Below are 140,873 nucleotides of genomic sequence, written 5' to 3' on the forward strand. Positions count from 1 at the left end.
GAGATTTTCGTAAGGTCCGGATATGGCAGTTTTCTTCAATTTTGGCCAGGTAGGGATGAAAAATTTTTTTCTTCAATATTGTGTCAGGTAGGTGTGTTTGGTCATTTGTAGTGAGGGTAAAGTGCTGGAAGAGTGATTGTGTCATTATTTAGGAAGAAATAGAGCAAAAACTCTCTCCACCCCCCCTCTCTCCAAATCCTGTTCTCAGGTGTGCTTTCTGGCAATCTTTAAAGCTGAAATTGGGGGCTTTAATGAAGTGACCCGGGCGCGTTTCCACATTTTTTATGAATGTCAGGTGTGGTAAATTAATTTTCATCACTTTTTGGAAAAATTGGTGACGGGTCATTTTTGGGTGATTTTGAGAGATTTTCGTAAGGTCCGGATATGGCAGTTTTCTTCAATTTTGGCCAGGTAGGGATGAAAAATTTTTTTCTTCAATATTGTGTCAGGTAGGTGTGTTTGGTCATTTGTAGTGAGGGTAAAGTGCTGGAAGAGTGATTGTGTCATTATTTAGGAAGAAATAGAGCAAAAACTCTCTCCACCCCCCCTCTCTCCAAATCCTGTTCTCAGGTGTGCTTTCTGGCAATCTTTAAAGCTGAAATTGGGGGCTTTAATGAAGTGACCCGGGCGCGTTTCCACATTTTTTATGAATGTCAGGTGTGGTAAATTAATTTTCATCACTTTTTGGAAAAATTGGTGACGGGTCATTTTTGGGTGATTTTGAGAGATTTTCGTAAGGTCCGGATATGGCAGTTTTCTTCAATTTTGGCCAGGTAGGGATGAAAAATTTTTTTCTTCAATATTGTGTCAGGTAGGTGTGTTTGGTCATTTGTAGTGAGGGTAAAGTGCTGGAAGAGTGATTGTGTCATTATTTAGGAAGAAATAGAGCAAAAACTCTCTCCACCCCCCCTCTCTCCAAATCCTGTTCTCAGGTGTGCTTTCTGGCAATCTTTAAAGCTGAAATTGGGGGCTTTAATGAAGTGACCCGGGCGCGTTTCCACATTTTTTATGAATGTCAGGTGTGGTAAATTAATTTTCATCACTTTTTGGAAAAATTGGTGACGGGTCATTTTTGGGTGATTTTGAGAGATTTTCGTAAGGTCCGGATATGGCAGTTTTCTTCAATTTTGGCCAGGTAGGGATGAAAAATTTTTTTCTTCAATATTGTGTCAGGTAGGTGTGTTTGGTCATTTGTAGTGAGGGTAAAGTGCTGGAAGAGTGATTGTGTCATTATTTAGGAAGAAATAGAGCAAAAACTCTCTCCACCCCCCCTCTCTCCAAATCCTGTTCTCAGGTGTGCTTTCTGGCAATCTTTAAAGCTGAAATTGGGGGCTTTAATGAAGTGACCCGGGCGCGTTTCCACATTTTTTATGAATGTCAGGTGTGGTAAATTAATTTTCATCACTTTTTGGAAAAATTGGTGACGGGTCATTTTTGGGTGATTTTGAGAGATTTTCGTAAGGTCCGGATATGGCAGTTTTCTTCAATTTTGGCCAGGTAGGGATGAAAAATTTTTTTCTTCAATATTGTGTCAGGTAGGTGTGTTTGGTCATTTGTAGTGAGGGTAAAGTGCTGGAAGAGTGATTGTGTCATTATTTAGGAAGAAATAGAGCAAAAACTCTCTCCACCCCCCCTCTCTCCAAATCCTGTTCTCAGGTGTGCTTTCTGGCAATCTTTAAAGCTGAAATTGGGGGCTTTAATGAAGTGACCCGGGCGCGTTTCCACATTTTTTATGAATGTCAGGTGTGGTAAATTAATTTTCATCACTTTTTGGAAAAATTGGTGACGGGTCATTTTTGGGTGATTTTGAGAGATTTTCGTAAGGTCCGGATATGGCAGTTTTCTTCAATTTTGGCCAGGTAGGGATGAAAAATTTTTTTCTTCAATATTGTGTCAGGTAGGTGTGTTTGGTCATTTGTAGTGAGGGTAAAGTGCTGGAAGAGTGATTGTGTCATTATTTAGGAAGAAATAGAGCAAAAACTCTCTCCACCCCCCCTCTCTCCAAATCCTGTTCTCAGGTGTGCTTTCTGGCAATCTTTAAAGCTGAAATTGGAGGCTTTAATGAAGTGACCCGGGCGCGTTTCCACATTTTTTATGAATGTCAGGTGTGGTAAATTAATTTTCATCACTTTTTGGAAAAATTGGTGACGGGTCATTTTTGGGTGATTTTGAGAGATTTTCGTAAGGTCCGGATATGGCAGTTTTCTTCAATTTTGGCCAGGTAGGGATGAAAAATTTTTTTCTTCAATATTGTGTCAGGTAGGTGTGTTTGGTCATTTGTAGTGAGGGTAAAGTGCTGGAAGAGTGATTGTGTCATTATTTAGGAAGAAATAGAGCAAAAACTCTCTCCACCCCCCCTCTCTCCAAATCCTGTTCTCAGGTGTGCTTTCTGGCAATCTTTAAAGCTGAAATTGGGGGCTTTAATGAAGTGACCCGGGCGCGTTTCCACATTTTTTATGAATGTCAGGTGTGGTAAATTAATTTTCATCACTTTTTGGAAAAATTGGTGACGGGTCATTTTTGGGTGATTTTGAGAGATTTTCGTAAGGTCCGGATATGGCAGTTTTCTTCAATTTTGGCCAGGTAGGGATGAAAAATTTTTTTCTTCAATATTGTGTCAGGTAGGTGTGTTTGGTCATTTGTAGTGAGGGTAAAGTGCTGGAAGAGTGATTGTGTCATTATTTAGGAAGAAATAGAGCAAAAACTCTCTCCACCCCCCCTCTCTCCAAATCCTGTTCTCAGGTGTGCTTTCTGGCAATCTTTAAAGCTGAAATTGGGGGCTTTAATGAAGTGACCCGGGCGCGTTTCCACATTTTTTATGAATGTCAGGTGTGGTAAATTAATTTTCATCACTTTTTGGAAAAATTGGTGACGGGTCATTTTTGGGTGATTTTGAGAGATTTTCGTAAGGTCCGGATATGGCAGTTTTCTTCAATTTTGGCCAGGTAGGGATGAAAAATTTTTTTCTTCAATATTGTGTCAGGTAGGTGTGTTTGGTCATTTGTAGTGAGGGTAAAGTGCTGGAAGAGTGATTGTGTCATTATTTAGGAAGAAATAGAGCAAAAACTCTCTCCACCCCCCCTCTCTCCAAATCCTGTTCTCAGGTGTGCTTTCTGGCAATCTTTAAAGCTGAAATTGGGGGCTTTAATGAAGTGACCCGGGCGCGTTTCCACATTTTTTATGAATGTCAGGTGTGGTAAATTAATTTTCATCACTTTTTGGAAAAATTGGTGACGGGTCATTTTTGGGTGATTTTGAGAGATTTTCGTAAGGTCCGGATATGGCAGTTTTCTTCAATTTTGGCCAGGTAGGGATGAAAAATTTTTTTCTTCAATATTGTGTCAGGTAGGTGTGTTTGGTCATTTGTAGTGAGGGTAAAGTGCTGGAAGAGTGATTGTGTCATTATTTAGGAAGAAATAGAGCAAAAACTCTCTCCACCCCCCCCTCTCTCCAAATCCTGTTCTCAGGTGTGCTTTCTGGCAATCTTTAAAGCTGAAATTGGGGGCTTTAATGAAGTGACCCGGGCGCGTTTCCACATTTTTTATGAATGTCAGGTGTGGTAAATTAATTTTCATCACTTTTTGGAAAAATTGGTGACGGGTCATTTTTGGGTGATTTTGAGAGATTTTCGTAAGGTCCGGATATGGCAGTTTTCTTCAATTTTGGCCAGGTAGGGATGAAAAATTTTTTTCTTCAATATTGTGTCAGGTAGGTGTGTTTGGTCATTTGTAGTGAGGGTAAAGTGCTGGAAGAGTGATTGTGTCATTATTTAGGAAGAAATAGAGCAAAAACTCTCTCCACCCCCCCCTCTCTCCAAATCCTGTTCTCAGGTGTGCTTTCTGGCAATCTTTAAAGCTGAAATTGGGGGCTTTAATGAAGTGACCCGGGCGCGTTTCCACATTTTTTATGAATGTCAGGTGTGGTAAATTAATTTTCATCACTTTTTGGAAAAATTGGTGACGGGTCATTTTTGGGTGATTTTGAGAGATTTTCGTAAGGTCCGGATATGGCAGTTTTCTTCAATTTTGGCCAGGTAGGGATGAAAAATTTTTTTCTTCAATATTGTGTCAGGTAGGTGTGTTTGGTCATTTGTAGTGAGGGTAAAGTGCTGGAAGAGTGATTGTGTCATTATTTAGGAAGAAATAGAGCAAAAACTCTCTCCACCCCCCCTCTCTCCAAATCCTGTTCTCAGGTGTGCTTTCTGGCAATCTTTAAAGCTGAAATTGGGGGCTTTAATGAAGTGACCCGGGCGCGTTTCCACATTTTTTATGAATGTCAGGTGTGGTAAATTAATTTTCATCACTTTTTGGAAAAATTGGTGACGGGTCATTTTTGGGTGATTTTGAGAGATTTTCGTAAGGTCCGGATATGGCAGTTTTCTTCAATTTTGGCCAGGTAGGGATGAAAAATTTTTTTCTTCAATATTGTGTCAGGTAGGTGTGTTTGGTCATTTGTAGTGAGGGTAAAGTGCTGGAAGAGTGATTGTGTCATTATTTAGGAAGAAATAGAGCAAAAACTCTCTCCACCCCCCCTCTCTCCAAATCCTGTTCTCAGGTGTGCTTTCTGGCAATCTTTAAAGCTGAAATTGGGGGCTTTAATGAAGTGACCCGGGCGCGTTTCCACATTTTTTATGAATGTCAGGTGTGGTAAATTAATTTTCATCACTTTTTGGAAAAATTGGTGACGGGTCATTTTTGGGTGATTTTGAGAGATTTTCGTAAGGTCCGGATATGGCAGTTTTCTTCAATTTTGGCCAGGTAGGGATGAAAAATTTTTTTCTTCAATATTGTGTCAGGTAGGTGTGTTTGGTCATTTGTAGTGAGGGTAAAGTGCTGGAAGAGTGATTGTGTCATTATTTAGGAAGAAATAGAGCAAAAACTCTCTCCACCCCCCCTCTCTCCAAATCCTGTTCTCAGGTGTGCTTTCTGGCAATCTTTAAAGCTGAAATTGGGGGCTTTAATGAAGTGACCCGGGCGCGTTTCCACATTTTTTATGAATGTCAGGTGTGGTAAATTAATTTTCATCACTTTTTGGAAAAATTGGTGACGGGTCATTTTTGGGTGATTTTGAGAGATTTTCGTAAGGTCCGGATATGGCAGTTTTCTTCAATTTTGGCCAGGTAGGGATGAAAAATTTTTTTCTTCAATATTGTGTCAGGTAGGTGTGTTTGGTCATTTGTAGTGAGGGTAAAGTGCTGGAAGAGTGATTGTGTCATTATTTAGGAAGAAATAGAGCAAAAACTCTCTCCACCCCCCCTCTCTCCAAATCCTGTTCTCAGGTGTGCTTTCTGGCAATCTTTAAAGCTGAAATTGGGGGCTTTAATGAAGTGACCCGGGCGCGTTTCCACATTTTTTATGAATGTCAGGTGTGGTAAATTAATTTTCATCACTTTTTGGAAAAATTGGTGACGGGTCATTTTTGGGTGATTTTGAGAGATTTTCGTAAGGTCCGGATATGGCAGTTTTCTTCAATTTTGGCCAGGTAGGGATGAAAAATTTTTTTCTTCAATATTGTGTCAGGTAGGTGTGTTTGGTCATTTGTAGTGAGGGTAAAGTGCTGGAAGAGTGATTGTGTCATTATTTAGGAAGAAATAGAGCAAAAACTCTCTCCACCCCCCCTCTCTCCAAATCCTGTTCTCAGGTGTGCTTTCTGGCAATCTTTAAAGCTGAAATTGGGGGCTTTAATGAAGTGACCCGGGCGCGTTTCCACATTTTTTATGAATGTCAGGTGTGGTAAATTAATTTTCATCACTTTTTGGAAAAATTGGTGACGGGTCATTTTTGGGTGATTTTGAGAGATTTTCGTAAGGTCCGGATATGGCAGTTTTCTTCAATTTTGGCCAGGTAGGGATGAAAAATTTTTTTCTTCAATATTGTGTCAGGTAGGTGTGTTTGGTCATTTGTAGTGAGGGTAAAGTGCTGGAAGAGTGATTGTGTCATTATTTAGGAAGAAATAGAGCAAAAACTCTCTCCACCCCCCCTCTCTCCAAATCCTGTTCTCAGGTGTGCTTTCTGGCAATCTTTAAAGCTGAAATTGGGGGCTTTAATGAAGTGACCCGGGCGCGTTTCCACATTTTTTATGAATGTCAGGTGTGGTAAATTAATTTTCATCACTTTTTGGAAAAATTGGTGACGGGTCATTTTTGGGTGATTTTGAGAGATTTTCGTAAGGTCCGGATATGGCAGTTTTCTTCAATTTTGGCCAGGTAGGGATGAAAAATTTTTTTCTTCAATATTGTGTCAGGTAGGTGTGTTTGGTCATTTGTAGTGAGGGTAAAGTGCTGGAAGAGTGATTGTGTCATTATTTAGGAAGAAATAGAGCAAAAACTCTCTCCACCCCCCCTCTCTCCAAATCCTGTTCTCAGGTGTGCTTTCTGGCAATCTTTAAAGCTGAAATTGGGGGCTTTAATGAAGTGACCCGGGCGCGTTTCCACATTTTTTATGAATGTCAGGTGTGGTAAATTAATTTTCATCACTTTTTGGAAAAATTGGTGACGGGTCATTTTTGGGTGATTTTGAGAGATTTTCGTAAGGTCCGGATATGGCAGTTTTCTTCAATTTTGGCCAGGTAGGGATGAAAAATTTTTTTCTTCAATATTGTGTCAGGTAGGTGTGTTTGGTCATTTGTAGTGAGGGTAAAGTGCTGGAAGAGTGATTGTGTCATTATTTAGGAAGAAATAGAGCAAAAACTCTCTCCACCCCCCCCCTCTCTCCAAATCCTGTTCTCAGGTGTGCTTTCTGGCAATCTTTAAAGCTGAAATTGGGGGCTTTAATGAAGTGACCCGGGCGCGTTTCCACATTTTTTATGAATGTCAGGTGTGGTAAATTAATTTTCATCACTTTTTGGAAAAATTGGTGACGGGTCATTTTTGGGTGATTTTGAGAGATTTTTGTAAGGTCCGGATATGGCAGTTTTCTTCAATTTTGGCCAGGTAGGAATGAAAAATTTTTTTCTTCAATATTGTGTCAGGTAGGTGTGTTTGGTCATTTGTAGTGAGGGTAAAGTGCTGGAAGAGTGATTGTGTCATTATTTAGGAAGAAATAGAGCAAAAACTCTCTCCACCCCCCCTCTCTCCAAATCCTGTTCTCAGGTGTGCTTTCTGGCAATCTTTAAAGCTGAAATTGGGGGCTTTAATGAAGTGACCCGGGCGCGTTTCCACATTTTTTATGAATGTCAGGTGTGGTAAATTAATTTTCATCACTTTTTGGAAAAATTGGTGACGGGTCATTTTTGGGTGATTTTGAGAGATTTTCGTAAGGTCCGGATATGGCAGTTTTCTTCAATTTTGGCCAGGTAGGGATGAAAAATTTTTTTCTTCAATATTGTGTCAGGTAGGTGTGTTTGGTCATTTGTAGTGAGGGTAAAGTGCTGGAAGAGTGATTGTGTCATTATTTAGGAAGAAATAGAGCAAAAACTCTCTCCACCCCCCCTCTCTCCAAATCCTGTTCTCAGGTGTGCTTTCTGGCAATCTTTAAAGCTGAAATTGGGGGCTTTAATGAAGTGACCCGGGCGCGTTTCCACATTTTTTATGAATGTCAGGTGTGGTAAATTAATTTTCATCACTTTTTGGAAAAATTGGTGACGGGTCATTTTTGGGTGATTTTGAGAGATTTTCGTAAGGTCCGGATATGGCAGTTTTCTTCAATTTTGGCCAGGTAGGGATGAAAAATTTTTTTCTTCAATATTGTGTCAGGTAGGTGTGTTTGGTCATTTGTAGTGAGGGTAAAGTGCTGGAAGAGTGATTGTGTCATTATTTAGGAAGAAATAGAGCAAAAACTCTCTCCACCCCCCCTCTCTCCAAATCCTGTTCTCAGGTGTGCTTTCTGGCAATCTTTAAAGCTGAAATTGGGGGCTTTAATGAAGTGACCCGGGCGCGTTTCCACATTTTTTATGAATGTCAGGTGTGGTAAATTAATTTTCATCACTTTTTGGAAAAATTGGTGACGGGTCATTTTTGGGTGATTTTGAGAGATTTTCGTAAGGTCCGGATATGGCAGTTTTCTTCAATTTTGGCCAGGTAGGGATGAAAAATTTTTTTCTTCAATATTGTGTCAGGTAGGTGTGTTTGGTCATTTGTAGTGAGGGTAAAGTGCTGGAAGAGTGATTGTGTCATTATTTAGGAAGAAATAGAGCAAAAACTCTCTCCACCCCCCCCCTCTCTCCAAATCCTGTTCTCAGGTGTGCTTTCTGGCAATCTTTAAAGCTGAAATTGGGGGCTTTAATGAAGTGACCCGGGCGCGTTTCCACATTTTTTATGAATGTCAGGTGTGGTAAATTAATTTTCATCACTTTTTGGAAAAATTGGTGACGGGTCATTTTTGGGTGATTTTGAGAGATTTTGGTAAGGTCCGGATATGGCAGTTTTCTTCAATTTTGGCCAGGTAGGGATGAAAAATTTTTTTCTTCAATATTGTGTCAGGTAGGTGTGTTTGGTCATTTGTAGTGAGGGTAAAGTGCTGGAAGAGTGATTGTGTCATTATTTAGGAAGAAATAGAGCAAAAACTCTCTCCACCCCCCCTCTCTCCAAATCCTGTTCTCAGGTGTGCTTTCTGGCAATCTTTAAAGCTGAAATTGGGGGCTTTAATGAAGTGACCCGGGCGCGTTTCCACATTTTTTATGAATGTCAGGTGTGGTAAATTAATTTTCATCACTTTTTGGAAAAATTGGTGACGGGTCATTTTTGGGTGATTTTGAGAGATTTTCGTAAGGTCCGGATATGGCAGTTTTCTTCAATTTTGGCCAGGTAGGGATGAAAAATTTTTTTCTTCAATATTGTGTCAGGTAGGTGTGTTTGGTCATTTGTAGTGAGGGTAAAGTGCTGGAAGAGTGATTGTGTCATTATTTAGGAAGAAATAGAGCAAAAACTCTCTCCACCCCCCCTCTCTCCAAATCCTGTTCTCAGGTGTGCTTTCTGGCAATCTTTAAAGCTGAAATTGGAGGCTTTAATGAAGTGACCCGGGCGCGTTTCCACATTTTTTATGAATGTCAGGTGTGGTAAATTAATTTTCATCACTTTTTGGAAAAATTGGTGACGGGTCATTTTTGGGTGATTTTGAGAGATTTTCGTAAGGTCCGGATATGGCAGTTTTCTTCAATTTTGGCCAGGTAGGGATGAAAAATTTTTTTCTTCAATATTGTGTCAGGTAGGTGTGTTTGGTCATTTGTAGTGAGGGTAAAGTGCTGGAAGAGTGATTGTGTCATTATTTAGGAAGAAATAGAGCAAAAACTCTCTCCACCCCCCCTCTCTCCAAATCCTGTTCTCAGGTGTGCTTTCTGGCAATCTTTAAAGCTGAAATTGGGGGCTTTAATGAAGTGACCCGGGCGCGTTTCCACATTTTTTATGAATGTCAGGTGTGGTAAATTAATTTTCATCACTTTTTGGAAAAATTGGTGACGGGTCATTTTTGGGTGATTTTGAGAGATTTTCGTAAGGTCCGGATATGGCAGTTTTCTTCAATTTTGGCCAGGTAGGGATGAAAAATTTTTTTCTTCAATATTGTGTCAGGTAGGTGTGTTTGGTCATTTGTAGTGAGGGTAAAGTGCTGGAAGAGTGATTGTGTCATTATTTAGGAAGAAATAGAGCAAAAACTCTCTCCACCCCCCCTCTCTCCAAATCCTGTTCTCAGGTGTGCTTTCTGGCAATCTTTAAAGCTGAAATTGGGGGCTTTAATGAAGTGACCCGGGCGCGTTTCCACATTTTTTATGAATGTCAGGTGTGGTAAATTAATTTTCATCACTTTTTGGAAAAATTGGTGACGGGTCATTTTTGGGTGATTTTGAGAGATTTTCGTAAGGTCCGGATATGGCAGTTTTCTTCAATTTTGGCCAGGTAGGGATGAAAAATTTTTTTCTTCAATATTGTGTCAGGTAGGTGTGTTTGGTCATTTGTAGTGAGGGTAAAGTGCTGGAAGAGTGATTGTGTCATTATTTAGGAAGAAATAGAGCAAAAACTCTCTCCACCCCCCCTCTCTCCAAATCCTGTTCTCAGGTGTGCTTTCTGGCAATCTTTAAAGCTGAAATTGGGGGCTTTAATGAAGTGACCCGGGCGCGTTTCCACATTTTTTATGAATGTCAGGTGTGGTAAATTAATTTTCATCACTTTTTGGAAAAATTGGTGACGGGTCATTTTTGGGTGATTTTGAGAGATTTTCGTAAGGTCCGGATATGACAGTTTTCTTCAATTTTGGCCAGGTAGGGATGAAAAATTTTTTTCTTCAATATTGTGTCAGGTAGGTGTGTTTGGTCATTTGTAGTGAGGGTAAAGTGCTGGAAGAGTGATTGTGTCATTATTTAGGAAGAAATAGAGCAAAAACTCTCTCCACCCCCCCCTCTCTCCAAATCCTGTTCTCAGGTGTGCTTTCTGGCAATCTTTAAAGCTGAAATTGGGGGCTTTAATGAAGTGACCCGGGCGCGTTTCCACATTTTTTATGAATGTCAGGTGTGGTAAATTAATTTTCATCACTTTTTGGAAAAATTGGTGACGGGTCATTTTTGGGTGATTTTGAGAGATTTTCGTAAGGTCCGGATATGGCAGTTTTCTTCAATTTTGGCCAGGTAGGGATGAAAAATTTTTTTCTTCAATATTGTGTCAGGTAGGTGTGTTTGGTCATTTGTAGTGAGGGTAAAGTGCTGGAAGAGTGATTGTGTCATTATTTAGGAAGAAATAGAGCAAAAACTCTCTCCACCCCCCCCTCTCTCCAAATCCTGTTCTCAGGTGTGCTTTCTGGCAATCTTTAAAGCTGAAATTGGGGGCTTTAATGAAGTGACCCGGGCGCGTTTCCACATTTTTTATGAATGTCAGGTGTGGTAAATTAATTTTCATCACTTTTTGGAAAAATTGGTGACGGGTCATTTTTGGGTGATTTTGAGAGATTTTCGTAAGGTCCGGATATGGCAGTTTTCTTCAATTTTGGCCAGGTAGGGATGAAAAATTTTTTTTCTTCAATATTGTGTCAGGTAGGTGTGTTTGGTCATTTGTAGTGAGGGTAAAGTGCTGGAAGAGTGATTGTGTCATTATTTAGGAAGAAATAGAGCAAAAACTCTCTCCACCCCCCCTCTCTCCAAATCCTGTTCTCAGGTGTGCTTTCTGGCAATCTTTAAAGCTGAAATTGGGGGCTTTAATGAAGTGACCCGGGCGCGTTTCCACATTTTTTATGAATGTCAGGTGTGGTAAATTAATTTTCATCACTTTTTGGAAAAATTGGTGACGGGTCATTTTTGGGTGATTTTGAGAGATTTTCGTAAGGTCCGGATATGGCAGTTTTCTTCAATTTTGGCCAGGTAGGGATGAAAAATTTTTTTCTTCAATATTGTGTCAGGTAGGTGTGTTTGGTCATTTGTAGTGAGGGTAAAGTGCTGGAAGAGTGATTGTGTCATTATTTAGGAAGAAATAGAGCAAAAACTCTCTCCACCCCCCCTCTCTCCAAATCCTGTTCTCAGGTGTGCTTTCTGGCAATCTTTAAAGCTGAAATTGGGGGCTTTAATGAAGTGACCCGGGCGCGTTTCCACATTTTTTATGAATGTCAGGTGTGGTAAATTAATTTTCATCACTTTTTGGAAAAATTGGTGACGGGTCATTTTTGGGTGATTTTGAGAGATTTTCGTAAGGTCCGGATATGGCAGTTTTCTTCAATTTTGGCCAGGTAGGGATGAAAAATTTTTTTCTTCAATATTGTGTCAGGTAGGTGTGTTTGGTCATTTGTAGTGAGGGTAAAGTGCTGGAAGAGTGATTGTGTCATTATTTAGGAAGAAATAGAGCAAAAACTCTCTCCACCCCCCCTCTCTCCAAATCCTGTTCTCAGGTGTGCTTTCTGGCAATCTTTAAAGCTGAAATTGGGGGCTTTAATGAAGTGACCCGGGCGCGTTTCCACATTTTTTATGAATGTCAGGTGTGGTAAATTAATTTTCATCACTTTTTGGAAAAATTGGTGACGGGTCATTTTTGGGTGATTTTGAGAGATTTTCGTAAGGTCCGGATATGGCAGTTTTCTTCAATTTTGGCCAGGTAGGGATGAAAAATTTTTTTCTTCAATATTGTGTCAGGTAGGTGTGTTTGGTCATTTGTAGTGAGGGTAAAGTGCTGGAAGAGTGATTGTGTCATTATTTAGGAAGAAATAGAGCAAAAACTCTCTCCACCCCCCCTCTCTCCAAATCCTGTTCTCAGGTGTGCTTTCTGGCAATCTTTAAAGCTGAAATTGGGGGCTTTAATGAAGTGACCCGGGCGCGTTTCCACATTTTTTATGAATGTCAGGTGTGGTAAATTAATTTTCATCACTTTTTGGAAAAATTGGTGACGGGTCATTTTTGGGTGATTTTGAGAGATTTTCGTAAGGTCCGGATATGGCAGTTTTCTTCAATTTTGGCCAGGTAGGGATGAAAAATTTTTTTCTTCAATATTGTGTCAGGTAGGTGTGTTTGGTCATTTGTAGTGAGGGTAAAGTGCTGGAAGAGTGATTGTGTCATTATTTAGGAAGAAATAGAGCAAAAACTCTCTCCACCCCCCCTCTCTCCAAATCCTGTTCTCAGGTGTGCTTTCTGGCAATCTTTAAAGCTGAAATTGGGGGCTTTAATGAAGTGACCCGGGCGCGTTTCCACATTTTTTATGAATGTCAGGTGTGGTAAATTAATTTTCATCACTTTTTGGAAAAATTGGTGACGGGTCATTTTTGGGTGATTTTGAGAGATTTTCGTAAGGTCCGGATATGGCAGTTTTCTTCAATTTTGGCCAGGTAGGGATGAAAAAATTTTTTCTTCAATATTGTGTCAGGTAGGTGTGTTTGGTCATTTGTAGTGAGGGTAAAGTGCTGGAAGAGTGATTGTGTCATTATTTAGGAAGAAATAGAGCAAAAACTCTCTCCACCCCCCCCTCTCTCCAAATCCTGTTCTCAGGTGTGCTTTCTGGCAATCTTTAAAGCTGAAATTGGGGGCTTTAATGAAGTGACCCGGGCGCGTTTCCACATTTTTTATGAATGTCAGGTGTGGTAAATTAATTTTCATCACTTTTTGGAAAAATTGGTGACGGGTCATTTTTGGGTGATTTTGAGAGATTTTCGTAAGGTCCGGATATGGCAGTTTTCTTCAATTTTGGCCAGGTAGGGATGAAAAATTTTTTTCTTCAATATTGTGTCAGGTAGGTGTGTTTGGTCATTTGTAGTGAGGGTAAAGTGCTGGAAGAGTGATTGTGTCATTATTTAGGAAGAAATAGAGCAAAAACTCTCTCCACCCCCCCTCTCTCCAAATCCTGTTCTCAGGTGTGCTTTCTGGCAATCTTTAAAGCTGAAATTGGGGGCTTTAATGAAGTGACCCGGGCGCGTTTCCACATTTTTTATGAATGTCAGGTGTGGTAAATTAATTTTCATCACTTTTTGGAAAAATTGGTGACGGGTCATTTTTGGGTGATTTTGAGAGATTTTCGTAAGGTCCGGATATGGCAGTTTTCTTCAATTTTGGCCAGGTAGGGATGAAAAATTTTTTTCTTCAATATTGTGTCAGGTAGGTGTGTTTGGTCATTTGTAGTGAGGGTAAAGTGCTGGAAGAGTGATTGTGTCATTATTTAGGAAGAAATAGAGCAAAAACTCTCTCCACCCCCCCTCTCTCCAAATCCTGTTCTCAGGTGTGCTTTCTGGCAATCTTTAAAGCTGAAATTGGGGGCTTTAATGAAGTGACCCGGGCGCGTTTCCACATTTTTTATGAATGTCAGGTGTGGTAAATTAATTTTCATCACTTTTTGGAAAAATTGGTGACGGGTCATTTTTGGGTGATTTTGAGAGATTTTCGTAAGGTCCGGATATGGCAGTTTTCTTCAATTTTGGCCAGGTAGGGATGAAAAATTTTTTTCTTCAATATTGTGTCAGGTAGGTGTGTTTGGTCATTTGTAGTGAGGGTAAAGTGCTGGAAGAGTGATTGTGTCATTATTTAGGAAGAAATAGAGCAAAAACTCTCTCCACCCCCCCTCTCTCCAAATCCTGTTCTCAGGTGTGCTTTCTGGCAATCTTTAAAGCTGAAATTGGGGGCTTTAATGAAGTGACCCGGGCGCGTTTCCACATTTTTTATGAATGTCAGGTGTGGTAAATTAATTTTCATCACTTTTTGGAAAAATTGGTGACGGGTCATTTTTGGGTGATTTTGAGAGATTTTCGTAAGGTCCGGATATGGCAGTTTTCTTCAATTTTGGCCAGGTAGGGATGAAAAATTTTTTTCTTCAATATTGTGTCAGGTAGGTGTGTTTGGTCATTTGTAGTGAGGGTAAAGTGCTGGAAGAGTGATTGTGTCATTATTTAGGAAGAAATAGAGCAAAAACTCTCTCCACCCCCCCTCTCTCCAAATCCTGTTCTCAGGTGTGCTTTCTGGCAATCTTTAAAGCTGAAATTGGGGGCTTTAATGAAGTGACCCGGGCGCGTTTCCACATTTTTTATGAATGTCAGGTGTGGTAAATTAATTTTCATCACTTTTTGGAAAAATTGGTGACGGGTCATTTTTGGGTGATTTTGAGAGATTTTCGTAAGGTCCGGATATGGCAGTTTTCTTCAATTTTGGCCAGGTAGGGATGAAAAATTTTTTTCTTCAATATTGTGTCAGGTAGGTGTGTTTGGTCATTTGTAGTGAGGGTAAAGTGCTGGAAGAGTGATTGTGTCATTATTTAGGAAGAAATAGAGCAAAAACTCTCTCCACCCCCCCCTCTCTCCAAATCCTGTTCTCAGGTGTGCTTTCTGGCAATCTTTAAAGCTGAAATTGGGGGCTTTAATGAAGTGACCCGGGCGCGTTTCCACATTTTTTATGAATGTCAGGTGTGGTAAATTAATTTTCATCACTTTTTGGAAAAATTGGTGACGGGTCATTTTTGGGTGATTTTGAGAGATTTTCGTAAGGTCCGGATATGGCAGTTTTCTTCAATTTTGGCCAGGTAGGGATGAAAAATTTTTTTCTTCAATATTGTGTCAGGTAGGTGTGTTTGGTCATTTGTAGTGAGGGTAAAGTGCTGGAAGAGTGATTGTGTCATTATTTAGGAAGAAATAGAGCAAAAACTCTCTCCACCCCCCCCTCTCTCCAAATCCTGTTCTCAGGTGTGCTTTCTGGCAATCTTTAAAGCTGAAATTGGGGGCTTTAATGAAGTGACCCGGGCGCGTTTCCACATTTTTTATGAATGTCAGGTGTGGTAAATTAATTTTCATCACTTTTTGGAAAAATTGGTGACGGGTCATTTTTGGGTGATTTTGAGAGATTTTCGTAAGGTCCGGATATGGCAGTTTTCTTCAATTTTGGCCAGGTAGGGATGAAAAATTTTTTTTCTTCAATATTGTGTCAGGTAGGTGTGTTTGGTCATTTGTAGTGAGGGTAAAGTGCTGGAAGAGTGATTGTGTCATTATTTAGGAAGAAATAGAGCAAAAACTCTCTCCACCCCCCCTCTCTCCAAATCCTGTTCTCAGGTGTGCTTTCTGGCAATCTTTAAAGCTGAAATTGGGGGCTTTAATGAAGTGACCCGGGCGCGTTTCCACATTTTTTATGAATGTCAGGTGTGGTAAATTAATTTTCATCACTTTTTGGAAAAATTGGTGACGGGTCATTTTTGGGTGATTTTGAGAGATTTTCGTAAGGTCCGGATATGGCAGTTTTCTTCAATTTTGGCCAGGTAGGGATGAAAAATTTTTTTCTTCAATATTGTGTCAGGTAGGTGTGTTTGGTCATTTGTAGTGAGGGTAAAGTGCTGGAAGAGTGATTGTGTCATTATTTAGGAAGAAATAGAGCAAAAACTCTCTCCACCCCCCCTCTCTCCAAATCCTGTTCTCAGGTGTGCTTTCTGGCAATCTTTAAAGCTGAAATTGGGGGCTTTAATGAAGTGACCCGGGCGCGTTTCCACATTTTTTATGAATGTCAGGTGTGGTAAATTAATTTTCATCACTTTTTGGAAAAATTGGTGACGGGTCATTTTTGGGTGATTTTGAGAGATTTTCGTAAGGTCCGGATATGGCAGTTTTCTTCAATTTTGGCCAGGTAGGGATGAAAAATTTTTTTCTTCAATATTGTGTCAGGTGTGTGTGTTTGGTCATTTGTAGTGAGGGTAAAGTGCTGGAAGAGTGATTGTGTCATTATTTAGGAAGAAATAGAGCAAAAACTCTCTCCACCCCCCCTCTCTCCAAATCCTGTTCTCAGGTGTGCTTTCTGGCAATCTTTAAAGCTGAAATTGGGGGCTTTAATGAAGTGACCCGGGCGCGTTTCCACATTTTTTATGAATGTCAGGTGTGGTAAATTAATTTTCATCACTTTTTGGAAAAATTGGTGACGGGTCATTTTTGGGTGATTTTGAGAGATTTTCGTAAGGTCCGGATATGGCAGTTTTCTTCAATTTTGGCCAGGTAGGGATGAAAAATTTTTTTCTTCAATATTGTGTCAGGTGTGTGTGTTTGGTCATTTGTAGTGAGGGTAAAGTGCTGGAAGAGTGATTGTGTCATTATTTAGGAAGAAATAGAGCAAAAACTCTCTCCACCCCCCCTCTCTCCAAATCCTGTTCTCAGGTGTGCTTTCTGGCAATCTTTAAAGCTGAAATTGGGGGCTTTAATAAAGTGACCCGGGCGCGTTTCCACATTTTTTATGAATGTCAGGTGTGGTAAATTAATTTTCATCACTTTTTGGAAAAATTGGTGACGGGTCATTTTTGGGTGATTTTGAGAGATTTTCGTAAGGTCCGGATATGGCAGTTTTCTTCAATTTTGGCCAGGTAGGGATGAAAAATTTTTTTCTTCAATATTGTGTCAGGTGTGTGTGTTTGGTCATTTGTAGTGAGGGTAAAGTGCTGGAAGAGTGATTGTGTCATTATTTAGGAAGAAATAGAGCAAAAACTCTCTCCACCCCCCCTCTCTCCAAATCCTGTTCTCAGGTGTGCTTTCTGGCAATCTTTAAAGCTGAAATTGGGGGCTTTAATGAAGTGACCCGGGCGCGTTTCCACATTTTTTATGAATGTCAGGTGTGGTAAATTAATTTTCATCACTTTTTGGAAAAATTGGTGACGGGTCATTTTTGGGTGATTTTGAGAGATTTTCGTAAGGTCCGGATATGGCAGTTTTCTTCAATTTTGGCCAGGTAGGGATGAAAAATTTTTTTCTTCAATATTGTGTCAGGTGTGTGTGTTTGGTCATTTGTAGTGAGGGTAAAGTGCTGGAAGAGTGATTGTGTCATTATTTAGGAAGAAATAGAGCAAAAACTCTCTCCACCCCCCCTCTCTCCAAATCCTGTTCTCAGGTGTGCTTTCTGGCAATCTTTAAAGCTGAAATTGGGGGCTTTAATGAAGTGACCCGGGCGCGTTTCCACATTTTTTATGAATGTCAGGTGTGGTAAATTAATTTTCATCACTTTTTGGAAAAATTGGTGACGGGTCATTTTTGGGTGATTTTGAGAGATTTTCGTAAGGTCCGGATATGGCAGTTTTCTTCAATTTTGGCCAGGTAGGGATGAAAAATTTTTTTCTTCAATATTGTGTCAGGTGTGTGTGTTTGGTCATTTGTAGTGAGGGTAAAGTGCTGGAAGAGTGATTGTGTCATTATTTAGGAAGAAATAGAGCAAAAACTCTCTCCACCCCCCCTCTCTCCAAATCCTGTTCTCAGGTGTGCTTTCTGGCAATCTTTAAAGCTGAAATTGGGGGCTTTAATGAAGTGACCCGGGCGCGTTTCCACATTTTTTATGAATGTCAGGTGTGGTAAATTAATTTTCATCACTTTTTGGAAAAATTGGTGACGGGTCATTTTTGGGTGATTTTGAGAGATTTTCGTAAGGTCCGGATATGGCAGTTTTCTTCAATTTTGGCCAGGTAGGGATGAAAAATTTTTTTCTTCAATATTGTGTCAGGTGTGTGTGTTTGGTCATTTGTAGTGAGGGTAAAGTGCTGGAAGAGTGATTGTGTCATTATTTAGGAAGAAATAGAGCAAAAACTCTCTCCACCCCCCCTCTCTCCAAATCCTGTTCTCAGGTGTGCTTTCTGGCAATCTTTAAAGCTGAAATTGGGGGCTTTAATGAAGTGACCCGGGCGCGTTTCCACATTTTTTATGAATGTCAGGTGTGGTAAATTAATTTTCATCACTTTTTGGAAAAATTGGTGACGGGTCATTTTTGGGTGATTTTGAGAGATTTTCGTAAGGTCCGGATATGGCAGTTTTCTTCAATTTTGGCCAGGTAGGGATGAAAAATTTTTTTCTTCAATATTGTGTCAGGTGTGTGTGTTTGGTCATTTGTAGTGAGGGTAAAGTGCTGGAAGAGTGATTGTGTCATTATTTAGGAAGAAATAGAGCAAAAACTCTCTCCACCCCCCCTCTCTCCAAATCCTGTTCTCAGGTGTGCTTTCTGGCAATCTTTAAAGCTGAAATTGGGGGCTTTAATGAAGTGACCCGGGCGCGTTTCCACATTTTTTATGAATGTCAGGTGTGGTAAATTAATTTTCATCACTTTTTGGAAAAATTGGTGACGGGTCATTTTTGGGTGATTTTGAGAGATTTTCGTAAGGTCCGGATATGGCAGTTTTCTTCAATTTTGGCCAGGTAGGGATGAAAAATTTTTTTCTTCAATATTGTGTCAGGTGTGTGTGTTTGGTCATTTGTAGTGAGGGTAAAGTGCTGGAAGAGTGATTGTGTCATTATTTAGGAAGAAATAGAGCAAAAACTCTCTCCACCCCCCCTCTCTCCAAATCCTGTTCTCAGGTGTGCTTTCTGGCAATCTTTAAAGCTGAAATTGGGGGCTTTAATGAAGTGACCCGGGCGCGTTTCCACATTTTTTATGAATGTCAGGTGTGGTAAATTAATTTTCATCACTTTTTGGAAAAATTGGTGACGGGTCATTTTTGGGTGATTTTGAGAGATTTTCGTAAGGTCCGGATATGGCAGTTTTCTTCAATTTTGGCCAGGTAGGGATGAAAAATTTTTTTCTTCAATATTGTGTCAGGTGTGTGTGTTTGGTCATTTGTAGTGAGGGTAAAGTGCTGGAAGAGTGATTGTGTCATTATTTAGGAAGAAATAGAGCAAAAACTCTCTCCACCCCCCCTCTCTCCAAATCCTGTTCTCAGGTGTGCTTTCTGGCAATCTTTAAAGCTGAAATTGGGGGCTTTAATGAAGTGACCCGGGCGCGTTTCCACATTTTTTATGAATGTCAGGTGTGGTAAATTAATTTTCATCACTTTTTGGAAAAATTGGTGACGGGTCATTTTTGGGTGATTTTGAGAGATTTTCGTAAGGTCCGGATATGGCAGTTTTCTTCAATTTTGGCCAGGTAGGGATGAAAAATTTTTTTCTTCAATATTGTGTCAGGTGTGTGTGTTTGGTCATTTGTAGTGAGGGTAAAGTGCTGGAAGAGTGATTGTGTCATTATTTACCCCTCTCTCCAAATCCTGTTCTTCAGGTGTGCTTTCTGGCAATCTTTAAAGCTGAAATTGGGGGCTTTAATGAAGTGACCCGGGCGCGTTTCCACATTTTTTATGAATGTCAGGTGTGGTAAATTAATTTTCATCACTTTTTGGAAAAATTGGTGACGGGTCATTTTTGGGTGATTTTGAGAGATTTTCGTAAGGTCCGGATATGGCAGTTTTCTTCAATTTTGGCCAGGTAGGGATGAAAAATTTTTTTCTTCAATATTGTGTCAGGTAGGTGTGTTTTGGTCATTTGTAGTGAGGGTAAAGTGCTGGAAGAGGGATTGTGTCATATTTAGGAAGAAATAGAGCAAAAACTCTCTCCACCCCCCCTCTCTCCAAATCCTGTTCTCAGGTGTGCTTTCTGGCAATCTTTAAAGCTGAAATTGGGGGCTTTAATGAAGTGACCCGGGCGCGTTTCCACATTTTTTATGAATGTCAGGTGTGGTAAATTAATTTTCATCACTTTTTGGAAAAATTGGTGACGGGTCATTTTTGGGTGATTTTGAGAGATTTTCGTAAGGTCCGGATATGGCAGTTTTCTTCAATTTTGGCCAGGTAGGGATGAAAAATTTTTTTCTTCAATATTGTGTCAGGTAGGTGTGTTTGGTCATTTGTAGTGAGGGTAAAGTGCTGGAAGAGGGATTGTGTCATTATTTAGGAAGAAATAGAGCAAAAACTCTCTCCACCCCCCCTCTCTCCAAATCCTGTTCTCAGGTGTGCTTTCTGGCAATCTTTAAAGCTGAAATTGGGGCTTTAATGAAGTGACCCGGGCGCGTTTCCACATTTTTTATGAATGTCAGGTGTGGTAAATTAATTTTCATCACTTTTTGGAAAAATTGGTGACGGGTCATTTTTGGGTGATTTTGAGAGATTTTCGTAAGGTCCGGATATGGCAGTTTTCTTCAATTTTGGCCAGGTAGGGATGAAAAATTTTTTTCTTCAATATTGTGTCAGGTAGGTGTGTTTGGTCATTTGTAGTGAGGGTAAAGTGCTGGAAGAGGGATTGTGTCATTATTTAGGAAGAAATAGAGCAAAAACTCTCTCCACCCCCCCTCTCTCCAAATCCTGTTCTCAGGTGTGCTTTCTGGCAATCTTTAAAGCTGAAATTGGGGGCTTTAATGAAGTGACCCGGGCGCGTTTCCACATTTTTTATGAATGTCAGGTGTGGTAAATTAATTTTCATCACTTTTTGGAAAAATTGGTGACGGGTCATTTTTGGGTGATTTTGAGAGATTTTCGTAAGGTCCGGATATGGCAGTTTTCTTCAATTTTGGCCAGGTAGGGATGAAAAATTTTTTTCTTCAATATTGTGTCAGGTAGGTGTGTTTGGTCATTTGTAGTGAGGGTAAAGTGCTGGAAGAGGGATTGTGTCATTATTTAGGAAGAAATAGAGCAAAAACTCTCTCCACCCCCCCTCTCTCCAAATCCTGTTCTCAGGTGTGCTTTCTGGCAATCTTTAAAGCTGAAATTGGGGGCTTTAATGAAGTGACCCGGGCGCGTTTCCACATTTTTTATGAATGTCAGGTGTGGTAAATTAATTTTCATCACTTTTTGGAAAAATTGGTGACGGGTCATTTTTGGGTGATTTTGAGAGATTTTCGTAAGGTCCGGATATGGCAGTTTTCTTCAATTTTGGCCAGGTAGGGATGAAAAATTTTTTTCTTCAATATTGTGTCAGGTAGGTGTGTTTGGTCATTTGTAGTGAGGGTAAAGTGCTGGAAGAGGGATTGTGTCATTATTTAGGAAGAAATAGAGCAAAAACTCTCTCCACCCCCCCTCTCTCCAAATCCTGTTCTCAGGTGTGCTTTCTGGCAATCTTTAAAGCTGAAATTGGGGGCTTTAATGAAGTGACCCGGGCGCGTTTCCACATTTTTTATGAATGTCAGGTGTGGTAAATTAATTTTCATCACTTTTTGGAAAAATTGGTGACGGGTCATTTTTGGGTGATTTTGAGAGATTTTCGTAAGGTCCGGATATGGCAGTTTTCTTCAATTTTGGCCAGGTAGGGATGAAAAATTTTTTTCTTCAATATTGTGTCAGGTAGGTGTGTTTGGTCATTTGTAGTGAGGGTAAAGTGCTGGAAGAGGGATTGTGTCATTATTTAGGAAGAAATAGAGCAAAAACTCTCTCCACCCCCCCTCTCTCCAAATCCTGTTCTCAGGTGTGCTTTCTGGCAATCTTTAAAGCTGAAATTGGGGGCTTTAATGAAGTGACCCGGGCGCGTTTCCACATTTTTTATGAATGTCAGGTGTGGTAAATTAATTTTCATCACTTTTTGGAAAAATTGGTGACGGGTCATTTTTGGGTGATTTTGAGAGATTTTCGTAAGGTCCGGATATGGCAGTTTTCTTCAATTTTGGCCAGGTAGGGATGAAAAATTTTTTTCTTCAATATTGTGTCAGGTAGGTGTGTTTGGTCATTTGTAGTGAGGGTAAAGTGCTGGAAGAGGGATTGTGTCATTATTTAGGAAGAAATAGAGCAAAAACTCTCTCCACCCCCCCTCTCTCCAAATCCTGTTCTCAGGTGTGCTTTCTGGCAATCTTTAAAGCTGAAATTGGGGGCTTTAATGAAGTGACCCGGGCGCGTTTCCACATTTTTTATGAATGTCAGGTGTGGTAAATTAATTTTCATCACTTTTTGGAAAAATTGGTGACGGGTCATTTTTGGGTGATTTTGAGAGATTTTCGTAAGGTCCGGATATGGCAGTTTTCTTCAATTTTGGCCAGGTAGGGATGAAAAATTTTTTTCTTCAATATTGTGTCAGGTAGGTGTGTTTGGTCATTTGTAGTGAGGGTAAAGTGCTGGAAGAGGGATTGTGTCATTATTTAGGAAGAAATAGAGCAAAAACTCTCTCCACCCCCCCTCTCTCCAAATCCTGTTCTCAGGTGTGCTTTCTGGCAATCTTTAAAGCTGAAATTGGGGGCTTTAATGAAGTGACCCGGGCGCGTTTCCACATTTTTTATGAATGTCAGGTGTGGTAAATTAATTTTCATCACTTTTTGGAAAAATTGGTGACGGGTCATTTTTGGGTGATTTTGAGAGATTTTCGTAAGGTCCGGATATGGCAGTTTTCTTCAATTTTGGCCAGGTAGGGATGAAAAATTTTTTTCTTCAATATTGTGTCAGGTAGGTGTGTTTGGTCATTTGTAGTGAGGGTAAAGTGCTGGAAGAGGGATTGTGTCATTATTTAGGAAGAAATAGAGCAAAAACTCTCTCCACCCCCCCTCTCTCCAAATCCTGTTCTCAGGTGTGCTTTCTGGCAATCTTTAAAGCTGAAATTGGGGGCTTTAATGAAGTGACCCGGGCGCGTTTCCACATTTTTTATGAATGTCAGGTGTGGTAAATTAATTTTCATCACTTTTTGGAAAAATTGGTGACGGGTCATTTTTGGGTGATTTTGAGAGATTTTCGTAAGGTCCGGATATGGCAGTTTTCTTCAATTTTGGCCAGGTAGGGATGAAAAATTTTTTTCTTCAATATTGTGTCAGGTAGGTGTGTTTGGTCATTTGTAGTGAGGGTAAAGTGCTGGAAGAGGGATTGTGTCATTATTTAGGAAGAAATAGAGCAAAAACTCTCTCCACCCCCCCTCTCTCCAAATCCTGTTCTCAGGTGTGCTTTCTGGCAATCTTTAAAGCTGAAATTGGGGGCTTTAATGAAGTGACCCGGGCGCGTTTCCACATTTTTTATGAATGTCAGGTGTGGTAAATTAATTTTCATCACTTTTTGGAAAAATTGGTGACGGGTCATTTTTGGGTGATTTTGAGAGATTTTCGTAAGGTCCGGATATGGCAGTTTTCTTCAATTTTGGCCAGGTAGGGATGAAAAATTTTTTTCTTCAATATTGTGTCAGGTAGGTGTGTTTGGTCATTTGTAGTGAGGGTAAAGTGCTGGAAGAGGGATTGTGTCATTATTTAGGAAGAAATAGAGCAAAAACTCTCTCCACCCCCCCTCTCTCCAAATCCTGTTCTCAGGTGTGCTTTCTGGCAATCTTTAAAGCTGAAATTGGGGGCTTTAATGAAGTGACCCGGGCGCGTTTCCACATTTTTTATGAATGTCAGGTGTGGTAAATTAATTTTCATCACTTTTTGGAAAAATTGGTGACGGGTCATTTTTGGGTGATTTTGAGAGATTTTCGTAAGGTCCGGATATGGCAGTTTTCTTCAATTTTGGCCAGGTAGGGATGAAAAATTTTTTTCTTCAATATTGTGTCAGGTAGGTGTGTTTGGTCATTTGTAGTGAGGGTAAAGTGCTGGAAGAGGGATTGTGTCATTATTTAGGAAGAAATAGAGCAAAAACTCTCTCCACCCCCCCTCTCTCCAAATCCTGTTCTCAGGTGTGCTTTCTGGCAATCTTTAAAGCTGAAATTGGGGGCTTTAATGAAGTGACCCGGGCGCGTTTCCACATTTTTTATGAATGTCAGGTGTGGTAAATTAATTTTCATCACTTTTTGGAAAAATTGGTGACGGGTCATTTTTGGGTGATTTTGAGAGATTTTCGTAAGGTCCGGATATGGCAGTTTTCTTCAATTTTGGCCAGGTAGGGATGAAAAATTTTTTTCTTCAATATTGTGTCAGGTAGGTGTGTTTGGTCATTTGTAGTGAGGGTAAAGTGCTGGAAGAGGGATTGTGTCATTATTTAGGAAGAAATAGAGCAAAAACTCTCTCCACCCCCCCTCTCTCCAAATCCTGTTCTCAGGTGTGCTTTCTGGCAATCTTTAAAGCTGAAATTGGGGGCTTTAATGAAGTGACCCGGGCGCGTTTCCACATTTTTTATGAATGTCAGGTGTGGTAAATTAATTTTCATCACTTTTTGGAAAAATTGGTGACGGGTCATTTTTGGGTGATTTTGAGAGATTTTCGTAAGGTCCGGATATGGCAGTTTTCTTCAATTTTGGCCAGGTAGGGATGAAAAATTTTTTTCTTCAATATTGTGTCAGGTAGGTGTGTTTGGTCATTTGTAGTGAGGGTAAAGTGCTGGAAGAGGGATTGTGTCATTATTTAGGAAGAAATAGAGCAAAAACTCTCTCCACCCCCCCTCTCTCCAAATCCTGTTCTCAGGTGTGCTTTCTGGCAATCTTTAAAGCTGAAATTGGGGGCTTTAATGAAGTGACCCGGGCGCGTTTCCACATTTTTTATGAATGTCAGGTGTGGTAAATTAATTTTCATCACTTTTTGGAAAAATTGGTGACGGGTCATTTTTGGGTGATTTTGAGAGATTTTCGTAAGGTCCGGATATGGCAGTTTTCTTCAATTTTGGCCAGGTAGGGATGAAAAATTTTTTTCTTCAATATTGTGTCAGGTAGGTGTGTTTGGTCATTTGTAGTGAGGGTAAAGTGCTGGAAGAGGGATTGTGTCATTATTTAGGAAGAAATAGAGCAAAAACTCTCTCCACCCCCCCTCTCTCCAAATCCTGTTCTCAGGTGTGCTTTCTGGCAATCTTTAAAGCTGAAATTGGGGGCTTTAATGAAGTGACCCGGGCGCGTTTCCACATTTTTTATGAATGTCAGGTGTGGTAAATTAATTTTCATCACTTTTTGGAAAAATTGGTGACGGGTCATTTTTGGGTGATTTTGAGAGATTTTCGTAAGGTCCGGATATGGCAGTTTTCTTCAATTTTGGCCAGGTAGGGATGAAAAATTTTTTTCTTCAATATTGTGTCAGGTAGGTGTGTTTGGTCATTTGTAGTGAGGGTAAAGTGCTGGAAGAGGGATTGTGTCATTATTTAGGAAGAAATAGAGCAAAAACTCTCTCCACCCCCCCTCTCTCCAAATCCTGTTCTCAGGTGTGCTTTCTGGCAATCTTTAAAGCTGAAATTGGGGGCTTTAATGAAGTGACCCGGGCGCGTTTCCACATTTTTTATGAATGTCAGGTGTGGTAAATTAATTTTCATCACTTTTTGGAAAAATTGGTGACGGGTCATTTTTGGGTGATTTTGAGAGATTTTCGTAAGGTCCGGATATGGCAGTTTTCTTCAATTTTGGCCAGGTAGGGATGAAAAATTTTTTTCTTCAATATTGTGTCAGGTAGGTGTGTTTGGTCATTTGTAGTGAGGGTAAAGTGCTGGAAGAGGGATTGTGTCATTATTTAGGAAGAAATAGAGCAAAAACTCTCTCCACCCCCCCTCTCTCCAAATCCTGTTCTCAGGTGTGCTTTCTGGCAATCTTTAAAGCTGAAATTGGGGGCTTTAATGAAGTGACCCGGGCGCGTTTCCACATTTTTTATGAATGTCAGGTGTGGTAAATTAATTTTCATCACTTTTTGGAAAAATTGGTGACGGGTCATTTTTGGGTGATTTTGAGAGATTTTCGTAAGGTCCGGATATGGCAGTTTTCTTCAATTTTGGCCAGGTAGGGATGAAAAATTTTTTTCTTCAATATTGTGTCAGGTAGGTGTGTTTGGTCATTTGTAGTGAGGGTAAAGTGCTGGAAGAGGGATTGTGTCATTATTTAGGAAGAAATAGAGCAAAAACTCTCTCCACCCCCCCTCTCTCCAAATCCTGTTCTCAGGTGTGCTTTCTGGCAATCTTTAAAGCTGAAATTGGGGGCTTTAATGAAGTGACCCGGGCGCGTTTCCACATTTTTTATGAATGTCAGGTGTGGTAAATTAATTTTCATCACTTTTTGGAAAAATTGGTGACGGGTCATTTTTGGGTGATTTTGAGAGATTTTCGTAAGGTCCGGATATGGCAGTTTTCTTCAATTTTGGCCAGGTAGGGATGAAAAATTTTTTTCTTCAATATTGTGTCAGGTAGGTGTGTTTGGTCATTTGTAGTGAGGGTAAAGTGCTGGAAGAGGGATTGTGTCATTATTTAGGAAGAAATAGAGCAAAAACTCTCTCCACCCCCCCTCTCTCCAAATCCTGTTCTCAGGTGTGCTTTCTGGCAATCTTTAAAGCTGAAATTGGGGGCTTTAATGAAGTGACCCGGGCGCGTTTCCACATTTTTTATGAATGTCAGGTGTGGTAAATTAATTTTCATCACTTTTTGGAAAAATTGGTGACGGGTCATTTTTGGGTGATTTTGAGAGATTTTCGTAAGGTCCGGATATGGCAGTTTTCTTCAATTTTGGCCAGGTAGGGATGAAAAATTTTTTTCTTCAATATTGTGTCAGGTAGGTGTGTTTGGTCATTTGTAGTGAGGGTAAAGTGCTGGAAGAGGGATTGTGTCATTATTTAGGAAGAAATAGAGCAAAAACTCTCTCCACCCCCCCTCTCTCCAAATCCTGTTCTCAGGTGTGCTTTCTGGCAATCTTTAAAGCTGAAATTGGGGGCTTTAATGAAGTGACCCGGGCGCGTTTCCACATTTTTTATGAATGTCAGGTGTGGTAAATTAATTTTCATCACTTTTTGGAAAAATTGGTGACGGGTCATTTTTGGGTGATTTTGAGAGATTTTCGTAAGGTCCGGATATGGCAGTTTTCTTCAATTTTGGCCAGGTAGGGATGAAAAATTTTTTTCTTCAATATTGTGTCAGGTAGGTGTGTTTGGTCATTTGTAGTGAGGGTAAAGTGCTGGAAGAGGGATTGTGTCATTATTTAGGAAGAAATAGAGCAAAAACTCTCTCCACCCCCCCTCTCTCCAAATCCTGTTCTCAGGTGTGCTTTCTGGCAATCTTTAAAGCTGAAATTGGGGGCTTTAATGAAGTGACCCGGGCGCGTTTCCACATTTTTTATGAATGTCAGGTGTGGTAAATTAATTTTCATCACTTTTTGGAAAAATTGGTGACGGGTCATTTTTGGGTGATTTTGAGAGATTTTCGTAAGGTCCGGATATGGCAGTTTTCTTCAATTTTGGCCAGGTAGGGATGAAAAATTTTTTTCTTCAATATTGTGTCAGGTAGGTGTGTTTGGTCATTTGTAGTGAGGGTAAAGTGCTGGAAGAGGGATTGTGTCATTATTTAGGAAGAAATAGAGCAAAAACTCTCTCCACCCCCCCTCTCTCCAAATCCTGTTCTCAGGTGTGCTTTCTGGCAATCTTTAAAGCTGAAATTGGGGGCTTTAATGAAGTGACCCGGGCGCGTTTCCACATTTTTTATGAATGTCAGGTGTGGTAAATTAATTTTCATCACTTTTTGGAAAAATTGGTGACGGGTCATTTTTGGGTGATTTTGAGAGATTTTCGTAAGGTCCGGATATGGCAGTTTTCTTCAATTTTGGCCAGGTAGGGATGAAAAATTTTTTTCTTCAATATTGTGTCAGGTAGGTGTGTTTGGTCATTTGTAGTGAGGGTAAAGTGCTGGAAGAGGGATTGTGTCATTATTTAGGAAGAAATAGAGCAAAAACTCTCTCCACCCCCCCTCTCTCCAAATCCTGTTCTCAGGTGTGCTTTCTGGCAATCTTTAAAGCTGAAATTGGGGGCTTTAATGAAGTGACCCGGGCGCGTTTCCACATTTTTTATGAATGTCAGGTGTGGTAAATTAATTTTCATCACTTTTTGGAAAAATTGGTGACGGGTCATTTTTGGGTGATTTTGAGAGATTTTCGTAAGGTCCGGATATGGCAGTTTTCTTCAATTTTGGCCAGGTAGGGATGAAAAATTTTTTTCTTCAATATTGTGTCAGGTAGGTGTGTTTGGTCATTTGTAGTGAGGGTAAAGTGCTGGAAGAGGGATTGTGTCATTATTTAGGAAGAAATAGAGCAAAAACTCTCTCCACCCCCCCTCTCTCCAAATCCTGTTCTCAGGTGTGCTTTCTGGCAATCTTTAAAGCTGAAATTGGGGGCTTTAATGAAGTGACCCGGGCGCGTTTCCACATTTTTTATGAATGTCAGGTGTGGTAAATTAATTTTCATCACTTTTTGGAAAAATTGGTGACGGGTCATTTTTGGGTGATTTTGAGAGATTTTCGTAAGGTCCGGATATGGCAGTTTTCTTCAATTTTGGCCAGGTAGGGATGAAAAATTTTTTTCTTCAATATTGTGTCAGGTAGGTGTGTTTGGTCATTTGTAGTGAGGGTAAAGTGCTGGAAGAGGGATTGTGTCATTATTTAGGAAGAAATAGAGCAAAAACTCTCTCCACCCCCCCTCTCTCCAAATCCTGTTCTCAGGTGTGCTTTCTGGCAATCTTTAAAGCTGAAATTGGGGGCTTTAATGAAGTGACCCGGGCGCGTTTCCACATTTTTTATGAATGTCAGGTGTGGTAAATTAATTTTCATCACTTTTTGGAAAAATTGGTGACGGGTCATTTTTGGGTGATTTTGAGAGATTTTCGTAAGGTCCGGATATGGCAGTTTTCTTCAATTTTGGCCAGGTAGGGATGAAAAATTTTTTTCTTCAATATTGTGTCAGGTAGGTGTGTTTGGTCATTTGTAGTGAGGGTAAAGTGCTGGAAGAGGGATTGTGTCATTATTTAGGAAGAAATAGAGCAAAAACTCTCTCCACCCCCCCTCTCTCCAAATCCTGTTCTCAGGTGTGCTTTCTGGCAATCTTTAAAGCTGAAATTGGGGGCTTTAATGAAGTGACCCGGGCGCGTTTCCACATTTTTTATGAATGTCAGGTGTGGTAAATTAATTTTCATCACTTTTTGGAAAAATTGGTGACGGGTCATTTTTGGGTGATTTTGAGAGATTTTCGTAAGGTCCGGATATGGCAGTTTTCTTCAATTTTGGCCAGGTAGGGATGAAAAATTTTTTTCTTCAATATTGTGTCAGGTAGGTGTGTTTGGTCATTTGTAGTGAGGGTAAAGTGCTGGAAGAGGGATTGTGTCATTATTTAGGAAGAAATAGAGCAAAAACTCTCTCCACCCCCCCTCTCTCCAAATCCTGTTCTCAGGTGTGCTTTCTGGCAATCTTTAAAGCTGAAATTGGGGGCTTTAATGAAGTGACCCGGGCGCGTTTCCACATTTTTTATGAATGTCAGGTGTGGTAAATTAATTTTCATCACTTTTTGGAAAAATTGGTGACGGGTCATTTTTGGGTGATTTTGAGAGATTTTCGTAAGGTCCGGATATGGCAGTTTTCTTCAATTTTGGCCAGGTAGGGATGAAAAATTTTTTTCTTCAATATTGTGTCAGGTAGGTGTGTTTGGTCATTTGTAGTGAGGGTAAAGTGCTGGAAGAGGGATTGTGTCATTATTTAGGAAGAAATAGAGCAAAAACTCTCTCCACCCCCCCTCTCTCCAAATCCTGTTCTCAGGTGTGCTTTCTGGCAATCTTTAAAGCTGAAATTGGGGGCTTTAATGAAGTGACCCGGGCGCGTTTCCACATTTTTTATGAATGTCAGGTGTGGTAAATTAATTTTCATCACTTTTTGGAAAAATTGGTGACGGGTCATTTTTGGGTGATTTTGAGAGATTTTCGTAAGGTCCGGATATGGCAGTTTTCTTCAATTTTGGCCAGGTAGGGATGAAAAATTTTTTTCTTCAATATTGTGTCAGGTAGGTGTGTTTGGTCATTTGTAGTGAGGGTAAAGTGCTGGAAGAGGGATTGTGTCATTATTTAGGAAGAAATAGAGCAAAAACTCTCTCCACCCCCCCTCTCTCCAAATCCTGTTCTCAGGTGTGCTTTCTGGCAATCTTTAAAGCTGAAATTGGGGGCTTTAATGAAGTGACCCGGGCGCGTTTCCACATTTTTTATGAATGTCAGGTGTGGTAAATTAATTTTCATCACTTTTTGGAAAAATTGGTGACGGGTCATTTTTGGGTGATTTTGAGAGATTTTCGTAAGGTCCGGATATGGCAGTTTTCTTCAATTTTGGCCAGGTAGGGATGAAAAATTTTTTTCTTCAATATTGTGTCAGGTAGGTGTGTTTGGTCATTTGTAGTGAGGGTAAAGTGCTGGAAGAGGGATTGTGTCATTATTTAGGAAGAAATAGAGCAAAAACTCTCTCCACCCCCCCTCTCTCCAAATCCTGTTCTCAGGTGTGCTTTCTGGCAATCTTTAAAGCTGAAATTGGGGGCTTTAATGAAGTGACCCGGGCGCGTTTCCACATTTTTTATGAATGTCAGGTGTGGTAAATTAATTTTCATCACTTTTTGGAAAAATTGGTGACGGGTCATTTTTGGGTGATTTTGAGAGATTTTCGTAAGGTCCGGATATGGCAGTTTTCTTCAATTTTGGCCAGGTAGGGATGAAAAATTTTTTTCTTCAATATTGTGTCAGGTAGGTGTGTTTGGTCATTTGTAGTGAGGGTAAAGTGCTGGAAGAGGGATTGTGTCATTATTTAGGAAGAAATAGAGCAAAAACTCTCTCCACCCCCCCTCTCTCCAAATCCTGTTCTCAGGTGTGCTTTCTGGCAATCTTTAAAGCTGAAATTGGGGGCTTTAATGAAGTGACCCGGGCGCGTTTCCACATTTTTTATGAATGTCAGGTGTGGTAAATTAATTTTCATCACTTTTTGGAAAAATTGGTGACGGGTCATTTTTGGGTGATTTTGAGAGATTTTCGTAAGGTCCGGATATGGCAGTTTTCTTCAATTTTGGCCAGGTAGGGATGAAAAATTTTTTTCTTCAATATTGTGTCAGGTAGGTGTGTTTGGTCATTTGTAGTGAGGGTAAAGTGCTGGAAGAGGGATTGTGTCATTATTTAGGAAGAAATAGAGCAAAAACTCTCTCCACCCCCCCTCTCTCCAAATCCTGTTCTCAGGTGTGCTTTCTGGCAATCTTTAAAGCTGAAATTGGGGGCTTTAATGAAGTGACCCGGGCGCGTTTCCACATTTTTTATGAATGTCAGGTGTGGTAAATTAATTTTCATCACTTTTTGGAAAAATTGGTGACGGGTCATTTTTGGGTGATTTTGAGAGATTTTCGTAAGGTCCGGATATGGCAGTTTTCTTCAATTTTGGCCAGGTAGGGATGAAAAATTTTTTTCTTCAATATTGTGTCAGGTAGGTGTGTTTGGTCATTTGTAGTGAGGGTAAAGTGCTGGAAGAGGGATTGTGTCATTATTTAGGAAGAAATAGAGCAAAAACTCTCTCCACCCCCCCTCTCTCCAAATCCTGTTCTCAGGTGTGCTTTCTGGCAATCTTTAAAGCTGAAATTGGGGGCTTTAATGAAGTGACCCGGGCGCGTTTCCACATTTTTTATGAATGTCAGGTGTGGTAAATTAATTTTCATCACTTTTTGGAAAAATTGGTGACGGGTCATTTTTGGGTGATTTTGAGAGATTTTCGTAAGGTCCGGATATGGCAGTTTTCTTCAATTTTGGCCAGGTAGGGATGAAAAATTTTTTTCTTCAATATTGTGTCAGGTAGGTGTGTTTGGTCATTTGTAGTGAGGGTAAAGTGCTGGAAGAGGGATTGTGTCATTATTTAGGAAGAAATAGAGCAAAAACTCTCTACACCCCCCCTCTCTCCAAATCCTGTTCTCAGGTGTGCTTTCTGGCAATCTTTAAAGCTGAAATTGGGGGCTTTAATGAAGTGACCCGGGCGCGTTTCCACATTTTTTATGAATGTCAGGTGTGGTAAATTAATTTTCATCACTTTTTGGAAAAATTGGTGACGGGTCATTTTTGGGTGATTTTGAGAGATTTTCGTAAGGTCCGGATATGGCAGTTTTCTTCAATTTTGGCCAGGTAGGGATGAAAAATTTTTTTCTTCAATATTGTGTCAGGTAGGTGTGTTTGGTCATTTGTAGTGAGGGTAAAGTGCTGGAAGAGGGATTGTGTCATTATTTAGGAAGAAATAGAGCAAAAACTCTCTCCACCCCCCCTCTCTCCAAATCCTGTTCTCAGGTGTGCTTTCTGGCAATCTTTAAAGCTGAAATTGGGGGCTTTAATGAAGTGACCCGGGCGCGTTTCCACATTTTTTATGAATGTCAGGTGTGGTAAATTAATTTTCATCACTTTTTGGAAAAATTGGTGACGGGTCATTTTTGGGTGATTTTGAGAGATTTTCGTAAGGTCCGGATATGGCAGTTTTCTTCAATTTTGGCCAGGTAGGGATGAAAAATTTTTTTCTTCAATATTGTGTCAGGTAGGTGTGTTTGGTCATTTGTAGTGAGGGTAAAGTGCTGGAAGAGGGATTGTGTCATTATTTAGGAAGAAATAGAGCAAAAACTCTCTCCACCCCCCCTCTCTCCAAATCCTGTTCTCAGGTGTGCTTTCTGGCAATCTTTAAAGCTGAAATTGGGGGCTTTAATGAAGTGACCCGGGCGCGTTTCCACATTTTTTATGAATGTCAGGTGTGGTAAATTAATTTTCATCACTTTTTGGAAAAATTGGTGACGGGTCATTTTTGGGTGATTTTGAGAGATTTTCGTAAGGTCCGGATATGGCAGTTTTCTTCAATTTTGGCCAGGTAGGGATGAAAAATTTTTTTCTTCAATATTGTGTCAGGTAGGTGTGTTTGGTCATTTGTAGTGAGGGTAAAGTGCTGGAAGAGGGATTGTGTCATTATTTAGGAAGAAATAGAGCAAAAACTCTCTCCACCCCCCCTCTCTCCAAATCCTGTTCTCAGGTGTGCTTTCTGGCAATCTTTAAAGCTGAAATTGGGGGCTTTAATGAAGTGACCCGGGCGCGTTTCCACATTTTTTATGAATGTCAGGTGTGGTAAATTAATTTTCATCACTTTTTGGAAAAATTGGTGACGGGTCATTTTTGGGTGATTTTGAGAGATTTTCGTAAGGTCCGGATATGGCAGTTTTCTTCAATTTTGGCCAGGTAGGGATGAAAAATTTTTTTCTTCAATATTGTGTCAGGTAGGTGTGTTTGGTCATTTGTAGTGAGGGTAAAGTGCTGGAAGAGGGATTGTGTCATTATTTAGGAAGAAATAGAGCAAAAACTCTCTCCACCCCCCCTCTCTCCAAATCCTGTTCTCAGGTGTGCTTTCTGGCAATCTTTAAAGCTGAAATTGGGGGCTTTAATGAAGTGACCCGGGCGCGTTTCCACATTTTTTATGAATGTCAGGTGTGGTAAATTAATTTTCATCACTTTTTGGAAAAATTGGTGACGGGTCATTTTTGGGTGATTTTGAGAGATTTTCGTAAGGTCCGGATATGGCAGTTTTCTTCAATTTTGGCCAGGTAGGGATGAAAAATTTTTTTCTTCAATATTGTGTCAGGTAGGTGTGTTTGGTCATTTGTAGTGAGGGTAAAGTGCTGGAAGAGGGATTGTGTCATTATTTAGGAAGAAATAGAGCAAAAACTCTCTCCACCCCCCCTCTCTCCAAATCCTGTTCTCAGGTGTGCTTTCTGGCAATCTTTAAAGCTGAAATTGGGGGCTTTAATGAAGTGACCCGGGCGCGTTTCCACATTTTTTATGAATGTCAGGTGTGGTAAATTAATTTTCATCACTTTTTGGAAAAATTGGTGACGGGTCATTTTTGGGTGATTTTGAGAGATTTTCGTAAGGTCCGGATATGGCAGTTTTCTTCAATTTTGGCCAGGTAGGGATGAAAAATTTTTTTCTTCAATATTGTGTCAGGTAGGTGTGTTTGGTCATTTGTAGTGAGGGTAAAGTGCTGGAAGAGGGATTGTGTCATTATTTAGGAAGAAATAGAGCAAAAACTCTCTCCACCCCCCCTCTCTCCAAATCCTGTTCTCAGGTGTGCTTTCTGGCAATCTTTAAAGCTGAAATTGGGGGCTTTAATGAAGTGACCCGGGCGCGTTTCCACATTTTTTATGAATGTCAGGTGTGGTAAATTAATTTTCATCACTTTTTGGAAAAATTGGTGACGGGTCATTTTTGGGTGATTTTGAGAGATTTTCGTAAGGTCCGGATATGGCAGTTTTCTTCAATTTTGGCCAGGTAGGGATGAAAAATTTTTTTCTTCAATATTGTGTCAGGTAGGTGTGTTTGGTCATTTGTAGTGAGGGTAAAGTGCTGGAAGAGGGATTGTGTCATTATTTAGGAAGAAATAGAGCAAAAACTCTCTCCACCCCCCCTCTCTCCAAATCCTGTTCTCAGGTGTGCTTTCTGGCAATCTTTAAAGCTGAAATTGGGGGCTTTAATGAAGTGACCCGGGCGCGTTTCCACATTTTTTATGAATGTCAGGTGTGGTAAATTAATTTTCATCACTTTTTGGAAAAATTGGTGACGGGTCATTTTTGGGTGATTTTGAGAGATTTTCGTAAGGTCCGGATATGGCAGTTTTCTTCAATTTTGGCCAGGTAGGGATGAAAAATTTTTTTCTTCAATATTGTGTCAGGTAGGTGTGTTTGGTCATTTGTAGTGAGGGTAAAGTGCTGGAAGAGGGATTGTGTCATTATTTAGGAAGAAATAGAGCAAAAACTCTCTCCACCCCCCCTCTCTCCAAATCCTGTTCTCAGGTGTGCTTTCTGGCAATCTTTAAAGCTGAAATTGGGGGCTTTAATGAAGTGACCCGGGCGCGTTTCCACATTTTTTATGAATGTCAGGTGTGGTAAATTAATTTTCATCACTTTTTGGAAAAATTGGTGACGGGTCATTTTTGGGTGATTTTGAGAGATTTTCGTAAGGTCCGGATATGGCAGTTTTCTTCAATTTTGGCCAGGTAGGGATGAAAAATTTTTTTCTTCAATATTGTGTCAGGTAGGTGTGTTTGGTCATTTGTAGTGAGGGTAAAGTGCTGGAAGAGGGATTGTGTCATTATTTAGGAAGAAATAGAGCAAAAACTCTCTCCACCCCCCCTCTCTCCAAATCCTGTTCTCAGGTGTGCTTTCTGGCAATCTTTAAAGCTGAAATTGGGGGCTTTAATGAAGTGACCCGGGCGCGTTTCCACATTTTTTATGAATGTCAGGTGTGGTAAATTAATTTTCATCACTTTTTGGAAAAATTGGTGACGGGTCATTTTTGGGTGATTTTGAGAGATTTTCGTAAGGTCCGGATATGGCAGTTTTCTTCAATTTTGGCCAGGTAGGGATGAAAAATTTTTTTCTTCAATATTGTGTCAGGTAGGTGTGTTTGGTCATTTGTAGTGAGGGTAAAGTGCTGGAAGAGGGATTGTGTCATTATTTAGGAAGAAATAGAGCAAAAACTCTCTCCACCCCCCCTCTCTCCAAATCCTGTTCTCAGGTGTGCTTTCTGGCAATCTTTAAAGCTGAAATTGGGGGCTTTAATGAAGTGACCCGGGCGCGTTTCCACATTTTTTATGAATGTCAGGTGTGGTAAATTAATTTTCATCACTTTTTGGAAAAATTGGTGACGGGTCATTTTTGGGTGATTTTGAGAGATTTTCGTAAGGTCCGGATATGGCAGTTTTCTTCAATTTTGGCCAGGTAGGGATGAAAAATTTTTTTCTTCAATATTGTGTCAGGTAGGTGTGTTTGGTCATTTGTAGTGAGGGTAAAGTGCTGGAAGAGGGATTGTGTCATTATTTAGGAAGAAATAGAGCAAAAACTCTCTCCACCCCCCCTCTCTCCAAATCCTGTTCTCAGGTGTGCTTTCTGGCAATCTTTAAAGCTGAAATTGGGGGCTTTAATGAAGTGACCCGGGCGCGTTTCCACATTTTTTATGAATGTCAGGTGTGGTAAATTAATTTTCATCACTTTTTGGAAAAATTGGTGACGGGTCATTTTTGGGTGATTTTGAGAGATTTTCGTAAGGTCCGGATATGGCAGTTTTCTTCAATTTTGGCCAGGTAGGGATGAAAAATTTTTTTCTTCAATATTGTGTCAGGTAGGTGTGTTTGGTCATTTGTAGTGAGGGTAAAGTGCTGGAAGAGGGATTGTGTCATTATTTAGGAAGAAATAGAGCAAAAACTCTCTCCACCCCCCCTCTCTCCAAATCCTGTTCTCAGGTGTGCTTTCTGGCAATCTTTAAAGCTGAAATTGGGGGCTTTAATGAAGTGACCCGGGCGCGTTTCCACATTTTTTATGAATGTCAGGTGTGGTAAATTAATTTTCATCACTTTTTGGAAAAATTGGTGACGGGTCATTTTTGGGTGATTTTGAGAGATTTTCGTAAGGTCCGGATATGGCAGTTTTCTTCAATTTTGGCCAGGTAGGGATGAAAAATTTTTTTCTTCAATATTGTGTCAGGTAGGTGTGTTTGGTCATTTGTAGTGAGGGTAAAGTGCTGGAAGAGGGATTGTGTCATTATTTAGGAAGAAATAGAGCAAAAACTCTCTCCACCCCCCCTCTCTCCAAATCCTGTTCTCAGGTGTGCTTTCTGGCAATCTTTAAAGCTGAAATTGGGGGCTTTAATGAAGTGACCCGGGCGCGTTTCCACATTTTTTATGAATGTCAGGTGTGGTAAATTAATTTTCATCACTTTTTGGAAAAATTGGTGACGGGTCATTTTTGGGTGATTTTGAGAGATTTTCGTAAGGTCCGGATATGGCAGTTTTCTTCAATTTTGGCCAGGTAGGGATGAAAAATTTTTTTCTTCAATATTGTGTCAGGTAGGTGTGTTTGGTCATTTGTAGTGAGGGTAAAGTGCTGGAAGAGGGATTGTGTCATTATTTAGGAAGAAATAGAGCAAAAACTCTCTCCACCCCCCCTCTCTCCAAATCCTGTTCTCAGGTGTGCTTTCTGGCAATCTTTAAAGCTGAAATTGGGGGCTTTAATGAAGTGACCCGGGCGCGTTTCCACATTTTTTATGAATGTCAGGTGTGGTAAATTAATTTTCATCACTTTTTGGAAAAATTGGTGACGGGTCATTTTTGGGTGATTTTGAGAGATTTTCGTAAGGTCCGGATATGGCAGTTTTCTTCAATTTTGGCCAGGTAGGGATGAAAAATTTTTTTCTTCAATATTGTGTCAGGTAGGTGTGTTTGGTCATTTGTAGTGAGGGTAAAGTGCTGGAAGAGGGATTGTGTCATTATTTAGGAAGAAATAGAGCAAAAACTCTCTCCACCCCCCCTCTCTCCAAATCCTGTTCTCAGGTGTGCTTTCTGGCAATCTTTAAAGCTGAAATTGGGGGCTTTAATGAAGTGACCCGGGCGCGTTTCCACATTTTTTATGAATGTCAGGTGTGGTAAATTAATTTTCATCACTTTTTGGAAAAATTGGTGACGGGTCATTTTTGGGTGATTTTGAGAGATTTTCGTAAGGTCCGGATATGGCAGTTTTCTTCAATTTTGGCCAGGTAGGGATGAAAAATTTTTTTCTTCAATATTGTGTCAGGTAGGTGTGTTTGGTCATTTGTAGTGAGGGTAAAGTGCTGGAAGAGGGATTGTGTCATTATTTAGGAAGAAATAGAGCAAAAACTCTCTCCACCCCCCCTCTCTCCAAATCCTGTTCTCAGGTGTGCTTTCTGGCAATCTTTAAAGCTGAAATTGGGGGCTTTAATGAAGTGACCCGGGCGCGTTTCCACATTTTTTATGAATGTCAGGTGTGGTAAATTAATTTTCATCACTTTTTGGAAAAATTGGTGACGGGTCATTTTTGGGTGATTTTGAGAGATTTTCGTAAGGTCCGGATATGGCAGTTTTCTTCAATTTTGGCCAGGTAGGGATGAAAAATTTTTTTCTTCAATATTGTGTCAGGTAGGTGTGTTTGGTCATTTGTAGTGAGGGTAAAGTGCTGGAAGAGGGATTGTGTCATTATTTAGGAAGAAATAGAGCAAAAACTCTCTCCACCCCCCCTCTCTCCAAATCCTGTTCTCAGGTGTGCTTTCTGGCAATCTTTAAAGCTGAAATTGGGGGCTTTAATGAAGTGACCCGGGCGCGTTTCCACATTTTTTATGAATGTCAGGTGTGGTAAATTAATTTTCATCACTTTTTGGAAAAATTGGTGACGGGTCATTTTTGGGTGATTTTGAGAGATTTTCGTAAGGTCCGGATATGGCAGTTTTCTTCAATTTTGGCCAGGTAGGGATGAAAAATTTTTTTCTTCAATATTGTGTCAGGTAGGTGTGTTTGGTCATTTGTAGTGAGGGTAAAGTGCTGGAAGAGGGATTGTGTCATTATTTAGGAAGAAATAGAGCAAAAACTCTCTCCACCCCCCCTCTCTCCAAATCCTGTTCTCAGGTGTGCTTTCTGGCAATCTTTAAAGCTGAAATTGGGGGCTTTAATGAAGTGACCCGGGCGCGTTTCCACATTTTTTATGAATGTCAGGTGTGGTAAATTAATTTTCATCACTTTTTGGAAAAATTGGTGACGGGTCATTTTTGGGTGATTTTGAGAGATTTTCGTAAGGTCCGGATATGGCAGTTTTCTTCAATTTTGGCCAGGTAGGGATGAAAAATTTTTTTCTTCAATATTGTGTCAGGTAGGTGTGTTTGGTCATTTGTAGTGAGGGTAAAGTGCTGGAAGAGGGATTGTGTCATTATTTAGGAAGAAATAGAGCAAAAACTCTCTCCACCCCCCCTCTCTCCAAATCCTGTTCTCAGGTGTGCTTTCTGGCAATCTTTAAAGCTGAAATTGGGGGCTTTAATGAAGTGACCCGGGCGCGTTTCCACATTTTTTATGAATGTCAGGTGTGGTAAATTAATTTTCATCACTTTTTGGAAAAATTGGTGACGGGTCATTTTTGGGTGATTTTGAGAGATTTTCGTAAGGTCCGGATATGGCAGTTTTCTTCAATTTTGGCCAGGTAGGGATGAAAAATTTTTTTCTTCAATATTGTGTCAGGTAGGTGTGTTTGGTCATTTGTAGTGAGGGTAAAGTGCTGGAAGAGGGATTGTGTCATTATTTAGGAAGAAATAGAGCAAAAACTCTCTCCACCCCCCCTCTCTCCAAATCCTGTTCTCAGGTGTGCTTTCTGGCAATCTTTAAAGCTGAAATTGGGGGCTTTAATGAAGTGACCCGGGCGCGTTTCCACATTTTTTATGAATGTCAGGTGTGGTAAATTAATTTTCATCACTTTTTGGAAAAATTGGTGACGGGTCATTTTTGGGTGATTTTGAGAGATTTTCGTAAGGTCCGGATATGGCAGTTTTCTTCAATTTTGGCCAGGTAGGGATGAAAAATTTTTTTCTTCAATATTGTGTCAGGTAGGTGTGTTTGGTCATTTGTAGTGAGGGTAAAGTGCTGGAAGAGGGATTGTGTCATTATTTAGGAAGAAATAGAGCAAAAACTCTCTCCACCCCCCCTCTCTCCAAATCCTGTTCTCAGGTGTGCTTTCTGGCAATCTTTAAAGCTGAAATTGGGGGCTTTAATGAAGTGACCCGGGCGCGTTTCCACATTTTTTATGAATGTCAGGTGTGGTAAATTAATTTTCATCACTTTTTGGAAAAATTGGTGACGGGTCATTTTTGGGTGATTTTGAGAGATTTTCGTAAGGTCCGGATATGGCAGTTTTCTTCAATTTTGGCCAGGTAGGGATGAAAAATTTTTTTCTTCAATATTGTGTCAGGTAGGTGTGTTTGGTCATTTGTAGTGAGGGTAAAGTGCTGGAAGAGGGATTGTGTCATTATTTAGGAAGAAATAGAGCAAAAACTCTCTCCACCCCCCCTCTCTCCAAATCCTGTTCTCAGGTGTGCTTTCTGGCAATCTTTAAAGCTGAAATTGGGGGCTTTAATGAAGTGACCCGGGCGCGTTTCCACATTTTTTATGAATGTCAGGTGTGGTAAATTAATTTTCATCACTTTTTGGAAAAATTGGTGACGGGTCATTTTTGGGTGATTTTGAGAGATTTTCGTAAGGTCCGGATATGGCAGTTTTCTTCAATTTTGGCCAGGTAGGGATGAAAAATTTTTTTCTTCAATATTGTGTCAGGTAGGTGTGTTTGGTCATTTGTAGTGAGGGTAAAGTGCTGGAAGAGGGATTGTGTCATTATTTAGGAAGAAATAGAGCAAAAACTCTCTCCACCCCCCCTCTCTCCAAATCCTGTTCTCAGGTGTGCTTTCTGGCAATCTTTAAAGCTGAAATTGGGGGCTTTAATGAAGTGACCCGGGCGCGTTTCCACATTTTTTATGAATGTCAGGTGTGGTAAATTAATTTTCATCACTTTTTGGAAAAATTGGTGACGGGTCATTTTTGGGTGATTTTGAGAGATTTTCGTAAGGTCCGGATATGGCAGTTTTCTTCAATTTTGGCCAGGTAGGGATGAAAAATTTTTTTCTTCAATATTGTGTCAGGTAGGTGTGTTTGGTCATTTGTAGTGAGGGTAAAGTGCTGGAAGAGGGATTGTGTCATTATTTAGGAAGAAATAGAGCAAAAACTCTCTCCACCCCCCCTCTCTCCAAATCCTGTTCTCAGGTGTGCTTTCTGGCAATCTTTAAAGCTGAAATTGGGGGCTTTAATGAAGTGACCCGGGCGCGTTTCCACATTTTTTATGAATGTCAGGTGTGGTAAATTAATTTTCATCACTTTTTGGAAAAATTGGTGACGGGTCATTTTTGGGTGATTTTGAGAGATTTTCGTAAGGTCCGGATATGGCAGTTTTCTTCAATTTTGGCCAGGTAGGGATGAAAAATTTTTTTCTTCAATATTGTGTCAGGTAGGTGTGTTTGGTCATTTGTAGTGAGGGTAAAGTGCTGGAAGAGGGATTGTGTCATTATTTAGGAAGAAATAGAGCAAAAACTCTCTCCACCCCCCCTCTCTCCAAATCCTGTTCTCAGGTGTGCTTTCTGGCAATCTTTAAAGCTGAAATTGGGGGCTTTAATGAAGTGACCCGGGCGCGTTTCCACATTTTTTATGAATGTCAGGTGTGGTAAATTAATTTTCATCACTTTTTGGAAAAATTGGTGACGGGTCATTTTTGGGTGATTTTGAGAGATTTTCGTAAGGTCCGGATATGGCAGTTTTCTTCAATTTTGGCCAGGTAGGGATGAAAAATTTTTTTCTTCAATATTGTGTCAGGTAGGTGTGTTTGGTCATTTGTAGTGAGGGTAAAGTGCTGGAAGAGGGATTGTGTCATTATTTAGGAAGAAATAGAGCAAAAACTCTCTCCACCCCCCCTCTCTCCAAATCCTGTTCTCAGGTGTGCTTTCTGGCAATCTTTAAAGCTGAAATTGGGGGCTTTAATGAAGTGACCCGGGCGCGTTTCCACATTTTTTATGAATGTCAGGTGTGGTAAATTAATTTTCATCACTTTTTGGAAAAATTGGTGACGGGTCATTTTTGGGTGATTTTGAGAGATTTTCGTAAGGTCCGGATATGGCAGTTTTCTTCAATTTTGGCCAGGTAGGGATGAAAAATTTTTTTCTTCAATATTGTGTCAGGTAGGTGTGTTTGGTCATTTGTAGTGAGGGTAAAGTGCTGGAAGAGGGATTGTGTCATTATTTAGGAAGAAATAGAGCAAAAACTCTCTCCACCCCCCCTCTCTCCAAATCCTGTTCTCAGGTGTGCTTTCTGGCAATCTTTAAAGCTGAAATTGGGGGCTTTAATGAAGTGACCCGGGCGCGTTTCCACATTTTTTATGAATGTCAGGTGTGGTAAATTAATTTTCATCACTTTTTGGAAAAATTGGTGACGGGTCATTTTTGGGTGATTTTGAGAGATTTTCGTAAGGTCCGGATATGGCAGTTTTCTTCAATTTTGGCCAGGTAGGGATGAAAAATTTTTTTCTTCAATATTGTGTCAGGTAGGTGTGTTTGGTCATTTGTAGTGAGGGTAAAGTGCTGGAAGAGGGATTGTGTCATTATTTAGGAAGAAATAGAGCAAAAACTCTCTCCACCCCCCCTCTCTCCAAATCCTGTTCTCAGGTGTGCTTTCTGGCAATCTTTAAAGCTGAAATTGGGGGCTTTAATGAAGTGACCCGGGCGCGTTTCCACATTTTTTATGAATGTCAGGTGTGGTAAATTAATTTTCATCACTTTTTGGAAAAATTGGTGACGGGTCATTTTTGGGTGATTTTGAGAGATTTTCGTAAGGTCCGGATATGGCAGTTTTCTTCAATTTTGGCCAGGTAGGGATGAAAAATTTTTTTTCTTCAATATTGTGTCAGGTAGGTGTGTTTGGTCATTTGTAGTGAGGGTAAAGTGCTGGAAGAGGGATTGTGTCATTATTTAGGAAGAAATAGAGCAAAAACTCTCTCCACCCCCCCTCTCTCCAAATCCTGTTCTCAGGTGTGCTTTCTGGCAATCTTTAAAGCTGAAATTGGGGGCTTTAATGAAGTGACCCGGGCGCGTTTCCACATTTTTTATGAATGTCAGGTGTGGTAAATTAATTTTCATCACTTTTTGGAAAAATTGGTGACGGGTCATTTTTGGGTGATTTTGAGAGATTTTCGTAAGGTCCGGATATGGCAGTTTTCTTCAATTTTGGCCAGGTAGGGATGAAAAATTTTTTTCTTCAATATTGTGTCAGGTAGGTGTGTTTGGTCATTTGTAGTGAGGGTAAAGTGCTGGAAGAGGGATTGTGTCATTATTTAGGAAGAAATAGAGCAAAAACTCTCTCCACCCCCCCTCTCTCCAAATCCTGTTCTCAGGTGTGCTTTCTGGCAATCTTTAAAGCTGAAATTGGGGGCTTTAATGAAGTGACCCGGGCGCGTTTCCACATTTTTTATGAATGTCAGGTGTGGTAAATTAATTTTCATCACTTTTTGGAAAAATTGGTGACGGGTCATTTTTGGGTGATTTTGAGAGATTTTCGTAAGGTCCGGATATGGCAGTTTTCTTCAATTTTGGCCAGGTAGGGATGAAAAATTTTTTTCTTCAATATTGTGTCAGGTAGGTGTGTTTGGTCATTTGTAGTGAGGGTAAAGTGCTGGAAGAGGGATTGTGTCATTATTTAGGAAGAAATAGAGCAAAAACTCTCTCCACCCCCCCTCTCTCCAAATCCTGTTCTCAGGTGTGCTTTCTGGCAATCTTTAAAGCTGAAATTGGGGGGCTTTAATGAAGTGACCCGGGCGCGTTTCCACATTTTTTATGAATGTCAGGTGTGGTAAATTAATTTTCATCACTTTTTGGAAAAATTGGTGACGGGTCATTTTTGGGTGATTTTGAGAGATTTTCGTAAGGTCCGGATATGGCAGTTTTCTTCAATTTTGGCCAGGTAGGGATGAAAAATTTTTTTCTTCAATATTGTGTCAGGTAGGTGTGTTTGGTCATTTGTAGTGAGGGTAAAGTGCTGGAAGAGGGATTGTGTCATTATTTAGGAAGAAATAGAGCAAAAACTCTCTCCACCCCCCCTCTCTCCAAATCCTGTTCTCAGGTGTGCTTTCTGGCAATCTTTAAAGCTGAAATTGGGGGCTTTAATGAAGTGACCCGGGCGCGTTTCCACATTTTTTATGAATGTCAGGTGTGGTAAATTAATTTTCATCACTTTTTGGAAAAATTGGTGACGGGTCATTTTTGGGTGATTTTGAGAGATTTTCGTAAGGTCCGGATATGGCAGTTTTCTTCAATTTTGGCCAGGTAGGGATGAAAAATTTTTTTCTTCAATATTGTGTCAGGTAGGTGTGTTTGGTCATTTGTAGTGAGGGTAAAGTGCTGGAAGAGTGATTGTGTCATTATTTAGGAAGAAATAGAGCAAAAACTCTCTCCACCCCCCCTCTCTCCAAATCCTGTTCTCAGGTGTGCTTTCTGGCAATCTTTAAAGCTGAAATTGGGGGCTTTAATGAAGTGACCCGGGCGCGTTTCCACATTTTTTATGAATGTCAGGTGTGGTAAATTAATTTTCATCACTTTTTGGAAAAATTGGTGACGGGTCATTTTTGGGTGATTTTGAGAGATTTTCGTAAGGTCCGGATATGGCAGTTTTCTTCAATTTTGGCCATGTAGGGATGAAAAATTTTTTTCTTCAATATTGTGTCAGGTAGGTGTGTTTGGTCATTTGTAGTGAGGGTAAAGTGCTGGAAGAGTGATTGTGTCATTATTTAGGAAGAAATAGAGCAAAAACTCTCTCCACCCCCCCTCTCTCCAAATCCTGTTCTCAGGTGTGCTTTCTGGCAATCTTTAAAGCTGAAATTGGGGGCTTTAATGAAGTGACCCGGGCGCGTTTCCACATTTTTTATGAATGTCAGGTGTGGTAAATTAATTTTCATCACTTTTTGGAAAAATTGGTGACGGGTCATTTTTGGGTGATTTTGAGAGATTTTCGTAAGGTCCGGATCCCTCGCACACCTGTAGACCTTCAGCTCCTTCCCGCCCTTCCTCAGAGTTCCAGTCTGGGTGTACAGAGAGACCCCTTCGACGTCCTGGAGGCATGGTATGTGGCGCTGTTGAGAGGCCCACATGTCTTGCACTCTCTCGTGATCAAGGAGAGGTACTCCTAGCGCGTCGCACCCCCTGATCACTGTCCAGCGTGTCGACCAGCGACTGCAAGAGACGAGTGGTTTCAGCTACACCGCGGGTGCGGCGACGGCAGTGTTTCTCTAACTCCTTGCGCGAGATGTGCTGCATGATGTTGTCTGGGCTGACGCCAGCGCCCTGTAGTTGTAGTTGGCCCAGCTTGGCATCTCGAAGTGCTGCCAGATCATCTGCGTCCCACTCAAAAATGCAGGCAGACAACTTCTTCATGAAGACGGCGTATAGTGGGTGGCTTTCCGTGGTGACACAGGAGGCGAACCTGCGCATGAAGTGCCACACGTCCAGTCGCACCACCAGATGGGGCCAGCCAGCAAACAGCTTCTTGACATTGCAGGGACCGGAGGTGGAGCAGCAGTCCCTGTCAACATACATCACCTTGGGTGGAGGCTGTTCACTGAGCTGGTACCGCCCTCACGAGGCCCTGGGCCATCTTGGTCAGGCCAGCTCCCTCCTGAGCAGTGAGTACTGAGGTCAGTACCTGGCCGTGTTCATTGCCCACGTTGGTGCACCAGGCAGCTGAGCCTGCAGCCTCTCCTGCCAGCTTTTTGGCTACCTGAAAAACGGAGGGGGGAAATATGACACTTAATACATTTTCTTAAAGAAATTTTTTTTTTTTTTTTTTTTTTTTTTGTGTGTGTGTTTTGTTGTTTTGTTTTCAAAACTGTTCACTGTACAAAGTTTAAGAGAGCAAATCAGAACAAAAACTGTACATACCTTTTTGGTGGAGTCCATCTTCAAGACGGATCCAAAGGTGGAGGTCACCTTGGCTTTGATCTCATCAAGCCTCAACAACACGTCACGGACCAGCACAGTTTGTAGCCATGCTGGCCCCGGGAGTCTTTCAAAGGGTAACGGCTGAAGAGGACTTGTTCTCTGCACAAGGGATGAGCTGGCAAACTTGTCTACAACTGAGAGGAAATTGGCTACCCTGCTTAGCCAATCCCTGGTGTGCTGCTCACACAGTTGCTTACTCAGCCGAGTAGTGCTGTTCCCAAGAGATCGCTCTCTCAGGAGAGAAACTACCCGGGTAGAGCAAGAGTACCTGCAACAAAGAATCAAGAACAGAATAAGTTATAAATGTAAAGACAGAGTTATTTTGTCCGCTGAAATAGATTTTCAAATGAACTGATATTAAATGCAAGAATTCCATAAATTAAAAAAAGAAAAAAAAAAGAAAAGTTTTGAAATTACCTGTATGTGAGCAGTGCTGGAAATTTCCCCCTTGTCGCCACGTCCAGCTGTTGGAGGATTTCCCCACTCCAACCCGCATACTTCTTGTGACAGGCGCCGCACTCCAGGTACTCAGTGCCCATGTAAAAGTAGCCATCGATGTCAAGGACGCGGCGGACAGTCTTGAAGAAACCGCAGGATGTTAACTGGCGACCCTTGCATGATGGCACAGAGCAAGACAGCTGAGCCCTGAACATGCGGCGTGGCATCCAGAGGAAGAAGGGGTGGGTGAAGAAAGGCCCTGCTGTTCTAGGGGGCTGGGCGTGGACCAGTCTGGGTGATGGTGGGTGCCACCACAGCTGCAGCTCTTGCTTCAGTTGGCCCCGGCGGGTGGTAAACAAGGCACGGGAAACCCACTGTGCTTCATGTGGTGGCAGGCTGGCCTTCCATGACAGAGGGATCAGATCAGTGTCATCCACGGGCACTGGAACAAGTGAAGAGCAATAAGTACAAAATAATAGAGGGGGGAAACCTGAAATAAAAGAAAATCATGAACATATATCACACTTTACAAGAGCTGACATACTTTCTCATTACTTTTAAAAATTACTCATTCTTACTTATCATGTATCTTCTGCATTGGAGGTTATTAAAAGTAACAGATTAATCACTGCTTGGACTTTGTTTACTTTATGGTCAATAGTTATCATTTAAATACATCCTCATATCTTTAACCTTATCACCCACAAACAAAAAAAAGTTATTGCATGTTCAGCTCTTTTATGCTAATCTACAGGCAATACAAACACCAACCACCTCACAGTAAGGAACCCACAGTAATGCAGAAAAAAAAAAAAAGGAAAGCGAAAAAGCGAAAAAGAAAACAAAACCAAAGTGCTGCTGCTGCTGCTGTGCTGTCACCTTCCAAAACATATAAAAAGAAAACACACCACATGCTACAAGTGTCAGTGAATAAGCCACGTGTGCATTAATAATAAATAAAACAATAAAACTCTGAAAGCTTGATTTCAAACTCACCAACACCTGTCCTCCAAAGACTGTGAAAAGAAAACAGGTACAAGAACAATAGAACACTCTTAATGTTTTACATTCTGTTTTACACTATTTTCTTTCATTACACTTTGCGCGATTAATTTTATAAAAAATCTTAAAATTCACAATCTAAGCTGTGCAGATTTTCATGAAGGAATTCTTCTTGTCATCATCACCTTGGCAGGAGGGCTGGGGCGGTATGTGATATGTCACAGACAAAACACTTAATGTAAGGTCAGCAGCTAGGAGTTAACTTTTTGCTCACTGAAAATTGACTGGTTAATTTCCAAATTGAATTGACTGGTTAATTTCCAAATTGAATCCCAGCTGTGACCTCAAATTGTTCATGGAAAAGAAACAAAAAGTCTTTACCTGAATCTGGCAGGGAGCTCTGCCTTTTGGTCTCCTGTTGGGGTATGGTGTCAGGAGCGGCAGCTGTACTGGTGCCAGCACCAGCTGAGGCAGGGACAGGTAGCTCTGGGCGTTCCAAGTCGCTCACTTCCTCAGGGTCTACGGCTGTCGCTTTAAATGAACAAAATTAGAATATACTGAAGTAAAAGTGGCAACAACTGTAAAAAGATGTTAGAAAGCTACTCTTAAAACAAGGGTCCTTACGTCAATGAAATTACCATGAATTACATTTACCTCTGGTGGTGGGTTTAGGTTTCTTGGCAACGGCGGGTTGTTGGTGCTGTCTGGGGCAGGAAGGGGGGCGTCCACCACTTCCACATCCTCAGACTTGGGCAGGGTCGCCGTTGCTGGAAAAAAAAAAAAATGAATAACGGAATAAATACACTGATACAGAAGCACACATCAACTATTAAATTTGAAAAAAAAAAAAAAAAAATGTGTGTAATAATACATGTGTCATTTACCTCTTCTTGATTTCTTAAGATTGGGTGTTGGCCCTGGGGGACCAAGCTGTCTCTTCACTCCAGCTTTGAGCCCTGCTGGTGACAGATGACTGCCGACCATGAGGCTCTGAAGTGAGCTGGAGGATACTGGGACAGGCTTGGCAGGTGGTGTGGGTTTTGCCTGCCTCTCCTTGGTCTTGGCAGCAATAGCCTCCCGACCCTGGGGGAACAGCTCAAGGTACTCCTATGTGAAGTCAATAAAGGTGATTAAGACAGGTACCCTGACAATAAAGGCATTGTCCAATTGAAATGAATGTTAATTACTATCATCTCTTTCAATAATGGAAACTAGTACAACTGATTTATATTACTGTGTGTGCTAAGATACAAACAATGCGTTGTACCTTTCCTGGGAGGTGACCTTCAGTCCGACTAGTTTGTGTTACAAGACCACTTTAACAATACTAGATATCAGTGACTTGAGGACAGATATGTCAGATACTTAAACTATGATGTTTGTCTGTATCCACAGTAACTGAATACTTGAAGTATTATTCACCACAAACCAGTATAACACCAATGAAAGACTTATAAAAGACATGGGGAGGGGGGGGGGGGGGGTGCAGACAACTAACCTTACACCATGGGGCATTACTTTCAATCTTTCAATACCTTACACATTACATATAGTAAGGCAATCAAAAAAGATTTAAAAGGAAAGATTTTACCTTGAGCTTGTATTTGTTCACACCCAGCGGGCCGGGGTGTGGAGTCTCCCTGCTCAGACTCTCTGCCAAGTAGGGCGGCATACCCCAGGGAGTTCTCGACCAGCCACCGGAAGGTCTGCCCCCGGTATTTTCCAAACTGCAGCCTGTGATGCCCCAGAAGGTGTTTCTTGTCGGTGACATCCAGGCCGAGCTGGATGACTGCAGACCTGGCCTCCTCCGCAACCTTCTCCGGTGGTTTGGCAGCGGCGGTGAGGGAGGCAGTGGCTGCAGAAGCAGCAGCCCTCCTCGCGGCGTTACTCTCACCGAGCGTCAGTGCTCCATCCGACCTCCTCCTGAACACTGGGTCGCTTGATCTGGTCGAGGGGAGTGGCGTTTTTCGGTTCATCTGCAAAGAAATCCAGACATGTCATGTCGAGCACCCACCCACGTGGATTTTTCCCGCGAAAAGGTAATTATTGCGATAAAAGCGGAAGGTGCAACTGGTTGCGCCGACTGATACGTCGGCGTGCTCGGTACTACTTGAGCTTTTCATCGGTGTCGGTGTTTAAATTATCTAGTCCGTTTTAAAGCGAGCAACGGGCAGGTGAATCGCTGAGTCGAGAGAAAACTTACCTCTTGTCGCCATGTTGAATAGCTTGTGCTTGACGACTCCTGTACCACGTGACCTCTTTTCTGCGGCCGTAATTCGCTGATTTCGCCTACGTCATCGCTGATTTTCGACCAGATCGCTGATTTTGGGTTTGTGATTGGTTGGAATCGCTGATTTGAGGAAAATCAGCGATGACGTATGCATGAGTCGTCATGTGATTCGGGGTCACTCTACAGAGAAGCTACGCATGTCCCCTGCGCAAAGGAACCCACTCAATCTTCTCTGTCGGCCCAGCGCAAAAAAGAAAAAAAGAAAAAAGGCAAAAAATGCGAAAATTACGCCAAAAATCCCGGGGCGGATGGGGGCAATTTCGGCGCGCAACTTGGCACCAGATGCGTTTCAAGCCCCAAAAACGATTAAAAACGTTAGTGCGCACCTGGAATGTTTGCCGTGGCCGGGTGAATGGTTCCCCCCTAAAGAAAGGACCCCACGCCTAGTTCCTGTAAACATTGCGGTTTGTTGTGGTCACATGACCGTGTCACAGTAGCCGACGGCCAAATGACCGTTAACATCGTCAAAAAAGGCCCTTCTCACTGCTCCTGCAGTTGAGAAATGTGCTTACAAAGTAGCAAATTGACAAACGCAAACAAAACACAGCATCAAAATACAGAACGAAAGTGCCGGCGTTATAACGAAAGTGCATAACGAAAGTGCATGTGTATGCAAATGCAAATCGCCAAAAACGGGCCAAACTTGCGCCCTCTAGGAGTTAAGTAGGAGTTAAGACCCAGATCTTGGCTGAATAGCGTCGCCTAATGCGTTTTGCATGCTAAAAAAACGTAAATAACCTTGGTTGTGACAGATTGCTACAGTTGAGATCGTGGTGGGGAAAAGAAGGGGAGGGGGGGGGAATACAGAAACGTGCTCTGCATTCTACTTTCAATTTACTTGTACTGTTCATCAAAATTAAATTAAATGTACAAATTCCGTTTTATTTTCAGTTTACTGTTTTTTTTTAAAATCAATATACAAATTGAAACAAAGAATGCAGGTTGTATATGAATCAATTTATTGAACCTCAATGCAGATAGCAGTTTTTTTCTGCGTTTTGTAGTTGCATAAATGATTGAAATAAGTCAGTGATTTTTTTTTTTAATATATATATATATATATAAATAGATGATAGTCCAGCTGTCTTGTTGTTTTTGCATCACAGTTGCATTGAATAAGTAGGTGATAGTCCAGCTATCTTGGAACAAATTATTGCACAGTTGTTTTTGCATCGCAGTTGCATTGAATAAGTAGGTGATAGTCCAGCTATCTTGGAACAAATTATTGCAGAGTTGTTTTTGCATCGCAGTTGCATTGAATAAGTAGGTGATAGTCCAGCTATCTTGGAACAAATTATTGCACAGTTGTTATTGCATCGCAGTTGCATTGAATAAGTAGGTGATAGTCCAGCTATCTTGGAACAAATTATTGCACAGTTGTTTTTGCATCGCAGTTGCATTGAATAAGTAGGTGATAGTCCAGCTATCTTGGAACAAATTATTGCACAGTTGTTTTTGCATTGCAGTTGCATTGAATAAATAAGAGATAGTCCAGCTATCCTTGAATAAGTGAATTGCCAGCTAACCAAGCTATTGCACACTTCCCTTGCATTGTTTGTTGCATTAATGACAGTCCAGCTGTCTGTGTATAAATATATGATGACAGTCCAGCTGTCTTTGTATAATTAAATAAAAAATGACACTCCAGCTGTCGAGAATAATGTCATTTTGGGAAGACACAGTCCTTATTTATACTGCCCTCACTGTTGTTGTTGTTGTTGTTGTTCTAAGAGGGCCTTCATTCGTTCCTTCCAGGCTAAGTACGTCAGGCCCTCTGCGTTGTCAGGGCAGTATGTATGGCCACGGTAGCCGCTATGACCCGCCTGGATGTTGCGTGGTTTTCCACATTTCTTACAGTTGTTTGTTTTTCTGGTCCTCTTAGCCACAACCGGAGCTGGTGTAGTTGACTGTGGAAGTGGTTGGGACCAGGGTGGAAAACCTGGTATTGGGGTCATCACCGTGGGTGCGAAGGTGGTCCACTGGGCGGGTGCTGGTGCCAACTGGTGCGGCAGAATGCCAGGTGGAAAAAATCCAACAGGTTGTGGGACCACGACCACTTGTTTGGACTGTGTCTCTGTTGCGCGGGCTGGCTTCATCTTCTTCTTCTTCTTCTTCTTCCCATCTCTTCTCAGCACCGCAGTGCCTGTGGTGTCTTTAGGCAGGTGGTACTGGTGCGGTGTTCCAGAGGGCACTGGCAGCCGCGGTAGCAGCTGCCTGGCAGCAGGCAGCGGTGTTGTTGCTGTTGCAGGAGGAGCGGGCAGGGACATCCCCTGTAGAAGGGAGGCCCTGTACTGCTCATCTGTAGTCCTGTTGTGCCTATGGAAGAAAAGAAAAAAAAAGAATAATCAGGAAATAATCTTTAAATATTCTTAAATCTGAAAGAAAATAAAAAATAAAAACTGAAATGAAATTGGAAAAAAAAAAAAAAAAAAGCACTAGCAATATCATTGTATCAGTTTAATTGGTGACTTTTCAGGAATCTAATTTAAGTGAGGAATTAACATTTTACAATGTTGCTGTGACAGTCGAGTCAGTTGAGAAATTACCATGTATGTAGTGTCCTCATGTTTATGGAGAAGAGCTGGAGGGTTGTTTTTTCCATCACACGGGCGTTGTTGAAAAGGAGCCTGGTGATCCTCTCATAGTCCCGCATGATGACTCCCCACGGGTGTTGTCTTTTGCCTCCCTTCCACGGAGCATCATGGGCCTCCATTAGTTGCATTATGACGGCCTCCACTACCCTGGATTCGGAAGGCTCACGCGCAGGGGTGCCAGTCCCCAGCATGCACCTGAAAGTACAAAGGAAAAACTTAATTTTTTCTTGTATTATTATTATTATTATTATTATTATTTGGTCTATTTCATGCCAATATCTTCTGAAAAATAAGTGTTAATACAATCTTAGCTGAAAAAAAAAAAAAAAAAACTTACTTCTTGACACTCTCCACCCCAGGAGTGATGGTGTTCTTGGAAGAGGCAAATCGCCCCTTTGTGTGCCTCCTCTTGAAGTGTGGAGTGTAACGGAGGCGTTGTTTGTCCATTTCTGGCAACGCCTCCCAGTGGTGGATTATCTTCTCCACATCTTCGGTTAGGAGGCACTCCCTCTCGATGGTACGTAGGGAGACGAGTACAGAAGCCAGCTTCGTTACGGCATCATAACCGGGGATATGATGTCTGTCCACTGACTCTGAAGTCTCATCTACCTTGGGTGTTGGTTCTTCAAGGGGCACCTCTTCTGGAAAGTAAAAAAAAAATATGCCGATATAATGAGGGGGGAGGGGAAAAAAGAAATATCACCTGAAAAAAAAAAAAAATAAATAAAATAACCTTGTGTGAACAGAACAGGGCAACTGACTTGCATAGCTACATATCTGGAATTAACATATAAAGAAAAATAATAATAATAATAAAGAAATAATAATAATAATTACAATAGTAATAATCTAAAAATTTACCTTCTCTGGGTGGAGAGGTATTGGTTGCCTCTGTCACGGAGGAGGTGTGTGGTCTGGGAGGGATGTGGAATACAGGGTCCTCGTCAGCATCTGCAATTGTGGGATCACAGTCTTCAGAGAACCCCTCATCATCAGCATCTTCCTCCACTGTCTCGACAACCTCCTCCTCGGGTGCATCTGGGTCCAGTTTTACAGGTTCTAGGGCCTTTCCCGTCTGATCGAGCAGGTACTCGCACCCTAGAAGCTCACCTGGAAGTAAAGAGAGAAATGAGAGAATTATTAGTAGCAGGCCTCATTTTTTTTTTCATGTATTTATTTATTTATTTATTTATTTATTTTTTCCAAAAATAATTTCTTGGCTGCAATTACATCTAAACTAATTATATTCCTATAAATTACACGAAACCTAAATCACTTTAATTACCAGTGTATTTCCTGGGGACCACAGCATTTGGCACGATGGTATTGCCAAGCACCCGTTCTCCCAGATGGTTCACTGCCTGGACGAGCTGTCCATCATAGCAGCGAAGTTCGGTGTCCCCATTGTCAATTGCGGCCAGCGCACGATCCTGGTTCCACCGAACAATTCCTTCCAGGATGTAGGCTTGGAAATTTGTGGCAGAGGCACTTTGTCCTGTTAAAAACAAGAAAAAAGGGAGAAAATTAGCTGCAAGTGTTCAATAACCACAAATTTTCAACAAAAATGTTAAGTTTAATTTAACAAGTACCAATGCATCAAAATTAAGTCAGTCTAAAGTGATTTTAAATCTACTTTCAGGTAACCAAGCAGTCTGTCGGTGTGTGTGGTTGTGCTTACCGGGAATGAATCTAACAATATGAGAATGGAAGCTCTCCAGGGAAACTGAGCCCCTCGCACACCTGTAGACCTTCAGCTCCTTCCCGCCCTTCCTCAGAGTTCCAGTCTGGGTGTACAGAGAGACCCCTTCGACGTCCTGGAGGCATGGTATGTGGCGCTGTTGAGAGGCCCACATGTCTTGCACTCTCTCGTGATCAAGGAGAGGTACTCCTAGCGCGTCGCACCCCTGATCACTGTCCAGCGTGTCGACCAGCGACTGCAAGAGACGAGTGGTTTCAGCTACACCGCGGGTGCGGCGACGGCAGTGTTTCTCTAACTCCTTGCGCGAGATGTGCTGCATGATGTTGTCTGGGCTGACGCCAGCGCCCTGTAGTTGTAGTTGGCCCAGCTTGGCATCTCGAAGTGCTGCCAGATCATCTGCGTCCCACTCAAAAATGCAGGCAGACAACTTCTTCATGAAGACGGCGTATAGTGGGTGGCTTTCCGTGGTGACACAGGAGGCGAACCTGCGCATGAAGTGCCACACGTCCAGTCGCACCACCAGATGGGGCCAGCCAGCAAACAGCTTCTTGACATTGCAGGGACCGGAGGTGGAGCAGCAGTCCCTGTCAACATACATCACCTTGGGTGGAGGCTGTTCACTGAGCTGGTACCGCCTCACGAGGCCCTGGGCCATCTTGGTCAGGCCAGCTCCCTCCTGAGCAGTGAGTACTGAGGTCAGTACCTGGCCGTGTTCATTGCCCACGTTGGTGCACCAGGCAGCTGAGCCTGCAGCCTCTCCTGCCAGCTTTTTGGCTACCTGAAAAACGGAGGGGGGAAATATGACACTTAATACATTTTCTTAAAGAAATTTTTTTTTTTTTTTTTTTTTTTTGTGTGTGTGTGTTTTGTTGTTTTGTTTTCAAAACTGTTCACTGTACAAAGTTTAAGAGAGCAAATCAGAACAAAAACTGTACATACCTTTTTGGTGGAGTCCATCTTCAAGACGGATCCAAAGGTGGAGGTCACCTTGGCTTTGATCTCATCAAGCCTCAACAACACGTCACGGACCAGCACAGTTTGTAGCCATGCTGGCCCCGGGAGTCTTTCAAAGGGTAACGGCTGAAGAGGACTTGTTCTCTGCACAAGGGATGAGCTGGCAAACTTGTCTACAACTGAGAGGAAATTGGCTACCCTGCTTAGCCAATCCCTGGTGTGCTGCTCACACAGTTGCTTACTCAGCCGAGTAGTGCTGTTCCCAAGAGATCGCTCTCTCAGGAGAGAAACTACCCGGGTAGAGCAAGAGTACCTGCAACAAAGAATCAAGAACAGAATAAGTTATAAATGTAAAGACAGAGTTATTTTGTCCGCTGAAATAGATTTTCAAATGAACTGATATTAAATGCAAGAATTCCATAAATTAAAAAAAGAAAAAAAAAGAAAAGTTTTGAAATTACCTGTATGTGAGCAGTGCTGGAAATTTCCCCCTTGTCGCCACGTCCAGCTGTTGGAGGATTTCCCCACTCCAACCCGCATACTTCTTGTGACAGGCGCCGCACTCCAGGTACTCAGTGCCCATGTAAAAGTAGCCATCGATGTCAAGGACGCGGCGGACAGTCTTGAAGAAACCGCAGGATGTTAACTGGCGACCCTTGCATGATGGCACAGAGCAAGACAGCTGAGCCCTGAACATGCGGCGTGGCATCCAGAGGAAGAAGGGGTGGGTGAAGAAAGGCCCTGCTGTTCTAGGGGGCTGGGCGTGGACCAGTCTGGGTGATGGTGGGTGCCACCACAGCTGCAGCTCTTGCTTCAGTTGGCCCCGGCGGGTGGTAAACAAGGCACGGGAAACCCACTGTGCTTCATGTGGTGGCAGGCTGGCCTTCCATGACAGAGGGATCAGATCAGTGTCATCCACGGGCACTGGAACAAGTGAAGAGCAATAAGTACAAAATAATAGAGGGGGAAACCTGAAATAAAAGAAAATCATGAACATATATCACACTTTACAAGAGCTGACATACTTTCTCATTACTTTTAAAAATTACTCATTCTTACTTATCATGTATCTTCTGCATTGGAGGTTATTAAAAGTAACAGATTAATCACTGCTTGGACTTTGTTTACTTTATGGTCAATAGTTATCATTTAAATACATCCTCATATCTTTAACCTTATCACCCACAAACAAAAAAAAGTTATTGCATGTTCAGCTCTTTTATGCTAATCTACAGGCAATACAAACACCAACCACCTCACAGTAAGGAACCCACAGTAATGCAGAAAAAAAAAAAAAGGAAAGCGAAAAAGCGAAAAAGAAAACAAAACCAAAGTGCTGCTGCTGCTGCTGTGCTGTCACCTTCCAAAACATATAAAAAGAAAACACACCACATGCTACAAGTGTCAGTGAATAAGCCACGTGTGCATTAATAATAAATAAAACAATAAAACTCTGAAAGCTTGATTTCAAACTCACCAACACCTGTCCTCCAAAGACTGTGAAAAGAAAACAGGTACAAGAACAATAGAACACTCTTAATGTTTTACATTCTGTTTTACACTATTTTCTTTCATTACACTTTGCGCGATTAATTTTATAAAAAATCTTAAAATTCACAATCTAAGCTGTGCAGATTTTCATGAAGGAATTCTTCTTGTCATCATCACCTTGGCAGGAGGGCTGGGGCGGTATGTGATATGTCACAGACAAAACACTTAATGTAAGGTCAGCAGCTAGGAGTTAACTTTTTGCTCACTGAAAATTGACTGGTTAATTTCCAAATTGAATTGACTGGTTAATTTCCAAATTGAATCCCAGCTGTGACCTCAAATTGTTCATGGAAAAGAAACAAAAAGTCTTTACCTGAATCTGGCAGGGAGCTCTGCCTTTTGGTCTCCTGTTGGGGTATGGTGTCAGGAGCGGCAGCTGTACTGGTGCCAGCACCAGCTGAGGCAGGGACAGGTAGCTCTGGGCGTTCCAAGTCGCTCACTTCCTCAGGGTCTACGGCTGTCGCTTTAAATGAACAAAATTAGAATATACTGAAGTAAAAGTGGCAACAACTGTAAAAAGATGTTAGAAAGCTACTCTTAAAACAAGGGTCCTTACGTCAATGAAATTACCATGAATTACATTTACCTCTGGTGGTGGGTTTAGGTTTCTTGGCAACGGCGGTGTTGGTGCTGTCTGGGGCAGGAAGGGGGGCGTCCACCACTTCCACATCCTCAGACTTGGGCAGGGTCGCCGTTGCTGGAAAAAAAAAAAAATGAATAACGGAATAAATACACTGATACAGAAGCACACATCAACTATTAAATTTGAAAAAAAAAAAAAAAAAATGTGTGTAATAATACATGTGTCATTTACCTCTTCTTGATTTCTTAAGATTGGGTGTTGGCCCTGGGGGACCAAGCTGTCTCTTCACTCCAGCTTTGAGCCCTGCTGGTGACAGATGACTGCCGACCATGAGGCTCTGAAGTGAGCTGGAGGATACTGGGACAGGCTTGGCAGGTGGTGTGGGTTTTGCCTGCCTCTCCTTGGTCTTGGCAGCAATAGCCTCCCGACCCTGGGGGAACAGCTCAAGGTACTCCTATGTGAAGTCAATAAAGGTGATTAAGACAGGTACCCTGACAATAAAGGCATTGTCCAATTGAAATGAATGTTAATTACTATCATCTCTTTCAATAATGGAAACTAGTACAACTGATTTATATTACTGTGTGTGCTAAGATACAAACAATGCGTTGTACCTTTCCTGGGAGGTGACCTTCAGTCCGACTAGTTTGTGTTACAAGACCACTTTAACAATACTAGATATCAGTGACTTGAGGACAGATATGTCAGATACTTAAACTATGATGTTTGTCTGTATCCACAGTAACTGAATACTTGAAGTATTATTCACCACAAACCAGTATAACACCAATGAAAGACTTATAAAAGACATGGGGAGGGGGGGGGGGGGTGCAGACAACTAACCTTACACCATGGGGCATTACTTTCAATCTTTCAATACCTTACACATTACATATAGTAAGGCAATCAAAAAAGATTTAAAAGGAAAGATTTTACCTTGAGCTTGTATTTGTTCACACCCAGCGGGCCGGGGTGTGGAGTCTCCCTGCTCAGACTCTCTGCCAAGTAGGCGGCATACCCCAGGGAGTTCTCGACCAGCCACCGGAAGGTCTGCCCCCGGTATTTTCCAAACTGCAGCCTGTGATGCCCCAGAAGGTGTTTCTTGTCGGTGACATCCAGGCCGAGCTGGATGACTGCAGACCTGGCCTCCTCCGCAACCTTCTCCGGTGGTTTGGCAGCGGCGGTGAGGGAGGCAGTGGCTGCAGAAGCAGCAGCCCTCCTCGCGGCGTTACTCTCACCGAGCGTCAGTGCTCCATCCGACCTCCTCCTGAACACTGGGTCGCTTGATCTGGTCGAGGGGAGTGGCGTTTTCGGTTCATCTGCAAAGAAATCCAGACATGTCATGTCGAGCACCCACCCACGTGGATTTTTCCCGCGAAAAGGTAATTATTGCGATAAAAGCGGAAAGGTGCAACTGGTTGCGCCGACTGATACGTCGGCGTGCTCGGTACTACTTGAGCTTTTCATCGGTGTCGGTGTTTAAATTATCTAGTCCGTTTAAAGCGAGCAACGGGCAGGTGAATCGCTGAGTCGAGAGAAAACTTACCTCTTGTCGCCATGTTGAATAGCTTGTGCTTGACGACTCCTGTACCACGTGACCTCTTTTCTGCGGCCGTAATTCGCTGATTTCGCCTACGTCATCGCTGATTTTCGACCAGATCGCTGATTTTGGGTTTGTGATTGGTTGGAATCGCTGATTTGAGGAAAATCAGCGATGACGTATGCATGAGTCGTCATGTGATTCGGGGTCACTCTACAGAGAAGCTACGCATGTCCCCTGCGCAAAGGAACCCACTCAATCTTCTCTGTCGGCCCAGCGCAAAAAAGAAAAAAAGAAAAAGGCAAAAAATGCGAAAATTACGCCAAAAATCCCGGGGCGGATGGGGCAATTTCGGCGCGCAACTTGGCACCAGATGCGTTTCAAGCCCCAAAAACGATTAAAAACGTTAGTGCGCACCTGGAATGTTTGCCGTGGCCGGGTGAATGGTTCCCCCCTAAAGAAAGGACCCCACGCCTAGTTCCTGTAAACATTGCGGTTTGTTGTGGTCACATGACCGTGTCACAGTAGCCGACGGCCAAATGACCGTTAACATCGTCAAAAAAGGCCCTTCTCCTGCTCCTGCAGTTGAGAAATGTGCTACAAAGTAGCAAATTGACAAACGCAAACAAAACACAGCATCAAAATACAGAACGAAAGTGCCCGGCGTTATAACGAAAGTGCATAACGAAAGTGCATGTGTATGCAAATGCAAATCGCCAAAAACGGGCCAAACTTGCGCCCTCTAGGAGTTAAGTAGGAGTTAAGACCCAGATCTTGGCTGAATAGCGTCGCCTAATGCGTTTGCATGCTAAAAAAACGTAAATAACCTTGGTTGTGACAGATTGCTACAGTTGAGATCGTGGTGGGGAAAGAAGGGGAGGGGGGGGAATACAGAAACGTGCTCTGCATTCTACTTTCAATTTACTTGTACTGTTCATCAAAATTAAATTAAATGTACAAATTCCGTTTTATTTTCAGTTTACTGTTTTTTTTAAAATCAATATACAAATTGAAACAAAGAATGCAGGTTGTATATGAATCAAATTTATTGAACCTCAATGCAGATAGCAGTTTTTTTCTGCGTTGTAGTTGCATAAATGATTGAAATAAGTCAGTGATTTTTTTTTTAATATATATATATATATATAAATAGATGATAGTCCAGCTGTCTTGTTGTTTTTGCATCACAGTTGCATTGAATAAGTAGGTGATAGTCCAGCTATCTTGGAACAAATTATTGCACAGTTGTTTTTGCATCGCAGTTGCATTGAATAAGTAGGTGATAGTCCAGCTATCTTGGAACAAATTATTGCAGAGTTGTTTTTGCATCGCAGTTGCATTGAATAAGTAGGTGATAGTCCAGCTATCTTGGAACAAATTATTGCACAGTTGTTATTGCATCGCAGTTGCATTGAATAAGTAGGTGATAGTCCAGCTATCTTGGAACAAATTATTGCACAGTTGTTTTTGCATCGCAGTTGCATTGAATAAGTAGGTGATAGTCCAGCTATCTTGGAACAAATTATTGCACAGTTGTTTTTGCATTGCAGTTGCATTGAATAAATAAGAGATAGTCCAGCTATCCTTGAATAAGTGAATTGCCAGCTAACCAAGCTATTGCACACTTCCCTTGCATTGTTTGTTGCATTAATGACAGTCCAGCTGTCTGTGTATAAATATATGATGACAGTCCAGCTGTCTTTGTATAATTAAATAAAAAATGACACTCCAGCTGTCGAGAATAATGTCATTTTGGGAAGACACAGTCCTTATTTATACTGCCCTCACTGTTGTTGTTGTTGTTGTTGTTCTAAGAGGGCCTTCATTCGTTCCTTCCAGGCTAAGTACGTCAGGCCCTCTGCGTTGTCAGGGCAGTATGTATGGCCACGGTAGCCGCTATGACCCGCCTGGATGTTGCGTGGTTTTCCACATTTCTTACAGTTGTTTGTTTTTCTGGTCCTCTTAGCCACAACCGGAGCTGGTGTAGTTGACTGTGGAAGTGGTTGGGACCAGGGTGGAAAACCTGGTATTGGGGTCATCACCGTGGGTGCGAAGGTGGTCCACTGGGCGGGTGCTGGTGCCAACTGGTGCGGCAGAATGCCAGGTGGAAAAAATCCAACAGGTTGTGGGACCACGACCACTTGTTTGGACTGTGTCTCTGTTGCGCGGGCTGGCTTCATCTTCTTCTTCTTCTTCTTCTTCCCATCTCTTCTCAGCACCGCAGTGCCTGTGGTGTCTTTAGGCAGGTGGTACTGGTGCGGTGTTCCAGAGGGCACTGGCAGCCGCGGTAGCAGCTGCCTGGCAGCAGGCAGCGGTGTTGTTGCTGTTGCAGGAGGAGCGGGCAGGGACATCCCCTGTAGAAGGGAGGCCCTGTACTGCTCATCTGTAGTCCTGTTGTGCCTATGGAAGAAAAGAAAAAAAAAGAATAATCAGGAAATAATCTTTAAATATTCTTAAATCTGAAAGAAAATAAAAAATAAAAACTGAAATGAAATTGGAAAAAAAAAAAAAAAAAAGCACTAGCAATATCATTGTATCAGTTTAATTGGTGACTTTTCAGGAATCTAATTTAAGTGAGGAATTAACATTTTACAATGTTGCTGTGACAGTCGAGTCAGTTGAGAAATTACCATGTATGTAGTGTCCTCATGTTTATGGAGAAGAGCTGGAGGGTTGTTTTTTCCATCACACGGGCGTTGTTGAAAAGGAGCCTGGTGATCCTCTCATAGTCCCGCATGATGACTCCCCACGGGTGTTGTCTTTTGCCTCCCTTCCACGGAGCATCATGGGCCTCCATTAGTTGCATTATGACGGCCTCCACTACCCTGGATTCGGAAGGCTCACGCGCAGGGGTGCCAGTCCCCAGCATGCACCTGAAAGTACAAAGGAAAAACTTAATTTTTTCTTGTATTATTATTATTATTATTATTATTATTTGGTCTATTTCATGCCAATATCTTCTGAAAAATAAGTGTTAATACAATCTTAGCTGAAAAAAAAAAAAAAAAAACTTACTTCTTGACACTCTCCACCCCAGGAGTGATGGTGTTCTTGGAAGAGGCAAATCGCCCCTTTGTGTGCCTCCTCTTGAAGTGTGGAGTGTAACGGAGGCGTTGTTTGTCCATTTCTGGCAACGCCTCCCAGTGGTGGATTATCTTCTCCACATCTTCGGTTAGGAGGCACTCCCTCTCGATGGTACGTAGGGAGACGAGTACAGAAGCCAGCTTCGTTACGGCATCATAACCGGGGATATGATGTCTGTCCACTGACTCTGAAGTCTCATCTACCTTGGGTGTTGGTTCTTCAAGGGGCACCTCTTCTGGAAAGTAAAAAAAAAATATGCCGATATAATGAGGGGGGAGGGGAAAAAAGAAATATCACCTGAAAAAAAAAAAAAATAAATAAAATAACCTTGTGTGAACAGAACAGGGCAACTGACTTGCATAGCTACATATCTGGAATTAACATATAAAGAAAAATAATAATAATAATAAAGAAATAATAATAATAATTACAATAGTAATAATCTAAAAATTTACCTTCTCTGGGTGGAGAGGTATTGGTTGCCTCTGTCACGGAGGAGGTGTGTGGTCTGGGAGGGATGTGGAATACAGGGTCCTCGTCAGCATCTGCAATTGTGGGATCACAGTCTTCAGAGAACCCCTCATCATCAGCATCTTCCTCCACTGTCTCGACAACCTCCTCCTCGGGTGCATCTGGGTCCAGTTTTACAGGTTCTAGGGCCTTTCCCGTCTGATCGAGCAGGTACTCGCACCCTAGAAGCTCACCTGGAAGTAAAGAGAGAAATGAGAGAATTATTAGTAGCAGGCCTCATTTTTTTTTTCATGTATTTATTTATTTATTTATTTATTTATTTTTTCCAAAAATAATTTCTTGGCTGCAATTACATCTAAACTAATTATATTCCTATAAATTACACGAAACCTAAATCACTTTAATTACCAGTGTATTTCCTGGGGACCACAGCATTTGGCACGATGGTATTGCCAAGCACCCGTTCTCCCAGATGGTTCACTGCCTGGACGAGCTGTCCATCATAGCAGCGAAGTTCGGTGTCCCCATTGTCAATTGCGGCCAGCGCACGATCCTGGTTCCACCGAACAATTCCTTCCAGGATGTAGGCTTGGAAATTTGTGGCAGAGGCACTTTGTCCTGTTAAAAACAAGAAAAAAGGGAGAAAATTAGCTGCAAGTGTTCAATAACCACAAATTTTCAACAAAAATGTTAAGTTTAATTTAACAAGTACCAATGCATCAAAATTAAGTCAGTCTAAAGTGATTTTAAATCTACTTTCAGGTAACCAAGCAGTCTGTCGGTGTGTGTGGTTGTGCTTACCGGGAATGAATCTAACAATATGAGAATGGAAGCTCTCCAGGGAAACTGAGCCCCTCGCACACCTGTAGACCTTCAGCTCCTTCCCGCCCTTCCTCAGAGTTCCAGTCTGGGTGTACAGAGAGACCCCTTCGACGTCCTGGAGGCATGGTATGTGGCGCTGTTGAGAGGCCCACATGTCTTGCACTCTCTCGTGATCAAGGAGAGGTACTCCTAGCGCGTCGCACCCCTGATCACTGTCCAGCGTGTCGACCAGCGACTGCAAGAGACGAGTGGTTTCAGCTACACCGCGGGTGCGGCGACGGCAGTGTTTCTCTAACTCCTTGCGCGAGATGTGCTGCATGATGTTGTCTGGGCTGACGCCAGCGCCCTGTAGTTGTAGTTGGCCCAGCTTGGCATCTCGAAGTGCTGCCAGATCATCTGCGTCCCACTCAAAAATGCAGGCAGACAACTTCTTCATGAAGACGGCGTATAGTGGGTGGCTTTCCGTGGTGACACAGGAGGCGAACCTGCGCATGAAGTGCCACACGTCCAGTCGCACCACCAGATGGGGCCAGCCAGCAAACAGCTTCTTGACATTGCAGGGACCGGAGGTGGAGCAGCAGTCCCTGTCAACATACATCACCTTGGGTGGAGGCTGTTCACTGAGCTGGTACCGCCTCACGAGGCCCTGGGCCATCTTGGTCAGGCCAGCTCCCTCCTGAGCAGTGAGTACTGAGGTCAGTACCTGGCCGTGTTCATTGCCCACGTTGGTGCACCAGGCAGCTGAGCCTGCAGCCTCTCCTGCCAGCTTTTTGGCTACCTGAAAAACGGAGGGGGGAAATATGACACTTAATACATTTTCTTAAAGAAATTTTTTTTTTTTTTTTTTTTTTTTGTGTGTGTGTTTTGTTGTTTTGTTTTCAAAACTGTTCACTGTACAAAGTTTAAGAGAGCAAATCAGAACAAAAACTGTACATACCTTTTTGGTGGAGTCCATCTTCAAGACGGATCCAAAGGTGGAGGTCACCTTGGCTTTGATCTCATCAAGCCTCAACAACACGTCACGGACCAGCACAGTTTGTAGCCATGCTGGCCCCGGGAGTCTTTCAAAGGGTAACGGCTGAAGAGGACTTGTTCTCTGCACAAGGGATGAGCTGGCAAACTTGTCTACAACTGAGAGGAAATTGGCTACCCTGCTTAGCCAATCCCTGGTGTGCTGCTCACACAGTTGCTTACTCAGCCGAGTAGTGCTGTTCCCAAGAGATCGCTCTCTCAGGAGAGAAACTACCCGGGTAGAGCAAGAGTACCTGCAACAAAGAATCAAGAACAGAATAAGTTATAAATGTAAAGACAGAGTTATTTTGTCCGCTGAAATAGATTTTCAAATGAACTGATATTAAATGCAAGAATTCCATAAATTAAAAAAAGAAAAAAAAAGAAAAGTTTTGAAATTACCTGTATGTGAGCAGTGCTGGAAATTTCCCCCTTGTCGCCACGTCCAGCTGTTGGAGGATTTCCCCACTCCAACCCGCATACTTCTTGTGACAGGCGCCGCACTCCAGGTACTCAGTGCCCATGTAAAAGTAGCCATCGATGTCAAGGACGCGGCGGACAGTCTTGAAGAAACCGCAGGATGTTAACTGGCGACCCTTGCATGATGGCACAGAGCAAGACAGCTGAGCCCTGAACATGCGGCGTGGCATCCAGAGGAAGAAGGGGTGGGTGAAGAAAGGCCCTGCTGTTCTAGGGGGCTGGGCGTGGACCAGTCTGGGTGATGGTGGGTGCCACCACAGCTGCAGCTCTTGCTTCAGTTGGCCCCGGCGGGTGGTAAACAAGGCACGGGAAACCCACTGTGCTTCATGTGGTGGCAGGCTGGCCTTCCATGACAGAGGGATCAGATCAGTGTCATCCACGGGCACTGGAACAAGTGAAGAGCAATAAGTACAAAATAATAGAGGGGGAAACCTGAAATAAAAGAAAATCATGAACATATATCACACTTTACAAGAGCTGACATACTTTCTCATTACTTTTAAAAATTACTCATTCTTACTTATCATGTATCTTCTGCATTGGAGGTTATTAAAAGTAACAGATTAATCACTGCTTGGACTTTGTTTACTTTATGGTCAATAGTTATCATTTAAATACATCCTCATATCTTTAACCTTATCACCCACAAACAAAAAAAAGTTATTGCATGTTCAGCTCTTTTATGCTAATCTACAGGCAATACAAACACCAACCACCTCACAGTAAGGAACCCACAGTAATGCAGAAAAAAAAAAAAAGGAAAGCGAAAAAGCGAAAAAGAAAACAAAACCAAAGTGCTGCTGCTGCTGCTGTGCTGTCACCTTCCAAAACATATAAAAAGAAAACACACCACATGCTACAAGTGTCAGTGAATAAGCCACGTGTGCATTAATAATAAATAAAACAATAAAACTCTGAAAGCTTGATTTCAAACTCACCAACACCTGTCCTCCAAAGACTGTGAAAAGAAAACAGGTACAAGAACAATAGAACACTCTTAATGTTTTACATTCTGTTTTACACTATTTTCTTTCATTACACTTTGCGCGATTAATTTTATAAAAAATCTTAAAATTCACAATCTAAGCTGTGCAGATTTTCATGAAGGAATTCTTCTTGTCATCATCACCTTGGCAGGAGGGCTGGGGCGGTATGTGATATGTCACAGACAAAACACTTAATGTAAGGTCAGCAGCTAGGAGTTAACTTTTTGCTCACTGAAAATTGACTGGTTAATTTCCAAATTGAATTGACTGGTTAATTTCCAAATTGAATCCCAGCTGTGACCTCAAATTGTTCATGGAAAAGAAACAAAAAGTCTTTACCTGAATCTGGCAGGGAGCTCTGCCTTTTGGTCTCCTGTTGGGGTATGGTGTCAGGAGCGGCAGCTGTACTGGTGCCAGCACCAGCTGAGGCAGGGACAGGTAGCTCTGGGCGTTCCAAGTCGCTCACTTCCTCAGGGTCTACGGCTGTCGCTTTAAATGAACAAAATTAGAATATACTGAAGTAAAAGTGGCAACAACTGTAAAAAGATGTTAGAAAGCTACTCTTAAAACAAGGGTCCTTACGTCAATGAAATTACCATGAATTACATTTACCTCTGGTGGTGGGTTTAGGTTTCTTGGCAACGGCGGTGTTGGTGCTGTCTGGGGCAGGAAGGGGGGCGTCCACCACTTCCACATCCTCAGACTTAAAATATATCACAGTATTTGTTCAAATTTATACATGGTTTTGTCTCACACCTGCAGTCAAATAGACTTACCAGAATTATTTCCCTAAAGTGCCACAAGTAATTAGATATGACTTAAGATTATTATTGAAATATTTGCAGGCATTTGCATCTTACCTTGGCTTAAATATTTCTAAAGTTAATCCCTGCTAAAGTCCTAATTTATTTAGTGAAATGTCAGTAAATTGGTCAGAGTGACTTGGAGAAATAGTTGAGAAATGTAGCAGTTACTGTGTTCAAAACATCTCAGTGCCCTGAATTATTGAATATGCTTCATTCTTGGCCAAAAAAAAAAAAAAAGAAAAAAAGGAGTAAATATCTCATTAAACATGAAGATTTGTGCAAGTACTATTGCTATTGAACTGGGAGATTTGATTTTATAGTTAACTGTAGTATATTTTATTGGTTGATGATAAAAAAGTAAAAAGAATAATTACAACATTTTCATTAAATACTATGGTTTCCAATGAATGTGGTAAATATGCCAGGAAGGCGCAACAAATAAATAAGTGTCTGTCAGCTTTAATTTTTTTTCATCTTCTTCTCTCTCACAGCACAGGGAGCCAGTGTTTAAGACACCTATGACTTTCAGTCCTCGTTTGGTAGGAGAGCAGGCAAGACCATCCCCATCCAGAGTTGATGTGTGGAGGGAACAGCTAGGCTTAGATGGTAAGGAAAGGCTAAATAAACCTGTACATGTACTGTTATGTCCTTAAAAAGCTTATAATGTTACTTTTGTTCGAGAAAAAATTGATCTTGATAGTCTAACATTGAAATAGAACCACATATGTTTTATCACAAATTTCACTGTTTGGAAATTTGTCAATATTTGGGGTTCATATCTTATCAGAGGAGTATAAAAAGTTGTAAAAAGTTCAGTTTATCAGTGTGATTTATGCTTTTGGTATGGCTTTATTTTTTCTACTTATTTATCATTTGAAAATACACAATTTATATTTGAATAATTTGATAAAAATGCTATTATATTGCTGACATTGTATTTCTCTGTTCTGTGCCCAGATGACCCGTATGGATGTAATGGTCAGCCGGACATGCCCAGCTCTGATGAAGAAGAAGTAGAGCAGTATCAGCCACAGGGTGAGCAAGTCCACTCAGCCATCTGGGGCTGGTTTTACTGGAAGTCTAAAGTAAGTTTTGGGGCTTACATCTTTGCCTGATAGAGGACTAAATTTTTTTTAATAGTATCAGAGATCTGAATGTCCTTTGTCTGTATATCAAGTTTATTGTACCACCAGCGTAGGCGCTGGCGGTACACATGGTTTTAGTCCCGACCCGCATGTTCCACCGGCTCCGTTGGCTCCGCCGGCTCCTCTGGCTCCGTCGCCATCTCACCATTACCGCTGCTCCTCCTAGACGGTAAGGGCCTCCGTACCCATCTCTTGGATTTAGGTCACCTATAATCTCAACTCGTTCCACGTAAAATTTGGGCTTTGTCGGTGCTGGGGTCTAGGTGTGGCACTCATTACAATACACCCTTGTCCAAAAATGGCAAAATTACATGCTAATTATCTCCCCTACGGAAGGAATTATGGGAAACATTTCTACAGACAGCTTTCCAAAAGTCATAAGATATCGAAACTGAAAACTGTCTCTAATTCGGGAACCGTTAATGCTAGACATCCATTCTTTTTTGCATTTTGTAGAGCATGTGAAGCCCAACACTGAACGTGGTCTCTGTTTTTTTTGTATTCCATACGGTTTTCGAGTTACGCTGTATCAAAAAGTACATATTGGTGGTGAAAGCAAAATGTGCAGTACGGTAATGGATAATAAATTTTGAACTCCGGAAAAATAAAACATAAGGCTTGGCAAAGCAGACAACTTGTGGTCAAAAATGACATTATTTCATCAAATTTGAACATCTGGAACTTCAGAGCACCTCCCATTTCAAGAATTTTGACCAAAACGACCTTTTCTTTATTTTAATTAATTTTTTCTGTAGGAAATTTATGGCACATTATGGTAACTCCACAATTATAACATTTAGTCCCTTATATCTCCAAAACTGGCAGAGATAGGTCCATAGTTACTATTGAAGTTGAATAGGAAGTCATATACTGGCAATCTGAATGTGACCTTAAAATTGACCTTTGACCTACTTTTCACCATGAACTGAACTTTGCAAATTTTGCTTCCTTTTTATCTCCAAAACTGGCAGAGATAGGTCCATAGTTTCTATTGAACTTGAATAGGAAGTCATATACTGGCAATCTTAACGTGACCTTAAAATTGGCCTTTGACCTACTTTTCACCATGAACTGAACTTTGCAAATTTTGCTTCCCTTTTATCTCCAAAACTGGCAGAGATAGGTCCATAGTCTCTATTGAAGTTGAATAGGAAGTCATATACTGGCAATCTACATGTGACCTTAAAATTGACCTTTGACCTACTTTTCACCATGAACTGAACTTTGCATATTTTGCTTCCCTTTTATCTCCAAAACTGGCAGAGATAGGTCCATAGTTTCTATTGAAGTTGAATAGGAAGTCATATACTGGCAATCTAAATGTGACCTTAAAATTGACCTTTGACCTACTTTTCACCATGAACTGAACTTTGCAAATTTTGCTTCCCTTTTATCTCCAAAACTGGCAGAGATAGGCCCATAGTCTCTATTGAACTTGAATAGGAAGTCATATACTGGCAATCTACATGTGACCTTAAAATTGACCTTTGACCTACTTTTCACCATGAACTGAACTTTGCAAATTTTGAGTCCCTTTTATCTCCAAAACTGGCAGAGATAGGTCCATAGTCTCTATTGAAGTTGAATAGGAAGTCATATACTGGCAATCTAAATGTGACCTTAAAATTGACCTTTGACCTACTTTTCACCATGAACTGAACTTTGCAAATTTTGAGTCCCTTTTATCTCCAAAACTGGCAGAGATAGGTCCATAGTCTCTATTGAAGTTGAATAGGAAGTCATATACTGGCAATCTAAATGTGACCTTAAAATTGACCTTTGACCTACTTTTCACCATGAACTGAACTTTGCAAATTTTGCTTCCCTTTTATCTCCAACGTTACGCTGTATCAAAAAGTACATATTGGTGGTGAAAGCAAAATGTGCAGTACGGTAATGGATAATAAATTTTGAACTCCGGAAAAATAAAACATAAGGCTTGGCAAAGCAGACAACTTGTGGTCAAAAATGACATTATTAGTACCACCAGCGTGTAAGCTGGCGGTACTCATGGTTTTAGTCCCGACCCGTCTCGTACAGCTCCGCCGGCTCCTGCGGCTCCTGCGGCTCCTGCGGCTCCGCAGGATGACGTGGGATACGAGTCACCGTTACCGCTTCTCCTCCTAGACCGCAAGGACCTGTGTCCCCATCTCTTGGATTTAGGTCACATATAATCTCAACTTGAACCCCCAGGTTTTTTTGTCTCAGTTGGTGCATTGACCTGGGCGTGACGCTCGTTGAAATGCACCCTTGTCAAAAATTTTGAAAATTCAATGCTAAATATCTCCCAAACCGATGGAATTATGGGAAAAATTACAACAGATGGCTGACCAAAAGTCATATGTGAGGATTTCAAATATGCCCTTGGATTTGACCTTTGACCTTTATTTCAAGGTCAAACAGGCCAAAATTTTCTAAAAATGGGAATTTTTTGCGAGAAAATTATTATTTCAGCCGATATTTAGAAACGAAACATATCTTACCTATAATATTATGGGCAGGTGTTACCCTTAGGGTCATCTTTCATTTTCGTGAATTTGGGGTCAATCGGTGCATTTTCATGGTAGTAGCGGCCATTAGATGCCGAAACTGAAAATTCTCTCTAATTCTGGAACCGTTAATGCTAGAGACCTCTTGTTTTTTGCATTTTGTAGAACTTGTCAAGGGCAGCACTGGGGGTGGTGTCCATTTTTTTTGTTTTTGATACGGCTTAGGCATTGCACTAATCAAAAAGTTCAACATCCAAAATTCAGTGGTGAAAATAAAATGTGAATTACTCAAAAATTAGCAGAGATAAGCCCTTAGTTACTATTGAACTTGAATAGGAAGTCATATACTGATAATCTAACTGTGACCTTGAAATTGACCTTTGACCTACTTTTCACCATGAACTGAACTTTGCAAAAATTATCTCCCTTATATCTCGAAAACTGGCAGAGATACACCCATAGTTACTATTGAACCTGAACAGGAAGTCATATACTGGCAATCTAACTGTGACCTTGAAATTAACCTTTGACCTACTTTTTATGATGAACTATACTTTGCATGTTTTCTGGCCTCTTTATCTACAAAATTAGCAAGGAGATACCCATAGTTACTATTTAACTTGAATAGGAAATCATATACCATGAACTGACCTTTGCATATTTTCTTGCCCCTCATATCTTCAAAACTAGCAGAGATATGCTCAGTGTTGCCCTTACGTTTTCTCTTTTGTCAGCATATATGCAACACTGATAACACATTTCAAGGAAAACCAATAGGCCTATTGTCTGGAGTGGCAGTATGACATCACAGTCAGTATAATGGAGATCTACAATGAAATGATCAGGTAAAGTGTGACATCACAGTCAGTGTGATGGAGATCTACAATGAAATGATCGGGTAAAGTGTGACATCACAGTCAGTGTGATGGAGATCTTCAATGAAATGATCAGGTAAAGTGTGACATCACAGTCAGTGTGATGGAGATCTACAATGAAATGATCAGGTAAAGTGTGACATCACAGTCAGTGTGATGGAGATCTACAATGAAATGATCAGGTAATGTGTGACATCACAGTCAGTGTGATGGAGATCTACAATTGATCAGGTAAAGTTGTGATGTCACAGTCAGTGTGATGGAGATGTACAATGAAATGATCAGTTAAAGTGTGACATCACAGTCAGTGTGATGGAGATCTACAATGAAATGATCGGGTAAAGTGTGACATCACAGTCAGTGTGATGGAGATCTACAATGAAATGATCAGGTAAAGTGTGACATCACAGTCAGTGTGATGGAGATCTACAATGAAATGATCAGGTAAAGTGTGACATCACAGTCAGTGTGATGGAGATCTACAATGAAATGATCAGGTAAAGTGTGATGTCACAGTCAGTTTGATGGAGATCTACAGTAGCACTACTATTTTCTGGTAATTGACTGATAAATTATGCGTTGGAGTATAGTAAAAAACATTGGTCTGGATTTATCTGGAATTTAGCAGTAAGATTTATTTCATTGATCATATATGTCATCTAGCTCCTTAAATATGATACTTTACATAGGCACGACTCTAGAACAATATCAGTAATTAAATATATTATATAAAATCCATGTTAAATATTTATATAAATTAAAAAGTATATATAATTAATGTGATATAAATATGAATTTTATTAAATATCAGATACTTGTTGAGTTCTTAGCCCATCTATGAAACAGATGTAAAGACGATCAGTCCCAAATCTGGTAGATAACAGTATAACATACAATATGATTTTAATGTTATCAACCCCCAGAGACCTTTTGAGTTCTGACCCCAGCTACAAGATGGAGGTGAAGATGAGCCCCGAGGGGGGTCTGTATGTCCCAGGGCTGACCACCATCAGGGTCCAGTCTGTGGAGGACATTAATGAGGTGAGGACATCGACTAAGTTACCATGCCAACATGATATAAGGTGCTTTGGTCACACATTTATGGAATTGCAATCTGTACAAACATAAGCACGTGCTCGTCCATATATTTTGGTATATTGTCCTTCTGACTGAAAAGACTAAAATTTATTGGCATGCACATATAGACAGATGGACAGCACGCACACGTGCACACACACTCGCATGCACTGTTTTAAATGAAATGTGTGCATGGATTGGAAAAGTTGGTTATCGATCTTTAAAAGCATCAAAATGACAATTAAAAATGTGTATATTATAGTATTTCACACCAGTACTTTGCCATCTTCATCAATAGCAGACAGCCTGTTGTTTTAAAAGACTTCCTGTGAGAGTGTATATCTTGTTCCTTTCAGACCTTTGCCCTAGGACACAGGAACAGAGCAACAGCATGCACGAACATGAATGAGCACTCCTCACTCCTCCCGCTCGCATGCTCTGCTCTGTGTGAACGTGATTGGGAGGAACAAAACTACTGGAGCCAAGACTGTGGGTGAGTAGAAATGGTAAAATCAATAAAAATAGATAAAACAATCCTTTATTTCAGATACACAGCTCTGTTTTTTTTATGTACAGACACAGATGTGTCTGTACATATTTCCATCACCTGCGTCTGTCGTCGCCAGCGCCGTGCACTTTCCTTGTAAACACGATAAGTGGAAGGCAGTTTTACTTTTTGGCTTTATATTTACAGAGCTGATGAATATTCATAAAACGCAGGTCAAGTTCGAAAATCAGCATGATCGGGTCATTATTGTAGAAGTTATGCTGTTTTTTCACTTTTCAGCATATATGCAACACTGTAAACACATTTCAAGGAAAACCGATAGGCCTGTTGTCATGAAACTTACAGGTGTAATCGATCTTACTAAAACGCAGGTCAAGTTAAAAAAATTGGCATGATCGGGCCACAATTTTAGTAGTTATGCTCTTTTTTTTTTCACTTTTCAGCATATATGCAACACTGTAAACACAATATAAGAAAAACAGATAGGCCAATTGTCATTAAACTCACAGGAGTGGTCAATCCTGTTAAAACGCAGGTTGAGTTAAAAAAATCAGCATAAACGGGCCATTATTTTAGAAGTTATGCTGTTTTTTCACATTTCCTCAGATTCAATTCTTAGGCATGTTAACAGTTTCATTATTTAATTAATAAGATATGTAAAAGTGTTTGTTTGACATTTCCTGCATCTTTACAACATTGTTAGTTGATTTTGTAAAAATGATGGTAAACTTGTTGTCGTGTATTATGTAATAAAGTTTCAAAAATGGAAATAAACTCATATCATTGCAGTTTGTCACATTCAATCATTCACTATGTTCAGAATCTCAGAATGGAAGAAATTGGACATTTAACACTGCTCTATTGATATTTTTCCCATCTCATCAATTTTCTTAGTTGATCATATAAAAACGGTAGTAAACTGTTAATTTTGTTTTATGTTAGAAATTGTTAAAACTGGAAAAAAAAAACATTTTGATGTCTTGTTTACATTTTGGCATTTTCAAGTTGTGACTTTGAAGTTCCATCAGCCTGAAGACCTTTGCTAGTCACATTTTCTGAATATCCATAATACTAATATTTTATTATTAAAATTGATGATCATTATGCTGTTAAACATTATGTAATATTGCATCAAAATTTGAAAAAAAAAACTATTTTGGGCACTGCTCCCATGATGACCATTTAAGAAAAAACATGTCACTTACTGTTCTCAAACTTACAGGAAAGAAACATGGGACTAAAATACAGCTTCAGTAGGCAATGCAGTCTGTCTGGTAATTCTTACTGCCAGTTAAACTTTTTTTTTTTTTTTTTTTTTTTTTTTTTTGTGAAAATTTAATTTTTCACATATTTTCAAGGTGTGACTTTGAAGTTCCACGGGCTTGAAGACCCATGCTAGTCACATTTTCTGAAAATCCATGATACGTATATTTTATTATTAAAAATTAACAGTCATTATGCTGTTAACCATTATGTAATATGGCATCAGAATAGAAGAAAACACAATTTTGGGTGCTGCTGCCATGATGACCATTATGGGAAAACCATGTTACTTATGATTGCCAAACTTTCAAAAAAGAAATACAGGACTAAAATGCAGCCTGAGTTGGAAAAACAGTCTAATTGGCTTCTTTTTCTGGAAGTTATATATTTTCAAAGTGTGAACTTGTTACACATTTTACTTACATTGGTATTACCTGTTGAGCATAATTAAAATTTGATGTTGAATTTGCAGTTTAACATAATGTACTTTCGCATCAGAATTGACAGTAGCCTATTTTGTGCATAGTTATTTCCTGTTTTTTGTCTGTACATTTGACAGCTTTGCTGCCTTGTTTTAAAATTAGATTGCAAATTACCTGAGCTTATAAATGGTATAAATTACACATTGCTAAAAGAGAGATTTGAAAGGGATGTCATATATGCGACCTGTGATCAGGCTGGTCACAGTTTTGCCAGCACTGCAGCTAGACAGTGGTTACTGTGGCACCCCTGGCGCATTGTGATATGTATACCTATTATAGATTGCATTAATTCTGAAAAAATAATTTGATATTTCTCCTTATAGTTATTATGACTTTCTGAACACAAATATGCCCTTTTTTAGGAAACTCTGCTTCTCTCTCTCCCTCCCCTCTATCTCCCTCTCTCTCTCTCTCTCTCTCTCTCTCTCTCCATAGAAATTGGAATATTCCAAGTGCATTATGTCTGATATTCCCATCATGATATGCATATTATAATATTTAAAATGCCTGATTGCCAATATTGTAACTTATCATACTCGTTATATAATAAATAATCATAACAATAATGTTCATTTGCAACCAAAATACCAGTAGTCAGATTGTAAAACTATTAATTGTTATATTCACTTGATAAGAATAAGATAAATAAAATTGTTAATTGTTTTTAAAAAGTGCTTAGGTGAAATAAAACATTTATTATTTATTTAACTATATTTATTGATGGTAAAATGGTAGGTCTATGTAAACTTTATCTTCTCCGGGGCCCTCATGAGGCTAGTAAAAGTACACAAATAAAACCTCCATTAAATTAGTGAAAAATATAAAGTATTGTATTGACTAATAAATCATACATTGTCCAAATTGTTTCCATTGTCTAAAGACAGTAAATATACATCACCTTATATTACCTGTATCACCTGTTGATGATGGCATACCTTTTGCTTCAGGAATACCTGTGGTATGCTAGGAAAAAGCAGAGCTGTAACACTATGAACACTGCTAAAATAAGCAATGTTACCAACTCGTCAGACCCACGGTGGGTGAACTGCCGCGTCTTTGTCGGCAACCTTAACACATTTCAGGTGAAGAAGGAAGATGTGGAGAATATATTTGCCTGCTATGGGCCAGTGGCTGGGATCTCCATGCATAAGGGGTATGCCTTTGTACAGTATTACAACGAGTTTGACGCTCGGAATTCGGTACACGGAGAGGACGGGATGATATACGCCGGCCAGACTTTAGGTGAGCTAAGTTGCCTTGGTTACATGCTTTTCTGCATACTGTCTGTGGTCAAATGTTATTTAACTTGGATTTAAATTTTATTTTAATGGCACATAAGGCATTCCAAGTTTTAGTGTTTTGTGCAACTATACGTTTTTTAAAACCCATACCCATACTTAAGATCCAATGTTTTATTTGACAGATATAAACCTTGTCTCAGAACCAAAGCAACATAAAAGAGGTGCTAAGCGACCACATAATGCAGGGCCTTCTGGAAATAACTGGTAGGTGGTGCCACTGGAAATATTTAAAGAAATTTTATAGGCTTAACAAATTTCTGTATTTTGATGCATGTAAGTATTGTAAAGCTTTGCTGTAATTATTTTTGATTATATTTTTTAACTAAAGTTGAAGTGTAGGAAGCAGATATTTTCATTGCTGGGAATAAAATGTTAGACCTCCTAATGTCTTAAAAAGGATAATGGTCAGTGTTTCAATCAGGCAGTTACTAGATTTCAGAGTGCTATTTATCCAAGGGCCTGTTGTACAAAAGATTAACTGAATATTGATAACAAGGATATGTTTCTCGGAGAATCTGATAACATAACATAACATAACATAATTTTATTTCACGTCAGTTTTCCAACAAGCACAACACTAGCCATAGCAGGCTAATATCACCGACAGAATGAAATAAATTAATGTGAAGTACTATAATAGTGATATAAAATTTAAATAAATAGAGGCTACCTGAGATTTAAAACCAGAATGCCTTTTAGGCTATACATTTGCACACAATTCACATTTCCAGTTTGACTGGGGTGTCCAGTTTTGGACCATACCTTTAAAAGTGTCCAGATCTTTACAATTTTTCATTGATACTGGCAACATATTCCATAGTTTAGCACCACTGTAGGCTAATGAATTTAATCCATAGCATTTTGTCCTGCAGTGCTTCTGAAGCAACTGATTTGAGTTCCTTAAGCTGTAAGGTACTTCTTTAACACTGAACAAATCCCACATGAAAGGTGGGGAGAGCTTATTTACTGATTTAAACACTTCAATTATTACAGCTCTATTCCTAGAAAGCTCAAGAGTAGATAACCCTGCTTTCTCTAGTAATGTACTATAACTAGACTCAAAATCATCATACACAAACTTTAAGGCTCTGTACTGAATGCGTTCCATCTTTGCACAATCTACAGCACCACAAAAGTTCCAAGCTAAAGCACAATAGTTAAACTGTGATAAAATAAAACATCTAAAGACTTGTAGTCTAGACATTTCATCAAGGTACTGTGAAAGTCTCTGTAACACTTTAAGTTGAGCACCTGCCTTCTTACATAGTACACTGATATGATAATGAAAATTAAGTCTTTCATCAATATTCACACCTAATAGTTTCACATGTGGTTCTGTGGTGATATTAGCATTATCAATACTGATAGTATTTCTATCTGTAGTTTCATTTAACATAATAGCATGAAATTTAGATGGGTTAGCCTCCATCATATTGTCTCTGAACCACTTTATGGCAGTCTCTGACTCTGTAGTTAGAGTCTCTATCACCTCCTGTCGGGTTGGGTGCATAGCGACTAGAGTGTTGTCGTCAGCATAGTTGTATAACGACGCTCTGGTGATCGTTGCGTAAATGTCATTCATGAAGACATTGAAGAGGATCGGTCCCATGATGGAACCCTGCGGGACCCCCTTTACCAGCGGTAGCCAATCACTGACATGTCCAGAGAGTTTAACCCTCTGACTGCGTGACGAAAGGTACGCCCATATCAAGGCACAACCTTTTTGCGACATGCCGTAGGCCCTGAGCTTGGCGATAATGAGCTGGTGCGGCAAACAGTCGAACGCCTTGCTCAGGTCCATTAGGATGGCTCCTGCGTGGTTGCGATTTTCCAAGGACTGCTTCCAGTCCTCGATCAAGCGAAGAAGCACATACTGGCAGTTGTATCCTCTCCTATAAGCGGCCATCCTGGGATCCAGGATCCGCTGAAGGAAAGGCGCCAGCTGATGATGAAGTATCTTCTCCAGTACTTTGGACAAAGCAGGCAAGATACTAACAGGCCTGTAGTTTTTCATGATAAGGTTGTCATCCTTCTTGAAGAGTGGCACCACTTCAGCAAGTTTGGCACCATCCGGAAATACACAAGTATCAACACACTGATTGTAGATTGACGTGATGTGGTGACTAAGGCATGTAGCTACAGGTTTCAGTAATCTCGGTGGTACACTGTCCCAACCTGTTGCCTTAGTAGTGTCCATGTCCTTAATGATTTTCATTACATCATCTGGTGTGGTATGTTCAAAAGTGAAATCACAATTGTTCATACTAGATTTGATATTTTGCACACTTGGATGATCAGTGAAGTAAGTTTCACACTGTTGTACAAAGTCTGTATTGGAGGTCATCCCTTGATCTAGATCAAGGTTACCCCCAATCTGCGATGCAATATTCACATAAAAATTGTTCATCACATTGGCTACTTCCTGCGGCTTAGTCTCAATGGCATTTTCTGTTCGTATCATGATGGAGTTTCCATCGCTGGACCCTTTGTTTGTGAGGAAGGGCTTTATCGTAGACCAGAAATCACAGTTTTTAGGTCCATTTCTGCACTTGGCATTGAAATAGTCCTTTATGGCCTGTTTCCTTATGCGAGTTGTACGGTTTCTTTGAGATCTGTACTTTTCCCAGTTAGCATCTGTAGGGAATCTCCTGAACTTATTTTGCAGTCGTTTTTTGTCTCGCACAGCCTTTCGTAAGGTTTTGTTCATAAAAGGAGCCTCTTTGGCTCGCACTTTGACAGTTTTCAGGGGTGCATGTTCATCCATAATCTCCCTGAGCATAGTTTGAAGAGCCCAGTAATTATCAGATGGGTCTTCAAAGATTTCACACACAGTATAGGGAATGTAGTTCACTTCCTGAATGTATAAATCCATGTTAAATTGCTTATAATTGCGATAAGTCACTGTTTTTGCTGGCAGCCTGGCAGCAAACAGTTTGAACACAACATATATCATGTCATGCGAATCACTTAATCCTGTATTCATGGTTGCTGATTTAACACATTTGTCAGCTCGGCTCACAAGTATCACATCTATAAGAGTAGATCCATGAATAGTGTGATTTGTAGGTTGTTTGATCAGCTGCTCCAAATCATACTGATCACACAAGTCTCTTAATGGCTCACCTTTGGCGTCATGTAGCAAATCGAAGTTGAGATCACCTAACACACATATGTCGGTGTAGTTACTGTGAGCTTTGTCCAAAATGTTAGCCATTTCTTCAGTAAAGGTTGCATTTTGTAGACTAGGTGGCTTATAAGCGCACATGAGGAGATACTTTGACTTTTTATTAGGCACTACCTCCACGGTTATCATTTCCACAGCTTCGGTCTCATGGCATTTCATCCGACGACAGGGTATATCCGACCTGATGTAGACCATGACACCGCCACCTTTTTCATCACGGTCTCGTCGAAACAACCGGTAACCATCAATTCTGAACTGCTCATCTGGGAATGAGTCGTCCACCTTGGTTTCTGCTATGCCTAGTAGATCCACTGGTACTCGTCTCAGTGATTCACGGATGTGAATTACTTTGTGGCGAAAACTTAATGTTTATGTAGGCAGCAATAAACCCTTTGGGATGGTCCTTTTTGATGTTATCAAAGAAATCAGTATTTTCACACTCACCATCACTACTGCTGGAGTACTGTGTACTATCCAATACTGAGTTATCAAAGAAAGAATCACTGATTGATGGCAATTGACAATTGTAGCAGTGCCAATCGCTGTCACTTGCTGATAGTCTCCCATATTCAGCGTTAGACACAGAAATCACTTCCGGCAAACATTTGACATGATGCCAGTAGTCACAAGTATCACAACATAGTCCCTTCTGGTTGGACTTTACTGGTTTACTGCATATTCCACATGGGTATTTGTAGTTCCTTTTGGCTGGTCCGGGATTCAAGTGGATGTCACCACTCAGTAGAAGTAATACGAACCCGTGATGCCAGCAGAAGTTCGATGTCGACATTGCCGATTCAGCAACAACAGACCGGCGCCATGTTTGTTCAGGTATCCCTGGCGACAGCAAAGATGTCGCACCTAAAAGTCCGAAATTCTCACCCAAACTCGTATGGCATTCCACAAACACATGTCCAAAATTGTCACTGTAAGTTAATAATACATCAGAATCATATCTGGGCGTAAACTGTAGCAATAAAACCACTAAAATCACTAAAATGTTCACGGCTTGCGAAGAACGTGATCCTGCCATCTTGACGGCGAATCAACCTTTGTTTTTAACCAAGTCCCCAGAGAGGATTGAAATTGCCTTAACAATGATTAATGCTCATGGGGGTGATATTAGTCCATGTGGATATATTTAATACATTTATGGGGAGCCAGTTGTGAAATGCTCTAACACCACTATTGCAAACTAGACTCCACACGTTTGATTATCCAAGTTAAGCAGTCTAAGCTAAGGCTAAAAGCTCTCAGACTTTGTGAAGCAGGCTCTTGGACTAAAAGCAGACCAAGAATTTTTTTTCTGAAAGTGAAGACCATGATCCATTGTGATGCAGTCACCCAGTCCTTTTTTTATTTTTCTTTTTTTTTATTTCAATGTAAAATTTAAAAAAATTAAAAATGTTATCAACATTTGTGCTTCAGGTCTCAGGGTGGGGGCCAAGGAGGGCCAGGACGGGGGCCAATGGGAGGGGGTGGAGGAGGAGGAGGCCCTCCCATGAAAAAACAGCGTCCAGGGATGGCCCACCCCATGGGGTCCATTAACAAGAGAAACCTGGTGTCACTGGTCAGCAATATCCCCAAGGGCAGGGGCGGGAAGCCTGCCAGCACACAGCCCAAAGGACCAGTGCAGAAATATGGTAGGAAGATGTGTGTGTAGTGTGTGTGTCTGTGTTTGGGGGGGGGGGGGGTCTAAGTGTCCAGATAATGTTATTCATTTCATGTTAGGCTGGTAAAACAAAATGTTTTTACAGAGGTTAAACATGTGGTTTATTGGGGAACCTGTGAGACTTGACCTTTTTTCTTAGTGTTAATGAGTTCATGTAGCAAGTGGTTGAGGGATGGAGGCTGTGAACTTAATGCCTCATATTTGTTAAGTCTTTTTAGAAACCATTAAGTTTAATCTTTTCTTGCTACTCATATCACGTTGTATGAACTCTTCCTACATAATTTTAAATAGTAATATTTCATGGTATAGATTTGATGCAGATTTCTGTAACATTTTCAGGCAGAATTTTTAAAAAGATTTTTGTGTTAATTGTCTTTTTAAAAAATATCTGCTTTGCTCTGATCGTCTGTCAATTTTTTGTTCTACACTTGTGATCCGTTCTGTATTTTTTCTTCAGACAGTCCAGACATCTTGATTTGTGGGAACTGCAAGTGGATCTTCACAGACTTTGAGGAGCTGGCACTCCACAAACGGCGGACATGTCAACTGAAGTTCCTGTGTAAATGCAAGAGACCTGGTAAGAAAAGAAATTGATAAGTACTGGATAGGATTTTCAGGGGACCACTTATTTCGGCTACATATCTCAAAGGGATAACAACTCTTCTTTTTGGCTGGAAAAGTGCCATAAAGTGAATTATCTTGAAGGAAAGGTAATTTTCCCATACAGAGACTTTAAATGTAATCTAATTTTTTTTAAGAGTATGTTTTAGTAATAATCTGTTCAGAGATTATTACAGAGGGTAGCAATCAATGACATTCCACCGTCTCGTGATAGCCAGATATAACGATTAACTGCAATTTTGGTGGTAAAATACAATTTATTACATTTTCACGTCTTGTTAACATCTTGTTAAAAATTTATTGAATGTGGAATTTTTGAATCTCATACAAAGAGTTGTTATCCCTTCAAGCTTGGAAACCCTGACCGTATGGTTTTCCTTCTATTGGTGAAAACATGGACAAGTGAACTTTGGGAAATTTTAAACACGAAACCTCTCATGCCATTTTGGATGAGTTCTTTGTTCTCAGAGTTACTTTTCTTGGGTCTGGTAGTGATGTTTGTACTGTTTTAGTATAATATTTTAACATTCTTAATTATTTATTTTCTTTTTCTGAAATATTGTCAGGGTTTTTGGAATTCCTGCTTTTCATTGATGTTTTTTATGTGCAGATACAGATGTTGATGTTGTCGTTGTTGCCATGCACTTTCAGTGATAACACGATCAGTGGAAGAACATTTCGGCTTTTGTCTTCAAACTCATGGAACTGATGAATATTCATAAAATACAGGTCGAGTTCGAAGGATTGGGCCATTATTTCAAAAGATATGCTTTTTTTTTCCCTCAGATGGTGAACCAGCTGTGGTGTCATGTGCTACCTGTAAGAAAGTGTTCCCCACTAGCTGGGAGTTATGTAACCACTGCCAAACCGAACACAACATGTCCATATTTGTACCACCAATCCAAGAACAGGTAAAACTTTGCCATATGCAGATCTAGAGCGCTACAACTGAAATACATACATGGTTTTTATGCATTTTGGATAGATTTGACATTTCGAAGAATTAGAAATATTTGCGTTTATTAGAAACATTTGACTTTAATATTCTAGGTAAACTTTATTTACTTATCGTTATAAATGGTATAGGCAATTTGAAAGAAAACAGTGTTATCAGTAAGAGTACAGGACTGAAAATGGTACTAAATTGTTTAAAGCTTGATCTTGGTAATAACTTGCTTTGGTGAAGACAAATCGCTACCAATCAGTGGGTTTAATTTATCGACTCTAAACATTCCAGAGTGCCATTAAGAAAGCAGCAGAGGCCGGCACCAACGGCACAGAAACAACAGAGGTTTGTGTATTTTTATATTTCTCATTTAGAGCAGTTCACATGAATTTGGTGTTTAAAAAAAGAATTTTAAAGTACCTTGTTAGTTTGTTATTTATCATTTGAACAATTGCTCAAATAACTGATTGGTTGACTGAGAAGTGATTTATGAAGCTGAAGTTGTGAAGGGATTTGATTTTCATAATAACAAAGATATGATATTTTTCCAGTTGGTTTAGTATCAGCAAGACTTGGAAAATTGCTCTCAGTGATTTTGATTTGAATGATGTTTGTTGTGCTGTTCAAGAATATAAAGGCTCTTGTAAATATTGTCATGATGTTAAGATCCTGGTGTAGTCTTTTATTATATTGTGCACATACATCATTATATATATACAAATCAGACTATACATTTTTGGCAGTACATGCTGATGCATGAATTACAATGTTTATATTTATTCCTTTATTTGTAAATATGATTTGAGAGAGAGTAAATAATGGTGTTTTCATATACACAGGCTGGGAATAGCAAAGAGAAAGAGGAGTCAAGGAAAGAAGGTAAATGAACCTGAACTTTAAATTGGACTTTGTATAAGAATTTGATCTGCTGTTTTTATGCACTCAGTATTAGGTAAAAAAATTGCTATGAGTACTTTAATTAGACTTAACCATTGCTTGAGCAGAAAATTGTATGTTGTGCCACATTCTGTCTGCCCTGCGTTTTCCTGCATGTTGTGACTCTCCATGGAATAAAGCACGACGCAGACCATAGTTTTCGGCTGATTTCAGTTACTATGATAGTTCACCCAATAGCAAAAAAATAGGAGAGTTGGGGGGAGGGGACGCTAACTGCGGGTAGAGGAAACAGTAACACCTGCAAACTGATTTCTGAGGAAGGTGTCAAGAAACTCGCCTTTATCTGTCTCTATCATGAATGTGACCCAAAAACAAACAAACAAAAAAAAAAAAAAAAAAAATTAACTCAAAAACTGAGTAATAATTTTATCAACAATTTTGCATGTGAGGTCCATTGGTTATTAAGGAGAAAAAATGAAATTTTGTTGTTGTTTTTTTCCTCTGTAGAGGCCTAACACTCATTGTGCGCCTTCTAGTTCTTTTGTGAAGGTAGCCCCTGTTGTGACTTTCAGGTGAGGATGTGGCTGAGGAGGACACCAATGGTGAGGAGGCAGCTGAGGAGGAGGAGGACGAAAAAGAAGAAGAAATAGATGAGGATGCCATGCTCCAGGAGGATGAGGAGGCCACAGGGGACCAGGACGAGGAGAAAAACGATGAATGAGGAAGATGACAAAAATAACAAATGAAACGTGGCAGAATAAGACATCCTTTTCTGTAAGGGAAAGGAGGTAAAAGAACCCTGAAGGAATGACGAAATTGTAAAAGAGAGTTGAAAACATATGGCTTTTATTTTTATTTTATTTATTTATTTATTTATTTATTTATTAGGAATGTTAGTTTTCAGCTAATATGCATATGCAAAGAGGATGACCATTAAAACTGGTTCAGAAAAATGTATATAAGTGCATAAGGTTATTTTGTACAAAAGAAAAAAAAAAGTGCAGAAGTGACATTTTCAACTACATTCTGATGGTAGTGCTGAAGACATTGAAAGCAAAATGTGACTACTGTATATGTCATTATGTATATAAAAGTACACAATACCTGCAAAGCCTCAAGGATATACAATACAGCAGTACATATTATATATGCTGGTCTGTAAAATAAAATATTCCAGGTAAATTAGGTGAGTGGCAGTCATGCTTTAGTCTTTTTGTCTGGTTTTTGGTAAGATTTATTGGTTATTTAATCTGCAGTGTGATATTTTAAAGAAGAACTTAATAGTAACACAGTTCAAAAGTTTATTTGTAAGCAAACAGGGCATTAAATTAAACGTTGTCTGTTTACAAACTTAAAGGAAGTCATTTTACATTGAAGTGTTTGGTTTAGATACAGATCAAAAAGGGCGCACGTATTTTGAATATGTAAACAAGATTTAGATAAAATGCAAGTTTGAAATGGTTGGTCATTTAGTTTGAAAATTGTAATATCCTATTCTCTGAAAAGAGAAGAGTCTGGTGTCAATGCAGCTGTTGTAATAATTAATTCATTATGAGTATAATATGATTTTGACTAGAAACCAGATAGTTCTCCATTTTCCCCTGATGAACATGGTATATTTAAAGTACAGAAAACCACAAATGGGATAGTTTATATCTTACTGGCTATAAGAATCGGAGGTAGAAATATATATATAAATGGATGTACCATTTATTGCAAGCACAGGTACCTATCGTACCACATGTATGTGAGCGTTTTCAGGATTTTGGCTGTCAGTGTGAGTACATTAAATTGGAGAAAATAGACATAGATAGACAAAGCTCTTTATTTGACTGTCTCAGTAGATATTCAGAAGTTTAAATTTAAGATTGTCCAAAGGCGACCCGCACGAAAATGAAGTAGATACTCCAGCGCAGTAGACTACTGCAATCATACTGCAAACATGCTTCAAATCTGCTTCGATGTGGAAGCTAATTAGCATATTTGAAACATGCTTCTATCATGCTGCTAATCTACTGCATTAATGCTCCTCCTCTGTACAACCCTATGTAATTTTTGAAGTAGAATTGCAGTAGGCTATATTGCATTTCTACTGCAAATATGCTCCACACCACTACTGCGTTAATGCTTCCTTGCTACTTCGATACTACTGCGTTTTCTTGCGGGGAGCAGCAGTGCATATAATTCCTAAGGTTCAAAGACCTGATTGTATTGGTATGTGTAATTCATTTATCAGTTGTTTGTGATTGTACATAAATTTGTGGAGTTTTGTATTGTTAGAATGTATTATACATGTAAATCCTTATTGGTAATTACCAAACAGCAGTGAGAATATGATAATCCTATAGTGTAAACACTGCATATTGAACATGACAAACATTGATTTCATTTATATCATAAGTAAAGCCATAACATGGTCAATATTCAGGAACTTCTGGGTACAGTGAATAGTTTTCTGATGGAGAAGAAGGTGAATATACATGTAATTGTAGATCTCACTGCCGCACAGAGGCGCAAATGATTTATGATAATTTTGTTGATTTTATATAAAATATTCAAACACTTATGATAAAGATGTATGTTTTGTTGACAATTTTGTGTCCATCTTACAGAATATGTCTATTAAAATGCTCTTTCAGGGGTTTTTGTTTTAAAAGCTTAGGGAATGGATTAACAAGTGTCTCAAATTTGTCAACAAATTTGGTCTTATACATAACCCTTAGACTGTGATGAAATGAGCATGGCTACCCAAGTTATTTATTTTTATTTTATTTATTTTTTGCTTTGTATATTGATTTATCAATTTTCCATTGAAACGCTTTTCATACTGGATTCTTGTGTGTGTATGTAGACATGTACACTATTGGTCAAAAATTGTGTCCTAACTCGAGTTCCATGACATGGCATGTGTTTTTGTTTACATATGATCATCTCACAGCTGTAAACCATTTAAAATATTTTTTAAATTCCATTTACCATACCTAATTTGACGTGCGGTACAGAAAGTACAAAATGTCGATCTATATTATATACCATTTATTCAAGTTTAGAGCATACGCTCCTCAAATCTGACGTTCCACTGTCATTTCCATTGAGCAAAAAAAGACCAGCAAAATTAAAAATATGCCACCAGATACACACACGATTAGCTTGAGCATACAATCCTCTGGCTCAGTTCATTTATGAGAACAGTAAATACATCATTACCAAAATCACGAAGCATGCAATTGGTATAAAGATTGCTGTTGCGCTTTCTTCCAGTCCAAAAGGAGTTTCTTACTTTTCCCTCAGTCGGCGTCAGAATGAGGCAAAAATGACGCGAAAGATCCTGTGTTTGTGTGAGCGCACGATTGCGTGGAAAATCTACGGGGGAGACGAGAGAGAGAGAGGTAACAAGAGACCAGCTCAATGCTGAGAGTCCATGTAGTACTACAGCCCCCTTTACACTGGACGGCGTCCTTTCTGCTTCCGTTAGAACGGCCCCGTTTGAGAGCAAATAAAACCATTACTTCTGTGCCGACAACTGATCGATCACTGAGGATTCAATCTGCAGCCAAAGCGATGCTTATGCCTCTTCTCTACGACCATATCGATGCCAGTTACATAGTCCACAAAGGACGCAGAAAGGACGCCGTCTAGTGTGAAAGGGGCTTTAAAAACGGAATACATTTCAAAATTTTTTAGAGGGCGAGGGGGCATGTCTCCAGTTTAACTTCCAGGCACCAGGACACCGCAGTATATATATATATATCTACCTCACCATGACATGTTGCGGGCCATGTTGACTGTTGACTTCCCGAAAAACGCGGGATATCCAACATGACAGACAGCAATCAACATCGACAATTTTGATCGTAGTAGTTGTACAATTTTATTATTACTGTATCAAAGGGATTGAACTCTCAAGATGAAAGTAAGCCGAGTTAACTGATAACCCTTTTGGTTCTTTCACACAGAGTATGCTTAAAATAGATCAAAATACGTGAATCAAGTGACATGCCTTGGCTATCTTCATCCCAAATGTGCCCATAAAATGTTAAATGTAGCACAGCTGATCTTACTTAAGCCCCGATTATATAGTGAACCTTTCGATGCATGTAAATTACTTGGAGTTACTGTTGCACACATATTGATCCCATTTACATAAATAGAATAAAATGTGAATAGTGTACAGTATAAAGTAAAATTTCGTTTTTAACTGAAGATGTGAGGTTGTTTGTTATGCTTTTCTGTGCACGTGAAGTGAAAGACTTCACTCGGGATTTGGAATCACGTCGGAGCCCTTCGTTGACGAAATGGCGTCTCAGTATACGCATCTTATAAGTTATAATATAACTAAATTTAGTGATAGCCACGCTATGATCAAGGCACAAACAGTAGGAATTTTACTTTTTAAATTTTAAATTAAAATTTTACCGCCCAGTTTCACTCACACACATACATAGAACTACTTGGCATTAGTATATACTCAGAGAACTTGGGTGGGCATCGACCCTAAGAACCCAAGTCACTCACGCGCCATTGGTCAATTAAGTTATAATTATAAAGTTCATTGATATATCCCACTGTTTTCAGACTAACTTACTTCCAGCTTGTTCCTACTTGTACAATATACATATTTTATTTCAGTTATATTTTTGTAGTTTTCTGTGAGGTGAAAATACCCAAGCTATCAGAAGCGATAGAAGTGACCACTATAAGATCACATACCTAAGTAAGCATCAATATATATATATATACCCCATTCAACTTTTGGATGTCTTAATTCAATGGGCTTCTCTATGTAAAACATCCTCCGTAAGTATGGCGCGGTCGCAAAGGGGCAAAATGACTCGATATAATTTTGTGGGAAAAATGACTCGTTTCAGGAAATAAACAGTTCAACTTATGCTTTACTACTAAACAATGTGTTATTATTATGTTTAAGTGCCGTAGCACAAGATAATCTTTAAATAATCACAAGTTACCCTACACCGGTCTGATACGAACTGTCCAAGATACATATTCATTTCTAAAAAGATGGTATCCTACCTTTAGCTTTCTATAATGCTGTCAGTTCAGCTAAGGGTGGGAGGGGGGGGGGGGATAAAGTCAGCAGCTGTTAACACTAAAAATGTATTCACACTATCGTGTATATCCCGAAAGTAATAATTATAATAATAAAAACTATATTTAAAGAACGTGAAACATGTTGCACATGGCCCTCAATACAAGCAGTGAACGAAGTTTTTAAACAAACAAATGACAGACGAAAACATTGCTTCCATACTATGTAACTACAGAAGGCAAAAAAATTAAATCAAGTACATAAAGCTAGCAAACAGATCAATAAATAAAGTAGATAAAAAATAAAGTTGTATGGAAAGCTGTATAGACTTTACCATCTAACCCAATGCAGTACTCAACATGACAGTAGTAATATAAATTTTTCCACAAAAATTTTCCACAAATCTCAACGCGTCTTACAGTAAGTAAATTAAATTAATATGAACACTACCAAAAATTATATTGAAAATACAAAGAAAGAAATAATCTCATACAGCAACAACACTGGGTTAAAAAATATCAGACAGTAAAAAATATAAAAGATATGCGTCTTTAAAAAATTGTTTAAAAAAATACGTCTTGTTGTACTTTCATCATCATATCAGAGATACCCATACTAATATTAAAACTTTGAAAAGCCATGCCTACGTTGGTGTAATCAGTGAATACTTTTTATCGACCTGAAGCATTTTATAAATTCGATCACATGCCACGGTGGTATTTTTCTCGCCAAATATGGGGAATCCATGCGATTTGTAATACGACAACAATCGGTTCACATCCTGGTAGTGTCTTTCTTGAGCCTTCATACAGCCCGGGTGCCAGGTCCAGTCGGTGAACTCAAAATTAAACAGGTCTCTTTGAATGACGCTCCTACTGAAAAATCTACAGTGATTCGGGCACATTTCGAAGCCACCGGAATAGCAAATCCCCATCAGAAGAGCTTGAGGGTAGTAAGTTTCCCTGTCGTACGGTGTTTTCAACAGTTCCTGTTTGGGTACTGTCTGATATTTCCAATGCATTGAAGTTCTAGCGATGGGGGATAGTTCCTCCGTCGTAAAATTTTCTTTGTAAGTTTTGAGAGGTGCTCTCCCGGGGAGTTCGGTTTTGAAGTCTCCGTTTGGGCGCATTTGGATGCGAAAGATGTATTCCTTGCGATGGAGAGTGTATATACATTGACACATTATGCTGAATTGAGAAAAGAGATTGTCGACTGATATTTCTTTAATGATTGCATCGAAAGATTTCTTATGTAACCGCTCCAAGTAATGGCGACATTCAACAACATGTTTTACTTTTATGATGACAGGAAAGTATGACATGCATTTCATGACTTCTCCAGTCCCGAATAAATTGTAATGCTTCATTGTTGTCATTCCCCATTCTTTCGTCAGAAACTGGCCAACGACGCCGACCACGATAGGTTTGCCGTCTCTGAAAAGGTCTTCCGGCGTAACAACCGTAACGAACAGAGTGTCTGTATCCACGTAGCCAACGTACTCGGCCTTGGTGTAATTTTCGGGATAAAACATCGACCGCTGCATACGGCTTGGCCCTCGATGGTTGTATATTTCTGGGTAGGGGTCTTCAAAGAAAACCTTCGGAAAAGGCGGGCTGTCTCTTATCGTTGCTTCCAACGCATGGTCCTCTTTCGATTCATTGTCTAAGATAACCATCACACGAATATGACGCGGCCAGAAAAGCATCAAGCTGGGTTTGAAGATCTTCTCGTAAAGATGATGATGTTTGTGGTACATGCGAAGGAACAGGTAGGGATGAAAATTTTTTTTCTTCATTATAGTGTCAGGTAGGTGTGTTCGGTCATTTGTAGTAAGAATAAAGTGCTGGAAGAGTGGTGGTGTCAACATTAAGGAAGAAATAGAGCAAAAACTCTCTCTCCCCCCCCCCTCTCAGATTCTGTTCTCAGAGCTTATTTTTGGATCATCTTTAAAGCTAGAATTGGGGGCCTTGATGAAGTGACCCGTGCGCGTTTACACATTTTTTATGAATGACAGGTGTGGTAGATTGATTTTCGTCACTTTTTGGAAAAATCGAGACGGGTCGATTTTTGGTGATTTTGAGTGATTTTGAACAGTGCCGGCACTGTGAGATTTCTTCAATTTTGGCCAGGTAGGGATGAAAATTTTTTTTCTTCATTATAGTGTCAGGTAGGTGTGTTCGGTCATTTGTAGTAAGAATAAAGTGCTGGAAGAGTGGTGGTGTCAACATTAAGGAAGAAATAGAGCAAAAACTCTCTCTCCCCCCCCCTCTCAGATTCTGTTCTCAGAGCTTATTTTTGGATCATCTTTAAAGCTAGAATTGGGGGCCTTGATGAAGTGACCCGGGCGCGTTTACACATTTTTTTATGAATGACAGGTGTGGTAGATTGATTTTCGTCACTTTTTGGAAAAATCGGAGACGGGTCGATTTTTGGTGATTTTGAGTGATTTTGAACAGTGCCGGCACTGTGAGATTTCTTCAATTTTGGCCAGGTAGGGATGAAAATTTTTTTTCTTCATTATAGTGTCAGGTAGGTGTGTTCGGTCATTTGTAGTAAGAATAAAGTGCTGGAAGAGTGGTGGTGTCAACATTAAGGAAGAAATAGAGCAAAAACTCTCTCTCCCCCCCCCCCTCTTAGATTCTGTTCTCAGAGCTTATTTTTGGATCATCTTTAAAGCTAGAATTGGGGGGCCTTGATGAAGTGACCCGGGCGCGTTTACACATTTTTTATGAATGACAGGTGTGGTAGATTGATTTCGTCACTTTTTGGAAAAATCGGAGACGGGTCGATTTTTGGTGATTTTGAGTGATTTTAAACAGTGCCGGCACTGTGAGATTTCTTCAATTTTGGACAGGTAGGGATGAAAATTTTTTTTCTTCATAATAGTGTCAGGTAGGTGTGTTCGGTCATTTGTAGTAAGAATAAAGTGCTCGAAGAGTGGTGGTGTCAACATTAAGGAAGAAATAGAGCAAAAACTCTCTCTCCCCCCCCCCTCTCAGATTCTGTTCTCAGAGCTTATTTTTGGATCATCTTTAAAGCTAGAATTGGGGGCCTTGATGAAGTGACCCGGGCGCGTTTACACATTTTTTATGAATGACAGGTGTAGTAGATTGATTTTCGTCACTTTTTGGAAAAATCGGAGACGGGTCGATTTTTGGTGATTTTGAGTGATTTTGAACAGTGCTGGCACTGTGAGATTTCTTCAATTTTGGCCAGGTAGGGATGAAAATTTTTTTTCTTCATTATAGTGTCAGGTAGGTGTGTTCGGTCATTTGTAGTAAGAATAAAGTGCTGGAAGAGTGGTGGTGTCAACATTAAGGAAGAAATAGAGCAAAAACTCTCTCTCCCCCCCCCCTCTCAGATTCTGTTCTCAGAGCTTATTTTTGGATCATCTTTAAAGCTAGAATTGGGGGCCTTGTTGAAGTGACCCGGGCGCGTTTCCACATTTTTTATGAATGACAGGTGTGAAAGATTGATTTTCGTCACTTTTTGGAAAAATCGGAGACGGGTCGATTTTTGGTGATTTTGAGTGATTTTGAACAGTGCCGGCACTGTGAGATTTCTTCAATTTTGGCCAGGTAGGGATGAAATTTTTTTTCTTCATTATAGTGTCAGGTAGGTGTGTTCGGTCATTTGTAGTAAGAATAAAGTGCTGGAAGAGTGGTGGTGTCAACATTAAGGAAGAAATAGAGCAAAAACTCTCTCTCCCCCCCCCCTCTCAGATTCTGTTCTCAGAGCTTATTTTTGGATCATCTTTAAAGCTAGAATTGGGGGCCTTGATGAAGTGACCCGGGCGCGTTTACACATTTTTTATGAATGACAGGTGTGGTAGATTGATTTTCGTCACTTTTTGGAAAAATCGGAGACGGGTCGATTTTTGGTGATTTTGAGTGATTTTGAACAGTGCCGGCACTGTGAGATTTCTTCAATTTTGGCCAGGTAGGGATGAAAATTTTTTTTCTTCATTATAGTGTCAGGTAGGTGTGTTCGGTCATTTGTAGTAAGAATAAAGTGCTGGAAGAGTGGTGGTGTCAACATTAAGGAAGAAATAGAGCAAAAACTCTCTCTCTCCCCCCCCCCCCCCTCTCAGATTCTGTTCTCAGAGCTTATTTTTGGATCATCTTTAAAGCTAGAATTGGGGGCCTTGATGAAGTGACCCGGGCGCGTTTACACATTTTTTATGAATGACAGGTGTGGTAGATTGATTTTCGTCACTTTTTGGAAAAATCGGAGACGGGTTGATTTTTGGTGATTTTGAGTGATTTTGAACAGTGCCGGCACTGTGAGATTTCTTCAATTTTGGCCAGGTAGGGATGAAAATTTTTTTTCTTCATTATAGTGTCAGGTAGGTGTGTTCGGTCATTTGTAGTAAGAATAAAGTGCTGGAAGAGTGGTGGTGTCAACATTAAGGAAGAAATAGAGCAAAAACTCTCTCTCCCCCCCCCCCTCTCAGATTCTGTTCTCAGAGCTTATTTTTGGATCATCTTTAAAGCTAGAATTGGGGGCCTTGATGAAGTGACCCGGGCGCGTTTCCACATTTTTTATGAATGACAGGTGTGGTAGATTGATTTTCGTCACTTTTTGGAAAAATCGGACACGGGTCGATTTTTGGTGATTTTGAGTGATTTTGAACAGTGCCGGCACTGTGAGATTTCTTCAATTTTGGCCAGGTAGGGATGAAAATTTTTTTTCTTCATTATAGTGTCAGGTAGGTGTGTTCGGTCATTTGTAGTAAGAATAAAGTGCTGGAAGAGTGGTAGTGTCAACATTAAGGAAGAAATAGAGCAAAAACTCTCTCTCCCCCCCCCCCCCCCTCTCAGATTCTGTTCTCAGAGCTTATTTTTGGATCATCTTTAAAGCTAGAATTGGGGGCCTTGATGAAGTGACCCGGGCGCGTTTACACATTTTTTATGAATGACAGGTGTGGTAGATTGATTTTCGTCACTTTTTGGAAAAATCGGAGACGGGTCGATTTTTGGTGATTTTGAGTGATTTTGAACAGTGCCGGCACTGTGAGATTTCTTCAATTTTGGCCAGGTAGGGATGAAAATTTTTTTTCTTCATTATAGTGTCAGGTAGGTGTGTTCGGTCATTTGTAGTAAGAATAAAGTGCTGGAAGAGTGGTGGTGTCAACATTAAGGAAGAAATAGAGCAAAAACTCTCTCTCCCCCCCCCCCTCTCAGATTCTGTTCTCAGAGCTTATTTTTGGATCATCTTTAAAGCTAGAATTGGGGGCCTTGATGAAGTGACCCGGGCGCGTTTACACATTTTTTATGAATGACAGGTGTGGTAGATTGATTTTCGTCACTTTTTGGAAAAATCGGAGACGGGTCGATTTTTGGTGATTTTGAGTGATTTTGAACAGTGCCGGCACTGTGAGATTTCTTCAATTTTGGCCAGGTAGGGATGAAAATTTTTTTTCTTCATTATAGTGTCAGGTAGGTGTGTTCGGTCATTTGTAGTAAGAATAAAGTGCTGGAAGAGTGGTGATGTCAACATTAAGGAAGAAATAGAGCAAAAACTCTCTCTCCCCCCCCCCCCTCTCAGATTCTGTTCTCAGAGCTTATTTTTGGATCATCTTTAAAGCTAGAATTGGGGGCCTTGATGAAGTGACCCGGGCGCGTTTACACATTTTTTATGAATGACAGGTGTGGTAGATTGATTTTCGTCACTTTTTGGAAAAATCGGAGACGGGTCGATTTTTGGTGATTTTGAGTGATTTTGAACAGTGCCGGCACTGTGAGATTTCTTCAATTTTGGCCAGGTAGGGATGAAAATTTTTTTTCTTCATTATAGTGTCAGGTAGGTGTGTTCGGTCATTTGTAGTAAGAATAAAGTGCTGGAAGAGTGGTGGTGTCAACATTAAGGAAGAAATAGAGCAAAAACTCTCTCTCCCCCCCCCCTCTCAGATTCTGTTCTCAGAGCTTATTTTTGGATCATCTTTAAAGCTAGAATTGGGGGCCTTGATGAAGTGACCCGGGCGCGTTTACACATTTTTTATGAATGACAGGTGTGGTAGATTGATTTTCGTCACTTTTTGGAAAAATCGGAGACGGGTCGATTTTTGGTGATTTTGAGTGATTTTGAACAGTGCCGGCACTGTGAGATTTCTTCAATTTTGGCCAGGTAGGGATGAAAATTTTTTTTCTTCATTATAGTGTCAGGTAGGTGTGTTCGGTCATTTGTAGTAAGAATAAAGTGCTGGAAGAGTGGTGGTGTCAACATTAAGGAAGAAATAGATCAAAAACTCTCTCTCCCCCCCCCCCCTCTCAGATTCTGTTCTCAGAGCTTATTTTTGGATCATCTTTAAAGCTAGAATTGGGGGCCTTGATGAAGTGACCCGGGCGCGTTTACACATTTTTTATGAATGACAGGTGTGGTAGATTGATTTTCGTCACTTTTTGGAAAAATCGGAGACGGGTCGATTTTTGGTGATTTTGAGTGATTTTGAACAGTGCCGGCACTGTGAGATTTCTTCAATTTTGGCCAGGTAGGGATGAAAATTTTTTTTCTTCATTATAGTGTCAGGTAGGTGTGTTCGGTCATTTGTAGTAAGAATAAAGTGCTGGAAGAGTGGTGGTGTCAACATTAAGGAAGAAATAGAGCAAAAACTCTCTCTCCCCCCCCCCCCTCTCAGATTCTGTTCTCAGAGCTTATTTTTGGATCATCTTTAAAGCTAGAATTGGGGGCCTTGATGAAGTGACCCGGGCGCGTTTACACATTTTTTATGAATGACAGGTGTGGTAGATTGATTTTCGTCACTTTTTGGAAAAATCGGAGACGGATCGATTTTTGGTGATTTTGAGTGATTTTGAACAGTGCCTTCACTGTGAGATTTCTTCAATTTTGGCCAGGTAGGGATGAAAATTTTTTTTCTTCATTATAGTGTCAGGTAGGTGTGTTCGGTCATTTGTAGTAAGAATAAAGTGCTGGAAGAGTGGTAGTGTCAACATTAAGGAAGAAATAGAGCAAAAACTCTCTCTCCCCCCCCCCCCCTCTCAGATTCTGTTCTCAGAGCTTATTTTTGGATCATCTTTAAAGCTAGAATTGGGGGCCTTGATGAAGTGACCCGGGCGCGTTTACACATTTTTTATGAATGACAGGTGTGGTAGATTGATTTTCGTCACTTTTTGGAAAAATCGGAGACGGGTCGATTTTTGGTGATTTTGAGTGATTTTGAACAGTGCCGGCACTGTGAGATTTCTTCAATTTTGGCCAGGTAGGGATGAAAATTTTTTTTCTTCATTATAGTGTCAGGTAGGTGTGTTCGGTCATTTGTAGTAAGAATAAAGTGCTGGAAGAGTGGTGGTGTCAACATTAAGGAAGAAATAGAGCAAAAACTCTCTCTCCCCCCCCCCCCTCTCAGATTCTGTTCTCAGAGCTTATTTTTGGATCATCTTTAAAGCTAGAATTGGGGGCCTTGATGAAGTGACCCGGGCGCGTTTACACATTTTTTATGAATGACAGGTGTGGTAGATTGATTTTCGTCACTTTTTGGAAAAATCGGAGACGGGTCGATTTTTGGTGATTTTGAGTGATTTTGAACAGTGCCGGCACTGTGAGATTTCTTCAATTTTGGCCAGGTAGGGATGAAAATTTTTTTTCTTCATTATAGTGTCAGGTAGGTGTGTTCGGTCATTTGTAGTAAGAATAAAGTGCTGGAAGAGTGGTGGTGTCAACATTAAGGAAGAAATAGAGCAAAAACTCTCTCTCCCCCCCCCTCTCAGATTCTGTTCTCAGAGCTTATTTTTGGATCATCTTTAAAGCTAGAATTGGGGGCCTTGATGAAGTGACCCAGGCGCGTTTACACATTTTTTATGAATGACAGGTGTGGTAGATTGATTTTCGTCACTTTTTGGAAAAATCGGAGACGGGTCGATTTTTGGTGATTTTGAGTGATTTTGAACAGTGCCGGCACTGTGAGATTTCTTCAATTTTGGCCAGGTAGGGATGAAAATTTTTTTCTTCATTATAGTGTCAGGTAGGTGTGTTCGGTCATTTGTAGTAAGAATAAAGTGCTGGAAGAGTGGTGGTGTCAACATTAAGGAAGAAATAGAGCAAAAACTCTCTCTCCCCCCCCCCCCCTCTCAGATTCTGTTCTCAGAGCTTATTTTTGGATCATCTTTAAAGCTAGAATTGGGGGCCTTGATGAAGTGACCCGGGCGTGTTTACACATTTTTTATGAATGACAGGTGTGGTAGATTGATTTTCGTCACTTTTTGGAAAAATCGGAGACGGGTCGATTTTTGGTGATTTTGAGTGATTTTGAACAGTGCCGGCACTGTGAGATTTCTTCAATTTTGGCCAGGTAGGGATGAAAATTTTTTTTCTTCATTATAGTGTCAGGTAGGTGTGTTCGGTCATTTGTAGTAAGAATAAAGTGCTGGAAGAGTGGTGGTGTCAACATTAAGGAAGAAATAGAGCAAAAACTCTCTCTCCCACCCCCCTCTCAGATTCTGTTCTCAGAGCTTATTTTTGGATCATCTTTAAAGCTAGAATTGGGGGCCTTGATGAAGTGACCCGGGCGCGTTTCCACATTTTTTATGAATGACAGGTGTGGTAGATTGATTTTCGTCACTTTTTGGAAAAATCGGAGACGGGTCGATTTTTGGTGATTTTGAGTGATTTTGAACAGTGCCGGCACTGTGAGATTTCTTCAATTTTGGCCAGGTAGGGATGAAAAATTTTTTTCTTCATTATAGTGTCAGGTAGGTGTGTTCGGTCATTTGTAGTAAGAATAAAGTGCTGGAAGAGTGGTGGTGTCAACATTAAGGAAGAAATAGAGAAAAAACTCTCTCTCCCCCCCCCTCTCAGATTCTGTTCTCAGAGCTTATTTTTGGATCATCTTTAAAGCTAGAATTGGGGGCCTTGATGAAGTGACCCGGGCGCGTTCACACATTTTTTATGAATGACAGGTGTGGTAGATTGATTTTCGTCACTTTTTGGAAAAATCGGAGACGGGTCGATTTTTGGTGATTTTGAGTGATTTTGAACAGTGCCGGCACTGTGAGATTTCTTCAATTTTGGCCAGGTAGGGATGAAAATTTTTTTTCTTCATTATAGTGTCAGGTAGGTGTGTTCGGTCATTTGTAGTAAGAATAAAGTGCTGGAAGAGTGGTGGTGTCAACATTAAGGAAGAAATAGAGCAAAAACTCTCTCTCCCCCCCCCCCTCTCAGATTCTGTTCTCAGAGCTTATTTTTGGATCATCTTTAAAGCTAGAATTGGGGGCCTTGATGAAGTGACCCAGGCGCGTTTACACATTTTTTATGAATGACAGGTGTGGTAGATTGATTTTCGTCACTTTTTGGAAAAATCGGAGACGGGTCGATTTTTGGTGATTTTGAGTGATTTTGAACAGTGCCGGCACTGTGAGATTTCTTCAATTTTGCCAGGTAGGGATGAAAATTTTTTTTCTTCATTATAGTGTCAGGTAGGTGTGTTCGGTCATTTGTAGTAAGAATAAAGTGCTGGAAGAATGGTGGTGTCAACATTAAGGAAGAAATAGAGCAAAAACTCTCTCTCCCCCCCCCCCCTCTCAGATTCTGTTCTCAGAGCTTATTTTTGGATCATCTTTAAAGCTAGAATTGGGGGCCTTGATGAAGTGACCCGGGCGCGTTTACACATTTTTTATGAATGACAGGTGTGGTAGATTGATTTTCGTCACTTTTTGGAAAAATCGGAGACGGGTCGATTTTTGGTGATTTTGAGTGATTTTGAACAGTGCCGGCACTGTGAGATTTCTTCAATTTTGGCCAGGTAGGGATGAAAATTTTTTTTCTTCATTATAGTGTCAGGTAGGTGTGTTCGGTCATTTGTAGTAAGAATAAAGTGCTGGAAGAGTGGTGGTGTCAACATTAAGGAAGAAATAGAGCAAAAACTCTCTCTCCCCCCCCCCCTCTCAGATTCTGTTCTCAGAGCTTATTTTTGGATCATCTTTAAAGCTAGAATTGGGGGCCTTGATGAAGTGACCCGGGCGCGTTTACACATTTTTTATGAATGACAGGTGTGGTAGATTGATTTTCGTCACTTTTTGGAAAAATCGGAGACGGGTCGATTTTTGGTGATTTTGAGTGATTTTGAACAGTGCCGGCACTGTGAGATTTCTTCAATTTTGGCCAGGTAGGGATGAAAATTTTTTTTCTTCATTATAGTGTCAGGTAGGTGTGTTCGGTCATTTGTAGTAAGAATAAAGTGCTGGAAGAGTGGTGGTGTCAACATTAAGGAAGAAATAGAGCAAAAACTCTCTCTCCCACCCCCTCTCAGATTCTGTTCTCAGAGCTTATTTTTGGATCATCTTTAAAGCTAGAATTGGGGGCCTTGATGAAGTGACCCGGGCGCGTTTCCACATTTTTTATGAATGACAGGTGTGGTAGATTGATTTTCGTCACTTTTTGGAAAAATCGGAGACGGGTCGATTTTTGGTGATTTTGAGTGATTTTGAACAGTGCCGGCACTGTGAGATTTCTTCAATTTTGGCCAGGTAGGGATGAAAATTTTTTTTCTTCATTATAGTGTCAGGTAGGTGTGTTCGGTCATTTGTAGTAAGAATAAAGTGCTGGAAGAGTGGTGGTGTCAACATTAAGGAAGAAATAGAGCAAAAACTCTCTCTCCCCCCCCCTCTCAGATTCTGTTCTCAGAGCTTATTTTTGGATCATCTTTAAAGCTAGAATTGGGGGCCTTGATGAAGTGACCCGGGCGTGTTTACACATTTTTTATAAATGACAGGTGTGGTAGATTGATTTTCGTCACTTTTTGGAAAAATCGGAGACGGGTCGATTTTTGGTGATTTTGAGTGATTTTGAACAGTGCCGGCACTGTGAGATTTCTTCAATTTTGGCCAGGTAGGGATGAAAATTTTTTTTCTTCATTATAGTGTCAGGTAGGTGTGTTCGGTCATTTGTAGTAAGAATAAAGTGCTGGAAGAGTGGTGGTGTCAACATTAAGGAAGAACTAGAGCAAAAACTCTCTCTCTCCCCCCCCCCCCTCTCAGATTCTGTTCTCAGAGCTTATTTTTGGATCATCTTTAAAGCTAGAATTGGGGGCCTTGATGAAGTGACCCGGGCGCGTTCACACATTTTTTATGAATGACAGGTGTGGTAGATTGATTTTCGTCACTTTTTGGAAAAATCGGAGACGGGTCGATTTTTGGTGATTTTGAGTGATTTTGAACAGTGCCGGCACTGTGAGATTTCTTCAATTTTGGCCAGGTAGGGATGAAAATTTTTTTTCTTCATTATAGTGTCAGGTAGGTGTGTTCGGTCATTTGTAGTAAGAATAAAGTGCTGGAAGAGTGGTGGTGTCAACATTAAGGAAGAAATAGAGCAAAAACTCTCTCTCCCCCCCCCCTCTCAGATTCTGTTCTCAGAGCTTATTTTTGGATCATCTTTAAAGCTAGAATTGGGGGCCTTGATGAAGTGACCCAGGCGCGTTTACACATTTTTTATGAATGACAGGTGTGGTAGATTGATTTTCGTCACTTTTTGGAAAAATCGGAGACGGGTCGATTTTTGGTGATTTTGAGTGATTTTGAACAGTGCCGGCACTGTGAGATTTCTTCAATTTTGGCCAGGTAGGGATGAAAATTTTTTTTCTTCATTATAGTGTCAGGTAGGTGTGTTCGGTCATTTGTAGTAAGAATAAAGTGCTGGAAGAGTGGTGGTGTCAACATTAAGGAAGAAATAGAGCAAAAACTCTCTCTCCCCCCCCCCCCTCTCAGATTCTGTTCTCAGAGCTTATTTTTGGATCATCTTTAAAGCTAGAATTGGGGGCCTTGATGAAGTGACCCGGGCGCGTTTACACATTTTTTATGAATGACAGGTGTGGTAGATTGATTTTCGTCACTTTTTGGAAAAATCGGAGACGGGTCGATTTTTGGTGATTTTGAGTGATTTTGAACAGTGCCGGCACTGTGAGATTTCTTCAATTTTGGCCAGGTAGGGATGAAAATTTTTTTTCTTCATTATAGTGTCAGGTAGGTGTGTTCGGTCATTTGTAGTAAGAATAAAGTGCTGGAAGAGTGGTGGTGTCAACATTAAGGAAGAAATAGAGCAAAAACTCTCTCTCCCCCCCCCTCTCAGATTCTGTTCTCAGAGCTTATTTTTGGATCATCTTTAAAGCTAGAATTGGGGGCCTTGATGAAGTGACCCGGGCGCATTTACACATTTTTTATGAATGACAGGTGTGGTAGATTGATTTTCGTCACTTTTTGGAAAAATCGGAGATGGGTCGATTTTTGGTGATTTTGAGTGATTTTGAACAGTGCCGGCACTGTGAGATTTCTTCAATTTTGGCCAGGTAGGGATGAAAATTTTTTTTCTTCATTATAGTGTCAGGTAGGTGTGTTCGGTCATTTGTAGTAAGAATAAAGTGCTGGAAGAGTGGTGGTGTCAACATTAAGGAAGAAATAGAGCAAAAACTCTCTCTCCCCCCCCCCCTCTCAGATTCTGTTCTCAGAGCTTATTTTTGGATCATCTTTAAAGCTAGAATTGGGGGCCTTGATGAAGTGACCCGGGCACGTTTACACATTTTTTATGAATGACAGGTGTGGTAGATTGATTTTCGTCACTTTTTGGAAAAATCGGAGACGGGTCGATTTTTGGTGATTTTGAGTGATTTTGAACAGTGCCGGCACTGTGAGATTTCTTCAATTTTGGCCAGGTAGGGATGAAAATTTTTTTTCTTCATTATAGTGTCAGGTAGGTGTGTTCGGTCATTTGTAGTAAGAATAAAGTGCTGGAAGAGTGGTGGTGTCAACATTAAGGAAGAAATAGAGCAAAAACTCTCTCTCCCCCCCCCTCTCAGATTCTGTTCTCAGAGCTTATTTTTGGATCATCTTTAAAGCTAGAATTGGGGGCCTTGATGAAGTGACCCGGGCACGTTTACACATTTTTTATGAATGACAGGTGTGGTAGATTGATTTTCGTCACTTTTTGGAAAAATCGGAGACGGGTCGATTTTTGGTGATTTTGAGTGATTTTGAACAGTGCCGGCACTGTGAGATTTCTTCAATTTTGGCCAGGTAGGGATGAAAATTTTTTTTCTTCATTATAGTGTCAGGTAGGTGTGTTCGGTCATTTGTAGTAAGAATAAAGTGCTGGAAGAGTGGTGGTGTCAACATTAAGGAAGAAATAGAGCAAAAACTCTCTCTCCCCCCCCCCCTCTCAGATTCTGTTCTCAGAGCTTATTTTTGGATCATCTTTAAAGCTAGAATTGGGGGCCTTGATGAAGTGACCCGGGCGCGTTTACACATTTTTTATGAATGACAGGTGTGGTAGATTGATTTTCGTCACTTTTTGGAAAAATCGGAGACGGGTCGATTTTTGGTGATTTTGAGTGATTTTGAACAGTGCCGGCACTGTGAGATTTCTTCAATTTTGGCCAGGTAGGGATGAAAATTTTTTTTCTTCATTATAGTGTCAGGTAGGTGTGTTCGGTCATTTGTAGTAAGAATAAAGTGCTGGAAGAGTGGTGGTGTCAACATTAAGGAAGAAATAGAGCAAAAACTCTCTCTCCCCCCCCTCTCAGATTCTGTTCTCAGAGCTTATTTTTGGATCATCTTTAAAGCTAGAATTGGGGGCCTTGATGAAGTGACCCGGGCGTGTTTCCACATTTTTTATGAATGACAGGTGTGGTAGATTGATTTTCGTCACTTTTTGGAAAAATCGGAGACGGGTCGATTTTTGGTGATTTTGAGTGATTTTGAACAGTGCCGGCACTGTGAGATTTCTTCAGTTTTGGCCAGGTAGGGATGAAAATTTTTTTTCTTCATTATAGTGTCAGGTAGGTGTGTTCGGTCATTTGTAGTAAGAATAAAGTGCTGGAAGAGTGGTGGTGTCAAAATTAAGGAAGAAATAGAGCAAAAACTCTCTCTCCCCCCCCCCCCCCCCTCTCAGATTCTGTTCTCAGAGCTTATTTTTGGATCATCTTTAAAGCTAGAATTGGGGGCCTTGATGAAGTGACCCGGGCGCGTTTACACATTTTTTATGAATGACAGGTGTGGTAGATTGATTTTCGTCACTTTTTGGAAAAATCGGAGACGGGTCGATTTTTGGTGATTTTGAGTGAATTTGAACAGCGGCACTGTGAGATTTCTTCAATTTTGGCCAGGTAGGGATGAAAATTTTTTTTCTTCATTATAGTGTCAGGTAGGTGTGTTCGGTCATTTGTAGTAAGAATAAAGTGCTGGAAGAGTGGTGGTGTCAACATTAAGGAAGAAATAGAGCAAAAACTCTCTCTCCCCCCCGTCTCAGATTCTGTTCTCAGAGCTTATTTTTGGATCATCTTTAAAGCTAGAAATTGGGGGCCTTGATGAAGTGACCCGGGCGCGTTTACACATTTTTTATGAATGACAGGTGTGGTAGATTGATTTTCGTCACTTTTTGGAAAAATCGGAGACGGGTCGATTTTTGGTGATTTTGAGTGATTTTGAACAGTGCCGGCACTGTGAGATTTCTTCAATTTTGGCCAGGTAAGGATGAAAATTTTTTTTTCTTCATTATAGTGTCAGGTAGGTGTGTTCGGTCATTTGTAGTAAGAATAAAGTGCTGGAAGAGTGGTGGTGTCAACATTAAGGAAGAAATAGAGCAAAAACTCTCTCTCCCCCCCCTCTCAGATTCTGTTCTCAGAGCTTATTTTTGGATCATCTTTAAAGCTAGAATTGGGGGGCCTTGATGAAGTGACCCGGGCGCGTTTACACATTTTTTATGAATGACAGGTTGTGGTAGATTGATTTTCGTCACTTTTTGGAAAAATCGGAGATGGGTCGATTTTTTGGTGATTTTGAGTGATTTTGAACAGTGCCGGCACTGTGAGATTTCTTCAATTTTGGCCAGGTAGGGATGAAAATTTTTTTTCTTCATTATAGTGTCAGGTAGGTGTGTTCGGTCATTTGTAGTAAGAATAAAGTGCTGGAAGAGTGGTGGTGTCAACATTAAGGAAGAAATAGAGCAAAAACTCTCTCTCCCCCCCCCCTCTCAGATTCTGTTCTCAGAGCTTATTTTTGGATCATCTTTAAAGCTAGAATTGGGGGCCTTGATGAAGTGACCCGGGCGCGTTTACACATTTTTTATGAATGACAGGTGTGGTAGATTGATTTTCGTCACTTTTTGGAAAAATCGGAGACGGGTCGATTTTTGGTGATTTTGAGTGATTTTGAACAGTGCCGGCACTGTGAGATTTCTTCAATTTTGGCCAGGTAGGGATGAAAATTTTTTTTCTTCATTATAGTGTCAGGTAGGTGTGTTCGGTCATTTGTAGTAAGAATAAAGTGCTGGAAGAGTGGTGGTGTCAACATTAAGGAAGAAATAGAGCAAAAACTCTCTCTCCCCCCCCCCTCTCAGATTCTGTTCTCAGAGCTTATTTTTGGATCATCTTTAAAGCTAGAATTGGGGGCCTTGATGAAGTGACCCGGGCGCGTTTACACATTTTTTATGAATGACAGGTGTGGTAGATTGATTTTCGTCACTTTTTGGAAAAATCGGAGACGGGTCGATTTTTGGTGATTTTGAGTGATTTTGAACAGTGCCGGCACTGTGAGATTTCTTCAATTTTGGCCAGGTAGGGATGAAAATTTTTTTCTTCATTATAGTGTCAGGTAGGTGTGTTCGGTCATTTGTAGTAAGAATAAAGTGCTGGAAGAGTGGTGGTGTCAACATTAAGGAAGAAATAGATCAAAAACTCTCTCTCCCCCCCCCCTCTCAGATTCTGTTCTCAGAGCTTATTTTTGGATCATCTTTAAAGCTAGAATTGGGGGCCTTGATGAAGTGACCCGGGCGCGTTTACACATTTTTTATGAATGACAGGTGTGGTAGATTGATTTTCGTCACTTTTTGGAAAAATCGGAGACGGGTCGATTTTTGGTGATTTTGAGTGATTTTGAACAGTGCCGGCACTGTGAGATTTCTTCAATTTTGGCCAGGTAGGGATGAAAATTTTTTTTCTTCATTATAGTGTCAGGTAGGTGTGTTCGGTCATTTGTAGTAAGAATAAAGTGCTGGAAGAGTGGTGGTGTCAACATTAAGGAAGAAATAGAGCAAAAACTCTCTCTCCCCCCCCCCCCTCTCAGATTCTGTTCTCAGAGCTTATTTTTGGATCATCTTCAAAGCTAGAATTGGGGGCCTTGATGAAGTGACCCGGGCGCGTTTACACATTTTTTATGAATGACAGGTGTGGTAGATTGATTTTCGTCACTTTTTGGAAAAATCGGAGACGGATCGATTTTTGGTGATTTTGAGTGATTTTGAACAGTGCCTTCACTGTGAGATTTCTTCAATTTTGGCCAGGTAGGGATGAAAATTTTTTTTCTTCATTATAGTGTCAGGTAGGTGTGTTCGGTCATTTGTAGTAAGAATAAAGTGCTGGAAGAGTGGTAGTGTCAACATTAAGGAAGAAATAGAGCAAAAACTCTCTCTCCCCCCCCCCCCCCCCCCCTCTCAGATTCTGTTCTCAGAGCTTATTTTTGGATCATCTTTAAAGCTAGAATTGGGGGCCTTGATGAAGTGACCCGGGCGCGTTTACACATTTTTTATGAATGACAGGTGTGGTAGATTGATTTTCGTCACTTTTTGGAAAAATCGGAGACGGGTCGATTTTTGGTGATTTTGAGTGATTTTGAACAGTGCCGGCACTGTGAGATTTCTTCAATTTTGGCCAGGTAGGGATGAAAATTTTTTTTCTTCATTATAGTGTCAGGTAGGTGTGTTCGGTCATTTGTAGTAAGAATAAAGTGCTGGAAGAGTGGTGGTGTCAACATTAAGGAAGAAATAGAGCAAAAACTCTCTCTCCCCCCCCCCTCTCAGATTCTGTTCTCAGAGCTTATTTTTGGATCATCTTTAAAGCTAGAATTGGGGGCCTTGATGAAGTGACCCGGGCGCGTTTACACATTTTTTATGAATGACAGGTGTGGTAGATTGATTTTCGTCACTTTTTGGAAAAATCGGAGACGGGTCGATTTTTGGTGATTTTGAGTGATTTTGAACAGTGCCGGCACTGTGAGATTTCTTCAATTTTGGCCAGGTAGGGATGAAAATTTTTTTTCTTCATTATAGTGTCAGGTAGGTGTGTTCGGTCATTTGTAGTAAGAATAAAGTGCTGGAAGAGTGGTGGTGTCAACATTAAGGAAGAAATAGAGCAAAAACTCTCTCTCCCCCCTCCCCCCCTCTCAGATTCTGTTCTCAGAGCTTATTTTTGGATCATCTTTAAAGCTAGAATTGGGGGCCTTGATGAAGTGACCCGGGCGCGTTTACACATTTTTTATGAATGACAGGTGTGGTAGATTGATTTTCGTCACTTTTTGGAAAAATCGGAGACGGGTCGATTTTTGGTGATTTTGAGTGATTTTGAACAGTGCCGGCACTGTGAGATTTCTTCAATTTTGGCCAGGTAGGGATGAAAATTTTTTTTCTTCATTATAGTGTCAGGTAGGTGTGTTCGGTCATTTGTAGTAAGAATAAAGTGCTGGAAGAGTGGTGGTGTCAACATTAAGGAAGAAATAGAGCAAAAACTCTCTCTCCCCCCCCCCCTCTCAGATTCTGTTCTCAGAGCTTATTTTTGGATCATCTTTAAAGCTAGAATTGGGGGCCTTGATGAAGTGACCCGGGCGCGTTTACACATTTTTTATGAATGACAGGTGTGGTAGATTGATTTTCGTCACTTTTTGGAAAAATCGGAGACGGGTCGATTTTTGGTGATTTTGAGTGATTTTGAACAGTGCCGGCACTGTGAGATTTCTTCAATTTTGGCCAGGTAGGGATGAAAATTTTTTTTCTTCATTATAGTGTCAGGTAGGTGTGTTCGGTCATTTGTAGTAAGAATAAAGTGCTGGAAGAGTGGTGGTGTCAACATTAAGGAAGAAATAGAGCAAAAACTCTCTCTCCCCCCCCCCCTCTCAGATTCTGTTCTCAGAGCTTATTTTTGGATCATCTTTAAAGCTAGAATTGGGGGCCTTGATGAAGTGACCCGGGCGTGTTTACACATTTTTTATGAATGACAGGTGTGGTAGATTGATTTTCGTCACTTTTTGGAAAAATCGGAGACGGGTCGATTTTTGGTGATTTTGAGTGATTTTGAACAGTGCCGGCACTGTGAGATTTCTTCAATTTTGGCCAGGTAGGGATGAAAATTTTTTTTCTTCATTATAGTGTCAGGTAGGTGTGTTCGGTCATTTGTAGTAAGAATAAAGTGCTGGAAGAGTGGTGGTGTCAACATTAAGGAAGAAATAGAGCAAAAACTCTCTCTCCCACCCCCCTCTCAGATTCTGTTCTCAGAGCTTATTTTTGGATCATCTTTAAAGCTAGAATTGGGGGCCTTGATGAAGTGACCCGGGCGCGTTTCCACATTTTTTATGAATGACAGGTGTGGTAGATTGATTTTCGTCACTTTTTGGAAAAATCGGAGACGGGTCGATTTTTGGTGATTTTGAGTGATTTTGAACAGTGCCGGCACTGTGAGATTTCTTCAATTTTGGCCAGGTAGGGATGAAAAATTTTTTTCTTCATTATAGTGTCAGGTAGGTGTGTTCGGTCATTTGTAGTAAGAATAAAGTGCTGGAAGAGTGGTGGTGTCAACATTAAGGAAGAAATAGAGAAAAAACTCTCTCTCCCCCCCCCTCTCAGATTCTGTTCTCAGAGCTTATTTTTGGATCATCTTTAAAGCTAGAATTGGGGGCCTTGATGAAGTGACCCGGGCGCGTTCACACATTTTTTATGAATGACAGGTGTGGTAGATTGATTTTCGTCACTTTTTGGAAAAATCGGAGACGGGTCGATTTTTGGTGATTTTGAGTGATTTTGAACAGTGCCGGCACTGTGAGATTTCTTCAATTTTGGCCAGGTAGGGATGAAAATTTTTTTTCTTCATTATAGTGTCAGGTAGGTGTGTTCGGTCATTTGTAGTAAGAATAAAGTGCTGGAAGAGTGGTGGTGTCAACATTAAGGAAGAAATAGAGCAAAAACTCTCTCTCCCACCCCCTCTCAGATTCTGTTCTCAGAGCTTATTTTTGGATCATCTTTAAAGCTAGAATTGGGGGCCTTGATGAAGTGACCCGGGCGCGTTTCCACATTTTTTATGAATGACAGGTGTGGTAGATTGATTTTCGTCACTTTTTGGAAAAATCGGAGACGGGTCGATTTTTGGTGATTTTGAGTGATTTTGAACAGTGCCGGCACTGTGAGATTTCTTCAATTTTGGCCAGGTAGGGATGAAAATTTTTTTTCTTCATTATAGTGTCAGGTAGGTGTGTTCGGTCATTTGTAGTAAGAATAAAGTGCTGGAAGAGTGGTGGTGTCAACATTAAGGAAGAAATAGAGCAAAAACTCTCTCTCCCCCCCCCTCTCAGATTCTGTTCTCAGAGCTTATTTTTGGATCATCTTTAAAGCTAGAATTGGGGGCCTTGATGAAGTGACCCGGGCGTGTTTACACATTTTTTATAAATGACAGGTGTGGTAGATTGATTTTCGTCACTTTTTGGAAAAATCGGAGACGGGTCGATTTTTGGTGATTTTGAGTGATTTTGAACAGTGCCGGCACTGTGAGATTTCTTCAATTTTGGCCAGGTAGGGATGAAAATTTTTTTTCTTCATTATAGTGTCAGGTAGGTGTGTTCGGTCATTTGTAGTAAGAATAAAGTGCTGGAAGAGTGGTGGTGTCAACATTAAGGAAGAACTAGAGCAAAAACTCTCTCTCTCCCCCCCCTCTCAGATTCTGTTCTCAGAGCTTATTTTTGGATCATCTTTAAAGCTAGAATTGGGGGCCTTGATGAAGTGACCCGGGCGCGTTCACACATTTTTTATGAATGACAGGTGTGGTAGATTGATTTTCGTCACTTTTTGGAAAAATCGGAGACGGGTCGATTTTTGGTGATTTTGAGTGATTTTGAACAGTGCCGGCACTGTGAGATTTCTTCAATTTTGGCCAGGTAGGGATGAAAATTTTTTTTCTTCATTATAGTGTCAGGTAGGTGTGTTCGGTCATTTGTAGTAAGAATAAAGTGCTGGAAGAGTGGTGGTGTCAACATTAAGGAAGAAATAGAGCAAAAACTCTCTCTCCCCCCCCCCCTCTCAGATTCTGTTCTCAGAGCTTATTTTTGGATCATCTTTAAAGCTAGAATTGGGGGCCTTGATGAAGTGACCCAGGCGCGTTTACACATTTTTTATGAATGACAGGTGTGGTAGATTGATTTTCGTCACTTTTTGGAAAAATCGGAGACGGGTCGATTTTTGGTGATTTTGAGTGATTTTGAACAGTGCCGGCACTGTGAGATTTCTTCAATTTTGGCCAGGTAGGGATGAAAATTTTTTTTCTTCATTATAGTGTCAGGTAGGTGTGTTCGGTCATTTGTAGTAAGAATAAAGTGCTGGAAGAGTGGTGGTGTCAACATTAAGGAAGAAATAGAGCAAAAACTCTCTCTCCCCCCCCCCCCCCTCTCAGATTCTGTTCTCAGAGCTTATTTTTGGATCATCTTTAAAGCTAGAATTGGGGGCCTTGATGAAGTGACCCGGGCGCGTTTACACATTTTTTATGAATGACAGGTGTGGTAGATTGATTTTCGTCACTTTTTGGAAAAATCGGAGACGGGTCGATTTTTGGTGATTTTGAGTGATTTTGAACAGTGCCGGCACTGTGAGATTTCTTCAATTTTGGCCAGGTAGGGATGAAAATTTTTTTTCTTCATTATAGTGTCAGGTAGGTGTGTTCGGTCATTTGTAGTAAGAATAAAGTGCTGGAAGAGTGGTGGTGTCAACATTAAGGAAGAAATAGAGCAAAAACTCTCTCTCCCCCCCCCCTCTCAGATTCTGTTCTCAGAGCTTATTTTTGGATCATCTTTAAAGCTAGAATTGGGGGCCTTGATGAAGTGACCCGGGCGCGTTTACACATTTTTTATGAATGACAGGTGTGGTAGATTGATTTTCGTCACTTTTTGGAAAAATCGGAGATGGGTCGATTTTTGGTGATTTTGAGTGATTTTGAACAGTGCCGGCACTGTGAGATTTCTTCAATTTTGGCCAGGTAGGGATGAAAATTTTTTTTCTTCATTATAGTGTCAGGTAGGTGTGTTCGGTCATTTGTAGTAAGAATAAAGTGCTGGAAGAGTGGTGGTGTCAACATTAAGGAAGAAATAGAGCAAAAACTCTCTCTCCCCCCCCCTCTCAGATTCTGTTCTCAGAGCTTATTTTTGGATCATCTTTAAAGCTAGAATTGGGGGCCTTGATGAAGTGACCCGGGCACGTTTACACATTTTTTATGAATGACAGGTGTGGTAGATTGATTTTCGTCACTTTTTGGAAAAATCGGAGACGGGTCGATTTTTGGTGATTTTGAGTGATTTTGAACAGTGCCGGCACTGTGAGATTTCTTCAATTTTGGCCAGGTAGGGATGAAAATTTTTTTTCTTCATTATAGTGTCAGGTAGGTGTGTTCGGTCATTTGTAGTAAGAATAAAGTGCTGGAAGAGTGGTGGTGTCAACATTAAGGAAGAAATAGAGCAAAAACTCTCTCTCCCCCCCCCTCTCAGATTCTGTTCTCAGAGCTTATTTTTGGATCATCTTTAAAGCTAGAATTGGGGGCCTTGATGAAGTGACCCGGGCACGTTTACACATTTTTTATGAATGACAGGTGTGGTAGATTGATTTTCGTCACTTTTTGGAAAAATCGGAGACGGGTCGATTTTTGGTGATTTTGAGTGATTTTGAACAGTGCCGGCACTGTGAGATTTCTTCAATTTTGGCCAGGTAAGGATGAAAATTTTTTTTCTTCATTATAGTGTCAGGTAGGTGTGTTCGGTCATTTGTAGTAAGAATAAAGTGCTGGAAGAGTGGTGGTGTCAACATTAAGGAAGAAATAGAGCAAAAACTCTCTCTCCCCCCCCCTCTCAGATTCTGTTCTCAGAGCTTATTTTTGGATCATCTTTAAAGCTAGAATTGGGGGCCTTGATGAAGTGACCCGGGCGCGTTTACACATTTTTTATGAATGACAGGTGTGGTAGATTGATTTTCGTCACTTTTTGGAAAAATCGGAGACGGGTCGATTTTTGGTGATTTTGAGTGATTTTGAACAGTGCCGGCACTGTGAGATTTCTTCAATTTTGGCCAGGTAGGGATGAAAATTTTTTTTCTTCATTATAGTGTCAGGTAGGTGTGTTCGGTCATTTGTAGTAAGAATAAAGTGCTGGAAGAGTGGTGGTGTCAACATTAAGGAAGAAATAGAGCAAAAACTCTCTCTCCCCCCCCCCTCTCAGATTCTGTTCTCAGAGCTTATTTTTGGATCATCTTTAAAGCTATAATTGGGGGCCTTGATGAAGTGACCCGGGCGCGTTTACACATTTTTTATGAATGACAGGTGTGGTAGATTGATTTTCGTCACTTTTTGGAAAAATCGGAGACGGGTCGATTTTTGGTGATTTTGAGTGATTTTGAACAGTGCCGGCACTGTGAGATTTCTTCAATTTTGGCCAGGTAGGGATGAAAATTTTTTTTCTTCATTATAGTGTCAGGTAGGTGTGTTCGGTCATTTGTAGTAAGAATAAAGTGCTGGAAGAGTGGTGGTGTCAACATTAAGGAAGAAATAGAGCAAAAACTCTCTCTCCCCCCCCCTCTCAGATTCTGTTCTCAGAGCTTATTTTTGGATCATCTTTAAAGCTAGAATTGGGGGCCTTGATGAAGTGACCCAGGCGCGTTTACACATTTTTTATGAATGACAGGTGTGGTAGATTGATTTTCGTCACTTTTTGGAAAAATCGGAGACGGGTCGATTTTTGGTGATTTTGAGTGATTTTGAACAGTGCCGGCACTGTGAGATTTCTTCAATTTTGGCCAGGTAGGGATGAAAATTTTTTTTCTTCATTATAGTGTCAGGTAGGTGTGTTCGGTCATTTGTAGTAAGAATAAAGTGCTGGAAGAGTGGTGGTGTCAACATTAAGGAAGAAATAGAGCAAAAACTCTCTCTCCCCCCCCCTCTCAGATTCTGTTCTCAGAGCTTATTTTTGGATCATCTTTAAAGCTAGAATTGGGGGCCTTGATGAAGTGACCCGGGCGCGTTTACACATTTTTTATGAATGACAGGTGTGGTTGATTGATTTTCGTCACTTTTTGGAAAAATCGGAGACGGGTCGATTTTTGGTGATTTTGAGTGATTTTGAACAGTGCCGGCACTGTGAGATTTCTTCAATTTTGGCCAGGTAGGGATGAAAATTTTTTTTCTTCATTATAGTGTCAGGTAGGTGTGTTCGGTCATTTGTAGTAAGAATAAAGTGCTGGAAGAGTGGTGGTGTCAACATTAAGGAAGAAATAGAGCAAAAACTCTCTCTCCCCCCCCCCCTCTCAGATTCTGTTCTCAGAGCTTATTTTTGGATCATCTTTAAAGCTAGAATTGGGGGCCTTGATGAAGTGACCCGGGCGCGTTTCCACATTTTTTATGAATGACAGGTGTGGTAGATTGATTTTCGTCACTTTTTGGAAAAATCGGAGACGGGTCAATTTTTGGTGATTTTGAGTGATTTTGAACAGTGCCGGCACTGTGAGATTTCTTCAATTTTGGCCAGGTAGGGATGAAAATTTTTTTTCTTCATTATAGTGTCAGGTAGGTGTGTTCGGTCATTTGTAGTAAGAATAAAGTGCTGGAAGAGTGGTGGTGTCAACATTAAGGAAGAAATAGAGCAAAAACTCTCTCTCCCCCCCCCTCTCAGATTCTGTTCTCAGAGCTTATTTTTGGATCATCTTTAAAGCTATAATTGGGGGCCTTGATGAAGTGACCCGGGCGCGTTTACACATTTTTTATGAATGACAGGTGTGGTAGATTGATTTTCGTCACTTTTTGGAAAAATCGGAGACGGGTCGATTTTTGGTGATTTTGAGTGATTTTGAACAGTGCCGGCACTGTGAGATTTCTTCAATTTTGGCCAGGTAGGGATGAAAATTTTTTTTCTTCATTATAGTGTCAGGTAGGTGTGTTCGGTCATTTGTAGTAAGAATAAAGTGCTGGAAGAGTGGTGGTGTCAACATTAAGGAAGAAATAGAGCAAAAACTCTCTCTCCCCCCCCCTCTCAGATTCTGTTCTCAGAGCTTATTTTTGGATCATCTTTAAAGCTAGAATTGGGGGCCTTGATGAAGTGACCCAGGCGCGTTTACACATTTTTTATGAATGACAGGTGTGGTAGATTGATTTTCGTCACTTTTTGGAAAAATCGGAGACGGGTCGATTTTTGGTGATTTTGAGTGATTTTGAACAGTGCCGGCACTGTGAGATTTCTTCAATTTTGGCCAGGTAGGGATGAAAATTTTTTTTCTTCATTATAGTGTCAGGTAGGTGTGTTCGGTCATTTGTAGTAAGAATAAAGTGCTGGAAGAGTGGTGGTGTCAACATTAAGGAAGAAATAGAGCAAAAACTCTCTCTCCCCCCCCCTCTCAGATTCTGTTCTCAGAGCTTATTTTTGGATCATCTTTAAAGCTAGAATTGGGGGCCTTGATGAAGTGACCCGGGCGCGTTTACACATTTTTTATGAATGACAGGTGTGGTTGATTGATTTTCGTCACTTTTTGGAAAAATCGGAGACGGGTCGATTTTTGGTGATTTTGAGTGATTTTGAACAGTGCCGGCACTGTGAGATTTCTTCAATTTTGGCCAGGTAGGGATGAAAATTTTTTTTCTTCATTATAGTGTCAGGTAGGTGTGTTCGGTCATTTGTAGTAAGAATAAAGTGCTGGAAGAGTGGTGGTGTCAACATTAAGGAAGAAATAGAGCAAAAACTCTCTCTCCCCCCCCCCCCTCTCAGATTCTGTTCTCAGAGCTTATTTTTGGATCATCTTTAAAGCTAGAATTGGGGGCCTTGATGAAGTGACCCGGGCGCGTTTCCACATTTTTTATGAATGACAGGTGTGGTAGATTGATTTTCGTCACTTTTTGGAAAAATCGGAGACGGGTCAATTTTTGGTGATTTTGAGTGATTTTGAACAGTGCCGGCACTGTGAGATTTCTTCAATTTTGGCCAGGTAGGGATGAAAATTTTTTTTCTTCATTATAGTGTCAGGTAGGTGTGTTCGGTCATTTGTAGTTAGAATAAAGTGCTGGAAGAGTGGTGGTGTCAACATTAAGGAAGAAATAGAGCAAAAACTCTCTCTCCCCCCCCCCCCCTCTCAGATTCTGTTCTCAGAGCTTATTTTTGGATCATCTTTAAAGCTAGAATTGGGGGCCTTGATGAAGTGACCCGGGCGCGTTTACACATTTTTTATGAATGACAGGTGTGGTAGATTGATTTTCGTCACTTTTTGGAAAAATCGGAGACGGGTCGATTTTTGGTGATTTTGAGTGATTTTGAACAGTGCCGGCACTGTGAGATTTCTTCAATTTTGGCCAGGTAGGGATGAAAATTTTTTTTCTTCATTATAGTGTCAGGTAGGTGTGTTCGGTCATTTGTAGTAAGAATAAAGTGCTGGAAGAGTGGTGGTGTCAACATTAAGGAAGAAATAGAGCAAAAACTCTCTCTCCCCCCCCCCCTCTCAGATTCTGTTCTCAGAGCTTATTTTTGGATCATCTTTAAAGCTAGAATTGGGGGCCTTGATGAAGTGACCCGGGCGCGTTTCCACATTTTTTATGAATGACAGGTGTGGTAGATTGATTTTCGTCACTTTTTGGAAAAATCGGAGACGGGTCGATTTTTGGTGATTTTGAGTGATTTTGAACAGTGCCGGCACTGTGAGATTTCTTCAATTTTGGCCAGGTAGGGATGAAAATTTTTTTTCTTCATTATAGTGTCAGGTAGGTGTGTTCGGTCATTTGTAGTAAGAATAAAGTGCTGGAAGAGTGGTGGTGTCAACATTAAGGAAGAAATAGAGCAAAAACTCTCTCTCCCCCCCCCCCCTCTCAGATTCTGTTCTCAGAGCTTATTTTTGGATCATCTTTAAAGCTAGAATTGGGGGCCTTGATGAAGTGACCCGGGCGCGTTTACACATTTTTTATGAATGACAGGTGTGGTAGATTGATTTTCGTCACTTTTTGGAAAAATCGGAGACGGGTCGATTTTTGGTGATTTTGAGTGATTTTGAACAGTGCCGGCACTGTGAGATTTCTTCAATTTTGGCCAGGTAGGGATGAAAATTTTTTTCTTCATTATAGTGTCAGGTAGGTGTGTTCGGTCATTTGTAGTAAGAATAAAGTGCTGGAAGAGTGGTGGTGTCAACATTAAGGAAGAAATAGAGCAAAAACTCTCTCTCCCCCCCCCCCCTCTCAGATTCTGTTCTCAGAGCTTATTTTTGGATCATCTTTAAAGCTAGAATTGGGGGCCTTGATGAAGTGACCCGGGCGCGTTTACACATTTTTTATGAATGACAGGTGTGGTAGATTGATTTTCGTCACTTTTTGGAAAAATCGGAGACGGGTCGATTTTTGGTGATTTTGAGTGATTTTGAACAGTGCCGGCACTGTGAGATTTCTTCAATTTTGGCCAGGTAGGGATGAAAATTTTTTTTCTTCATTATAGTGTCAGGTAGGTGTGTTCGGTCATTTGTAGTAAGAATAAAGTGCTGGAAGAGTGGTGGTGTCAACATTAAGGAAGAAATAGAGCAAAAACTCTCTCTCCCCCCCCCCCTCTCAGATTCTGTTCTCAGAGCTTATTTTTGGATCATCTTTAAAGCTAGAATTGGGGGCCTTGATGAAGTGACCCGGGCGCGTTTACACATTTTTTATGAATGACAGGTGTGGTAGATTGATTTTCGTCACTTTTTGGAAAAATCGGAGACGGGTCGATTTTTGGTGATTTTGAGTGATTTTGAACAGTGCCGGCACTGTGAGATTTCTTCAATTTTGGCCAGGTAGGGATGAAAATTTTTTTCTTCATTATAGTGTCAGGTAGGTGTGTTCGGTCATTTGTAGTAAGAATAAAGTGCTGGAAGAGTGGTGGTGTCAACATTAAGGAAGAAATAGAGCAAAAACTCTCTCTCCCCCCCCCCCCTCTCAGATTCTGTTCTCAGAGCTTATTTTTGGATCATCTTTAAAGCTAGAATTGGGGGCCTTGATGAAGTGACCCGGGCGCGTTTACACATTTTTTATGAATGACAGGTGTGGTAGATTGATTTTCGTCACTTTTTGGAAAAATCGGAGACGGGTCGATTTTTGGTGATTTTGAGTGATTTTGAACAGTGCCGGCACTGTGAGATTTCTTCAATTTTGGCCAGGTAGGGATGAAAATTTTTTTTCTTCATTATAGTGTCAGGTAGGTGTGTTCGGTCATTTGTAGTAAGAATAAAGTGCTGGAAGAGTGGTGGTGTCAACATTAAGGAAGAAATAGAGCAAAAACTCTCTCTCCCCCCCCCCCTCTCAGATTCTGTTCTCAGAGCTTATTTTTGGATCATCTTTAAAGCTAGAATTGGGGGCCTTGATGAAGTGACCCGGGCGCGTTTACACATTTTTTATGAATGACAGGTGTGGTAGATTGATTTTCGTCACTTTTTGGAAAAATCGGAGACGGGTCGATTTTTGGTGATTTTGAGTGATTTTGAACAGTGCCGGCACTGTGAGATTTCTTCAATTTTGGCCAGGTAGGGATGAAAATTTTTTTTCTTCATTATAGTGTCAGGTAGGTGTGTTCGGTCATTTGTAGTAAGAATAAAGTGCTGGAAGAGTGGTGGTGTCAACATTAAGGAAGAAATAGAGCAAAAACTCTCTCTCCCCCCCCCCCCCCCCCCTCTCAGATTCTGTTCTCAGAGCTTATTTTTGGATCATCTTTAAAGCTAGAATTGGGGGCCTTGATGAAGTGACCCGGGCGCGTTTACACATTTTTTATGAATGACAGGTGTGGTAGATTGATTTTCGTCACTTTTTGGAAAAATCGGAGACGGGTCGATTTTTGGTGATTTTGAGTGATTTTGAACAGTGCCGGCACTGTGAGATTTCTTCAATTTTGGCCAGGTAGGGATGAAAATTTTTTTTCTTCATTATAGTGTCAGGTAGGTGTGTTCGGTCATTTGTAGTAAGAATAAAGTGCTGGAAGAGTGGTGGTGTCAACATTAAGGAAGAAATAGAGCAAAAACTCTCTCTCCCCCCCCCCCCTCTCAGATTCTGTTCTCAGAGCTTATTTTTGGATCATCTTTAAAGCTAGAATTGGGGGCCTTGATGAAGTGACCCGGGCGCGTTTACACATTTTTTATGAATGACAGGTGTGGTAGATTGATTTTCGTCACTTTTTGGAAAAATCGGAGACGGGTCGATTTTTGGTGATTTTGAGTGATTTTGAACAGTGCCGGCACTGTGAGATTTCTTCAATTTTGGCCAGGTAGGGATGAAAATTTTTTTTCTTCATTATAGTGTCAGGTAGGTGTGTTCGGTCATTTGTAGTAAGAATAAAGTGCTGGAAGAGTGGTGGTGTCAACATTAAGGAAGAAATAGAGCAAAAACTCTCTCTCCCCCCCCCCCTCTCAGATTCTGTTCTCAGAGCTTATTTTTGGATCATCTTTAAAGCTAGAATTGGGGGCCTTGATGAAGTGACCCGGGCGCGTTTCCACATTTTTTATGAATGACAGGTGTGGTAGATTGATTTGCGTCACTTTTTGGAAAAATCGGAGACGGGTCGATTTTTGGTGATTTTGAGTGATTTTGAACAGTGCCGGCACTGTGAGATTTCTTCAATTTTGGCCAGGTAGGGATGAAAATTTTTTTTCTTCATTATAGTGTCAGGTAGGTGTGTTCGGTCATTTGTAGTAAGAATAAAGTGCTGGAAGAGTGGTGGTGTCAACATTAAGGAAGAAATAGAGCAAAAACTCTCTCTCCCCCCCCCCCTCTCAGATTCTGTTCTCAGAGCTTATTTTTGGATCATCTTTAAAGCTAGAATTGGGGGCCTTGATGAAGTGACCCGGGCGCGTTTACACATTTTTTATGAATGACAGGTGTGGTAGATTGATTTTCGTCACTTTTTGGAAAAATCGGAGACGGGTCGATTTTTGGTGATTTTGAGTGATTTTGAACAGTGCCGGCACTGTGAGATTTCTTCAATTTTGGCCAGGTAGGGATGAAAATTTTTTTTCTTCATTATAGTGTCAAGTAGGTGTGTTCGGTCATTTGTAGTAAGAATAAAGTGCTGGAAGAGTGGTGGTGTCAACATTAAGGAAGAAATAGAGCAAAAACTCTCTCTCCCCCCCCCCCCTCTCAGATTCTGTTCTCAGAGCTTATTTTTGGATCATCTTTAAAGCTAGAATTGGGGGCCTTGATGAAGTGATCCGGGCGCGTTTCCACATTTTTTATGAATGACAGGTGTGGTAGATTGATTTTCGTCACTTTTTGGAAAAATCGGAGACGGGTCGATTTTTGGTGATTTTGAGTGATTTTGAACAGTGCCGGCACTGTGAGATTTCTTCAATTTTGGCCAGGTAGGGATGAAAATTTTTTTTCTTCATTATAGTGTCAGGTAGGTGTGTTCGGTCATTTGTAGTAAGAATAAAGTGCTGGAAGAGTGGTGGTGTCAACATTAAGGAAGAAATAGAGCAAAAACTCTCTCTCCCCCCCCCCCTCTCAGATTCTGTTCTCAGAGCTTATTTTTGGATCATCTTTAAAGCTAGAATTGGGGGCCTTGATGAAGTGACCCGGGCGCGTTTACACATTTTTTATGAATGACAGGTGTGGTAGATTGATTTTCGTCACTTTTTGGAAAAATCGGAGACGGGTCGATTTTTGGTGATTTTGAGTGATTTTGAACAGTGCCGGCACTGTGAGATTTCTTCAATTTTGGCCAGGTAGGGATGAAAATTTTTTTTCTTCATTATAGTGTCAGGTAGGTGTGTTCGGTCATTTGTAGTAAGAATAAAGTGCTGGAAGAGTGGTGGTGTCAACATTAAGGAAGAAATAGAGCAAAAACTCTCTCTCCCCCCCCCCCCCCTCTCAGATTCTGTTCTCAGAGCTTATTTTTGGATCATCTTTAAAGCTAGAATTGGGGGCCTTGATGAAGTGACCCGGGCGCGTTTACACATTTTTTATGAATGACAGGTGTGGTAGATTGATTTTCGTCACTTTTTGGAAAAATCGGAGACTGGTCGATTTTTGGTGATTTTGAGTGATTTTGAACAGTGCCGGCACTGTGAGATTTCTTCAATTTTGGCCAGGTAGGGATGAAAATTTTTTTTCTTCATTATAGTGTCAGGTAGGTGTGTTCGGTCATTTGTAGTAAGAATAAAGTGCTGGAAGAGTGGTGGTGTCAACATTAAGGAAGAAATAGAGCAAAAACTCTCTCTCCCCCCCCCCCCCTCTCAGATTCTGTTCTCAGAGCTTATTTTTGGATCATCTTTAAAGCTAGAATTGGGGGCCTTGATGAAGTGACCCGGGCGCGTTTACACATTTTTTATGAATGACAGGTGTGGTAGATTGATTTTCGTCACTTTTTGGAAAAATCGGAGACGGGTCGATTTTTGGTGATTTTGAGTGATTTTGAACAGTGCCGGCACTGTGAGATTTCTTCAATTTTGGCCAGGTAGGGATGAAAATTTTTTTTCTTCATTATAGTGTCAGGTAGGTGTGTTCGGTCATTTGTAGTAAGAATAAAGTGCTGGAAGAGTGGTGGTGTCAACATTAAGGAAGAAATAGAGCAAAAACTCTCTCTCCCCCCCCCCCTCTCAGATTCTGTTCTCAGAGCTTATTTTTGGATCATCTTTAAAGCTAGAATTGGGGGCCTTGATGAAGTGACCCGGGCGCGTTTACACATTTTTTATGAATGACAGGTGTGGTAGATTGATTTTCGTCACTTTTTGGAAAAATCGGAGACGGGTCGATTTTTGGTGATTTTGAGTGATTTTGAACAGTGCCGGCACTGTGAGATTTCTTCAATTTTGGCCAGGTAGGGATGAAAATTTTTTTTCTTCATTATAGTGTCAGGTAGGTGTGTTCGGTCATTTGTAGTAAGAATAAAGTGCTGGAAGAGTGGTGGTGTCAACATTAAGGAAGAAATAGAGCAAAAACTCTCTCTCCCCCTCCCCTCTCAGATTCTGTTCTCAGAGCTTATTTTTGGATCATCTTTAAAGCTAGAATTGGGGGCCTTGATGAAGTGACCCGGGCGCGTTTACACATTTTTTATGAATGACAGGTGTGGTAGACTGATTTTCGTCACTTTTTGGAAAAATCGGAGACGGGTCGATTTTTGGTGATTTTGAGTGATTTTGAACAGTGCCGGCACTGTGAGATTTCTTCAATTTTGGCCAGGTAGGGATGAAAATTTTTTTTCTTCATTATAGTGTCAGGTAGGTGTGTTCGGTCATTTGTAGTAAGAATAAAGTGCTGGAAGAGTGGTGGTGTCAACATTAAGGAAGAAATAGAGCAAAAACTCTATCTCCCCCCCCCCCCTCTCAGATTCTGTTCTCAGAGCTTATTTTTGGATCATCTTTAAAGCTAGAATTGGGCCTTGATGAAGTGACCCGGGCGCGTTTACACATTTTTTATGAATGACAGGTGTGGTAGATTGATTTTCGTCACTTTTTGGAAAAATCGGAGACGGGTCGATTTTTGGTGATTTTGAGTGATTTTGAACAGTGCCGGCACTGTGAGATTTCTTCAATTTTGGCCAGGTAGGGATGAAAATTTTTTTTCTTCATTATAGTGTCAGGTAGGTGTGTTCGGTCATTTGTAGTAAGAATAAAGTGCTGGAAGAGTGGTGGTGTCAACATTAAGGAAGAAATAGAGCAAAAACTCTCTCTCCCCCCCCCCCTCTCAGATTCTGTTCTCAGAGCTTATTTTTGGATCATCTTTAAAGCTAGAATTGGGGGCCTTGATGAAGTGACCCGGGCGCGTTTACACATTTTTTATGAATGACAGGTGTGGTAGATTGATTTTCGTCACTTTTTGGAAAAATCGGAGACGGGTCGATTTTTGGTGATTTTGAGTGATTTTGAACAGTGCCGGCACTGTGAGATTTGTTCAATTTTGGCCAGGTAGGGATGAAAATTTTTTTTCTTCATTATAGTGTCAGGTAGGTGTGTTCGGTCATTTGTAGTAAGAATAAAGTGCTGGAAGAGTGGTGGTGTCAACATTAAGGAAGAAATAAAGCAAAAACTCTCTCTCCCCCCCCCCTCTCAGATTCTGTTCTCAGAGCTTATTTTTGGATCATCTTTAAAGCTAGAATTGGGGGCCTTGATGAAGTGACCCGGGCGCGTTTACACATTTTTTATGAATGACAGGTGTGGTAGATTGATTTTCGTCACTTTTTGGAAAAATCGGAGACGGGTCGATTTTTGGTGATTTTGAGTGATTTTGAACAGTGCCGGCACTGTGAGATTTCTTCAATTTTGGCCAGGTAGGGATGAAAATTTTTTTTCTTCATTATAGTGTCAGGTAGGTGTGTTCGGTCATTTGTAGTAAGAATAAAGTGCTGGAAGAGTGGTGGTGTCAACATTAAGGAAGAAATAGAGCAAAAACTCTCTCTCCCCCCCCCCTCTCAGATTCTGTTCTCAGAGCTTATTTTTGGATCATCTTTAAAGCTAGAATTGGGGGCCTTGATGAAGTGACCCGGGCGCGTTTACACATTTTTTATGAATGACAGGTGTGGTAGATTGATTTTCGTCACTTTTTGGAAAAATCGGAGACGGGTCGATTTTTGGTGATTTTGAGTGATTTTGAACAGTGCCGGCACTGTGAGATTTCTTCAATTTTGGCCAGGTAGGGATGAAAATTTTTTTTCTTCATTATAGTGTCAGGTAGGTGTGTTCGGTCATTTGTAGTAAGAATAAAGTGCTGGAAGAGTGGTGGTGTCAACATTAAGGAAGAAATAAAGCAAAAACTCTCTCTCCCCCCCCCCCTCTCAGATTCTGTTCTCAGAGCTTATTTTTGGATCATCTTTAAAGCTAGAATTGGGGGCCTTGATGAAGTGACCCGGGCGCGTTTACACATTTTTTATGAATGACAGGTGTGGTAGATTGATTTTCGTCACTTTTTGGAAAAATCGGAGACGGGTCGATTTTTGGTGATTTTGAGTGATTTTGAACAGTGCCGGCACTGTGAGATTTCTTCAATTTTGGCCAGGTAGGGATGAAAATTTTTTTTCTTCATTATAGTGTCAGGTAGGTGTGTTCGGTCATTTGTAGTAAGAATAAAGTGCTGGAAGAGTGGTGGTGTCAACATTAAGGAAGAAATAGAGCAAAAACTCTCTCTCCCCCCCCCCTCTCAGATTCTGTTCTCAGAGCTCATTTTTGGATCATCTTTAAAGCTAGAATTGGGGGCCTTGATGAAGTGACCCGGGCGCGTTTACACATTTTTTATGAATGACAGGTGTGGTAGATTGATTTTCGTCACTTTTTGGAAAAATCGGAGACGGGTCGATTTTTGGTGATTTTGAGTGATTTTGAACAGTGCCGGCACTGTGAGATTTCTTCAATTTTGGCCAGGTAGGGATGAAAATTTTTTTTCTTCATTATAGTGTCAGGTAGGTGTGTTCGGTCATTTGTAGTAAGAATAAAGTGCTGGAAGAGTGGTGGTGTCAACATTAAGGAAGAAATAGAGCAAAAACTCTCTCTCCCCCCCCCCTCTCAGATTCTGTTCTCAGAGCTTATTTTTGGATCATCTTTAAAGCTAGAATTGGGGGCCTTGATGAAGTGACCCGGGCGCGTTTACACATTTTTTATGAATGACAGGTGTGGTAGATTGATTTTCGTCACTTTTTGGAAAAATCGGAGACGGGTCGATTTTTGGTGATTTTGAGTGATTTTGAACAGTGCCGGCACTGTGAGATTTCTTCAATTTTGGCCAGGTAGGGATGAAAATTTTTTTTCTTCATTATAGTGTCAGGTAGGTGTGTTCGGTCATTTGTAGTAAGAATAAAGTGCTGGAAGAGTGGTGGTGTCAACATTAAGGAAGAAATAGAGCAAAAACTCTCTCTCCCCCCCCCCCTCTCAGATTCTGTTCTCAGAGCTTATTTTTGGATCATCTTTAAAGCTAGAATTGGGGGCCTTGATGAAGTGACCCGGGCGCGTTTACACATTTTTTATGAATGACAGGTGTGGTAGATTGATTTTCGTCACTTTTTGGAAAAATCGGAGACGGGTCGATTTTTGGTGATTTTGAGTGATTTTGAACAGTGCCGGCACTGTGAGATTTCTTCAATTTTGGCCAGGTAGGGATGAAAATTTTTTTTCTTCATTATAGTGTCAGGTAGGTGTGTTCGGTCATTTGTAGTAAGAATAAAGTGCTGGAAGAGTGGTGGTGTCAACATTAAGGAAGAAATAGAGCAAAAACTCTCTCTCCCCCCCCCCTCTCAGATTCTGTTCTCAGAGCTTATTTTTGGATCATCTTTAAAGCTAGAATTGGGGGCCTTGATGAAGTGACCCGGGCGCGTTTACACATTTTTTATGAATGACAGGTGTGGTAGATTGATTTTCGTCACTTTTTGGAAAAATCGGAGACGGGTCGATTTTTGGTGATTTTGAGTGATTTTGAACAGTGCCGGCACTGTGACATTTCTTCAATTTTGGCCAGGTAGGGATGAAAATTTTTTTTCTTCATTATAGTGTCAGGTAGGTGTGTTCGGTCATTTGTAGTAAGAATAAAGTGCTGGAAGAGTGGTGGTGTCAACATTAAGGAAGAAATAGAGCAAAAACTCTCTCTCCCCCCCCCCCTCTCAGATTCTGTTCTCAGAGCTTATTTTTGGATCATCTTTAAAGCTAGAATTGGGGGCCTTGATGAAGTGACCCGGGCGCGTTTACACATTTTTTATGAATGACAGGTGTGGTAGATTGATTTTCGTCACTTTTTGGAAAAATCGGAGACGGGTCGATTTTTGGTGATTTTGAGTGATTTTGAACAGTGCCGGCACTGTGAGATTTCTTCAATTTTGGCCAGGTAGGGATGAAAATTTTTTTTCTTCATTATAGTGTCAGGTAGGTGTGTTCGGTCATTTGTAGTAAGAATAAAGTGCTGGAAGAGTGGTGGTGTCAACATTAAGGAAGAAATAGAGCAAAAACTCTCTCTCCCCCCCCCCCCTCTCAGATTCTGTTCTCAGAGCTTATTTTTGGATCATCTTTAAAGCTAGAATTGGGGGCCTTGATGAAGTGACCCGGGCGCGTTTACACATTCTTTATGAATGACAGGTGTGGTAGATTGATTTTCGTCACTTTTTGGAAAAATCGGAGACGGGTCGATTTTTGGTGATTTTGAGTGATTTTGAACAGTGCCGGCACTGTGAGATTTCTTCAATTTTGGCCAGGTAGGGATGAAAATTTTTTTTTCTTCATTATAGTGTCAGGTAGGTGTGTTCGGTCATTTGTAGTAAGAATAAAGTGCTGGAAGAGTGGTGGTGTCAACATTAAGGAAGAAATAGAGCAAAAACTCTCTCTCCCCCCCCCCCCCCTCTCAGATTCTGTTCTCAGAGCTTATTTTTGGATCATCTTTAAAGCTAGAATTGGGGGCCTTGATGAAGTGAACCGGGCGCGTTTACACATTTTTTATGAATGACAGGTGTGGTAGATTGATTTTCGTCACTTTTTGGAAAAATCGGAGACGGGTCGATTTTTGGTGATTTTGAGTGATTTTGAACAGTGCCGGCACTGTGAGATTTCTTCAATTTTGGCCAGGTAGGGATGAAAATTTTTTTTCTTCATTATAGTGTCAGGTAGGTGTGTTCGGTCATTTGTAGTAAGAATAAAGTGCTGGAAGAGTGGTGGTGTCAACATTAAGGAAGAAATAGAGCAAAAACTCTCTCTCCCCCCCCCCCTCTCAGATTCTGTTCTCAGAGCTTATTTTTGGATCATCTTTAAAGCTAGAATTGGGGGCCTTGATGAAGTGACCCGGGTGCGTTTACACATTTTTTATGAATGACAGGTGTGGTAGATTGATTTTCGTCACTTTTTGGAATAATCGGAGACGGGTCGATTTTTGGTGATTTTGAGTGATTTTGAACAGTGCCGGCACTGTGAGATTTCTTCAATTTTGGCCAGGTAGGGATGAAAATTTTTTTTCTTCATTATAGTGTCAGGTAGGTGTGTTCGGTCATTTGTAGTAAGAATAAAGTGCTGGAAGAGTGGTGGTGTCAACATTAAGGAAGAAATAGAGCAAAAACTCTCTCTCCCCCCCCCCCCTCTCAGATTCTGTTCTCAGAGCTTATTTTTGGATCATCTTTAAAGCTAGAATTGGGGGCCTTGATGAAGTGACCCGGGCGCGTTTACACATTTTTTATGAATGACAGGTGTGGTAGATTGATTTTCGTCACTTTTTGGAAAAATCGGAGACGGGTCGATTTTTGGTGATTTTGAGTGATTTTGAACAGTGCCGGCACTGTGAGATTTCTTCAATTTTGGCCAGGTAGGGATGAAAATTTTTTTTCTTCATTATAGTGTCAGGTAGGTGTGTTCGGTCATTTGTAGTAAGAATAAAGTGCTGGAAGAGTGGTGGTGTCAACATTAAGGAAGAAATAGAGCAAAAACTCTCTCTCCCCCCCCCCTCTCAGATTCTGTTCTCAGAGCTTATTTTTGGATCATCTTTAAAGGTAGAATTGGGGGCCTTGATGAAGTGACCCGGGCGCCTTTCCACATTTTTTATGAATGACAGGTGTGGTAGATTGATTTTCGTCACTTTTTGGAAAAATCGGAGAAGAGTCGATTTTTGGTGATTTTGAGTGATTTTGAACAGTGCCGGCACTGTGAGATTTCTTCAATTTTGGCCAGGTAGGGATGAAAATTTTTTTTTCTTCATTATAGTGTCAGGTAGGTGTGTTCGGTCATTTGTAGTAAGAATAAAGTGCTGGAAGAGTGGTGGTGTCAACATTAAGGAAGAAATAGAGCAAAAACTCTCTCTCCCCCCCCCCCCCCCTCTCAGATTCTGTTCTCAGAGCTTATTTTTGGATCATCTTTAAAGCTAGAATTGGGGGCCTTGATGAAGTGAACCGGGCGCGTTTACACATTTTTTATGAATGACAGGTGTGGTAGATTGATTTTCGTCACTTTTTGGAAAAATCGGAGACGGGTCGATTTTTGGTGATTTTGAGTGATTTTGAACAGTGCCGGCACTGTGAGATTTCTTCAATTTTGGCCAGGTAGGGATGAAAATTTTTTTTCTTCATTATAGTGTCAGGTAGGTGTGTTCGGTCATTTGTAGTAAGAATAAAGTGCTGGAAGAGTGGTGGTGTCAACATTAAGGAAGAAATAGAGCAAAAACTCTCTCTCCCCCCCCCCCTCTCAGATTCTGTTCTCAGAGCTTATTTTTGGATCATCTTTAAAGCTAGAATTGGGGGCCTTGATGAAGTGACCCGGGTGCGTTTACACATTTTTTATGAATGACAGGTGTGGTAGATTGATTTTCGTCACTTTTTGGAATAATCGGAGACGGGTCGATTTTTGGTGATTTTGAGTGATTTTGAACAGTGCCGGCACTGTGAGATTTCTTCAATTTTGGCCAGGTAGGGATGAAAATTTTTTTTCTTCATTATAGTGTCAGGTAGGTGTGTTCGGTCATTTGTAGTAAGAATAAAGTGCTGGAAGAGTGGTGGTGTCAACATTAAGGAAGAAATAGAGCAAAAACTCTCTCTCCCCCCCCCCCCCTCTCAGATTCTGTTCTCAGAGCTTATTTTTGGATCATCTTTAAAGCTAGAATTGGGGGCCTTGATGAAGTGACCCGGGCGCGTTTACACATTTTTTATGAATGACAGGTGTGGTAGATTGATTTTCGTCACTTTTTGGAAAAATCGGAGACGGGTCGATTTTTGGTGATTTTGAGTGATTTTGAACAGTGCCGGCACTGTGAGATTTCTTCAATTTTGGCCAGGTAGGGATGAAAATTTTTTTTCTTCATTATAGTGTCAGGTAGGTGTGTTCGGTCATTTGTAGTAAGAATAAAGTGCTGGAAGAGTGGTGGTGTCAACATTAAGGAAGAAATAGAGCAAAAACTCTCTCTCCCCCCCCCCTCTCAGATTCTGTTCTCAGAGCTTATTTTTGGATCATCTTTAAAGGTAGAATTGGGGGCCTTGATGAAGTGACCCGGGCGCCTTTCCACATTTTTTATGAATGACAGGTGTGGTAGATTGATTTTCGTCACTTTTTGGAAAAATCGGAGAAGGGTCGATTTTTGGTGATTTTGAGTGATTTTGAACAGTGCCGGCACTGTGAGATTTCTTCAATTTTGGCCAGGTAGGGATGAAAATTTTTTTTCTTCATTATAGTGTCAGGTAGGTGTGTTCGGTCATTTGTAGTAAGAATAAAGTGCTGGAAGAGTGGTGGTGTCAACATTAAGGAAGAAATAGAGCAAAAACTCTCTCTCCCCCCCCCCCTCTCAGATTCTGTTCTCAGAGCTTATTTTTGGATCATCTTTAAAGCTAGAATTGGGGGCCTTGATGAAGTGACCCGGGCGCGTTTCCACATTTTTTATGAATGACAGGTGTGGTAGATTGATTTTCGTCACTTTTTGGAAAAATCGGAGACGGGTCGATATTTGGTGATTTTGAGTGATTTTGAACAGTGCCGGCACTGTGAGATTTCTTCAATTTTGGCCAGGTAGGGATGAAAATTTTTTTTCTTCATTATAGTGTCAGGTAGGTGTGTTCGGTCATTTGTAGTAAGAATAAAGTGCTGGAAGAGTGGTGGTGTCAACATTAAGGAAGAAATAGAGCAAAAACTCTCTCTCCCCCCCCCCTCTCAGATTCTGTTCTCAGAGCTTATTTTTGGATCATCTTTAAAGCAAGAATTGGGGGCCTTGATGAAGTGACCCGGGCGCGTTTCCACATTTTTTATGAATGACAGGTGTGGTAGATTGCTTTTCGTCACTTTTTGGAAAAATCGGAGACGGGTCGATTTTTGGTGATTTTGAGTGATTTTGAACAGTGCCGGCACTGTGAGATTTCTTCAATTTTGGCCAGGTAGGGATGAAAATTTTTTTTCTTCATTATAGTGTCAGGTAGGTGTGTTCGGTCATTTGTAGTAAGAATAAAGTGCTGGAAGAGTGGTGGTGTCAACATTAAGGAAGAAATAGAGCAAAAACTCTCTCTCCCCCCCCTCTCAGATTCTGTTCTCAGAGCTTATTTTTGGATCATCTTTAAAGCTAGAATTGGGTGCCTTGATGAAGTGACCCGGGCGCATTTCCACATTTTTTATGAATGACAGGTGTGGTAGATTGATTTTCGTCACTTTTTGGAAAAATCGGAGACGGGTTGATTTTTGGTGATTTTGAGTGATTTTGAACAGTGCCGGCACTGTGAGATTTCTTCAATTTTGGCCAGGTAGGGATGAAAATTTTTTTTCTTCATTATAGTGTCAGGTAGGTGTGTTCGGTCATTTGTAGTAAGAATAAAGTGCTGGAAGAGTGGTGGTGTCAACATTAAGGAAGAAATAGCGCAAAAACTCTCTCTCCCCCCCCCCTCTCAGATTCTGTTCTCAGAGCTTATTTTTGGATCATCTTTAAAGCTAGAATTGGGGGCCTTGATGAAGTGACCCGGGCGCGTTTCCACATTTTTTATGAATGACAGGTGTGGTAGATTGATTTTCGTCACTTTTTGGAAAAATCGGAGACGGGTCGATTTTTGGTGATTTTGAGTGATTTTGAACAGTGCCGGCACTGTGAGATTTCTTCATTTTTGGCGAGGTAGGGATGAAAATATTTTTTCTTCATTATAGTGTCAGGTAGGTGTGTTCGGTCATTTGTAGTAAGAATAAAGTGCTGGAAGAGTGGTGGTGTCAACATTAAGGAAGAAATAGAGCAAAACTCTCTCTCCCCCCCCCCCTCTCAGATTCTGTTCTCAGAGCTTATTTTTGGATCATCTTTAAAGCTAGAATTGGGGGCCTTGATGAAGTGACCCGAGCGCGTTTCCACATTTTTTATGAATGACAGGTGTGGTAGATTGATTTTCGTCACTTTTTGGAAAAATTGGAGACGGGTCGATTTTTGGTGATTTTGAGTGATTTTGAACAGTGCCGGCACTGTGAGATTTCTTCAATTTTGGCCAGGTAGGGATGAAAATTTTTTTTCTTCATTATAGTGTCAGGTAGGTGTGTTCGGTCATTTGTAGTAAGAATAAAGTGCTGGAAGAGTGGTGGTGTCAACATTAAGGAAGAAATAGAGCAAAAACTCTCTCTCCCCCCCCCTCTCAGATTCTGTTCTCAGAGCTTATTTTTGGATCATCTTTAAAGCTAGAATTGGGGGCCTTGATGAAGTGACCCGGGCGCGTTTCCACATTTTTTATGAATGACAGGTGTGGTAGATTGATTTTCGTCACTTTTTGGAAAAATCGGAGACGGGTCGATTTTTGGTGATTTTGAGTGATTTTGAACAGTGCCGGCACTGTGAGATTTCTTCATTTTTGGCCAGGTAGGGATGAAAATATTTTTTCTTCATTATAGTGTCAGGTAGGTGTGTTCGGTCATTTGTAGTAAGAATAAAGTGCTGGAAGAGTGGTGGTGTCAACATTAAGGAAGAAATAGAGCAAAAACTCTCTCTCCCCCCCCCCCTCTCAGATTCTGTTCTCAGAGCTTATTTTTGGATCATCTTTAAAGCTAGAATTGGGGGCCTTGATGAAGTGACCCAGGCGCGTTTCCACATTTTTTATGAATGACAGGTGTGGTAGATTGATTTTCGTCACTTTTTGGAAAAATTGGAGACGGGTCGATTTTTGGTGATTTTGAGTGATTTTGAACAGTGTGAGATTTCTTCAATTTTGGCCAGGTAGGGATGAAAATTTTTTTTCTTCATTATAGTGTCAGGTAGGTGTGTTCGGTCATTTGTAGTAAGAATAAAGTGCTGGAAGAGTGGTGGTGTCAACATTAAGGAAGAAATAGAGCAAAAACTCTCTCTCCCCCCCCCCCCTCTCAGATTCTGTTCTCAGAGCTTATTTTTGGATCATCTTTAAAGCTAGAATTGGGGACCTTGATGAAGTGACCCGGGCGCGTTTCCACATTTTTTATGAATGACAGGTGTGGTAGATTGATTTTCGTCACTTTTTGGAAAAATCGGAGACGGGTCGATTTTTGGTGATTTTGAGTGATTTTGAACAGTGCCGGCACTGTGAGATTTCTTCAATTTTGGCCAGGTAGGGATGAAAATTTTTTTTCTTCATTATAGTGTCAGGTAGGTGTGTTCGGTCATTTGTAGTAAGAATAAAGTGCTGGAAGAGTGGTGGTGTCAACATTAAGGAAGAAATAGAGCAAAAACTCTCTCTCCCCCCCCTCTCAGATTCTGTTCTCAGAGCTTATTTTTGGATCATCTTTAAAGCTAGAATTGGGGGCCTTGATGAAGTGACCCGGGCGCGTTTCCACATTTTTTATGAATGACAGGTGTGGTAGATTGATTTTCGTCACTTTTTGGAAAAATCGGAGACGGGTCCATTTTTGGTGATTTTGAGTGATTTTGAACAGTGCCGGCACTGTGAGATTTCTTCAATTTTGGCCAGGTAGGGATGAAATTTTTTTTTCTTCATTATAGTGTCAGGTAGGTGTGTTCGGTCATTTGTAGTAAGAATAAAGTGCTGGAAGAGTGGTGGTGTCAACATTAAGGAAGAAATAGAGCAAAAACTCTCTCTCCCCCCCCCCTCTCAGATTCTGTTCTCAGAGCTTATTTTTGGATCATCTTTAAAGCTAGAATTGGGGGCCTTGATGAAGTGACCCGGGCGCGTTTCCACATTTTTTATGAATGACAGGTGTGGTAGATTGATTTTCGTCACTTTTTGGAAAAATCGGAGACGGGTCGATTTTTGGTGATTTTGAGTGATTTTGAACAGTGCCGGCACTGTGAGATTTCTTCAATTTTGGCCAGGTAGGGATGAAAATTTTTTTTCTTCATTATAGTGTCAGGTAGGTGTGTTCGGTCATTTGTAGTAAGAATAAAGTGCTGGAAGAGTGGTGGTGTCAACATTAAGGAAGAAATAGAGCAAAAACTCTCTCTCCCCCCCCCCCTCTCAGATTCTGTTCTCAGAGCTTATTTTTGGATCATCTTTAAAGCAAGAATTGGGGGCCTTGATGAAGTGACCCGGGCGCGTTTCCACATTTTTTATGAATGACAGGTGTGGTAGATTGATTTTCGTCACTTTTTGGAAAAATCGGAGACGGGTCGATTTTTGGTGATTTTGAGTGATTTTGAACAGTGCCGGCACTGTGAGATTTCTTCAATTTTGGCCAGGTAGGGATGAAAATTTTTTTTCTTCATTATAGTGTCAGGTAGGTGTGTTCGGTCATTTGTAGTAAGAATAAAGTGCTGGAAGAGTGGTGGTGTCAACATTAAGGAAGAAATAGAGCAAAAACTCTCTCTCCCCCCCTCTCAGATTCTGTTCTCAGAGCTTATTTTTGGATCATCTTTAAAGCTAGAATTGGGGGCCTTGATGAAGTGACCCGGGCGCATTTCCACATTTTTTATGAATGACAGGTGTGGTAGATTGATTTTCGTCACTTTTTGGAAAAATCGGAGACGGGTTGATTTTTGGTGATTTTGAGTGATTTTGAACAGTGCCGGCACTGTGAGATTTCTTCAATTTTGGCCAGGAGGGATGAAAATTTTTTTTCTTCATTATAGTGTCAGGTAGGTGTGTTCGGTCATTTGTAGTAAGAATAAAGTGCTGGAAGAGTGGTGGTGTCAACATTAAGGAAGAAATAGAGCAAAAACTCTCTCCCCCCCCCCCCCCTCTCAGATTCTGTTCTCAGAGCTTATTTTTGGATCATCTTTAAAGCTAGAATTGGGATCCTTGATGAAGTGACCCGGGCACGTTTCCACATTTTTTATGAATGACAGGTGTGGTAGATTGATTTTCGTCACTTTTTGGAAAAATTGGAGACGGGTCGATTTTTGGTGATTTTGAGTGATTTTGAACAGTGCCGGCACTGTGAGATTTCTTCAATTTTGGCCAGGTAGGGACGAAAAATTTTTTTCTTCATTATAGTGTCAGGTAGGTGTGTTCGGTCATTTGTAGTAAGAATAAAGTGCTGGAAGAGTGGTGGTGTCAACATTAAGGAAGAAATAGAGCAAAACTCTCTCTCCCCCCCCCCTCTCAGATTCTGTTCTCAGAGCTTATTTTTGGATCATCTTTAAAGCTAGAATTGGGGGCCTTGATGAAGTGACCCGAGCGCGTTTCCACATTTTTTATGAATGACAGGTGTGGTAGATTGATTTTCGTCACTTTTTGGAAAAATTGGAGACGGGTCGATTTTTGGTGATTTTGAGTGATTTTGAACAGTGCCGGCACTGTGAGATTTCTTCAATTTTGGCCAGGTAGGGATGAAAATTTTTTTTCTTCATTATAGTGTCAGGTAGGTGTGTTCGGTCATTTGTAGTAAGAATAAAGTGCTGGAAGAGTGGTGGTGTCAACATTAAGGAAGAAATAGAGCAAAAACTCTCTCTCCCCCCCCCCTCTCAGATTCTGTTCTCAGAGCTTATTTTTGGATCATCTTTAAAGCTAGAATTGGGGGCCTTGATGAAGTGACCCGGGCGCGTTTCCACATTTTTTATGAATGACAGGTGTGGTAGATTGATTTTCGTCACTTTTTGGAAAAATCGGAGACGGGGCGATTTTTGGTGATTTTGAGTGATTTTGAACAGTGCCGGCACTGTGAGATTTCTTCAATTTTGGCCAGGTAGGGATGAAAATTTTTTTTCTTCATTATAGTGTCAGGTAGGTGTGTTCGGTCATTTGTAGTAAGAATAAAGTGCTGGAAGAGTGGTGGTGTCAACATTAAGGAAGAAATAGAGCAAAAACTCTCTCTCCCCCCCCCTCTCAGATTCTGTTCTCAGAGCTTATTTTTGGATCATCTTTAAAGCTAGAATTGGGGGCCTTGATGAAGTGACCCGGGCGCGTTTCCACATTTTTTATGAATGACAGGTGTGGTAGATTGATTTTCGTCACTTTTTGGAAAAATCGGAGACGGGTCGATTTTTGGTGATTTTGAGTGATTTTGAACAGTGCCGGCACTGTGAGATTTCTTCAATTTTGGCCAGGTAGGGATGAAAATTTTTTTTCTTCATTATAGTGTCAGGTAGGTGTGTTCGGTCATTTGTAGTAAGAATAAAGTGCTGGAAGAGTGGTGGTGTCAACATTAAGGAAGAAATAGAGCAAAAACTCTCTCTCCCCCCCCCCTCTCAGATTCTGTTCTCAGAGCTTATTTTTGGATCATCTTTAAAGCAAGAATTGGGGGCCTTGATGAAGTGACCCGGGCGCGTTTCCACATTTTTTATGAATGACAGGTGTGGTAGATTGATTTTCGTCACTTTTTGGAAAAATCGGAGACGAGTCGATTTTTGGTGATTTTGAGTGATTTTGAACAGTGCCGGCACTGTGAGATTTCTTCAATTTTGGCCAGGTAGGGATGAAAATTTTTTTTCTTCATTATAGTGTCAGGTAGGTGTGTTCGGTCATTTGTAGTAAGAATAAAGTGCTGGAAGAGTGGTGGTGTCAACATTAAGGAAGAAATAGAGCAAAAACTCTCTCTCCCCCCCCTCTCAGATTCTGTTCTCAGAGCTTATTTTTGGATCATCTTTAAAGCTAGAATTGGGGGCCTTGATGAAGTGACCCGGGCGCATTTCCACATTTTTTATGAATGACAGGTGTGGTAGATTGATTTTCGTCACTTTTTGGAAAAATCGGAGACGGGTTGATTTTTGGTGATTTTGAGTGATTTTGAACAGTGCCGGCACTGTGAGATTTCTTCAATTTTGGCCAGGTAGGGATGAAAATTTTTTTTCTTCATTATAGTGTCAGGTAGGTGTGTTCGGTCATTTGTAGTAAGAATAAAGTGCTGGAAGAGTGGTGGTGTCAACATTAAGGAAGAAATAGAGCAAAAACTCTCTCTCCCCCCCCCCTCTAAGATTCTGTTCTCAGAGCTTATTTTTGGATCATCTTTAAAGCAAGAATTGGGAGCCTTGATGAAGTGACCCGGGCGCGTTTCCACATTTTTTATGAATGACAGGTGTGGTAGATTGATTTTCGTCACTTTTTGGAAAAATCGGAGACGGGTCGATTTTTGGTGATTTTGAGTGATTTTGAACAGTGCCGGCACTGTGAGATTTCTTCAATTTTGGCCAGGTAGGGATGAAAATTTTTTTTCTTCATTATAGTGTCAGGTAGGTGTGTTCGGTCATTTGTAGTAAGAATAAAGTGCTGGAAGAGTGGTGGTGTCAACATTAAGGAAGAAATAGAGCAAAAACTCTCTCTCCCCCCCCTCTCAGATTCTGTTCTCAGAGCTTATTTTTGGATCATCTTTAAAGCTAGAATTGGGGGCCTTGATGAAGTGACCCGGGCGCATTTCCACATTTTTTATGAATGACAGGTGTGGTAGATTGATTTTCGTCACTTTTTGGAAAAATCGGAGACGGGTTAATTTTTGGTGATTTTGAGTGATTTTGAACAGTGCCGGCACTGTGAGATTTCTTCAATTTTGGCCAGGTAGGGATGAAAATTTTTTTTCTTCATTATAGTGTCAGGTAGGTGTGTTCGGTCATTTGTAGTAAGAATAAAGTGCTGGAAGAGTGGTGGTGTCAACATTAAGGAAGAAATAGAGCAAAAACTCTCTCTCCCCCCCCCCTCTCAGATTCTGTTCTCAGAGCTTATTTTTGGATCATCTTTAAAGCTAGAATTGGGGGCCTTGATGAAGTGACCCGGGCGCATTTCCACATTTTTTATGAATGACAGGTGTGGTAGATTGATTTTCGTCACTTTTTGGAAAAATCGGAGACGGGTTGATTTTTGGTGATTTTGAGTGATTTTGAACAGTGCCGGCACTGTGAGATTTCTTCAATTTTGGCCAGGTAGGGATGAAATTTTTTTTCTTCATTATAGTGTCAGGTAGGTGTGTTCGGTCATTTGTAGTAAGAATAAAGTGCTGGAAGAGTGGTGGTGTCAACATTAAGGAAGAAATAGAGCAAAAACTCTCTCTCCCCCCCCCTCTCAGATTCTGTTCTCAGAGCTTATTTTTGGATCATCTTTAAAGCTAGAATTGGGGGCCTTGATGAAATGACCCGGGCGTGTTTCCACATTTTTTATGAATGACAGGTGTGGTAGATTGATTTTCGTCACTTTTTGGAAAAATCGGAGACGGGTCGATTTTTGGTGATTTTGAGTGATTTTGAACAGTGCCGGCACTGTGAGATTTCTTCAATTTTGGCCAGGTAGGGATGAAAATTTTTTTTCTTCATTATAGTGTCAGGTAGGTGTGTTCCGTCATTTGTAGTAAGAATAAAGTGCTGGAAGAGTGGTGGTGTCAACATTAAGGAAGAAATAGAGCAAATACTCTCTCCCCCCCCCTCTCAGATTCTGTTCTCAGAGCTTATTTTTGGATCATCTTTAAAGCTAGAATTGGGATCCTTGATGAAGTGACCCGGGCACGTTTCCACATTTTTTATGAATGACAGGTGTGGTAGATTGATTTTCGTCACTTTTTGGAAAAATCGGAGACGGGTCGATTTTTGGTGATTTTGAGTGATTTTGAACAGTGCCGGCACTGTGAGATTTCTTCAATTTTGGCCAGGTAGGGACGAAAAATTTTTTTTCTTCATTATAGTGTCAGGTAGGTGTGTTCGGTCATTTGTAGTAAGAATAAAGTGCTGGAAGAGTGGTGGTGTCAACATTAAGGAAGAAATAGAGCAAAACTCTCTCTCCCCCCCCCCCCCCCTCTCAGATTCTGTTCTCAGAGCTTATTTTTGGATCATCTTTAAAGCTAGAATTGGGGGCCTTGATGAAGTGACCCGGGCGCGTTTCCACATTTTTTATGAATGACAGGTGTGGTAGATTGATTTTCGTCACTTTTTGGAAAAATTGGAGACGGGTCGATTTTTGGTGATTTTGAGTGATTTTGAACAGTGCCGGCACTGTGAGATTTCTTCAATTTTGGCCAGGTAGGGATGAAAATTTTTTTTCTTCATTATAGTGTCAGGTAGGTGTGTTCGGTCATTTGTAGTAAGAATAAAGTGCTTGAAGAGTGGTGATGTCAACATTAAGGAAGAAATAGAGCAAAAACTCTCTCTCCCCCCCCCCTTTCAGATTCTGTTCTCAGAGCTTATTTTTGGATCATCTTTAAAGCTAGAATTGGGGGCCTTGATGAAGTGACCCGGGCGCGTTTCCACATTTTTTATGAATGACAGGTGTGGTAGATTGATTTTCGTCACTTTTTGGAAAAATTGGAGACGGGTCGATTTTTGGTGATTTTGAGTGATTTTGAACAGTGCCGGCACTGTGAGATTTCTTCAATTTTGGCCAGGTAGGGATGAAAATTTTTTTTCTTCATTATAGTGTCAGGTAGGTGTGTTCGGTCATTTGTAGTAAGAATAAAGTGCTGGAAGAGTGGTGGTGTCAACATTAAGGAAGAAATAGAGCAAAAACTCTCTCTCCCCCCCCCCTCTCAGATTCTGTTCTCAGAGCTTATTTTTGGATCATCTTTAAAGCTAGAATTGGGGGCCTTGATGAAGTGACCCGGGCGTGTTTCCACATTTTTTATGAATGACAGGTGTGGTAGATTGATTTTCGTCACTTTTTGGAAAAATTGGAGACGGGTCGATTTTTGGTGATTTTGAGTGATTTTGAACAGTGCCGGCACTGTGAGATTTCTTCAATTTTGGCCAGGTAGGGATGAAAATTTTTTTTCTTCATTATAGTGTCAGGTAGGTGTGTTCGGTCATTTGTAGTAAGAATAAAGTGCTGGAAGAGTGGTGGTGTCAACATTAAGGAAGAAATAGAGCAAAAACTCTCTCTCCCCCCCCCCTCTCAGATTCTGTTCTCAGAGCTTATTTTTGGATCATCTTTAAAGCTAGAATTGGGGGCCTTGATGAAGTGACCCGGGCGCGTTTTCACATTTTTTATGAATGACAGGTGTGGTAGATTGATTTTCGTCACTTTTTGGAAAAATCGGAGACGGGTCGATTTTTGGTGATTTTGAGTGATTTTGAACAGTGCCGGCACTGTGAGATTTCTTCAATTTTGGCCAGGTAGGGATGAAAATTTTTTTCTTCATTATAGTGTCAGGTAGATGTGTTCGGTCATTTGTAGTAAGAATAAAGTGCTGGAAGAGTGGTGGTGTCAACATTAAGGAAGAAATAGAGCAAAAACTCTCTCTCCCCCCCCCCCCCCCTCTCAGATTCTGTTCTCAGAGCTTATTTTTGGATCATCTTTAAAGCTAGAATTGGGGGCCTTGATGAAGTGACCCGGGCGCGTTTCCACATTTTTATGAATGACAGGTGTGGTAGATTGATTTTCGTCACTTTTTGGAAAAATCGGAGACGGGTCGATTTTTGGTGATTTTGAGTGATTTTGAACAGTGCCGGCACTGTGAGATTTCTTCAATTTTGGCCAGGTAGGGATGAAAAATTTTTTTCTTCATTATAGTGTCAGGTAGGTGTGTTCGGTCATTTGTAGTAAGAATAAAGTGCTGGAAGAGTGGTGGTGTCAACATTAAGGAAGAAATAGAGCAAAAACTCTCTCCCCCCCCCCCCCCCCTCTCAGATTCTGTTCTCAGAGCTTATTTTTGGATCATCTTTAAAGCTAGAATTGGGGGCCTTGATGAAGTGACCCGGGCGCGTTTCCACATTTTTTATGAATGACAGGTGTGGTAGATTGATTTTCGTCACTTTTTGGAAAAATCGGAGACGGGTCGATTTTTGGTGATTTTGAGTGATTTTGAACAGTGCCGGCACTGTGAGATTTCTTCAATTTTGGCCAGGTAGGGATGAAAAATTTTTTTCTTCATTATAGTGTCAGGTAGGTGTGTTCGGTCATTTGTAGTAAGCATAAAATGCTTGAAGAGTGGTGGTGTCAACATTATGGAAGAAATAAAGCAAAAACTATGTATACAGATTCCTGCTATATTATTATTTTATCTTTAATTTATCGAATTTTATGATGCCTTTCCTATATACATAGTCCTTTTTTAAAATAATTACCGTATCAGTTTTTTAAAACCTAGAACAAAAGTTTTCAGTTTGTCTGTCTTTTTTATTCCAGCAATTTCAGCAGCCATTACTGTTTCCGAGACACCTTGCGTGTGCTATCAAACGAAGCCTGTTACTTACAGCACAGGAGCACCAAAGAGTTTGAAGAGTGCTTTACAAGTCATCAGTCAAATTAAGCAGAAATGGTCTTAGCTTTGCAAACCGGTGTCAAAGGGTCAAATCAAGTATTCCAAGCCTTCCAAGGACTAGTATGATGTAAGTCAGTATGGACAATATATTAAAGGTCCAAAAGCATCAAAGTCTTTAAGGTACTCGCCCCACGCCGCAGCATGTCATCGAAGAAATGACCCCTTGATGATAGGGATATGGATTGCAAGTGTTCTGGAGGCTCCAAGACAACTGTCTATAGCAGGTTCTGGTACTTGCATAGTGGGTCTTCAAACCCTTGGTATAGAAAGTACAAACCAGCAGCTTAATCTGGAAGTTAAAAAGAAAAAACAGCCATAAGTCCATGCATTAAAATCATGTTGAAATCTCTTTTTGGAAATTAGAAAAACGACTATTGCAATTATTAGAGAAGGCTTAATTAACTTTGAGTGTGCATTTTTTATGAACTGATACTTCCTTGTGAACAAAAACTCTGAAAAGATTTCCACATTTTGTATTTTTGGCAATAATGAGAAATGAATGAACATTCATTGATTAATTATTATCATTATTTATTTATTCATTTATTTTTTTGCTATTTCCACTTGAGGGTGCTTACGCAAATTTGGCAGATTTCCCAAGTTTTGGGTTAAATAATAATAATTTATTGAGCACTGAAATGTTTTTACATTTAGAAGCTCTCTAGCTACTATACATTATACATATGGAAAGATAGTAAGGATAGTAAGTAAATGAAAGAGAAAAAAAATTATACTTATATAATGTTACACAATATACATTCTCTTAATATCCAGGTGAGATGCATGAAATCATTTGTGCACTTCTAGTTAATTACGTTTTTTTTAAAAGCACAATGTTGTTATTTTGGGTCTTTATGAGGTAATGTGATTTTGTCAGCATATTAGTTAAATGAACAACTTTGTCTGGATGCCCCACTCCTGCCTCAAATGAGATTTTAAAAGCAAACATCAATATCTATAAAGTCAGGTTTTAATGCTTATTTTTGAACACATTTCACATAAATCACATTTCACATGATGATCTGGGCTGATTTTGTCAAAGTTAAAGAAACCCCATTTTGAACACTGATGACAATTTAAGTAAAACCATGTTACTCATGGATCTCAATCTTACAGAAAAGGTAAATTGGACTAAAATACAGCTTGAGTTAGAAAACTGAACTGATTGCATTCTTTTTCTGAGAGTTATTTATTTATTTAATTATCATTATTATTATTATTTATTATTATTATTTTCAAAAATTTTTTTTTCACATATTAGCATTTTCTTCGTGAGACTTGGAACTCCCACGGGATGAAATTCCAGCTCCCACTCTCAAGCCCCTGGGGAGCTTTTTGAAATAATATAAAGATGAAATTTGGGTCTTTTTAAAATAATTAAAATAATGATGTCAGGAAGGTGTGTTTTGTTTTTTCTAGCCATCCACAGGTAATTTTTTTTTTTTCAATATTTCTTGTGAATTAAAAAAATATTTTTCCATCCCCCTCCCCAACCTCAAACCCCTGAGGAGCTTTTTGAAGTACTATAAAGATGCAATTTGGGGATTTAATGATGAGATGTTGATATGTTTAGACAATTATTGTGAATGATCCCTTTCCGTCTCAGCACTGATACTCCTCCGCACCATTACTCCCTCGCACCGATAGGCCTATACTACCCCTTACACTCCATCGACCTCACCCGCATCTTAAAGCTCCTGCAACGATACTCTCTCACAGCCTTTGCAATTGGTTAAAACTGCTACCAACAAAACACAATGATTGATCTAAAAACTCTCGAAATACTATTTTTCCGAAAGTGCACCACCCTCTTGGGACCCAAAAGTGACACATTTCATTAGAAATATTGTGGAAAAATAAGGGAATTACTAAAGTTGGTCTGCTTAGTAACAAAGTACATAGTCGATCTAATATGTATGCAGCTCGGCTTTGTGATTATTAAGAAATATCTGTATACTTCACTTCGTTCTTCAACAGTGGTTACTGTATACAATATGTGCATCTTCTTCTTGATTTGTTTATTAATTATTTTACTAAAAGTATGTTTTTAACAGAAGATAGCAAAGACGACATAATCTTTTCTTCAGGGGCCACTCTATTCGTAAAAGAAATTGAAACAACAACAACAAAAAAAAACATTGTTTAAGCGAGAAATTGCCGCCTTTGTCCTCCTGGAAATGTGAGATTCTACAATTTAGGCTGTCCTTGGGCGATTGTAGGAACCACTGCAGGGGCGGATCCAGAGCTATATACTGACAGTCTTCCAAATTATCTTTGTTGATTCATCCTCCAATTTTGACCGTCTTCCAACATTAAAAATTGGATACCCGTCAATGTAAACTTGAAAATCTGACCGTCTTCTGGAAGACCCAGAAGACGGCCTAAATCCGCCCCTGCACTGAACACCTACAGTATAATGCGCTTAAATTACTGTTTTTTCTTTACGGTTCTGTTTGTAATAGAAATCTAGGACAGAAAAAATTACAACTTGAATGTAACATCATAAATCCTTAAAAATAGATAACAAATCCGATTGTGTTTATTGCCAGTACAGCTCTCAGGGGCGAATCCAGGATTTCGAAGACTAGGTGGTTAGTTTTTATTGACCCCGCTTCTACGTGGACGGAACGGTTCATTTTTAACATTGAATAAATTAATTGAATTAATATTCATTAAAATTAAATCAAATAAAATAACGATGCATGATGATTAGTAATGCAAGATTTATGCCGCAAAGTCGCTTGTCAGACTACATCTAAGATGATCTCACGACATACTTGGGTATGGCTGTTTAGATGTAGGGGGTAGAGGCACTATTTGAAGGCAGCTGAAGGAAAAAATCGAAAGGAGTTCGATGGCATTTAGCATTACATGGTCCATTTCTCAGTAAAGAATACTAAATAAAGAAATTATACATACTTCAGGATGGCTCACTGCGGTTTTCGTCCACACATAGGCAACCAGTAATTCGGACTCTACTAGCGATAATGTAAACACACCTTGAATGCCCATTTATATATTTGCTTTTCTAGTTAAACTTAGCAATGTGTATTAATTTTGTTCGAAAAAAAAAAGCATTCCACTGTAATTTGCGACCGCGTCCATGTGCACCAGTGCAGGCCTATTCTATTTATGGAGATGGTCACATAATCAGCAAAACAGAAATTTAACTGGTACATGTACAAGTTTCGAAATAAAATGTTTGTCAAACCTTTATAATATCTAGAGCTTTTGTTGTTTGAAACATGTTTAACTAAAATGTAAGAAAAACGAAAAAAGTAAGCAGCAAGCTGGTAGGCAGTAAGTGAAAGCCTGGTCTGAACACTGAATTTCTAGGTAACCATGTATTTTTCACACCCCCTAATTTCATTTCCACAACGATCCGTGAATGAGGTTAAAAAGCAATAACATACTTGTGTGACAGGACAAAATGCTTTGTTTATTACGCCACTTTATCTTGTCAAATGAAGCATGAATTTGAAAAACCATGAAAACTAGAGGATCAGAGAGGTGATACCGCCTGAGGGTATTGTACCACCAGCTGGAGTAAGCTCATTCGTATAGAAAAGTGAAAAAAGGGACACCACCTCCAGTGTTGTGCTGGACAAGCTCTACATGCAGTAAGCAAAAGTTCTAAATAGTTTTGTTGAAAATTACCATTTAAAACAAAATCATGAGGAAAAGTAAAAGTTTAAATTCAAATTTGTGAAGTGCAGTTCATGGCAAAAAGTAGGTCAAAGCTCAATTTCAAGAACACAGATTGTCAGCATATGACTGCCTATCCAAGTTCAATAGTGATTATGGGCATATCTCTGCTAGTTTTGGAGATAGAAAAGTTGCAAAGTTGCGCGGCTCATTATAAAATCGCCACCTTTTAAAATTTCCAGTTGTACTAAGTGCACGTGGTTTGCAGATTAATTTTAGCCATTAAGAGCGTTAGATTGAAACCTTTTGCCGCTACAAATACAACAACTTGATTGATATCTTAGGCGATTATCAAAAACAGACAATAGCAAGAATCACTTACCTGCTGTAGGTTACAAGGGCGACCAACCCAGGGGCGGGACCAGGATTATTTGAAGGGGGGTCCACGGATGCAAAACCGACCCTTATCTTAGAGGGCGAACGGTGCTATTTGGTACTTTTTAGAACTATGATTCGGCTAGAGAAAATACTTATTTCATAAGGGGACCATCGGTGTGATTATTTTTAGAAACTGAAGGGGAGGAGGTCAGGACCCCCTGACCCCCCCTCCCAATCCGCCACTGCAACTACCAATGGACCTCGGTGGACACAAGTTAATTACATATCTGGCATTTGTGTCATAGGTTGTGCATTTAAGCTTTAAACTTAAGTTTTATAAATATTAAAGTACCTACCCTTTAACGCGAAGTAAGAATCACGGTCAGCCACCTTTGTTTATGAGACAGTAATCAGTGTTACGCCGACGACCATCACCTGATCTATTGAATTAAACGAGTGGAGTAGTAACGAACCCTTGGAACAAATTTGAGAAATAAGCAAACCTGACTTTATCGAGTGTAGGGGAGTTCGATTTTCTAAAAAAAAAAATGTACATTATATTTATAAAAATTCAGTCGGGGTCGAAACTCCCCCCTCCCACGCCCCCACCGACCCTCCTAAATCCACCACTGGCACAAATCTTTTGTCCTGTACCATCTAAACTGCGTCACGTACAGCTCGATGTAGCGAGTCAATATAAATATAATTTCAATCGGTTGACGAGAGGAATTAAAGTGAAATTAATTTCTCTCTGGTTATGACACGCCAGAAGAGGGCGGGATTGGTGTATGGGAGTTTTCGTGTCATTTAGGCGATTGACACGGTACTGTTAACACGCTTATGATTACGACTCCGTAGACGACATGGTTGATGAGTCCAGTGGAAGCGAACACTTTACCTTGGCTGATGTAATGAA

At 40.6% G+C, this 140,873-nt stretch overlaps 5 protein-coding genes and 1 long non-coding RNA gene across 8 annotated transcripts; 2 read left to right on the top strand and 4 right to left on the bottom strand.

Moving 5' to 3' along the window:
* Nucleotides 1–44,758: 44,758 nt before the first annotated feature.
* Nucleotides 44,759–48,352, bottom strand: LOC147759319 (uncharacterized). The gene is made up of 7 exons (XM_086998302.1): nucleotides 48,173–48,352; nucleotides 47,466–47,688; nucleotides 47,220–47,348; nucleotides 46,963–47,112; nucleotides 45,559–46,069; nucleotides 45,082–45,409; nucleotides 44,759–44,920 (listed from the first exon to the last, which is right to left on the bottom strand). The coding sequence occupies exons 1-7, from the start codon at nucleotides 48,350–48,352 to the stop codon at nucleotides 44,759–44,761; spliced, it is 1,683 nt and encodes a 560-aa protein (XP_086854428.1).
* Nucleotides 48,353–49,938: 1,586 nt separating this feature from the next.
* LOC147759320 (uncharacterized) lies at nucleotides 49,939–55,754 on the bottom strand. Of its 2 annotated transcripts, XM_086998293.1 has the most exons (9): nucleotides 55,596–55,754; nucleotides 54,580–55,042; nucleotides 54,104–54,431; nucleotides 53,144–53,942; nucleotides 52,751–52,960; nucleotides 52,327–52,575; nucleotides 51,803–52,106; nucleotides 51,418–51,660; nucleotides 49,939–51,187 (listed from the first exon to the last, which is right to left on the bottom strand). In XM_086998293.1, the coding sequence occupies exons 2-9, from the start codon at nucleotides 54,825–54,827 to the stop codon at nucleotides 50,572–50,574; spliced, it is 2,997 nt and encodes a 998-aa protein (XP_086854419.1). In that variant the 5' UTR covers nucleotides 54,828–55,042; nucleotides 55,596–55,754; the 3' UTR covers nucleotides 49,939–50,571. The 2 variants fall into 2 exon arrangements, with proteins under 2 accessions (XP_086854419.1, XP_086854418.1); XM_086998292.1 differs by lacking the exon at nucleotides 55,596–55,754 and having other exon boundaries at nucleotides 54,580–55,127.
* On the bottom strand, nucleotides 55,338–58,246 carry LOC147759321 (uncharacterized). Of its 2 annotated transcripts, XM_086998294.1 has the most exons (5): nucleotides 57,189–58,246; nucleotides 56,484–56,706; nucleotides 56,256–56,366; nucleotides 55,983–56,132; nucleotides 55,338–55,615 (listed from the first exon to the last, which is right to left on the bottom strand). In XM_086998294.1, exons 1-5 carry the CDS (start codon nucleotides 57,594–57,596, stop codon nucleotides 55,338–55,340), a joined length of 1,170 nt encoding a protein of 389 aa, XP_086854420.1. In that variant the 5' UTR covers nucleotides 57,597–58,246. The 2 variants fall into 2 exon arrangements, with proteins under 2 accessions (XP_086854420.1, XP_086854421.1); XM_086998295.1 differs by lacking the exon at nucleotides 55,338–55,615 and having other exon boundaries at nucleotides 55,899–56,132; nucleotides 57,189–58,243.
* Nucleotides 58,247–58,833: 587 nt separating this feature from the next.
* On the bottom strand, nucleotides 58,834–65,501 carry LOC147759322 (uncharacterized). Its single transcript, XM_086998303.1, has 12 exons — nucleotides 65,490–65,501; nucleotides 65,259–65,349; nucleotides 64,986–65,135; nucleotides 64,599–64,604; nucleotides 63,583–64,045; nucleotides 63,107–63,434; nucleotides 62,149–62,947; nucleotides 61,756–61,965; nucleotides 61,332–61,580; nucleotides 60,808–61,111; nucleotides 60,423–60,665; nucleotides 58,834–60,192 (listed from the first exon to the last, which is right to left on the bottom strand). The coding sequence occupies exons 1-12, from the start codon at nucleotides 65,499–65,501 to the stop codon at nucleotides 59,577–59,579; spliced, it is 3,471 nt and encodes a 1,156-aa protein (XP_086854429.1). The 3' UTR covers nucleotides 58,834–59,576.
* Nucleotides 65,502–65,922: 421 nt separating this feature from the next.
* Nucleotides 65,923–71,531, top strand: LOC147759323 (uncharacterized). Its single transcript, XR_015331576.1, has 4 exons — nucleotides 65,923–66,058; nucleotides 66,410–66,537; nucleotides 70,885–71,002; nucleotides 71,395–71,531. It is a non-coding gene; the product is annotated as an uncharacterized LOC147759323 (long non-coding RNA).
* Nucleotides 71,395–84,802, top strand: LOC106152971 (uncharacterized). Its single transcript, XM_086998296.1, has 9 exons — nucleotides 71,395–71,531; nucleotides 74,239–74,533; nucleotides 74,715–74,796; nucleotides 79,205–79,419; nucleotides 79,906–80,025; nucleotides 80,856–80,980; nucleotides 81,307–81,360; nucleotides 81,855–81,894; nucleotides 82,485–84,802. The coding sequence occupies exons 2-9, from the start codon at nucleotides 74,281–74,283 to the stop codon at nucleotides 82,631–82,633; spliced, it is 1,038 nt and encodes a 345-aa protein (XP_086854422.1). The 5' UTR covers nucleotides 71,395–71,531; nucleotides 74,239–74,280; the 3' UTR covers nucleotides 82,634–84,802.
* The last annotated feature ends 56,071 nt before the right edge of the window (nucleotides 84,803–140,873 follow it).

The sequence above is a fragment of the Lingula anatina genome, unplaced genomic scaffold, assembly GCF_051362555.1.
Source record: "Lingula anatina isolate TDL-2025a unplaced genomic scaffold, LinAna3.0 unanchor8, whole genome shotgun sequence".
In the NCBI taxonomy this organism is placed as follows: domain Eukaryota; kingdom Metazoa; phylum Brachiopoda; class Lingulata; order Lingulida; family Lingulidae; genus Lingula; species Lingula anatina.

Bases quoted from the DNA above. Each gene is read 5' to 3' on its own strand.
- LOC147759319 (XM_086998302.1), bottom strand. From the start codon at position 48,352: ATGTCACCGACAAGAAACACCTTCTGGGGCATCACAGGCTGCAGTTTG. The intron at 47,689-48,172 runs GTAAAATCTTTC...GACTTCACATAG, and splicing joins TGAACAAATACAAGCTCAAG to GAGTACCTTGAGCTGTTCCC. The intron at 45,410-45,558 runs GTAATTTCAAAA...TCTTTGTTGCAG, and splicing joins CCAGCACTGCTCACATACAG to GTACTCTTGCTCTACCCGGG.
- LOC147759320 (XM_086998292.1), bottom strand. From the start codon at position 55,115: ATGTTCATGATTTTCTTTTATTTCAGGTTTCCCCCTCTATTATTTTGT. The intron at 52,107-52,326 runs GTAAATTTTTAG...TTTACTTTCCAG, and splicing joins TACCTCTCCACCCAGAGAAG to AAGAGGTGCCCCTTGAAGAA. The intron at 51,661-51,802 runs GTAAGTTTTTTT...TTGTACTTTCAG, and splicing joins GGGGTGGAGAGTGTCAAGAA to GTGCATGCTGGGGACTGGCA.
- LOC147759321 (XM_086998294.1), bottom strand. From the start codon at position 57,596: ATGACATGTCTGGATTTCTTTGCAGATGAACCGAAAACGCCACTCCCC. The intron at 56,707-57,188 runs GTAAAATCTTTC...GACTTCACATAG, and splicing joins TGAACAAATACAAGCTCAAG to GAGTACCTTGAGCTGTTCCC. The intron at 56,367-56,483 runs GTAAATGACACA...TTTTTTTTCCAG, and splicing joins TCTTAAGAAATCAAGAAGAG to CAACGGCGACCCTGCCCAAG.
- LOC147759322 (XM_086998303.1), bottom strand. The intron at 63,435-63,582 runs GTAATTTCAAAA...TCTTTGTTGCAG, and splicing joins CCAGCACTGCTCACATACAG to GTACTCTTGCTCTACCCGGG. The intron at 60,193-60,422 runs GTAATTTCTCAA...TTTCTTCCATAG, and splicing joins ATGAGGACACTACATACATG to GCACAACAGGACTACAGATG.
- LOC106152971 (XM_086998296.1), top strand. From the start codon at position 74,281: ATGAACACTGCTAAAATAAGCAATGTTACCAACTCGTCAGACCCACGG. The intron at 80,981-81,306 runs GTAAAACTTTGC...TAAACATTCCAG, and splicing joins TACCACCAATCCAAGAACAG to AGTGCCATTAAGAAAGCAGC. The intron at 81,895-82,484 runs GTAAATGAACCT...TGTGACTTTCAG, and splicing joins AGAGGAGTCAAGGAAAGAAG to GTGAGGATGTGGCTGAGGAG.